General features: G+C 34.3%; 20 protein-coding genes across 20 annotated transcripts; 9 read left to right on the top strand and 11 right to left on the bottom strand.

The window, feature by feature from the left end:
• Positions 1-25117: 25117 nt before the first annotated feature.
• On the bottom strand, positions 25118-26390 carry HO133_006218 (uncharacterized protein; the record flags this gene model as incomplete). Its single annotated transcript, XM_037297117.1, has 6 exons — positions 25118-25142; positions 25211-25353; positions 25452-25793; positions 25851-25896; positions 25950-26025; positions 26093-26390. 6 exons carry the CDS (start codon positions 26388-26390, stop codon positions 25118-25120), a joined length of 930 nt encoding a protein of 309 aa, XP_037147691.1.
• A 5067-nt stretch (positions 26391-31457) lies between these two features.
• HO133_006219 (uncharacterized protein) lies at positions 31458-33543 on the bottom strand (the record flags this gene model as incomplete). The annotated part of the gene is made up of 8 exons (XM_037297118.1): positions 31458-31919; positions 31977-32293; positions 32347-32370; positions 32424-32801; positions 32864-32946; positions 33065-33178; positions 33237-33307; positions 33364-33543. 8 exons carry the CDS (start codon positions 33541-33543, stop codon positions 31458-31460), a joined length of 1629 nt encoding a protein of 542 aa, XP_037147692.1.
• Positions 33544-34047: 504 nt separating this feature from the next.
• On the top strand, positions 34048-36101 carry HO133_006220 (uncharacterized protein; the record flags this gene model as incomplete). The annotated part of the gene is made up of 3 exons (XM_037297119.1): positions 34048-34868; positions 34923-35083; positions 35134-36101. 3 exons carry the CDS (start codon positions 34048-34050, stop codon positions 36099-36101), a joined length of 1950 nt encoding a protein of 649 aa, XP_037147693.1.
• Positions 36102-36451: 350 nt separating this feature from the next.
• On the bottom strand, positions 36452-37374 carry HO133_006221 (uncharacterized protein; the record flags this gene model as incomplete). The annotated part of the gene is made up of 3 exons (XM_037297120.1): positions 36452-36804; positions 36879-37088; positions 37164-37374. 3 exons carry the CDS (start codon positions 37372-37374, stop codon positions 36452-36454), a joined length of 774 nt encoding a protein of 257 aa, XP_037147694.1.
• Positions 37375-57397: 20023 nt separating this feature from the next.
• Positions 57398-57940, bottom strand: HO133_006222 (uncharacterized protein; the record flags this gene model as incomplete). Its single annotated transcript, XM_037297121.1, has 1 exon — positions 57398-57940. One exon carries the CDS (start codon positions 57938-57940, stop codon positions 57398-57400), a length of 543 nt encoding a protein of 180 aa, XP_037147695.1.
• A 3880-nt stretch (positions 57941-61820) lies between these two features.
• HO133_006223 (uncharacterized protein) lies at positions 61821-64988 on the top strand (the record flags this gene model as incomplete). Its single annotated transcript, XM_037297122.1, has 14 exons — positions 61821-61917; positions 62064-62299; positions 62353-62497; positions 62547-62719; positions 62799-63066; positions 63124-63209; positions 63380-63463; positions 63517-63605; positions 63669-63942; positions 63995-64004; positions 64058-64220; positions 64284-64424; positions 64484-64749; positions 64963-64988. 14 exons carry the CDS (start codon positions 61821-61823, stop codon positions 64986-64988), a joined length of 2058 nt encoding a protein of 685 aa, XP_037147696.1.
• Positions 64989-66482: 1494 nt separating this feature from the next.
• On the bottom strand, positions 66483-67188 carry HO133_006224 (uncharacterized protein; the record flags this gene model as incomplete). Its single annotated transcript, XM_037297123.1, is given in 3 exon segments — positions 66483-66617; positions 66779-67163; positions 67175-67188. The coding sequence occupies 3 exon segments, from the start codon at positions 67186-67188 to the stop codon at positions 66483-66485; spliced, it is 534 nt and encodes a 177-aa protein (XP_037147697.1).
• A 1405-nt stretch (positions 67189-68593) lies between these two features.
• On the bottom strand, positions 68594-69875 carry HO133_006225 (uncharacterized protein; the record flags this gene model as incomplete). Its single annotated transcript, XM_037297124.1, has 2 exons — positions 68594-69384; positions 69434-69875. 2 exons carry the CDS (start codon positions 69873-69875, stop codon positions 68594-68596), a joined length of 1233 nt encoding a protein of 410 aa, XP_037147698.1.
• Positions 69876-70679: 804 nt separating this feature from the next.
• Positions 70680-72405, top strand: HO133_006226 (uncharacterized protein; the record flags this gene model as incomplete). Its single annotated transcript, XM_037297125.1, has 2 exons — positions 70680-71582; positions 71644-72405. 2 exons carry the CDS (start codon positions 70680-70682, stop codon positions 72403-72405), a joined length of 1665 nt encoding a protein of 554 aa, XP_037147699.1.
• A 1561-nt stretch (positions 72406-73966) lies between these two features.
• Positions 73967-76084, bottom strand: HO133_006227 (uncharacterized protein; the record flags this gene model as incomplete). The annotated part of the gene is made up of 6 exons (XM_037297126.1): positions 73967-74658; positions 74720-74890; positions 74954-75185; positions 75239-75391; positions 75452-75619; positions 75863-76084. The coding sequence occupies 6 exons, from the start codon at positions 76082-76084 to the stop codon at positions 73967-73969; spliced, it is 1638 nt and encodes a 545-aa protein (XP_037147700.1).
• A 1-nt stretch (position 76085) lies between these two features.
• On the top strand, positions 76086-76325 carry HO133_006228 (uncharacterized protein; the record flags this gene model as incomplete). Its single annotated transcript, XM_037297127.1, has 1 exon — positions 76086-76325. The coding sequence occupies one exon, from the start codon at positions 76086-76088 to the stop codon at positions 76323-76325; it is 240 nt and encodes a 79-aa protein (XP_037147701.1).
• A 5377-nt stretch (positions 76326-81702) lies between these two features.
• Positions 81703-82450, top strand: HO133_006229 (uncharacterized protein; the record flags this gene model as incomplete). The annotated part of the gene is made up of 2 exons (XM_037297128.1): positions 81703-82060; positions 82209-82450. The coding sequence occupies 2 exons, from the start codon at positions 81703-81705 to the stop codon at positions 82448-82450; spliced, it is 600 nt and encodes a 199-aa protein (XP_037147702.1).
• Positions 82451-86396: 3946 nt separating this feature from the next.
• HO133_006230 (uncharacterized protein) lies at positions 86397-87703 on the top strand (the record flags this gene model as incomplete). The annotated part of the gene is made up of 6 exons (XM_037297129.1): positions 86397-86447; positions 86509-86520; positions 86570-86869; positions 86939-87162; positions 87288-87367; positions 87468-87703. 6 exons carry the CDS (start codon positions 86397-86399, stop codon positions 87701-87703), a joined length of 903 nt encoding a protein of 300 aa, XP_037147703.1.
• A 2657-nt stretch (positions 87704-90360) lies between these two features.
• On the bottom strand, positions 90361-90615 carry HO133_006231 (uncharacterized protein; the record flags this gene model as incomplete). The annotated part of the gene is given in 2 exon segments (XM_037297130.1): positions 90361-90588; positions 90607-90615. 2 exon segments carry the CDS (start codon positions 90613-90615, stop codon positions 90361-90363), a joined length of 237 nt encoding a protein of 78 aa, XP_037147704.1.
• A 688-nt stretch (positions 90616-91303) lies between these two features.
• Positions 91304-92596, top strand: HO133_006232 (uncharacterized protein; the record flags this gene model as incomplete). The annotated part of the gene is made up of 1 exon (XM_037297131.1): positions 91304-92596. One exon carries the CDS (start codon positions 91304-91306, stop codon positions 92594-92596), a length of 1293 nt encoding a protein of 430 aa, XP_037147705.1.
• A 1433-nt stretch (positions 92597-94029) lies between these two features.
• Positions 94030-96612, top strand: HO133_006233 (uncharacterized protein; the record flags this gene model as incomplete). The annotated part of the gene is made up of 1 exon (XM_037297132.1): positions 94030-96612. The coding sequence occupies one exon, from the start codon at positions 94030-94032 to the stop codon at positions 96610-96612; it is 2583 nt and encodes an 860-aa protein (XP_037147706.1).
• A 1158-nt stretch (positions 96613-97770) lies between these two features.
• On the bottom strand, positions 97771-100527 carry HO133_006234 (uncharacterized protein; the record flags this gene model as incomplete). Its single annotated transcript, XM_037297133.1, has 4 exons — positions 97771-98311; positions 98856-98981; positions 99075-99417; positions 99837-100527. The coding sequence occupies 4 exons, from the start codon at positions 100525-100527 to the stop codon at positions 97771-97773; spliced, it is 1701 nt and encodes a 566-aa protein (XP_037147707.1).
• A 328-nt stretch (positions 100528-100855) lies between these two features.
• On the top strand, positions 100856-101903 carry HO133_006235 (uncharacterized protein; the record flags this gene model as incomplete). Its single annotated transcript, XM_037297134.1, has 2 exons — positions 100856-101497; positions 101553-101903. The coding sequence occupies 2 exons, from the start codon at positions 100856-100858 to the stop codon at positions 101901-101903; spliced, it is 993 nt and encodes a 330-aa protein (XP_037147708.1).
• A 1681-nt stretch (positions 101904-103584) lies between these two features.
• On the bottom strand, positions 103585-104567 carry HO133_006236 (uncharacterized protein; the record flags this gene model as incomplete). Its single annotated transcript, XM_037297135.1, has 3 exons — positions 103585-104134; positions 104167-104267; positions 104478-104567. 3 exons carry the CDS (start codon positions 104565-104567, stop codon positions 103585-103587), a joined length of 741 nt encoding a protein of 246 aa, XP_037147709.1.
• A 9701-nt stretch (positions 104568-114268) lies between these two features.
• HO133_006237 (uncharacterized protein) lies at positions 114269-115984 on the bottom strand (the record flags this gene model as incomplete). The annotated part of the gene is made up of 1 exon (XM_037297136.1): positions 114269-115984. The coding sequence occupies one exon, from the start codon at positions 115982-115984 to the stop codon at positions 114269-114271; it is 1716 nt and encodes a 571-aa protein (XP_037147710.1).
• Between the last annotated feature and the right edge of the window lie 11241 nt (positions 115985-127225).

A 127225-nucleotide genomic window follows, 5' to 3' on the forward strand; every position in this document is an offset into this window, starting at 1 on the left:
CTTCTTTTATCTCGCCTTCGCGATATTTCTACGCGTAGATAAATTTACTTATAATAAGCGACTCGTACTAATTGAAAAGATATAATATATTTTATAGAATATTTCATATTAAGTAATATTATATCGTATTCGAGTATAATATAAATAGAGTCGAATATCATTTTATTTTTCTAATATAGATTCGAAATCTTAGCGAGATATTTTACGATATAATTAGTATATATAATAGAATAAGATAGAGCTGAGCTTAGAAACCTTGAATTTGTATGTGCAGCCAATTATAAATTCGAGTCCTATACGCTTTTTAGTTAGACCGGCTGAGTTAGCCCGATAGCCCTTCCATACCTCCCTTATTAAAAATTTATATATAGAAGTTTTATACTTTAAAGTACTTAGTCTATAATATATATAGTTACTTCGTAATTTCTTAAATTATAAAGCTCGCTTTACGCTTTCTAACGCTATAAAAATAATGAAATTTAATCTATTATTAGTAGATTAAACTAATATTTAAATATTATAATTATATTAAACGCGTTCGAGATCGAATAATAATTCTTTCATCTGTTTATATAATTATTATTCTTTTATTACTCTATTAATTCTATTAATTTTATTAATATAAATATAATCGTCTTCGATACCCCTCGCCTAAAGATTACTTAACGTTTTAGATATATATATCTCTTTTATCCGCCTCTTAGAGCCCCTACTAACGCCCTTAGACTATCTTTTAATAAATTCGCTATTATTAGTAATCGAGGTCGTAAGCGAGCTTAATAGCTATCTACTACTACTTATAAACGTATTAAAAAACCTTTTAAAAGAGCTTGAATGAATATGTTCTTCTCTATATACTCCTTTTAAGCTAGCGATAGTGTCTTCTAATTCAGCGATACTACCTCTTAAGACGCGTCTTCCTCTCTAATTTATTCTTTATTATCTTATTTTAAAGTCTCTTAATAAAGCCCGAACGAATTTATAGCTATCGTTCTCCTCTATATACTTCTCTTAAGCTAGCGATACTCGAGTAATCGCTTAATTAATACTATTTATCTTATTAGCTTAATAATTCACTTAGTTAACTACTTAATTAGTTACTTAATTTAATACTCTATAAAAGAAGAAGTAAGAGGAGGAACTATAATAGATAAATACGGAGAATACTACGGAGAATACTACGGAGAATACTATAAAGAATATTACGGAGAATACTACGGAGAAACTAAGCGGTAATAAGGCTATTATTATTAAGAATACAGCTTAGCTCTCTAAGATCCTATATTATATACTCTTCACGATTTTATATTAAATTATTATTTAATAAGCGGAGAATACTACTATAACTTGGCCTATTATTCTTATTATATTAATATAATATATTATTATAATAACGTTATAAAAGGAGGATCTACTGCGATAATTATAGTTAATTAGGCCTCTATAGAAGGAATATCGGACGATATATATTTAGACGAATTGAAATTATTCGATATCTATAGCTATCTCATTATTCGAAAGATTTCACTGCGGTAAGAGATATTATGAAATTCATATCACTAATTAACACGTTATCTCTATTTCTTTCCGATATTTTAATACTTCTTACTATGAGAATATGGCCTTTCTCTATTTTTTATAAGTCTTAGGGTTAGTTATTACAGCAGGTCGGCCTATATCTATACCCCGAGGTCTTTATCTATAGCTAATTATATATAATTCTAAGTCGAGTTATTAGTAAGGCTAGCCTATTAATTATAACTTTAAGCAATTTATTAAGAAAGCAATTTACTCGATTAGCGAGATATATTAAGAATAAGATTATTAAGTAGATACTTCTTTTTTAGATAAGGATATAATTAATTAGCGATCTATAGTAATAGAAGTAAGTCAAATAAACTAAATATCGTATAGAAAGTAAGTAGAGTCCGATTTAACTTAAGGTTAGGGCTTTTACCTCCTTTATTAATTTCGTAGTAGTGAAATTAAGTCAAAAACGCATAGCAAGCGATTAGAGTTCGATTTTTAACTTAGAAAAATTCAACTCCATGAATTTAATTCATGGGCCTTTACTTATATATCTATAATATTATATTATAGTATAATATATATATAGAATATTTCGATTAGAATTTCTATATTTATAGAATAATTCAATTAAGATATATAGAATATATTTATTCTTCTTTATTAAGAGAGAGAAAATATAAAGAGTAATTTAATATAGTTATTTATCTTTTTATTAATAGTAATAATTAGAATAATAATTAGAATTATAAGCGTTTCTATTCTTCTTCTTAAAATTATAATATAAAAAAATATTCTAAATTTTAAATCTTTAAATATTATAAAAATAAAATTCTATAATTATTTTTATTTATATATTTATTTTAACGCGTTAGATAAGCTTAATAGACTTTATATTTATTCTTCTCTTAAATTTTATCTTACTCTTCTATTCTACTTTATCTTAATTCTTTTAAATATTTTAAATCTATCTCTATCTAATTAAACTTATTAATTATTTATAAATAGATTCGTTTTTTAAATTACTTTAAATCTCTTTATTGAGATTAAATCTATTATTATTAACTCTCTTTAATTATAAGTCTATCGATTATTTCTTTATATATTATAGAGTATTAATAATATATCTTAATAAACTTATAAATATTAGATTTATTAGAATACTTTTTATAAGCTTATTATCTTTATTAATATAATTATTATAATTATTAATTAAATTTTTATATAAAGTATTATTAACTTTTTTAATTTAATTTAATATATTAAAATCTTCTTTAAAATTAAATCTAATTTATTTAAATTTATTTTCTTAATATTTTATATAAAGAATTATTATTAAAATATAAAATATCGCTAATAAATAATACTTTTAAGTATTATAATATCTTTTAGCTATTAAAAAGTATCGCTTATATATAATAATCCTCGCGAAAAAATAAAGAATATTATAAGCTATTCGAGTAATTATAATATATTTAAACTTTAATTTCTTTTATTATTTTAAAATTAAAAAATTCGCTAAATTATTAAAAGAAGCTTTATAAAGATTAAAAGTAAGATTATAATTAAAATAATAATTAGAAGACTTATTATTTCTTCTATACCATTAAAGCTAATTATATTTATTTTTATTATTTAAATTCTTAATCTTAAATTTTATTATTTAATTAAATATATTTTTATTTAATTAATTTATTCGCTTAACTCTTTATAATTAACTACTTATATTAATATCTTAATAATTTTAAAATATTCTTATAAGTACTTTTTAATAAATCTTTATCTATAATTACTTTTTAGTATTAATCTTTTAATTTAATTTCTTTAATTTTATATTATTATAATTTAAATATAAAAGTGTAATTTATTTATATAAATAGTTTAAATTTAATTAAGTTCGATTATAATAGATAATTAATTTCTTATAAGCTATCTTAAAAGCTTTAAAAAGTTCTTTTTTTTAAGAAATTCTCTTTCTTCTTAATTTTCTAAGCTCTTTATCTATATAGTTAAATAGATAATTATAAATATTAAAGATATAATAAATTATAATCTTCTTTTCTCTATTTATTAATTTTATAAATTTATAAAAAGATTTAATAAGCTAAATTAAATATTAAATTTATTAGAAATTAATTAAAAATTATTTAGACGTCTAGACTATAATTTTTATTTATAATTATTTTTTATTATTTAATTTTAAGTAGATAATTAATCTATTCTTTAAAAAGTATATAATATTAATATAAAGAAATAGAGCGCGAATTAATATCTAATAAGTTAAATTTTAACGAGTTTTAATATTCTAAAAGAGTTTAAAAGAGCGTTTTTAATAATATTACTTTTTTTTAAAAGATTAATATTTATTTATTTTAAAGTTATTTAATTTATAATATAAAAAAGATTTCTTTATATTAGCCGCTAGTATTAATATATATAAAAAATTTTTAAATCTTAATATAATTAATAATATAATAATTAGAATAATAATAAGAAATATTATATTTTTATTAGAGTTATTAATAAATTAATTATATTTATTTAAATTTAAATTTTATTTTCTTTATTATTTTAGCTTCTCTAGAATTTCTTATTTATTAAAATAATTCTAATATTATTTAGAAGTTCTTTTAAAATTAATTAAATAATATACGCTATATAGAAAATATATTATAAATAATTCGAGAATTTAAATTCTTTAATATTAAATAAGTTATTTATTATAAAAATAGAAAGATAAATAATTAAATCTTTAAAGAGTATATTATTATTACTAGTATTATTAATTATAATTTTAAATATATAAATTATAATCTTATATTTCTTAAAAATTAAATTAATAATACTTATAAGTTTTTAGCTAGTATATTTATCTTCGATATATTTAAAACTTATAAAAATCTTATATTATTATTAATTAATATTAATAAAAAAGATTAGAATTATTATAAATAATTAATAATTTATAGTTAAAGAGATTTTAATATTATCGATTAATAAATTCTTTAATAATCTTATCTCTAGCTCTATAGCTTTTCTTATTAATTAATTCTTTATAATAAATATCGACTTTAATTATATATTAAAATTAAAATAATATAAAAATTATAATATTTTAGAATTATTAGTAATTATAAATAAAATATTAATATTTATAATTTAATAATAAAATTATTTTAAAAAATCTTCGCGTATAAGCTTTCGATCTTCTAATATTATAAGAGAATCTTAATATTATCTTTTCTAGAGTAAATAATAAATTAAATTTTTTATTTATTATTTTATTTATTAATAGTTTATATCGTCTAATTTAGAAATATATTTAATTTTTATAATTATCGATTAAATTTATTTATTATTAATTATTTAAATTAGATTTTTTAATATATCTTTTAAATTTAATATATACTATTATATCGCTTATTTCGTAATCTATAAATAAATAAATTAGAATTTTATTATAGTAATAATAAATAATATATAACTTTCTAAAATCGATAAGTATATATTCGTTAAATTATATTTACTTCTAAAATTTTCTAATTTCTAAATCTTAATAAATAAATTAATAATTATTATTAAGTTTAAACTAATTCTATATAGTCTATACTATCTTTATCTATTATTATATTTATTATTCTTTATTATTAATATTAAAAAGAAAGTAAAATTTATTACTATCTTTATATCGAAATATATTTATTAATATTTTATATTAAATATTATTAATTAAGAAAGTTAAATATACGCTAAATAAAGATCTAATTAATATCTTAAAATTAAAATATTTAAAGAGAAATTAAAAGAGATATATAAATAAATAAAATATTAGAAATAAAATAGAATTAATATTTAATATATAAATTCTATCTTCTTATTATAATAGAAATTTATATTATTTTAATAATATATTACTATATTATTTCTAATATTTTAAATTAGAGATTAATTTTTTCTAATTAACATTATAATTAATAATTATATATTTAAAAATATATAATAATATTAATATAGAATTAATATTTAATTTAATTAATTTAAAACTCTAATTAATCTAGCTATTAACGCTTCTCTACTTAATATAATATATATTTAATTCGCTTTAATATTATTTATTTATTATTATATTATTTTAAATATTAGAATTAGAAATTATATCTTTTTAATTAATATTCTAATTATTAATTATATTAATAAAGATATATATTAATATCTTAAAATTATTAAATAAATTTTATTAAATGTTAATATAGAATTAAAATTTAATTTAAACGCTTTAATAATTTAATTAATTAAATTAATTATTATTTAAATCTTTTATATATAGAAATTAAATCTTTTATTATATTAAGATTATTTTTAAGCTTTAAAATCTTTCTTATTAATATAACTCTCTTTTATTTAAATAATATTATAATATTTTTTATTTAGATATTAAAATATTAAAGTATTATATTCTTCGCTTTTAATTAGATAGTCTTATCTTTAAACTAATATCTTTAATCTTATAAAAATAATAATTAATTTATTATAAGCGAAGATAAAAAAGAAATAATATCTTCTTTTATCTTTATAGTAGAAGAAAAGAAGAAAGTAAGTAAATTAATTATAAATTATAAACGACTCGATATCTAAGAATAACGAATTAATAAAATTATAATATTAAAATAAAGAGCTTTTCTTATAACTAATAAATATGAAATTAAATAAAAATTAATTAAATAAATAAGATTATCTTTAATAAGTATATCGCGTATATAAAGAATATTAAAATATATAAAATATAGAAGAGAGCGTATATATATAGTTATAGGTATTTAAAGTATATTTAAAATATAAAAAGAAACGCTTATATATAGCTCTATAATACGTATTAATAAAAAAGAAGTTAACTTCTTTTTCTAATTAGCTTTTTAATTAATATTTAAATTTAATCTATTTTTATATAATAATATTTTATTTTAATAAGATTTTAATTATATAATATTAATTAATTTAATAATAAATATTTAATATTATTCTTTTCTAATTTACTCTCTTTTTTCTTAAAAATTCTTTCTATTATTATAATATTTATATTATAATACGCTTATTTATTATAATATTATCTATATCTAAAGAAAATAAAATTATTTTTTCTATATTCTATAATTAAATTAAATTAATAATATTATTTTTATAAAGTAAATATACGCTTAATAGCGCTATATCTTTTAATATAATAACTAATTATAATATTAATTATAATTTATTAATATATAGTATTATTATTTATTAAAGTTATTAACTCGATAATCGCGAAAACTTAGAAAATTCTTAATAATTTATTAATTATTAATTTAAATTTATCTAAAATATTAAAGTAAAATAAAGATAAAACTTTATAAAGATAAAAATTAGAAGATTATATATAAAGTTTAAAAAGTATAACTATAAATAAGAAAAGTGCGTAGTTAAATTAATTATATATATCTAAATTAAATAATAAATTAATTATATATATTAATTATATTATTATTAATTAGACTTTAAAGCTTATATATTAAAAGAAATTCGCGAATTATAAAAATTAATAAATTTAGTTATTTTTTAAATCGTATTTATTTAAATAGTAAAGAAGATTTTAATTTATATAACTTTAAATTTAATTAATTCGCTTCGAATTTAAATTTTTATATTAAGCGTACTTTAAGAAATTATAGAGATAAAATTAGCGAGTAATTTTAATAATATAACTTACTCTTTAATAATTATAAATAAAGAAAATTACTAACTAATATCTAACGACTTAATTATATATATTTTATATAAAAAGAATTACTTTATAATTAAAAGATATATAGCTTTTTAAATAATTATAATAAGATATAAGTTTATAAATAATAATATAATATTATTAAAGTCTAGACGTAATTTTTATAAAAAGAAAATATATAATAAATAAAAGAAAAATTATTTTAAGTTAAAAATAAGATATTCTAATTATTATTCTATTTATTACGCTTAATTAATAATATTTAACTATTATACTTAATTTAATAACTTTATATATTTTATATTTATAGAATAAAACTTTTTAAATCGATTTAAATATAGATATATATTTATAAAAATATTATTGCTCTAATAAAAGAGGCTTCTCGTTCTAGAATCTATACTAAATTAAAGATTATATTTCTATATTCGATAGTTTTAGTTCTTATAGTTATTATTAATATTATAATTAAATTCGTATAATAATAATACGTCTTTCTTATTAACGGGTATCTCTATATTTAATAGCTTTAGTTTCTATAATTACTATTAATATCGCGACTAAATTTATATAGTAATAATACGCCTTTCTTATTAATAAGTATTTTTATATTTAATAGCTTTAATTTTTATAGTTACTATTAATATCGCGACCAAATTTATATAGTAATAATACGCCTTTCTTATTAACGGATATTCTTATATTTAATAGCTTTAATTCTTATAGTTATTATTAATATCGCGATTAAATTCATATAGTAATAATACGCCTTTCTTATTAACGAGTATCTCTATTTATAATTAAATTCGTATAGTAATAGTACACCTTTAATTTTCGTTATTATTCGCGAAGAATAAAAACTAATTAGTATTATTTCAAGTAAATTTATTTGATATAATAATCTAAAAAGTAAATTAATAAACTATAAAAGACTTAATATAATCGCTAAAAGATTAGTTTCTTTAGAATTAATTAATATAATTATAATAATAATTAGAAGTATAATTATTATATTATATAATATAATTTAATAGATTAAATTCGATAGACTTCGCTAGTATAACGCTAGATAGATTTTAAAATATTAAAACTATAAATAGAAATTCTCTCTTTCTTTCTTTCTTAGCATCTTATTATAAATTAAATATTTTCTCTTATCGATATTTTATATTATAATTATTTTATTTTATTTATCTTAATCTAACTTAATAATAATATATCGCTAATAATTATTAATTTCGATAGTAATTCTATTATATTATCGTTATATAGAGATAGCGATATTAATTTATATACTAAGTTAATCTATTTAGAAGATAATATAAATCTTAATAATCTTCTTAACAATATAAATAATTAGCTAAATAATTATCTATTTAATTTTTATATTAAGACTTTAAGTTAAAAGAAAATTTTAAAGTCTTCTAATTATAAAAAGATAATTATAAAAAAAATCGAATAAGATAAATCTCTAACTATTTATACTCTCGATATAAAGATTATAAGAAAGAGTATATCGAGGTCTTTACTTATAAAGACTAAAAATCGATATTAGAAATAAGAAAGTAAGTATAGTAATATAATATATTAATAAGTAATATATATATATAATTAATAATATTTTAGCTATTACTTTACGAGAGATTAAAAAATATTAAAAATTAATTAATTTACTTCTTTTAAAAAAATCTTTCGCTTATATAATATAAGAGATTATTAATACGATATTATCACCTTATTATACTATATAAATTTAGACTTCTATATTAAATACGTTATAAGAAGCTATCGAAGTAACTCTAATATCGAAATTTTATTATATATTAGCTTTTTATTAAATTATTATTCTATTAATAAATTATATAATTAATAATCTCTACGCTATTTATAATAAAAGAGTTATATTAATAATAAAGAATATAAAGCTTATATAAATAATATATCGATATATAATAAGAGAGAGTATATAAAAAATAAGAATAAGATAATTAAAAGTGCTTTATTTAAATAGAAGAGAGTTAAAATACTTAATATAGAATAGAATTCTAATTATCTTTTTAATTATCAAAAAATATATAAATTTATTCTTCTAATAACGATCTCTTTATATCTCCTTTATTAGCGAGAACTTCTTATTTAAATAGATATATAGCTAATAATTTTAATATAAAAAATAAAATCTCGAATTCTTAAACTTTATAATATTATAAGTTAAATAATAATTATAAACGAACTTAGTATAAATTAAATTAGAAGTAAGAATTTAATATAATAATAAAAATTTAAGATATTATTTATAAGATTAAAGAAGAAAAAGTTAAAAAGTTAAAAAAGAAAGATAAGAATAAATTTAATAAAAATATTAAAGCTAATAAGAAGAAAGATTTAAAGAAAATAAAATATATATCTAATAAATATAAATATCTAAATAATTTAAATAATCTTCTAATTAGTAATATTTATAAAGATATAAATATAAATCTTAATTAAGAAGTATTATTTATTTCTAAGTATATCTATAAATAAAAAGCACTCGCCATATAAAAAAGATATTATAATTAAAAAGAATTATATCTTAAAATTAATTATAACTTTTAATAGAAATATTAAAGGGATTTATAAGATAGATAGCGTAAATAGCTAAAAACTTAATAATATAAAGTTATTACTTCGCTATTATTAAATATAAAAAATAGTTTTTATAAAGATTCAAGAGATCGATAATAAAGAGCTATTAAATAATATATTAATAAATCTATTATCTCTTAATTATCTTAAAAAAGATTTATTAACTCTAAAACTTCGAAGAGGAATATTATAGATCTTAATAAAATTTTAATAATAGTTTAATTTAATTAAAAGTAGATAATAGCCCTCTTACTATTAATTAGATATTTTTTCTTATTCTCTATTAATTTCATTTATAAAAAATATTAATTAATATCTTTTTAATAATATTAACTAATTCGCTATCTCTTAATAAGAAATACTATTAAAATATATAAATTTAAACTATTATATTATTTAATAGTTATAAAATTAATATCGATAGTAAAAAGTTTTATTCGCGATTCTTATTATATAGCTTTTTAATATCTATATTATAACTTATAAATATCTATTTTATTTAATAATAGATATCTTTTCTAGCTAATATAATTATTAAAAAAAAAATTATTTTCTCTTATAATTATTATAAATTCTTATCTTTTTAAATATTATAATTTATTTCTTTATCTAAACTCTAAATTTATTATAATATTAAAATAATCTAGATCTTAAATAAAGAATATAATATATAATATAAGAATTAGTATTTTATATAAGAGAAAAGAATTTATATTATAAAATTTTAAATATCTTTTTAATTAATAGATAGCGAAATCTATTATAATCTTTTCTTTTAAACTCTTATATCTAAATATTTATATTTTAATAATAAAAATAAAAAGCGATTTAAAATTTTATTATTATAATTATTAGCTATTATTTAAAAAATCTCTTTTATTTTATTATTATCTTTATCTAACTTTTATTTATTTAATATATAATTATAATTCTTTAACTATTATTTAATTAAGTCTAATAAATCTAGAAAATTATTATTATTTATATTAAATTATTATATTATTAAATTTCTCTATATTACGCGCTTAACTTTATTAAAATAAATATATAAAGATAATAAATTAAATTTTAATTAATTAGTCTAGATAATTTTTAATATACTTTTATTAAAAAGAGAGTAATAAATAAAAAGAGTATTTACTATAAAATTTATCTATATATAATTATATATTTTTTTAATCTAAAAATTATAAGTTAATAATTTTATATATATAAAAAATAATAATAATATATCTTATAATCGATTTTAGAAGAATAATTCTATATCGTAAAATTTCTATATTTATATATTTTAATTATATAATAAAATTTATAATTATAAAAGTTAATATATATTATTTTCACTTATAAAGATTAATAAACTCTTTATTAAAATTTTTAAATTATTATAAAGATAAAAAATAATCTCTATTTATAAGATTATTTAATTATATTAAATAATCTAATTAATAACTTTAAGTTATTATCTAATAATATACTTATCTCTTATTCTTTCTTTTTTTTTATTTATTTTAAAATTATAAAATAGATAAAATTATTTAATATTTTCTTCTTTATTAAATCTTTTTATTATAAAATTATACTTTTATTATTATTAATAGCGCTTTTTTATTTTTAATTATTTAGACTTAATTATATAGCTAATATAAATATATATTTTTCCTTTAAAATATTAAATAAAAAAATTATATATATTAATATTTAATAATATTATAATATAATTAATTTTATTATTTATAAAAGTATATATCTTTAATCTCTTATAATATCTTTTTCTACTTTTTTAAATTTATATTTTAAATCTATTTATATTTTTAATTTTATCTTTTATAATTAATATTATATTAAAATTAATATTATATACTTTTTATAAATAAGCTCTAAATAAATTATATATTTTAAGAGTTATTATATATTAATAAGATTTAATAATATAAAAATTCTAAGAGAGCTTTTTTATTATTTTATACTTATAATTTTTAATATTAATTAAATAATTATAAGATTTTAATAATAATTAAAATAAAAAGAATTTAATTAAAAGATTATTATCGCGAAGTATTCGCTAAAGATTATTTATATTATTTACTTCTATATATATAATTAAAATTATAAATTTAATTTTACTTTATAATAATAAAGAATTTTATCTTTTATTTTTAATAATAGATTATTTATAATTCTATTATTATTTATCTTCTCGCTATATAAAATTACTATTATGTTAATTTTATAATATATATATTTATTAAATCTATAAACGATAATATTTAAAAGATACTTTATAAGAAGAAAATAAAATATAACTTCTAAATATCTTTCTAATTATTATAATATTATAATAAATAAAAGAAAAAAAGAAAAAAAGAAAGAAGTAATATATAAAAAGCTTATTATTCTTATCTTAATTTATAATACTCGCGTAAAACTTAAAATAATAATTAATATTATAAAATTATAAAATTTTTAAATAAAGAAAAATAAAATAGATATAATAAAAAACTTAAAAAAGAATTTAAATTTAAATTTAAAGAAAAGTTCATAAGCTTAATTATACGCTAATAAGTTAATTAATAATTAATAATTAATTCTATTAATATATATAATAGAATAAAATAAAATTAAGCTTAAAAATCTTAAATTTATATATATAATTAATTATAAATTTAGAGTTACTACGCTCTTTAATTAAATCGATTAAATTATCGCGAGTAAATAAATTAATATTTATAATTATAAAAAAAATATATTTAAATAGCTTTAATTAAAAAATAGATATATATTATTTAATTTTAAAATAACTTTTTTATTTTTTATTAAAATTTTAAGATTTTTTTTTAAATTATAGAATAAAATAAGGATTTTTAGATAAAAAAAGAATTTCTAAATTTAGTCTAATAACTATTAAAGCGTAAGAAATTTAAATATCGCTTATTAAAGTTCGCTTAATAGTCGAATAACTCGCTTATTAAAATTCGCTTATTAAAGATTACTTATCTATTTACTTAATAGTCTTAATTAAAAAAATAATTATAAATTTAATTTATAGATCTTTACTTATAAAAAATATAATATCTTATAGATTTTAATAGAATCTTATATTTTTTAAGATAATAATAGAAATCTATTATTAAATATAATACTTATTAATTAAAGAAGAAAATAAGATATTTAAACTATATTTATAATACTTATAATTTTATAATAATAGATTTTTTTTATAATTTATTAGAATATAATTTTTAATATAATATAATTTTCTAAAAGTATAAATTAAATACTTTATATAGTATTAATTATAAAGATAATTAGAATTCTAAGTTGAATATAATCTTAAAATTAATATAATAAATAAATATCTTATAGATTTTAATTAAAATCTTTTATTTTCTAAGATAATAATAAGAATCTATTATATAAATATAGTATTTATTAATTAAATAAGTAAGTATAATAAATATTTATATTAAAACTATTATTATAATATAAATAATTTTATAATAATAACTTATTTTAATTTTTTAATATAATATAATTTTTTAGAATTATAAATTAATTATTTTATATAATATTAATTATAAAGATAATTAGAATTCTAAGTTAAGAATTAATATAATAATTAAATATATATAAATTTTAATAAAATCTTTTATTTTTTAAAATAATAATAAAAATTTATAAAAATATATAATTATTATTAATTAGATAAGAAAATATAATATATATTTATATTAAAACTATAATTATAATATAAATAATTTTATAATAATAAATAATATTAATTTTTTAATATAATATAAATCTTTTAAATTATAAATTAAATATATTATATAATATTAATTTTAAAGATAATTAGAATTTAAAGTAGAATATAATCTTATAAATAATATTATAATTAAGAATTATATTATAAATTAAAAAAATCGATAATTTAATTATAAAGTTTTTTATTTTATTATTTATAATAATTTAATAATTTATCTAAATTAAATTATAAGCTTTTAATTTATCTTTATATTTATATATAGCTTAATATTATATAATTTTAAAAGTTTATATAAAAATAATATATTCTTAATTTATAATATTACGCGTTTATTATAAATTACTAATAATTAAATATTTATATTCTATTATTAGCGAATTTTATATAAGAATAATAAAAAGTTTTATTTAAAAAATTATTAGATAAAAAAGATTCTATTATCTTCTATATCGTCTTAATAATAAAACTTTATTATTAATACTTAATATTATTCTTAAATTTATCTTTTATAATTATTAAAATTTTTTAAATAAATTTTTAAAATAAAGCTTTTAAAATTAATAATATAATTAACTTTTAAAAATATTTAATTTCGCGAAAAATAATAGCTAGTAAGCTATAATTAGAAAAATAATTAGAAATATATATAAAATTAAATTTACTATTTAAATAAAATTTATATAATTTTCTTATTTTAAATATATAATTAATAGCGCTTTTTCTCTTATTTATACTCTTTTTACTTATAATAGATTTTCTAAAAATCTTATTATTCGACTTTCTAGCTACTTTTATTATTAATAATATTTAAAATATTCTTTTATCTATCGCGACCGCCGCGGAAAGTATAATAGATTTTCTCTTTTTAAATTTTTTATTAAATTTTTTTTTTAATAATTTACTTATAGATAGATATTCTTTAATTATTATAATTTTAATATTTTTATTATATATATTATTAAAATTTCTATCTTTATAAATAATATCTCGAGATTAAAAGTTAATTTAATTTTAAAATAGAGTATTATTATTATTACTAAATATATTATAATTAAATATATATATTAACTCTTTATTTTTATTAATATATTTTTAAATTTATCTAATTTAGAAAATTAGATAATTAAAATAATAATTAGAAAAGAGAAGATTATATCTAAACTCTTTTTTATTATAATAATTAAAATTATAAAAATTATTTCTTCTTCTTCTAATTATATTAATTATTTATATATTAAAATTAATAAATTTATATAAATTTATTATAAAATTTATCGCTAAATTATAATATTACTATTTTTATTATATATTAGAAATTTTTAATCTTAAACTTCTTTTATAATAAAATCTATCTCTTCTTTTTTTAATATAATTAAATTTATTAATAAATTACTATCTAAATCTATTAATTAATTACTTTTAGAACTTTATAATTAATTACTTCTAGAATTTTCTAATTAAATATCTTTAAAACTTTCTAATTAATTACTTTAAAAATTTTCTAATTTATTACTTTTAAAATCTTTTAATTAATTTAATATTTTTTTAAAATTAAAAAATTAATTAGCTAGTTAAAAGTTTATTAATAAAAATTTTTAATTAAAAATATTTATATTTATTATTATATCTTTTTAAATATAAATATAAAATAAATAATATTTTAAAAATAAGCGATTTAATTAATATTCTAATTATCTTTTTAATAATTTTTTAAAAGAGAAAATACGTATAATAAATTAAAAGTATAAAATAAAATCTTAAAAAAGATAAACTTATTTTATAAAATTCTTAGATTTAAATTTTTAGAAATTTAAAATAAATATTTATTATTATATAAAAATTATAAAAAATTTATTATTAATAATAATTCTTAATTATTCTAATTAGATTATTAAATTTAAAAAAATTTAATTAAAATTTAACTTTATAATATTAAAAATTAATATTAAATATTTTTATAAATAAAATTTCAAAAAAATATAAAAACGCGTTAATAAATTAGCCTATTTTTTTATTAATATATTTTTAAATTTTTTTATATTTTAATCTTTTCTAATACTTTTTCTAATTATATTATCTTTTATAATAATATAATTTTATTTAAATTTTTTTATTATTTCTATTATAATACTAATATACTCTTTATAATATATTCTTTAATATCTTATAATAAGCTTCTTATATAAAAATTATTATTATAATTATTTTAAATAAAAATTTAATTAAATAAATAAATTTATATATTTTTTATTATTTTTTAATATTATAAAAGTTAATATTATTAATAAAGATAATAGCTCTAATTTACTTTATTATATTATCTCTAAAGAAATAAGAATATTCTAAAAATTTAAATAATAGTAAGATATAAAAAATAATAGATAAATATTTTAAAAATAAGAATATAATAAAATTACGTTAATATTTAATAAGTTTAAATATATATAAATTATTAAAAATAACTTTAAAAAAATAAAATAAAATAAATATAATAGCGAAATTTATAATTAAAAAAAAACTTTTAACTTTCTTTTAATATTAAATAATTATTTCTAAAAAAAAGACAAAAATAAAAAAAAGAATTATTAAATATATTATATATAATTAATATATTTATTATAAATTTTAATTATTATTATAATTATTCTAATATCTTTCTAATATTATAATTAATATTTATATATAATATTTTATATATTATTTTTAAAATAATAAATTTTATAAATAATTAAATTTATTAAATATAATTTTAATTTTAGATTTTATTAAGAATATTAATATAAAGTATAATAAGTAACTCGATATAAAGAAAGAAGATAAAGATATAATTATTAATATATAATTAAATATTATTAATTAAAAAATTAAGTAATTTAAAAACTTTTAATTTTTTTTAAAAAATATAAATTTTTTAATAATATTAATAAAAAAGATATAAATATAAAAGATTAAAATATTTATTAATATTTTCTTATTATAATAATAAGTATAATAAATTATAATTAAATCTATTAGAAAGAAGATTAAATATCTAGAAATTTTCGAAGATATAATAAATTCTTAAAAGAATATTTATTTTTATTATATAGAAGTCTTATATAATTTATAGAATTTTCTTTAAAAAAAAATTATTAAAATAATATTTACTAATATAAATTTTTCTTTATATTAATTTTAATTTTAATATTTTAATCTATATTTAAATAAACTTATTATTTATATATTAATCTTATTTATATTAAATTTATTTATTAATTATCTTTAATTATAAAGTCTAAAAAAATTTACTATCTTTTTCTTTTATATATATTTTTTATTAAAATAAAATATATAGTTTTTAGAAATTATATAATATAAGCGCTTAAAAATAAAAAAGAATAAATATTATTATTAGAATTAATTAGATAATAATTTAAGAATTATAATATAATAAGATATAAATTTATATTTAATAAAACGAGCGAAGAGATATAAGAGACTTTTAAACTTATTAATATTAAATTAATATATAAAAATATCGTTAATATATTTAAGTAATTTAAATATTTTTATAAGAATATAAATTATTTAAATTTAAAATCTTAATAAGCTAATTATATAATTCTAATTCTAAATTAAAAATAAGAATATAAATATTTTTTACTATTATAATTATTTTTAAATAATAATAATTAAAAAGATAATTAGAATTCTCTATCGCTATAAAAATATATATTATAATTTATAATTTTTTATATAATAGATTCTTTTCTTAATTAGATTATATTTAAAAAAATTAAATAATAAGATATTATTTAATATATAATTAGATATTTATATAAAAATAATATATAAACTCTAATTTAATTAATAAGCTTAGCGAGATAATAGAGTACTCTTATTATCTTAAAAGAAAAAATCTATTTTAATTTTATTTTATATATTAATAATTATAAATAGTTAAAATATAATAGAAAATAGTAGGTGATTCTTAGTAATATTCGATTTTAAATCTATAATTTCTTTATCTTATTTAAAAGTAAAGATATTTATATCTAGAATTTAAAGTAAATAAATTTTAATATATAATTAATAAATATCTAGATATAAATCTTCTAATACTTCTCGCTAAACGTTTAATACTTAAAAAAAAAATTAATTTTTAATTATACTTATATAAATCTTTTAAAAAAAGTTATATATTAATAAAAAGTTTTAATTTATATTAATTATAATTATAAAAATAATTATAATTATAATTTTAAATATAATTAGATATTTAAATTATAAGATTTATTATTAGCTAGTAAATAAAAGATTAAATTCTATTAATTATTCTATTTAATATCTTATTTATTATAAAAATATAAAATTATCTTTTAAAAGCGAATCTTTAAAAATAATAATTAAATAATATAATATATATATAATATAAAATACTACGTATTAAAAGAAAAGCTTTAAAATTATAAAATTAATTAAAATTTAATAATAATAAATCTTATATAAAGCTTAAGTTATAGCTTACATTAATTATATATAATAAAAATAATAATAGCTAAAAGAATATATTATCTAATTTCTATTAATATTTTAATATTATTAAAATAAAGATAATATTTATTAAAATAATAATAATATTTATTAAAATAATAATAATATCTAATAAATGCTTTATTATAACGCTTTTAAATAGATTATTATTTTATATAATTTAAAATAATATTAACTTTTTTAAAAAGTTATTAATAATAAATTAAATATATATAAATTAAGCTCTTTACGCGATTTATTTATATATTAACTTAAAGTTATTAATAAATAAAAAATAAATATATAATTTAATATTTATATTATATTTTAAATATTATTATAATAATATTAGATTATTTAAATAAAAGTCTAATATATAAAGAAGATAATCTTATAATAAAAAGAATTAATATAAAAAAGAAAGTTTTAGAGAGAAGAAAAAGCTTAGATATCTATCGCATATATTAAATATTTAAATTATTTTATATTATCTAGCTTAATTTAAATATTAATAAATAATATACTTTCTTTTTAATTTTAAAGATTTAAATTTAAGTAAATTATATTTATTAAATATTATTATTTAATATAATTTTATCTATTTTTATAATATTTATAATTATTATTATAGTTTATATAAATTAAAAAATAAGATATTTAAAAAAGCGAGTTAATAAATAATTATTTTTATCTAATTTAATTAAAATAAAATTATTATAACTTATTAAAATTTTTATATATTTTATTTTTATTTTCTTTTTTTTATATAAATAATTATTTTTTTAATTTAAACTCTATAATTAAAATAATATATAATATATATTCTCTTTATTTCTAACTTTAATACTTATTAGAATTAATATATTTTTTAATAAAATAAATATTAATTAAAATTAAATATAACTTAATATTTATAAATATTTATATAAACTCTTTAATTTCTTTATATATATTTATTAATTTATTTTTTTATAATAATTAAAATAGAAAATATTAAATCTAATAATTTATTATAATAAATATTAAATATTAATAATAATAATAATATTAAAAAGTTTTAATATAAATTAATTAAATAATAATTAAATTTTTAATTAAAATAAAAAATAAAGAATAAATTTAATAAAAATAAAAATATTAAAAAATCGCGATAATAAATAAATATATTTATATTTAAAAAGAAACTAATTAAAAAAATAAAGAAAATTAATATTTTAATTATTAATTATATTATAGTCTATAATAAATATAAAATTAAATATATTAATATATTATAATTAAAATAAAAATAAACTTTTAAGAAAATTAGATAAAATATAATAAATAAATAATAAATAGTTTCTAATTCTAATTATTATTCTAATAAATTTATATTTTAATAATATTATATAAAAAAAATATATAAATATAATTTAGAGAAAGTTTAGAGTTTTATTTTTCGCGTAAATTATTATATATATAAATAAAGATAAAAATTTAAATTATAAAAATATAGATAATATTAAAACTAAATAAAATATAAATATTAAAAATAATTTTATTATATATATTAATAATTAAATAAACTTTATTTTTTAAATTATTTAAAAATATAATATAAAATTTAATAATAAATTTTATTATAATTTAAATATAATAATATTAATATATTAATTAATAAATATTAAATTATTATAAAAATCTTAAAATATTAAATATAATTATATTTAAAAAATAGAATTATAAATTTTTATTAATATATAATTAATTTAATATATAATAATAAAAAGTTTATTATAAAAGCTATACTATTTAAATTAATATTTTAATTTTAATTATTATTTTTATTATTATATAAATAATATAAAGTTATCTTTTATTTAAATATATTTAATTTTTAATTTTAATTATTATTATAGATATTATTAATTTATTCTAAAATTATTAAATATACTTTTATATATTTTTTATATCTTATCTTTTTTTTAATTAAATAATAATTAAATTCTAAATTAAAATAAATATTTAAAAGAGAAAATTTTATAAATACTTAATTATATAATTTTATTTCTTTTATACTTTTTATAATTATTAAAATAATTAATAATATATAATTATATTTTATAATTATATATATAATAATTAATTAATTTAATAATTAAATTATATAAAGATAAATATATTCTTATTTTTAATTTAAATAACTTAATTAAAATAATTATAAGATTTAAATTCTTTTTTTATAATATAACTTACTTTTTATATATTATATAAAAATAAATATTTATTTAAATAGAGATTATTAGAACTAATTATAAAGTATAATAATAAAGATTTACTTTTAAATTAATAAATTAGAAAGACTTTTATTATCTTATATAATACTTTAAAAATAAATCTTTAAATATAATAGCGCTTTAATAGATTTTAATTAAATATAATTTAATAAATTAAGTACTAAAAGAGAAGCTTCGAGATTATAAAATTAATTAACTTTTAATAATAATAAATCTCATATAAAGTTTAAACTATAGCTTATATTAATTATATATAATAAATATAATAATAATTAAAAAAATATATTATTTAATTTCTATTAATACTTTAATATTATTAAAATAAAGATAATATTTATTAAAATAGAGATAATATTTATTAAAATAATAATAATAGCGATTAAAATAATAATAATATTTAATAAAATCTTTATTTTAATATTATATCTAATACTTTAAAATAATATTAGCTTTTTTAAAAAATTATTAATAATAAATTAAATATATATAAATTAAGCTCTTTACGCGATTTATCTATATATTAACTTAAAATTATTAAAAAATAAAAAATAAATATATAACTTAATAATTATATTATACTTTTAATATTATTATAATAATATTAAATTATTTAAATAGAAATTTAATATATAAAGAAGATAATTTAATAATAAGAAAAATTAATATAAAAAAGAAAATTTTAGAAGAGAAGAAGAAGAGAAGAAAAGCTTAGATATCTATCACGCGTATTAAATTTTTAAATTATTTTATATTATTTAACTTAAATTAAATATTAATAAAACGCTTTCTCTTTAATTTTAAAGATTTAATTTTAAAGATTTAAATTTAAGCGAATTACGTTTATTAAGCGCTATTATTTAATATAATCTTAACTACTTCTATAATAATTATAATTATTATTATAATTTATATAAATTAAAAAATAAAAGATTTAAAAAAATAAATTAATAAGCAATTATTTTTATCTAATTTAACTAATATTAAATTATTATAACTTATTAAAATTTTTATATATTTTATTCTTATTTTCTTATCTTTAAATCTTATTATCTTTATAAAAATAATTATCTTTTAAGCTAGACTTTATAATAATATATTTAAAATAATATATAATATATATTCTCTTTATTTCTAATATCGATACTTATTAAAATTAACGTACTTTTTAATAAAATAAACTTTAATTAAAATTAAGAATAGTTTAATATTTATAGATATTTATATAAATCTTTTAATTCTTTTATATATATTTATTAATTTATTTTTTTATAATAATTAAAGTAGAAGAGATTAAATCTAATAATTTATTATAATAAATATTAAATATTAATAATAATAGCAATATTAAAAAGTCTCGATATAGATTAATTAGATAATAATTAAATTTTTAACTAAAATAAAAAATAAAGAATAAATTTAATTAAAATAAAAATATTAAGAGATCGCGATAGCGAATAAATATATTTATATTTAAAAAGAAATTAATTAAGAAAATAAAGAAAGTTAATATTTTAACTATTAATTATACTATAATTATTAAAAAGTATAAAATTAAATATATTAATATATTGTTATTATAATAGAAGTAAATTTTTAAATAAATTAAATAAAATATAATAGATAAATAATAAATAATTTCTAATTCTAATTATTATTCTAATAAACTTATATTTTAATAATATTATATAAAGAAAATACGCGAGCGTAATTATAAAGAAGTCTAGAGTTTCACTTATTACGCGAATTATTATATATATAAATAAAGATAAAAACTTAAATTAAAAGAAAATAAATAATATCGAAATTAAATAAAATATAAATATTAAAAATAATTTTATTATATACACTAATAATTAAATAAATCTTATCTTTTAAATTACTTAAGAGTATAATATAGAATTTAATAATAAGCGCTATTATAATTTAGATATAATAATATTAATATATTAATTAATAAATATTAAATTATTATAGAAATCTTAAAATATTAAACGTAATTACGTTTAAAAAATAAAATTATAAATCTTTATTTATATATAATTAATTTAATATATAGTAATAAAAAGTTTACTATAAAAGCTATATTATTTAAATCAATATTTTAATCTTAATTATTATTATCGCTATTATATAAATAATATAAAATTATCTTTTATTTAAATATATTTAATTCTTAATTCTAATTATTATTATAAATATTATTAATTTATTCTAGAATTATTAAATATACTTTTATATACTTCTTATATCTAATCTTTTTTTTATATATCGCGAGAAGATAATTTAAAGAAATATAGCTTATTATATTAAACTACGATATTTTCGAGAGAATATTAAAAAATATATTAACTTTTCTAAATCGACGATTTAATAAAAAGGCTATAATTATAATATATATAATTTTATATTAAATAGCAATATCGAAAATACGTAATAAATATATAAAATTATCGTCGATAACTTTAATTATAAAGTATCGACGAATTTCGCGTAACTAATATTAGAGAAAAATAAGCTTTTCTTATTATTAATAGATATAGCTCGCTTTCTTTCATATATATAGAGTAATAAAATATAATTATATTTAATTCTATATCTTATTAATTTAACGTAATTATTAATTAAAATAATAATTAGAATAGTTATTTTTAAATATAGAAATCTTAATTAGAATATTTTATATATATATTATTTTATAATATAATATTATAGATATATTATATCGTGAAATATCTTATTAAGATCTTATATTATATTAGATATAGAATTATATAAATCTTAATAACTTATACTATATTAGAGTATAGTATAGTAGATTAATATCTTATATTATACTATATCTTTTCGACTAGTATAAGCGAGATCTTTAATAAAAGAACTTCGGCGAATAATTTCTTATATATCGCTTAATAAAGCTATTTAATAATTATCTAGAACTTATACTTTTAGCGTTTAAAATAAACTTATTTTATTATAAAATTATATTTACGATAGTCGTATTAGACGATAATATATATATAGTTAAAGTCTTATATTATTTCTTTAGATAGAAAGTCTTATCTAATATATCGCTATTTTAGCTAAAAGATTTCTTCTTTACTAGAAAAGTCGTTATTAATAATCTTCGCGAGATACTAATATTACTTAGTATTAAAAACTATAATTTAAATTATTTCTTTTATAGAGAGATTATAATATTAATATATAACGCCGATCTTAGTAATAATGAGATTTAATTATTAAATCGTTAAAAGTTAAATTTCTATTATCTTTATATCGTTATTTATCTAGTCTATATATTTAAAGTATTATTATAATATTAATATCTTTTAATCTATTCGCGCTAATATTATTAATTCCTATTATTTACTATAATAGATATCGTTAAAAGTTATTCTCGAGATCTTCGCTCTCTTTAAATAACGTTTTAGATTATTTTTAAGAGTTTTTCTAGCGCTAAAAAGCTTTTCTAGATTATTAGATATCTAGAAAAATCTTAGCTACTCTAGTTTAGATATATCTAATTATATATCTATATATCTATTTATATATATATGATTTCTATATAGCTTTATTATTTACGAGTATTAATTATAATAGTAAGATTATAGATTAAAAAAATTTTTTTAAAAAAAAAAATATTTAAAAAATTTTTTAAAAAATTTTTTTTTTTTAAAATAAAAAAAAATTTTTTAAAAAAAAAAAATATTTTTTAAAAAAAAAAAAAAAAAAAAAAAAAAAAAAAAAAAAAAAAAAATATTTATTATAAAAAAAATAAAAAAAAAAAAAATTTTTTAAAAATAATTTTTTTTTAAAAAATATTTTTTTTTTTTTTTTATTTATATATAAAAAAAAAAAAAAAAATAAAAAAAAAAAAAAATAAAAAATAAAATTTATTATTTTATAAAAGATATATTAAAAAATTTTTAAAATAAAAAAAAAATAAAAAAATATAAAAAAAAAAAAAAAAAAAAAAAAAAAATAATAAATTATAAATAAAAAAATAATTTAAATATAAAAAATTAATAAAAAAAAAAAAAAAAAAAAAAAAAAAAAAAGAAAAAAAATTTTTTTAAAGTGTGGTTGGTCGGTTGTCCGGGGTATGTCGGAAAGGAGACGTGAGCCTTGAATCCTTCCTAGCCTTCCTTAACGGATTGCGGAGCAGGAGCGTAGGTGAACTATCGGTATCTTTGTCTACGACGCTCGATGGAAAAGAGGTTGCGCTGCTATGGTGACTCTGCTTTGTTTGGGGTGAGAGGATGCGGGACGGTTGTTTGAAGTGTCGCGAAAGGGGAGAGATGGAATTAGATTAGCCAATCCGATATAGGGTAGAATACTTTTTTATCGGCTCAATTCGGCATGTGCTTCACTGGAGTGATGCTGGGAGAAGTCTGAGGTGTAGATCGATGATTGCGATGGTAAGAGGAGTTGAGGTATACAAGATTGTTCGTTTCATTTGTTCACAGCCGTTAATGTTGTTTGCCCAATTGCTAACGCTAGGATGTCAGGGTCTACGCCGTGAACAATGCATGACGCCTGAAAATGAATGTTTACTGGTTGACCTCTACACATGCGCCTTGATGCAATGATGATATTTCACGTTATGTTTAAAGAAAGTACGACGTGTCATTATTGCGCGAAGCCATTGCATCTTTAACAGGAGCCCTCGCCGATATATCTAGAGTGATGGAATCAGCAAACGTACCTTACTTTCATGCCAGCGACCTCGGATGAAGAAAGACTTACGCGGAGCCCACGGTCGTCAAGCTGTCCCCACTGGTCAGGGTGAACTTGTCGTAGTTGTAGGAGTAGGCGGAGATTTTGTTTCCGCTCTCGGCGTACTGAGGGTCGGTCAAGAATGTGTCCTGGAACCAGGCTACGAACTCGCACTAAAACCATCCCGGTCATCAGCACCCATGTCGCACGCAGACAGTGACAACAATTGACCGGTCATGGCAGGGAAGGTAGGATGAAGGAGAAAACGAACCTCCTGGTCCCCGTTCACGCGCTGCATCTCCGCGATGACAATCTCCTCAATACCGTATTCGCTGGCCAGCGCAGCCATCTCTCCCATTTGACTTGCGATCATGCTCTGATCAGCCGCCAAATCATTGTCTTGGCCACCATACCAGTGCCCGCAGATGCAGTCGAAGGTGTATTGACCCTTGGCCGCAGCGAGGAACTCGGACATCCAGGCGGTGCCTTGGTCGATGCCCGATTGGTACTGCAAGGTGACCGTGCCGGTGCCGCTTGTGCCGTTATTGTTGCCGTTGCTGGGGCAGGGGGTGCAGATTTTGTGGCCTTGGGCCTTCAGGTCATTGATGCCGCCCTAGGATGAGCGTGTTAATTCTGTGGGATTGTGGGAAACGAGTTGGGAGATATATACCCAGTTGTCGACGGCGGCTTGAGGTGTCATCCAAGATTGTGTGACCCTACTGCGATGTCAGGGGATATGTGCGTGCTCGAAGGAGAATCTCTGTCTTACTGTTCTGGCTCGTTGAATCCGAGGACAGTCGCGCCTTCAGGGAATGTAGAGCTTGCGTTCAGAAAAGCTGTGAGAACTGCCCAGGACGAGGTTCGTCAACACCGGCACCACTTATTCAATCGCAGAATGGCATGGAACCTTACACTGCTTCTGTGGGTCTCCATCGGCGTTGTTGAGACCCCAGGCCTGAGGCGCAAAATTGCCCAAATCGGCATTGGTCGGGTTGTCTTCCCAGGGAGTCCAGTCGGTGGACCAAGAGACCTTGCCACCCAACGCAGCCATGCCAGAATTTCCGTCCGCGTAGACAACTCCACGACCGCTCACGACGCCAGTTGCGCGTTTGGAGGTGCCATGGTGGTGGATATGGCCATGTGGTTGCGCCTGGAGGGTGGAAAACAGCGCGGAAATAGCAAAAAAGATTGACTGTGATGTAAACAACATATTTAATGAATGACTGTGGATATATTGATATCGGGTAGAGAATGTTTTGATTTTTACCGAAGGCGTACGGAGGCGTTTGGATCAACCAAATGCGAACTGGATCAACAGTTTGCTAGGGAAAAGAAGACAGCATGATGCGGACCGGGGAGTGGGAAGGCTTTGTACTATACGACGCGACATGCTGACAGTCAGTGACAGGTTGATGCAGGCACAGCCGTTGTGTGACCGGGGGTTAGAGTCTGGGCGCCAAAATTGATTGGACCTGGAGTTCCCGAACATGTTTTCCGGCATCCAATAACCCCTGGAGACAGGAAACATTTTTGTTTTAGGGCGCTGTTTTAGGCCGCCGGGTACATCATCGCAATCTCGCTTAGCGATCTACCGACTCACCGCCCACCAATGAGTCCACTGTCCACCGCCTTCTTGAGACTTTCGGCCATGCGATTCTCCCGAAATGTATTAAGCCGCTGCAGATATAGTACTTCAAGGCTACCGCTCAGACTCTCGGCCACACAGATCCTTGTAGAGTACGCGTCACTTCTCTACCCCGCCGAAGATATGAGAATCACCAAGATTGTCAACAGCCTCATTCATCTGGAAAGCATACAGGCTGGAGATGGACCGATTTTGAAACAAATGCGCCTCAAAAAGAAGCTCCATGAGGCGGGCGCATGTATGATCCTTTACCAAGTGTTGGAACTATACTAAGGTGGTACATATTGAGGCGGTACAGCACAACTTTCCAAGCGGTACCTGTTGGGCCCCAAAAATTGTACACACCAAAGGTCTTTTTGACTGTTGAGATCCGAAAGCTTGGAGGTCCTACGAGTAGAGGAGCTTACCACAGGAACTTCATCTCACTTGCGTGCCCAATAAAAACCAGTCTGCCGCCAACGCGTCGCGCTTGTCTTTCTCCTTCTTGCGCCTAAGGTCTCCGCACCGTCACGCCAACTGCACCTCTTTGATAGCAGACTGATTTTCAGGACTGTTTGTTTGCGAGAAACATGGACGCATCAATCCCTTCCTCCCAAATGGCCAACAGTGAATATCTACAGAGTGTCATACCAAACGAACTCGCTACCTCCAAAAATGCCACGAGTGGCAAGCTTCAAAGAATGACCGATAGAATGAAACTGAACAAAGATCATCGTGTTACGCATTCAGTTCGTTCCTTGCGGAATGGCGAGGTAAGTGCGTGGCAACATCGGTGCTCCCATGTCCCAACAGTATTCCCGAAGCAACTTGCGCAATTCAATTTCCATTTCTTCGCGACTGCAGGAGCTAGGTCAAAGAATGTGCCCCAGTCCTATGGGTGTGACGGTCTAGTATGCTACAAGTTATGTAGGAGTTCAGCCGAATTGGGTCCAATCTATTCGTCTGTGGCTTGCTTAACCGTGTGACTTCCGCGAAGCTACTCGAGGAACATTTGAAGGGTAAAGGCCCTTATCATCCACTACTTGAAAATTGACCCGATTGTCTTCTACATTTACAGGTGACCAGTACGCCAGATTCACACGATCAGATCCTGCAAAATCGCGCCGTTTGTGAAGTGCGCAGAGCCCTCAAAGTCGGTAAACACCCGCAAAATATTGCGACACAGACCTCTATGTCCGACAATACACATGTGTTTGTATCAGTCCCTACATGGGTATCAGTACGGGAAATGGGATCCTTCGACTCAGGAGAGACGTACATCCTGGATCAGAAAGCGCAGGATCCCACACTTTTGGGACGCGATATATGCTGACGATACAGACGATTCATACAGAGCAATCTCTTAGCTATGGTATGGCAAGTGCGAGAAAGAATAGCGACTTTCTTCGAGAATGATGACGTGCTTTGCAACCCTAGCAGCGACGTCTAGATTTGGAAAGTCTCGTCAGTAGTCCGCGCGGTGTTCCCTGCCGATACCAGATGAGCTTACAGTGCAGACCGCCGGCCGTTTCCAAGATCGCCGACAAATAGAAGTATAAATCAGTCGACACTCTCCGTGCTTGAAAATAAATAACCGCATTCAGTTCGAAAAAAACGGTTTACCAACACGAGAGTGATCATATAGTCATCGGCTTTGATCGAAGCCTTGCAAATGCGTCTTGATACGAATCGCAATATGACTGCTATGAAAACTACTGGCAGAACAACCTTCGTGCGAGATCACGATAGCGCTTGATCCATTATCATGGATATGATTAAGCTATCACTGAATATCACTGGGTGTAGCCATTCGGAGAATTTTCGTCTCTGATCTCGTTGGTGTAGTCTGTGGACCAGGTTCAAAAAGCGTCAGGCTTCGAGAAAGCGCAACGGCACCAAGGAGACCCTGCCTGGAGGCCGCCTGCGCCATCTGGCGAGCTCATCAATCCTCGTCCGCGTGGGATGAAACGTTCTTGCAATATTTCACGCCTCCTAAAGCCCTCCCAGGAGATACCGCAGCCATGCGAAAGGGCGCTAGACTTACTCTGGGAATTGATTTTGAGTGCTGACTACGGACTATCGCAGAGATTCCAGCCCTGTTATTGACGGCACCCCTGCTGCGGTCTCATATGCCGCAACGACGATAATTCACAATGCATAGGATGAGAAGACACAGCCCTCGGTCGACAACCCTCGATCCGTTCCATTGGTTGCCGAGACTCCAAGTGAAAGAAAAAGGGGGCGCAGTCGCGATGCCTCATCCTTCCCCGGCTTACAGGCTGCAGTGCAGGAAGCTAGCGTGTCGGTCTCATACCGTTCCATCAAGAGCGGAGATAATGCTTGCACCGCAAGATGTGTGTCCAATCGGATCCCACTCGAACGCAAATCCAAGTGCGCTTGATATGCGCCTCGCCGTCTCCGATGCAAGGCGTCCCACCCCACCGTATGGCCCACCTTCAGTCAGGCACAAAGGGAACAGACCTGGAGCGAGCTGCCTGGGATCATGGCAGCTCCTCGATTGGCCGCCTCTAGTAAAGGATAGTCCGCAGCCTAGTGTGTGTGCCTCGTCTCGTGGGATCTGCCGTAGGTCAAGGATGCAAAAAAGCACAGGTCATGCTGCAATCACTGAAGCCCTCCGATATACATATTTTTCAGTGATGTACATATCTTTGACTTGGTCTCCCAGGTTTCAGGGTTCAAGCTCGCTTCGCGCATGCTGCTAACATGAGGCCGCGTTGCTCTTGATGGATTTGCGAAGAACCAAGGCTGGACGACGTGCATGTCGTGCCGCAACCCACGAATCGGTTTTCATGAAAAGTTCGATGTTTTCGGAACAGATATTTGTGCGTTCCATCCATGGTCACCTTTGAGACGTGTCCTCACCGGCCCCTCGTCCTCGTGTACCATACTTCTTTGCGCTTACCTTGACTCCCAATGGCGCTCGTTTCGTTTCGTTCTCCCTCGTCTTGAAATTGATCAGCCTCCTGGCGAAGCCCTCCACGCAATCGATGACACCTTCAGCGCGGGCTTTCAACAACGCAAGGTCCTTCGGGCTTAGCCAGCGAGCAAGTTGTTGCCAACCCACCCAGCGTCCCCGAGGGGTCTTGTTTTTGTTTCCGGCTGGGGACTGGCGTTGGACCCTAGCCGCAGGGGAGTTTCACTCAGGATTGTTACCTGCCAGTGGGACAGGTTTACTCCAGAGACGAAGTTGTGAACGGCTAGGGCTAAAGGTGGGAACCGAATGGACACTTATGAGTATAGGGCTTTTCCGACAACGATTTTCGGTTTCATTATTGTTTGGCTGATAAGTACTACGGAGTGTATATACTATCAAAAGAGAGATCGATCTATTCCACTAACTATCAGGCCTCTTCCTCACCACGACCTACATCGTCGTCGGCGCAGATGCTGTGCCAAAACGTAATCGCAACGACTTGACCCACGGCATCCTCTCCGGGCGACGGGACAGAATCGACATACACTCCGACGAGAGGACGATAGTTGTGACTCGAGATCCCCGAGGCTGTTTCGACATTAGCAGCATGTTGACCAGCGATTCGTTGTGATCAGCTACGCGGGCGGGCATGAATATCTCGTTCGATGTGGGCGGGGTTTTCTGAGCTGCGCGTTGGACGAAGTGGCGGCAACGCAGGGAATGTTCTGAGAAGGGTTATACGCTATGTTTGGGGGCGGGGCGGGGCGGGGGAAGGGTTGCTTTCTTCTTCTTCGGCGGCCCAGCCCGATACAACGTCACTGGGTCTTCGTCATTCGGCGATTTTGATTCATGGTCTACTGGAGCCCGCTCTCCGTTGTCTTTGCTCCCCTTTCAGCTATCTGCCACTCGCTCGCCACGTATCTTACCTGCCACTGACGTACGACTCCGGTCCTGATATCCACCCCCCGCAAATGCATAGGTCTCTCGAAAAGGTCCATAGCAGAAATTGGTATGGCTCTTCTAACTCTCCGCCTTACCGCCAAGATGATCGTCGTCACCTAAGTTCTCAAGTAAGACCGCCGTGGAAGCTCAGAGCTGAAGACCTGCAGCATTTGTGTGACTATCGCAGGTTTGGGTGGCTGGTAGGGTAGCGCTTTCGCTCCGGGGCTTCCGCAAGCGAAGACATTGGCAGGACTCTAGGATGGAGAAATGAGAGGCTTGGACGACGGCGGAGTTGGGTGCGGAGGACGGATTGTTTGTGGGGGGGACAGATGGGACTGCTTCTGCACGCACCGGGGCCTTGGGGGTCGAAGAGGGGATGATCGTAGGGGCAGGGGGGGAAGGTGACTGGGTTTTTTGTGAGGTCCGAGGGGATGTTGGTTGCTATGGGGTAGATGGTGGGTTGGGTTGCTGGGATGAGAGGTTTATCCGGTGCGGTACAAGAGAGGGTAGACCGGTAAGGCGCAAACAGGCTTGGAGTCTGAGATCTTCCGTAAATTTGAGTCCTTTCGGGTCAGCGGACTCCCAACCGCGCTCATTGTATGGGGTATGGTTCTTCGTAGAAAGATCAGATATAGGAAACGAGATCAAACGATCACTCTACGGCACGCGAATTTCGGGAAGGGGTTGTCTTTATGCAATAGCATATAGTTTACCAGCGTTCTGCCGTGATGCGATATGTTGTTCCTTGTCAATCCAGACTCCAGTATCAATGACGTTCAAATTGTTTGCAAACCAACCCCAGCCTGCTTTCTCCCTTCCACAAAAGCAACAGGAGGCGTATACAGCTTCTTGCCATGAACTAAGTAGACCACTGCCGCAACCCCAATCACCCCAACCCACACCAATGGCGCCCAATTAGCCGTACTCGTCGTCACAGGCACCGCATTCGGGAAGCAGCTAAATATGATCACGAATCCAGAATAAGCGAATGCAAAAGCGTTGATGGGCAGGCCCCATTTGCCAAGGCTCCACCTTGCTGGAGGCAGTTCTTGTTTCCGGATACGCTTGAGCAGGACGCAGCCGATGGAGATCATGTAGGTTGAGAGCAAGGCGAGCAGAGTGAGGGATACGACGATATTGAAGGCGGTAGTGGATCCGAGGTTTATGAGGCAGATGACGCCAGAGCCAACGGAGGTGAGGTAGACGGCGTTATCGGGGACATTACGCTTGTAGTTCATCTATAGACAATTTTCAGTCCAACACGCCATCCGCTGGACTGCCCGCAGCGAACTCACGCGGGAGATCCATTTGGAAAAAGGGAACCCCTGATCGCGCGAGAAAGCCCAAGCCTCCCTTGAGGTGGTAGCTAGCGCAGTGACATTACCGGAGAACACGAGCAAGAATAATATGACTGTAAGGGTCATGGCTACTCCAACGGAACCTGTGTTGTTGAAGAGGCTTAGGTATGGCGCAGGGGAGTTGATGGCGTCATTGAGATCACCAATGCAGAAAAGCATTGTGATGAGGATAACGATGCCCATGAGTACGTTGAGGATGTAGCTCCACCACATACATCGCGGTACAACCAGAGACGCATCTTCGACTTCCTCGGCTGGAGATTACATCGGCAACTCTAATATGGCGAAACGTAGGGGCATCACTTACAGATATGCACGGCACAGTCGGAACCTGAGCGTAGAATTAGAACTCTGGACCTGTTCCTCACACGAGCTAGAGCCCACCTAGATTGCAGTAGAGCACTGTCACCTGCGCGACCAAGCAAGAAGTCCCGGTATTGCTCCAGCCTCCATTGTTGACCACTTCCGCGAACACTGCATGCGCCGAATTCTTCGGCGCAAGCACCCAAAGTGGTATCAAAGTTATGATGAAGCCTCCGATATGACCGAACAGGGATATAGTCTCAAGCATCGGCAGCACTCTTGCACCCCAAGTATTAAGGAAGATTGTTAGGACTAGGATGGCTAGCATGATGAGAGTGTACTGCCAGTTAGGGAAGGCGAAGCTGGGATTAGTCACATCAATCAGGACTTCGATAAGAGTAGCGACGACGAAGACGCTACTGGCAACACTTGCGAGCCAGCCCAATGTCGACATCCAGCCTACCCAGTGCTTAGCTCCCGTGTAGTTGTGACGCGCAAGCAATGAATCGAGGGAAACGGACCTGCTGCGTAACTGGCAACTTTCTGGTACTCGGGAGGCGCGAATTCACTGACCCAGTGGTATTGACCGCCACTCGTAGGAGCCCTTATTGTCCCGTCAGCATGACCATATCACGGCTGAAGCATCAGAAAAGCATGGCAGGATTCCACGCTACGTCACAAAGTATGTGGCTAGTGATATGACTGTCTTGATGAGTACTTACATGGACTCCATTTCGGCCAGAGATGCAACAACAGATGAATAACAGACGACAGTGCCAATGAAGACCCAGAAGAGGCCACCGAAACCACCATTAAGAAGTCCTACGCTCAATGATCTGTTCAACGTGAGCCACGCACATACTGAATCGAAAGGCGCAGTCTTTGATCACATACACCAAGACAAACTCCCAAGTAGCCATATATATAGATATGAAGCCCAAGGTTGCAAGAAAGCTGAAGTTTCTCTGGTTCATCGCAGCCCAGTCAGACGTAAGTAGGGATGGGATGAGTGTTGCCGTACTCTGAATTCCTGCTTCTTGCCCAAGCGTCTCATGTCTGACACATCGTTGGTAGTATCGCCGACACCATACTCGAAGGCCTCGACCAGGCGCGACGATGGTCCAGTCTCCGGGCTCATTTCTTGCGTTGGCGCTTCAAAGTTATTCTTCCCGTAGGAGGGCGCATTCTTTTCAAAGGCCATGACGCTATCGAACGCAGGAAATCTAGAGATAAAAAAACAGGAAATCTGTCAAGACTCGACCACCCAACGCAGGATCTGCAAGAGGCAAGGTGAAAAAGAAAAGATACGAGACTCGTGCATTGATCTATTCCCTAGACTCACTAGGTGCATGCTGGTGCATGGCGGGGTGACCCTCCAGCTATTGGTGGGGTGGCCGCCCCATGCATACTATCGCTGAGAACTGCCAGAGAAATACGAATTGTGTTCAACAAGTGTCTGAGCAAAGCATTGTCACTGTATTTGCGATGGCGGTGGAGTGAACGAAGGATGAAAGAAAAAGCAGCATTTTTGGCGACGCCTCCATGCACGCAGGAACTACAGCCCTAACCCTACTTTAAGGTGCTCAGTAAGATTTCCTAAATCTAAGATGCGCTAGGGTGTCGTGTCCGAAAGCTAACGCCACATACAAGGAAATCTACCACCTTTGACTCGGTACAATTGGCATGGATTATTCGTGACAAGACCATGGGAACCCAACAGCTTTCTCCCAGACAAGCACATGCTTTGTTCGATATTCTCACTCATCACGAGACTTACGCAGAGATTCAAGCCTTGAAGGATCCCAAGACCGTGTCAGATTTCGAGGTTCCAGGAGAGCCCAAGAAGCCAGATAGCAGCGCGTCACCACTACTTCAGATCCTTCTCCATAAATTCGTCTACGTGCTTCCCGGCCTCCGAGATGTTGCGCCCGATTTTTGGACCAATGTCAAGGACCTCGTTGTTGCCTTGGCCCAAGGGAATCTCAGCGAAAGCTACGACAAGGGCTCCATCGGCATCCGAAAGACTTTGTCGACGGCAACCGCGTCGATTGTAGAATACGTCTCTAGAGGCTGCTTGGGTGGATATCCAAGACATGCTGGGAACAAGGAGCGCAAATATGACACCTCAGATCCGGATGACGTAGTCGCCGCCTGGGATGAGTTTCTGCAGCAGATTATCTATGGGGACATGTTGGACAGATTGTTTGCAAAGGCTGCCGAGACAGATAAACTGTCAAACCATGAGCCTCTGGTGCAGGCTGCTCATGAGTACGCTTTCACCATTCTGGGCTCCTTCCTCCACTACATCATCGTCATCTCACCACGAGGCCAATCCATACTTCCGCTGCTGACCAAGGCTCACAACCTTGCACCATACTTCATGATTCGACAAACCTTGAAGCTTGGTAACGCGGCATCTATGCTGAACGGCATGGTAAAGTTGATCCTTGCAAAAATGAACTTGAGCACTGTCACTTCATGGTTTGGGGGCCAGCCTTCTGATTCTGGCATGAACTTGATGCAACAGTACGTTGAAGCTTCTCAACCATGGCACACCTCTTTTGTTTAAAAAGCTTCTAGGATTATCTCGACAGTCTTGAGCTCGGACAGTAGCGAATTGAAGAAGCGAGCAAGTGCCATTGAGAAGGACAAAGATGCGCCCAAAAAGGAGCATCTAGCACTGCTCAAAGCCTATGGCTCAAAGTCGAACGAGGAACAGCGCAAGGACAGATCGGAAAGCGGTACACAGTCCCTAGTCCTTTCTAGACTTTGATGCTTACACTACGTCCAGAGAGTCAGCCGGAGTCAATTGTAAATGCCATATTTACTAGCTCGTCGAATGCTGCAAGTCCATCTGAGTATCAGCACAAACTCGCCTTAGAGTACCTTGCCATTCAATTAGCCATCCGAGATAGGGAGGAACTCGTTGATGGCCTCTGTCATCATTCACCAGATCTATTGACATCTTCAATTCGGACTGTAATCCCGGCATACGATCCCATCATACGCGGCCTTCATCAAGCCTACGATCTAAGCGGCGGTATCTCTGACCTCGAAAACTTCTTGAATGATCTTATCAGCGTGTCCACCGTGAAAAGCAAGGGCGGAGTGGCTCAGCCTCCGTCAGTGGAGGATTTCTGCCGCTTGCTGCAAAAGCACCAGGGCAGCTCTCATAGATTCATTCACCAGGTCCTCAAGAACAACAAGGACCTGGCTCAACGGTACTACGACTACGCGGTGCACGCCGCAAGACAGTACAGGCAGGATACGGAGCGTGCCATCGATGATGAGGGAACACGCACCGCAGCAGCTGGTGACTTCACACCACATCTCGAGTCACTTTTTTCCAATCTCTCCGAAGCAGAGAGAGCCAAAGTTCTCGAAGAGATCAACAGCCATGCAGAGTACCTCTTCACCCTCACCCACAGCTCTACTCAGAGTATGAAAACAGTCATTCACCACCTCGCGGAAGGAGAGTCCGATATCCAACGCGGCCCTGGCATGTATCTTTCAAGGTGGCAGACGCTAATGGACGAAACGCCAATCACGCCCGCAAATCCCAGTGGGCCCGTAAGGTCCGGGAAAAGCGAGAGTGTGAGAGATGCTACGACGGTCGATATCGACGGAAAGAGCAAGGGCGACGCAGCTAATCTTGAGAAAATAAGTGATTCAGACGCTGCGCCGCCGGATGCAAGCAACACGGTGCGACTACTTGTTCCAGGGTTTCAGGATGTGTTGAGGGGTGTCATCGAGAAGTAGGCGGCTAAAAGGCGAGGCCTTGGCAAGTATGGAACATTGACATCAAGCGGACGGTAAGGAAGTCGAAGCGTTCGAAAGTCTACAAGATCTAGCGACAAATGCCGTGCGAATTGTGCAGGAGGCTTTTGATGTCTGTCATAGATGAAACCTCAGGACTTGTTAGAGTCTTAAGAGGTTACCTCGCCACATCGATTACTTTCGCAAAGTCTTAAAATAGGTAGTGAGGCTTCACCAGTGACAGACATGATTTCATTTTCGTACAAGAAGCTTCCCTAATTTTACAATCCTTTGCGCTTGGCTACTTCGCTTCAAGTCTCGCTTCCTTCGATTTATACTCCTGTATTTGCAAACTATAAGCATGCCTTGGGTGGCAGTGTAATCCCTTCGGCCCCGTTTCCACATGCGAACGTCGAGTTCACAATCGAAATCGTCAAACCAACCCCAGTGGGGTTACCACTACTTCGGGGAACATCTTGCCACCAGTCTCTGGTGCCGTCCATCCTCCGCACCGTCTCATACCAGTGGTCGAGATTCCGTTGCAGATTCTCCCTCGCCGGACTCCCGGCCGCCGCCATGTAAACCGCCGCTTCGAGCGCGTCCACAAGGCGTTGTCCTGTATACGGGTCCCGATCCCCGGGACTGTATCGATCGTCGTCGGAACCGGAGTCACGTATCATCATCGTGAGGAAGGCCGTACTTGGAGCTATTTCGCTGACCATGAGCGATTCGATCCACATCCACAAAAAGATGGCGGAGGAGCTTCTAACCCCTACTTACGAAACGCGTCCTCATACTTGGTCTCGGGCGAGGTGACATAGTTGAGCTGCTTCGCGAAGCCCCTTGTCACATACCCTCCCGTGATGTGCGCTATGATGCATTTCTCCATGGCCAGGCGTGCCATCTGTCGCATGAAGTTCCCCGAAAGCCAATTCTGCCGGCTGCCGTCGGCGCCCTGGCCGGCGACCTGCATCTGTAGTTCGCACGTTCCTGTGATTTTATCCCAAGATTAGGGCGATGGTCGCGTTACGTGTTGGTTCCACTACTCGGACAGGCTTCACTGACCGTGCGTTGCGGTGTACGATAGCATTTCGGGGTCCCCTCTTTGAGGATCGAGATACCAGGGAATCTGCGCGTTTCCGGACGGCAGCAGGCCGACGGCGACCTCGCAGTCATCGTAGTCAGGTACATCCTTCTGAGCATAGAATTGGGAACAATGATAGAAGTCTGGCGGCGTCGGCGCCAGCAGAGGCGAGGGTGCTGCAGAAATATTCATCGCGTGGCTGCTTCGCTGGCTTGGAAGAAGTTTGCGTGGCAGTTGTGTCTCGAAATGTGATGATTATTGAGTCCGCCTTCCTTTGTCTGCATGTTTGCCGGGAAATCGAACATTGGACTTAGGCGAGATGCGGCACGGCTGTACAACTTGGGGTAGATGAGGTGCTAATTAAGAATGAATGCTCGTTGTCATTGGGCGCTTCTAGAGGGTGAATCTTCGCGACGAAAAGGGTTCCGATGGTCGTGTGCCTTGCCGCCACGTGACGACAATCGATTCGCGCGCCATAAGCAAGATCTGGAAGAATGTTGTGCTCATTGACGACGGCAGCTCGAAGCCTCTTCTTTTGTGGTCGAGTACCACCCTCTGTGTGCAGGAAGTCTTGCATAAAAGGGTTGGAATCTTCTTCTGTCAGTCGTGTTGAGAGGTTCAATGTGCTGATACAGTGAATAACCCAGATGGGACGACAATCGTCTCCTTGAGTGTCCGCACAGGTTTTGGTTCCACTCGTGATACTGTACAAGACAACGCAATAGCCCTAGAAACGAGCTGACGTTCCTTAACCGTGACGAATGCATGATATCGCACAATGTCACTCATCTTTATCGTACAATGCAGTCCACGATGGGTTCAATTCCACAAAAGCCAAGGTTGGAAGAACTTACTCATTCATTCTCAGATTGTCCGATTATGTTTATCTATAAACGCCATGGAACCGAAGTCCTCAAAGCATTGCGGACGTGCTGCTTTTCTTATCCAAGAATTAGAAGACTTGTATGAAACAACGCTTCCGTAAAATCTGCCCCTCTAATTAAGTTCGAATTATATCTAAAGAACAAGGATGATTAGGTTCGTGTGGATAGAAGAAGGATGTAGATTCTATAGAGAAAGGATCCGAAGGATTCCCTAAGGATCCAGCTAAGGGAGCTATATTATATATGGCTAGCAAGAAAGAACGACCCCATAGGAAGCGCCTTCCGACTACTACGGAATAAATAAGATAGAGCCCTAGCGACTATAAAGCTATACATAAATGTAGATAAAAGCTGCTTTTATAGAAAATAAAGTCGTAGTATAGCATAGCATCTAAAGCAAAAATAAAACCACTATCTCTTCTATTATTCATATAATACTAAAGAAAGTCTTAAACTTAGAAGAAAGAGAAAGTAAGGATACTAAAGCCTTCCGTAAGATATATATATCTTACTTCGGGAAAGTATAAACTTTCGAGAAAGCATAGATTCTAAAGCTTTCTATAAAAAGTATAAATCTCTAGAAAAGCTTCTAGCGGGGATATTGGATAGTTTACTATTATAGTAATAAGGGGATAGCGAGATTTAGAAGGTAGCCTATACGAGTAACGAATTTCTTGAGATAATTATCGTGAAATGTATATCTAATTTTTCGACTATTAAGTTATACGAGTATAAAGAATCTTTCATAGAATCTATTATATTTACTTATTCGAAATGAACCTCTTTAGCGAGCTTCTAGCTTTTCTATATTCTTCTAATATAATATAACTAAATCGTTAATATAATAAGTAATTTACTTAATTTCTTTATTATATCGAGAAGCTATATCTTTCTTTTATTAATTTAAATATTATTTAATTATATTATAAAGATTTACTCGATAAATAAAGTATTATTATACGATTTAAATATAGCTAATAAGATTTTTCAGCTTAACTATCTAAGTAGAAATATTATATTTAAAAAGTATATATAAGATAGATATGCTAGTAGAAGCTTTCTATAGCGGTTTGAAAAGAATACTAATAGAAGAGATTTCTAAATACTTAATAACTCGTATATTAACTAAATCTCTAGTCTTTAATAATCGCTAATCTCATTTTAATTCGATATAAAGAGAATTCTTGCGAAGTACCGCTTTCAGTAGTTTATTATAAATCTCGACTATTTCTATACTCTTAGAAGTATTAGAAGGGCTATATATAACGACAATATCTTCAGATCTTAAGAATTCTTTTAATTTATTATTAAAGAAATACTAATTACGATTAAGATAGTAGATATAAAGCTTTTAATATATAGTAAAGAATAACTTAAGATATCAGATAACGTTCTTTATATTAGTAGATATAGTAGTAAAGAGAATTGTAAATCTATTTATATAGTAGACTTTTATAAGTATAAAAGTAGATTCTACTTTAATAGTTTTAAGTGGGCTAATAAAGTTTATTTCTATAAGTTGAAAAGGGTATATAACTTTAATAGAATATAAAGACTAAGATCTGATAGCGGGTTTATACTTAGAATACTTAAGATACTCTATAATATATTTCTTAATATCTTATACTTTTCTAGGTTAGTAATAACTATATAGTCTTATTAGAATACTAGTCTTAGTCTAATATTCGCTTTCATTATAAACTTTTCATAGTACTATAAATATCTTTTCTTCCGGTATATAAGGTAAATATACGTCTCCTCGAAAGATTTATAGGATATATTATATTACTCGATATTTAAAAGCTTTTTAAAGTAGCGTAGCAATAAAAGTCGAAGATTCTATAATAAGAAATTCGTAGATTTTATCGAATTAGATACTACTACGATAGACTTTAATTTAAATCTTAATATTCTTATCGATTTTACTAAAGACTTTTATAGATAATTTTATAGTTTCTATAGTAGAAATAGTCTTTAGTAAAAAAGAAGAAATACTATATAGCGTATCTCTATTAACGATTTTAATTTACTTCGATTTAGTAAGTATTACTAGAAACGAATCGAATCTATTCTTATTATTCTTTTAGATTTATTTCGAGCTATAATTTTTTAATTTCTATTATATTAATATAACTATAATATTCTCTAAATATTTAGTATTAAATAAGATTCTAAATAAGCTATCGATAGCTTTATTTCGAGGCCTAGATATATATTAAATAATAAGATTTAAGCGACGAAGTTTATTAGTCTAATATTTATAGATTTTCTTATAAAGATCTAAGTTAAGAAAATATATAAAAGGCTTATAATTAATATATATTATAGTAAGCTAATATAAATACTTATATAAGTAGTTATACTTTTTATAGAATATAATAATAGTATAGAGTTCTCGCTTATAAGTAGAGTATTTCTTTTAAGTAGAATTAAAGATAAACGAATTGTATAAGATAGATACTTTTATATTCTTTTCTATTACGATAAGCTTCTAAGATTATAAAGCTTCTAGTAGAGTAGCTTCTTATAGTATAAGAGTATAATATTATATAATAGTATATCTAGCTATAAAATCGAAAGTATTAATATATATATAAACGATTTAACTTAAATTAATATTATATATACTTATTTTTATAGTATATTTAATATATAAAATCTCGAAGAATAGCTATTCTACTTAAGTTTACCGCTATTCTACTTTTCTTATAAGTCTAAAAAAAGATCTCGCGATTTCTATAAAATTCTTTATCTATCGACGCGTAATATTAATAGTTTTTAAAAAACCTCGAACTTCTAATTAATCTAAAGAAATAAGCTACTTAACTATCTTAATAACTTATTCTTTAAGAATATAAATATATTCTCTAATAATATAAGTCACTTTAAGGGCCTTAATTAATAATATAAATAGTTATAGCTTTTTAAAGAATAAGAGTAACTTAACTTACTTAACTCTAGAAAAGAAGTAATACTATAAAAAAGAAAATAAATTCTCGAAGTTATAAAAGCTATTAAAGAAATTATTTATATAGAATATAAGAGGTAATAAAATCTTAAAATTCGATAAATATAGTAAAGAAAGTTCTAAAGAAATAAAACTAAATACTCTATAAGCTAGCTTTATTATAATAAAGTTTATAGATTATAATCCTTACTATATTCTCGTAAATTATATCTAATTAATATCTAAAATAATAAAAGTAAAGTAATATCTATTATTAAAATATAAAGATATTATAAGATACGCGTACTTTAAGTTAGCTAAGAATAAGTATTTATAATATAAATTAAATAGATAATTATAAACTTTTAAGCTTAGCTTGAGATAAGCTTCTAGAAGAAGCTTTATAACTTATAAATAATCGAAAGTTATTTAAGACTCGTTAGTATATTTCGAATCCTCGACTTTATTTATTATAATAGCTCGTATATTTTATAAAGATAGACGTTTATTTATAAGCTTAATAAGTTTATAGATATTATCTTCGAGATTATTCTAAATAAGCTTTCTTAGTTACTATTCTATATAAAAAAACTAGCGCTTCTAAGATTTCGAGAAAGTAGACTTCGTATTAGATATAATATTTACTCGATATATAATAAGATTTATATAAGATAAATCTCTTAAGTCTTCTCTATTAAGATGTTTATACTAGTATAAAAATTATAATACTTATAATTTTTACTCTACTATAATAATAAGCGATCTAAGAACTAATCTTAATTCTAGCTTATTAGTCTATTCTTTAAGTTCTAGTAATAAGAAATATTACGAAAGACTTCGATAAATTATTCTTCTAATAGAAAATACTTATTTAAGAGATATTTATAAAAATAATAATATTAGCGTTCTCGAAATATTAAAGACTTTAACTAATTAGTCTAGAAAGTTTATAATAATTATTTACTTTAATAAAGAAAAAGAATTAAAATCTTTAAAGATAATAATAGAGATATTTAAGGGGCTTAAATTCTTAAGATAGACTATTACGAGCTCTAATAATTTAATATTCTATTTAAGATAGATTTAATTTACTAAAAATTCTAACGCTTAATCTCTTTAATATCTAATAAGTTATCTCTAGAATTAGAAGAATTATCGAATTCTAAAGAATTAATTTTCTTAAAAAAAGCCTTTAATATATCTTATCTAATAGCCTTCGAGATAATTATAGTAAACTTAAGATATATTAATAAATTATAAACTTTATAAAAAATTATTTCCGAATCTACGATTCTTTAAACTTTCTTATCTATCGATCTATCTCCTAGAAAAATAGTAGAAAAACGAATTAAAATAAAAGTATCTACGAAATAGAGTTACGAAATTCTAAAAATTAGATTAAGATACTTAGATCTCTCTAATTCCATAATAAATATAACTTTCGAAGCTATAAAGTATCGAATATTTCTTCAGATTTCTTTTATATTAATTATAAGTTATATTTAATATTATAGTACGATATTACGATAATCTATTATATATATAGAAAGGCCTTTAAATCTAATCTTCGAAAGTAAGTAAAGATATAAACCTAAAAGGCGTATTAATCTAAAAGATATTATATTTATATCGAAACCTTAATTCGCCTAAATATAAGATTTCTTAAGATTAATATTAGATTTATCGGCTTTCTTTATAATAATAAAAATATAAAATATCTTATTTACACTTATAAGAGAGCTTAAAAAGTATATATACTTCTTAGCTTTTATAGTAGAAGTATTAATTTAGAATATAAATATTAATATAGTAAAATTTCTTAAAGTCTACTAAAAAGACTAAGATATAAATACTTAAGATATTAATATAGAAGAAAATATCGATATAAGTTAATAGGCTTATAAATACTCTAAAGGTAATATAGATATCTATAGAATTTATTAAATAAAAGTAAGTTAAAAGCTAACTAAAGATGCTTATATAGCATTTATAATAGATTTCGAAATTTATTTCTTAAAAATTCGAGTATAAAGATATTTTAACTCTTTATATATAGTAGATAATTATATTATAAGATTTATTATACTTATATCGACTTTAATACTCTAAAGTATATATCGAATCGAAATAGAAGAATTATATTTAGATTTATTAAATAGGTTTATTAAAGATTAAGATTCTACTTTTTTATTAACTCGCTTCTTATTCTTACGTTTAGAACGCTCTTCTTTTAAAATAATTTAAAATAGATATAGCTAATTCTAGAAAGAAAATTCTTAATCTATAATTATTAAAAACTATTACGAATCTATTTAAATAAGAACTTATAATAAATAAAAAGAAGTATTAGAATTTAGATTAGTACTAGACTACTTTTACTAATACTAAGATATCTAAAATTACTATAATATAAATTACTATAATTAAATAGATACTAATTAAAATCTCTTAAATTACTTTTCTTATTATTACTAAGATATTGATATCGATACTAATACTAATTCTAATACTTCTTTTATATAAGCTTACTTATTAAATTCTAATTCTTTATCGAGAAAAGCTTTAGCGATTTTTATTTTAGCGAAATAAGATTAATTTAGCTCTATTACTTCGAATTATATTAAATTAGAATAAAAAGAAATATAAAAATTTATAGAGCTTAAAGGCGTTACTTAACTCGATTTAGTAGAAGAAGAAAAAGAAGAAGAAGCTATAAAAGACTTCGGCAAAGAAATAATTTCATAAAGTCTAGAAGATTTATTAAACTTCTTAAACTTAACGAAAGTAAAGTTTAATTATAGATTATCTTCGAAAATAAGTATTTTTAAATATAACTATTCTTAGATAAATAGTAAAGTATTCTTATAATTAGAAGAGATGTAACTCTTAATATTACACTTAATATATAATTAATTATCTTTCTTATAAGACTAGTAGATTATATTATTAATATAAGAGTTTTTCGAAGTATTATAATCGAGTATATCTTTTAGAATAGATTAATAATTACGAAAGCGACTATTAGCTATAGAATTCGAGAATTTACTTCTATTAGCGTTTCCTTTATTAGAATTCTAAGCTAAGATTAAAGCTAAAGTAAAAATTAAAACTTTATATAAAGAATAACGATACTATAGAAGTTAAGATTACGTAAAATATTAAAATTCCGTAAAAGCCTCTAATAACTACTTCGATAGATTTATATAAAAGAATTAAGACTAATAATATAAAGGCCTTAAAGCTTTAATAGTTTAATAAAAAATAAGTAAAAAAGCTATCTATTATTTCGATAAGTTTTATTCTATAAGAGATTTATAGAATTATAACTAATCGAATCTCGATTTTTTATTTAAAAGCTTCTAAATTTCGACGTTAATACGCCGTATTTTTTTCGCGAGATTATAAATTATATATAAAGATCTATTAGAAGATACTATACCTCTTATTACTTTCTTTTAAATCTCTTAATTATTTAATTCTCTAATAAAAATATAAAAAATAATATCGAGTATAATAGATTTAAGAAGGTTAAAGATAGTATTAGACGTAGTAACGAACTTATTCTTAATCTTAACTCTCTATATTAAGTTAATAATACGCTTAAAATAGAAAGTAAGAGATTCTTCGAGACGTTAATATAGGTTTATAATCTTAATATCAAACGAGATCGCGCTTACTTTTATAGCTTTTAAGGCAAATTTCTTATAGAATATAGTTTAAAATTACTAGATAGTTTTATTACGAGCGTACCCTATATCTCCCTTAATATACTATTTAGCCCTATGGCCTATTAGGGCCTAGCGTATCTTAGTAGAGATATCTACTACTATCTAATGCCTTCTATCTATATAGTTATTCGATATCTAGTTATCTTATTTAATATACCTAAATTAATACTATATCTATATCGATTCTAATATTATAACTAGATTACCTTACTTATTACATTTAAATCAATAGACGAATTTAAGAAACCTATTAATAGGGGCTTTAATAAGATATTAAGTTAAGTTATTATATTTCTAGATAAATCTATTATATAGATAATATATTATAAAGAGTACTTATTAAAATAGCGTAACGGTCTTATAATTAGTTAGAGGGATAAAATAATTATTAAATTAGTTTATTTATACGACTAGCAAATTTAAAGAAATTATTACTCTACTTAATAACTATATAACTAACTCTCTAAGCAAAGTAAAGATATTTAAAAGAACGATATTTAGACTATCTATAATTTTTATAATAATCTAAATAATCTATAAATTAAAGAAAAAAGTCCCTATAAAGTATAATACCATTTTTCGAATTTATAGTAAAGTCTCATAAAAGGTATTATAAGAAATTTTTCTATTTTCTTCTTTACTTAATATTTATAATATTAAAGACTTAAGAGAAATAAAGCAACTCTCTTCTTTTTATTTCAAAACTATTATAAATTTCGAATATATAATTAAGCAAGATAAATCGAGTTAGCAATCTTCTTACTTAGATATTTAATTATTAATAATTCTTACTACCTAATAATACAGCAGAGAATATTAAGGCTATTACGAATCTTTAATAGATTATTAACATCGATTAACTACGCTATTAAGCTAATAAGAAGCCTAATTAATTTCTTATTATACTCCGCGATCTGCGCTATTAATAAGATTAATTTCGGAATATAATTAAGTAATATATCGATTTTAAGACGGAGAAGAATAAGATAATAAATTAATAAAATAAGATCTAATAACGCTTAAAGTAAGTTAGTATTAAGATTAAGAAGCTATAAGAATATAATAGAAAGCTTTAGTAATAGCTAATAACAATACGATTAAGTATATTTAAGAATTTATAAATTACTTCTAAGATATAAGCGTTAACTTTACTAGAGCTCGTTTAAGTTCTATTTTTTATTTATAGAAAAGAGAAGTCTATTAAGCTATTAAATCCTCTCTTCTTTATCAATAGTAAAAACTCCGTATAAGAGGATTAATTAGTTAAAATAAAGGAAAAGTTATCGAATAATAAGAATTACTACCCTATCGAAACGTCTTAGATTATCTACTTTTTATTACATATAGATAAAGAAGCGATCTCTTATACTTTGAATAGAAGATGTAGAGATATTATAAATCTTTATATATTAGTTAGCGAGGTTATAAACTAGCTAACTAAGATCTATAAAGAGATAAATTATTATAAGAAGATAAGATATGATTATGATTCTCTCTAATAGATAACTTAGCCCTTTAATAGATTCTATATAGAACTCGTTAGACTTAATTTTATATTTAATTATAACGAAATTCATCTAAGAGATAATTTAGATACTAAGCTATAAACATATATTCGACTTTACTTTATTTTTATAGCCCTTTTTAATTATAAATTTATACTCTTAAAGGATATTAAGAAATATCTTATAGATAATAATAACTTATAGTGCGTAGACTATAAATAACGTCTAACTCTATCTCTTAATAAAATAACTTTTAAAATTATTATAACTCGAATAAGAAAAATGATTATCGCTATAATTAAGAATTATACACCTTTCGCTATTATATTAAATGCTTATATCTTAAATATCTTTTAGAGTATATCGAAGGCGATGATTAATATAAATTTAAGGGATTTAATATATTTTAATTATGAGAAGATAGGTTATATAAGATATAATTATCTAGTATAGAGATAGACTAATATTAGTAAAAAGGCCTTACGAAAAATAAGAATCTACGAATTTATTATCGATAACGAATATAAGGTAAATCTATTGGCTAACGCTTACGAAGTCTCTAAGAATTCGAGAAACGAATAGCCTCTATTAAAGTTACGATAAGAGGGACTTATAACGTATATCTACTAAATACTTTTAATAATTCTTTAATACGCCGTTCTTTTAGAATATAAATTACGCTATTATTATAAAAATGAAAATACTTACTATAGAACGCTCTTATTAATAGTAGGTATATTAGAATATATATAGTTATTAATAAGTCTCTAATTTATAGAATTTACGAAGAATTACTATTAGAATCGATCTTACTATCGAAATCTAAATCGTTAAAGAATTACGATAATCGGATCGCGAAGAAGTCTATTATCTACTATTTACTTTCGATAATAATAGTAAATAGTTATCGAGAGAAAATGTATTTTATACTTATCGCCCCCCTTATATATAATATAATTTTAGAAAAATTATAAATAAATAAGTATGGGGTACTTCTCGATATAATAAAAGATAAGATTCTTTTTATATTAGATCGCTATAATTATAATAATAATAAGATCTTAATAGCGGAGGATCTCGCTATCTTATTAAATTCGAAATTAAAAACCTCTATTCTACGTGCTATCTTGAAGAAAGAATCGCCTTTTTAACTTATATATAACGATGACTCGAACTCTACTATCGACTCGAACTTTACTATTAATTCGGATATCTCTAGCGAATTAATTAATAAAAAGAGGTTTATATCTACTTCTCGAGACGTAAAATAAAAATGAGATATAAACTCATAATTTATTAATATCGTCGAAATTAATATTATATTATACTATTAATTAGCGCGTAATAAGGAAAATCGATTATTTACTCTTATTATAAATGAGATCTATAACTCGCTATTAAAGAAGTTACCTCCTTCGAAGAAATTATATAATTTTTATATACTAGTTAGTGCTCGCAAACAGTGAGGCCATACACAAAACAACGCATGCACAAGTAGATATGTAGATAGATGATTGGGCATATCCAACACTGGGGCAGCTAAGACCTTTTTGGACATGCAAATAGTCCAAAAAAGGCCCCCCAGCGCTAGAAAACTCCCATGTCTGAGCGACATGCCCTGGAGTGAAATGAGGCTATATACAGGTGTGGGTGGGTGGGAGAAAAATGATATGGCTCTGAAAGAGACGAAATCGAATGAAGAGCCGTTGACAGGTGCAAAACAGGTGGCTATATAGCTCGTACTGGACACCTGTCCCCAACCCCTTGCCGGGGTACCAACAGGGGTACCAACAAGGGTACCAACAGAACGGCTGATCAAACAGCCACCAACGCTATGGCCTCATAATGGACCCACTAACCCACAGTCCCACTGTTGCGATTAGTGCTCGCAAACAGTGAGGCCATACACAAAACAACGCATGCACAAGTAGATATGTAGATAGATGATTGGGCATATCCAACACTGGGGCAGCTAAGACCTTTTTGGACATGCAAATAGTCTAAAAAAGGCCCCTTAGCGCTAGAAAACTCCCAAACAGCCCAAGACGTCGTCCAAAGAGGGTGAAGGTCTCGAGGAGGACTCCTGACGGTACCTACCGCAGCAAGCAGTAGGGACCGACAGCACTAGCGCGGACGGGCTGGAAGGTGCTGGTGCCGTAGTGATGCTCTGAGTATGTGGGCTGGGTGAGTGACTATATACAGGCGGTAGGAATCTGACTTTCAACGGCCTAGCAATTGGATCTCGTCATTGCTAAGGCCGGCGTCACGTGCTGATATTGCAGCCCCTCTGCGGAAGGAATGGCCTGAATAATGGCCCTCAATATCAAGTGACGTCAGCACCTCGCGGAGGTTGCTGGTGACGGCCTCCCTAGTGAAGGAGGAGCCCCTCAGCTGGAATAGCGGTGCATCAGGTGGGGCTTCCCACCTGAAGAGGTGACGTAAGGCTTTGACTGCGCATGCGTCATCGCCTGATGCGGCCACCGTGAGTGTAATCCCACGGCGAAATGGGTCCGTTTTGGACGCTGGAAGCGTAAGTTCCAGGTGATCATCGAACAGCCTCACCGAGCGACGTGTGAGGAATCATTCGCCGAAGTCCTTCTGTTGAAGGTCTCGCTTGCTGTAAGTAAACTCACCTACGCGTAGGAATGCCGCGAAGGCGAGGCAAAAGGAGGCATATAGAGTCGCCCCAGCATGGGTTGACTTATCGAAATAAGGAAGGATTTGAAGCAATAGATCCTTGGTGATTGGACGCCTTTCTTTCGTGTCAGCTTCGCCACGAAGATGTCGACTACCTGCAATGATGCGTTGTAACTGAGGGTGATGAAATACTGAGAGATCATCGAACCCCATGTCCACATGGGCTGACCTGAGGCCGGTGAGGTACGCCTTTATAGACTTCGACTTGACGCGGCGAGTGCTTAGGTCAGCAATCCAGCCCGTGAGGGCATTTATAGTTGCTGGAAAGGGAGGTTGGATCTCTGTCAGTGCGCAATAGGTCGTGTAGGATCTTGCTGGAGTCGCATATGTCTTCCTGGTTTTGGTAGCAAGCCCCCACCAGAGAAGTCGTGCGGCCTCTCGGGGCAGTGCGGTCTGATTGTACCAATATTCTGGTGGGTCTCGCCCTATTTCAGCGGAGACATGAGACCTTTCAGCTGTGGATATGCGTTAGCGATTTTTCGGTACCGAAAACGTGACAGATTATCGGCCAGCTGGTTAGCCTTCGTAGATATCCAAGTGGGCACCACTATGATGTCGTGAGTAGCTGCCAGCATAGCTATATCGCGCAATGGGGCCATGGCTGGCCCGTGCATGGAGGATTTACGTAATCCATTGACGTATACGTCGTTATCGCAGTAGAGAATCAAGCGAGATCCTCGCAACTGATGTAGCCACAGCTCCATCGCGTGATGGACGGCCTTCATTTCTTTGAATTGTATATCTTTGGAACGGTGACGTGTGGCTGTTTTGATGCTGAAAACGTCTTTAAGCTGAATCGATTGAATGTGGTCGGGATGGTCGAGAATGTAGCCTCCCATACCGAATTTTCCAGACGCATCGGTCCATATGTGCCACGTGACTCGACTATCGACGTGGCGTATCAAGGCGACGCCATTTCAGTGCTCTAGGAAGGTGTCCCACCATAGTAAGTCTGCCCTCATGTCGCCTGTGATCCGTACGATTACCGCAGGCCTTCGAAGGGCATCGAAAAGTCGCCTTAAGAATGCTCTTCCTGGAATTACGACTTTGATAGCGAAAGAGAGGAAGCCGACCGCTGACTCGAGCTCCTGATGTGAGATGGTTGCCCTTTTTAGGAGGTTTTTGGCCGTGGTTCTCGCCTTAACTAGCTTGTCCGGGGGGAGTCTCGCCTGCATGCGAATGCTATCGAATTCGATTCTCAGGAACTCGGCTATGAAACCCACAACATTCTTCGTGTGATTAATCCGAAGGCCTAATTCGCCACACAGCTGGTCGAACTGCTGGGCGTATGCAGTTGCGTCATCACCTGGTGAAAGGATTGCGAAGAAATCGTCCAGGTAGTGGAGCACTATTTCCCATAGAAGGATCGCGATCAAGATCCAAGTAAGGGCCTTTGCGAAGAGATCGAATAGGAACGGTGACATGCGTAGTCCGAACGGTAGATATCGTTCTTTCCAATAGCGTCCATCGCAATTGAAACCAAGTAGCCATTGGTCCGATATAGCGACGGGTATATATCTAAAGACGTCTTTAAGGTCTCTTTTAACGAATTAGGCCCTTAGGCCTTTCTATAGTAGTGCTACTACTACGTTATCGTATATAGTATATTCTAATACGCTCTACTCCGCCTGGATATCGTTATTAACTGAGTGGCTGTATAGAAATGAGAGGTTATGAATTCGTCTCCAACCTCCATCGTGTTTCGGTATTAAACCGAGTGGCGAACAGACGTAGTGGGGCTCGTTCTGAGGGTCAACCTCGGTTAGGCGATGCTGCTGGAGCTGTTTTTGGAGGTCCGCCGATAGTATTTAGGGTGCTTGACGTGCTAATAGGTGATTTTGACTGCGATGGGCTGGGATATAGCCTCGAAAACCTATCTTAGCGCCCTTCCGAAGAATAGCCGAAATGGTCTTGGCAAATATCAGATCCGGGTGATCGTTCAACCATTTGGACCAACCATCAACTATTAACGGTCCCTGATAGGGCAAGTCCGGGTCCAGTGGGTCGTACAGCGCGTACGGGAACCCCTCAGATATGTATTACAGCGACCAGGGCACCTGCGGGTGCCTTGGGAGTTATTCTGCCTTGGTAACACGGTTACTCAGTGGCAAATGATTGGAGCTACTCACAGCTGGGTTTGGGGCCTTGGGGCACTTATCTGCCGAATGATTTTGCTGACAGATTATACAGATATGTGAGTAGATGCAGCGCTCGCGAAAACAGCTACCTCTGTTGAAATTCTTGCAAATTTTAGTTCCTCCGATAACAACCTTGCTGAGGCCAGGCGTATCGGGATTTGGCTTGCTATTGCCCGTATAAGTCCCTTTGGGCACGAGAAGGTCCCTATAGCTCTAATCGTCCGCTTCCCAGGCCTTAAAATCGTCTTAATCACCCTGAATACGTGCAGTAACAAAGGCGAGGTGGTAAGCGAGGATGGAGTTAAATCTGTAGGTGATGGGTAGTCGTAGTAGGCGAATAGTATACGTATATAGGGCCTTATTTAAGCTTTCCTTCACGCTGACGTGTGTAAAGCGGCTAGCGGTTACCGAGTATATATGGAAGTAGTGCATTATGTGGTTATGGCCATTAACGTTCTTATCTTCCTTGGCCGGAGTAGTATGCATATGGGCTAGTTTGGCGAAATTTTTGGTCTTGAAGGTCCCGAAGAAGATTTGTTTGAAGTACTTGACGTCCACACTTCGGAACCTTTCAGCAATATTAAGAAAGGGCTTCTTACCTTCCGTATAACGAAAGGGGACCCCTCTTCTTTTCTCTTAGTCCGATTCAGAGTCGAATGAGTCCGAATTCGATGTGTTCGAGTGACGATGACGATAATTACGGCTGTGACGGCGGTGGTGACGATGTAACTTATAAACTTTACCCTCGTAAGGATAGCAATTATTTTACTTCTCTTAGACCTTAAATAGCTAGACTATTAATTCTTGAAGATCTACTTTAGTAGTAGGTGAGAGCGTTTTATCTACCTAATCCGAGCTTATAATACCCGATGACGTATCGTGTATAAGAATGTCCTCGCGGAGGGGAGGTATTTTGGCCTTAATGGCCTTAAGAGCCTTTTTGGCCTTAGGGGCCTTATTAACCTTGTTGACTGCGTTGAAGGTCTTTTTAATAACTTTAAAGGCGGGGGTAACACGTTTAACCGCTTTTTTGGACCTGGTAACAGCGGCGGAGGCCATTACGAAATATATAAGAGTATGGAGTGTGTTTGTAGTAGTTGGATAGTGCTTATGATAGTTAAATAAAGGCTAATTTGTATAGACTCAACTACGAAAGAAGAAGAAAAATGATATGGCTCTGAAAGAGACGAAAGAGCCGTTAACAGATGCAAAACAGGTGGCTATATAGCTCGTACTAGATATCTATCCTCAACCCCTTATCGGGATATTAATAGGGGTATCAACAAGGGTATTAATAGAACGGCTGATTAAATAGCCATTAACGCTATAGCCTCATAATGGACTCACTAACCCACAGTCCTACTGTTGCGATTAATAAGCTATATTCTTATAACTTAGAAAAGAAGTATAAGAGATATTATAGATCGAATTACTCTATTTAAATTAGCGCTATCAAAGTCGTTAGCCCTAAAGATATTAAAAGAAAACTCTCTATCGAGTATTATAATTATTTAAATATTTTCGATAAAACGAAGATAGACGAACTACTATGATATTACCTTTATAATTATAAACTAAAATGCATCGAGATTAATATCGCTAGCCTATCGAAGAGTTAAGTTTATTCTATATTTAAATATAAGTTAAAATAAATTAAGAAGTATTTAGATAAGTATTTAAAGAAGGACTTTATAACACCTAGTTATACTACGTTTATATCCTCTATCTTATTTATTAAGAAATTAAATAGAGGCCTACGCTTTTATATAGACTATCGAAGGCTAAATATTATTATTAAAAGAAATCGATATTTAATTTCATTAATAGACGAGATTCTCGCGAGAATTTAAGGCTATAAATACCTTACTCGATTAGATATTATAGCCGCATTTAATAAATTACATATATACCCCGATAGTAAGAATTTCATTATATTTATTACCTCCCTCGGCGTATATAAGTATCGAGTGCTCCTCTTCGATCTAATTAATAGCTTAATTATCTATTAATAATATATAAATAATATTCTATTCGAGTATCTAAACGACTTCTATTAAGTCTATCTTAATAATATTCTTATTTATAATTAATCGAGAAAGAAATATATGGCGTATATTCGAAAGATTTTTTAGAAGCTACGGGAGATCGGATTATAGATAGATATTCTTAAATATAAATTTTATATTTAGGAAACGAAGTTTTTAGACTTTCTTATTTCGATTAATAATCTTTAAATAGACTCTATTAAAATTTAAGCTATTATTAAATAATCTATCTCTATTAATTTAAAGGAGATATAGACCTTTATTAGCTTTTATAACTTCTATTATCAATTTATAAAAGATTTCTCGAAAATCGTGAAATTAATAGTAAAACTTATAGTTAAGAAAGCGATATTCGATTGATTATCGGCCTATTAAAAAGTCTTTTATTTACTAAAAATAGTTATTATAAGAGCTTCGATTCTACGCTATTTCGATAGATTAAAAAATATTATACTCGAAATAAACTCCTCTAATTACGTTAACGATAATATTCTATTTTAATATAATAATAACGAAGTCTTATATTTAATAGTTTTCTATAGTAAGAATCTTATCTTAGCTAAATATAATTATTAAATCTATAATAAGAAGTTACTAGCTATTATTCGCTATCTAGAATACTAATATTCTAAGCTAAAATATATTAATATCTCTATTAAGATTTTTACGAATTATAAAGATTTAATATACTTTATTAAAGAAAGAGACTTAAGTTATCGCTAGGCTCGCTATTTAAATATACTATTCGAATTTAATATTAAAATTATCTATTACCTAAGACTTTAGAACGTTAAGATTAATGTATTTATATATATAGCTAATTCTAAGTCGAATAGCTCTAAGAACGAGCGCTTAAAGTAGTAATATTAGATAATATTTACGCTTAATTATTTAAAACTTAATAATAGCGATATTGGGATATATATTATTAACGACTCTATCTTTTATAGAATAGTCTAAGAAAATAAGACTAATAAATTATATAATGAGATTTATAAAGTAATTATGAAAGATAAGAATAAACTTTATAAAGTTACGCTTAATAAGTGCTTTATAGAGAATAGAGTACTCTATTATAAGGATCGCTTATAGATATTAAAAGATCTATATATCGATATTATTCGCGAAATATATAATTAGCTTTTATATAAATATCTCGATATAGCTTATATCTATAAGCTACTTAAATAGAAATATTATTAGTAAGATATAAAAGCTATAGTTTCTATTTATATTCGAAACTGCTACGCTTACTATAGATCTAAGGCCTCTCGCGATTAAGAATATAATCTATTATAATTACTATTAATTTCTTAAAAGTAATAATAAGATATCTCGATAGACTTTATAATAAGTTTACTTATATCTAATAGATATAATACTATCTAAATAGCGATAGATCGACTTATTAAGAAATAATACTACGTTATATACTCTAATATAAATAAAAAAATTACAGTTAAAAAAACGATTAATATGTTACTTAAGAAGATCTTTCGCTTATATAAATTATCGACGTCGATAATTTTGAATAGAGGCTCTTAATTCATATCGATAATATAGAAATTCTTCTATAAATAACTTGGGATTAAAACTAAATTATTAATAGTCTTTTATCTCGAAATCGATAAATAGATTAAACGGGCTAATTAGAATATAAAACGCTATCTTTAGATATATTATAACTATATATAAGATAATTAATCTAGATAATTATTTATTATCGAGTTCGCTAATAATAATACTATATCCGCAGTTATAAGTATTTTACTATTCTTCGCGAATAAGAGCTTCTATTTCTAAATAAATTTTAGCTTAAATATTATCGACTATAATATTACTTATAAGCGCCTTAATACTACTCGAGCGAGGGATATTATTAAGTATATATAGTAGGTTCTTAATTATATCTAAAGTAATATAGATTACACTTAAAAGGCTATGATAATTTAGATTAATAAGCGATATTAAAAGATTACTTTTAAAGTAAATAATATAGTCTTTCTTAGTAGTAAGAATATTATCTCGAATTAATTATCTCGAAAGCTAAATAATAAGAGATATAGTCTATTTAGAGTAATAGATCTTATAAAAACTTTATATCGCTTAAAGCTCTTAGTGAGTATAAAGATTTACAATATCTTTTACCTTAATCTCTTAACTTTTATATCGATAAACTCTTTATCTAAATAGATTAATTCTTTATCGAAGTATATTACTATCGATAATCGAATCGAATAGATAATAAAGAAGATTCTCGCTTTTAAATTTATTAATAACTATCTTAAATATAGAGTAAAATAGAAGAATCTCGATAAGAACCTTAAATAGTATAACTCGAACGATAGCGAATTTAAAAATTATTAAGATATAATCGATGATTTCTATAAATAATATTCGTAAGTAATTTACTAGTATTAAATACCTCGAATATCGCGTTTTTAAACGAATTAAAATTATTCGATATTTTATAACAACTTTATTTTTATATTTATAAAACGATTTCTTAGGCTTATATTACTTTATAACGATCTTATATTAAGTTTATTAAGCCGGCTTCCCTTATTAATATAACTCGTAATATATTCCGAGGCCATATTAGGTTATACGCGAATCTTACTATTATTATTACTAAATATAATCGATATTAACTAGATAACTTACTATAAAGAGACTTACTTTAATATAATTTAATATTAAATTAAAGTTTAGCGCCTATAACTCGATTTAATTCGAAACCCCTTAATTAATTAAATTAAATTATTTTATTATTATTCTTCGCGCTAGAATATCGACTTAAGAATTATTATTACTTACTAAAACACTTATAATCACCACTCATTTATTGTCTTATTAATTTCTTTTAATCTAGAATCTTTATATCTATTATATCTCTGGCTAGCGATAACGCTAACTTAGAGATTAAGATATAGACTTTTACTATTTATACTATCGCCGGAGAATATCGAGGTATTAGAGATCTCGAATATTAAAAGTTCTTTATTATTTTATTAATTTTCAAGCGAGCGTATATGTATACTATTTCTATTACTCTTTCACTTACTAATTATAAGAATATAATTCTATAAGAGGGAGGGGGTAGTGTTATAAGCGTACTCTATATCTCCCTTAATATACTATTTAGCTCTATGGCCTATTAGGGCCTAGCGTATCTTAGTAGAGATATCTACTATTATCTAATACCTTCTATCTATATAGTTATTCGATATCTAGTTATCTTATTTAATATACCTATATTAATATTACATCTATATCGATTCTAATAAGTTTATTAAGAATCGATATACTCTACTTTAATAAGAAATTAAATAGCTTCTAAATAACTTTCTAATTACTTAAAAGTATTATTAATAAGAAGTATATTAAGATATTCTAGATATTTAACTAGAGAGAAACAATCTTCTTTATTTTAATAATTCTTTATATTAAAGTTAAACTTTCGAAATTACTTTATCGCTAATATATTAGTAACCTTTAAGAAGTTATTATATATAATAAATATAAAGCGAGGTATAATTACTTTTATAATATTACTAGAATATATAAAAGCTTTAGACTAATCTAAAGAAGATATACTCTAATAAAATTCTAACGATAAGACTATAGAATTCGTAAGACTTTTATTAAAAGAAATTCTCGATAAATCTAAGACGTTAAGACGATAATAATATACTAATTTCTCGAGAAGATTTCTAATACTCGCCAGAATAATAGTATTATAACTTACTTACTTTTATAGTAATAAGAGAGTTCTAATAAGTAATAACGACGGCTTAAGAATCGAGTTAAATAATAGCAACTTCTTAAGATACTTATTAAAGGCTTTTTAAGTCTCGAGAAGTAGTTTAATAGATAAAAGAGGCTTTCTAAACTAAATAACTCAAAAAAGTACTTTTATAATAAGGTTTTTAATAAGGAATTTAGTGAAAAAATGAATAATAATAGATTATAGTCGGATAGGCTAAATAAAGATTCTAAAGATACACAAGAATAATAGTAAAGAAGATCCTACTTTAAGGCCATAAAAAGATTTAAGTAAAGACCTCCAAAGAATAAGGATGATTAGGTTTGTGTGGGTAGAAGAAGAATATAGATTCTATAAAGGAAGGATCCGAAGGATTCCCTAAGGATCCAGCTAAGGGAGTTATACTATATATGGCTAGCAAGAAAGAACGACCCCGCAGGAAGCGCCTTCCGACTTATCTACGCAATTACCTCCACCACCCCGAGCTCTTCTCGACAGCAGCCGACTAGGACGAATCCGAATCTGAAATCGTGGAGTTAGAAGCACCAGCAATCCTTGCCGCAGCCGCCTCTGACCCCGGTCCAGTGAATGGAGGACACCCCAACCCCTTATGCTCATCTAGCACCGCGGACATGAACCCAGCGACAAACGGCGCCACGGCAATCTGGTCTGCCTCAAACCTGATGACCAGCGCCGTCATCCGCTCGTTTTGTCCATTGTTCACATCGCACGGCTCTTTGTTGGGCGTGAATTCACGTTTGCCAAGCGAGACGGCGCCTGGGCATCCGATCTCTTGTCGTTCGTCGTCGATGGCTGTGTAATAGCCGGCTAGGTAAGGGGGAACGCTGATGTTGCTTGCCATGAGCTTGGACATCTCGGCGATTTGGCGGCTGATGCTTTTGCTGGAGCGGTCGCAAGCAACCTTGGCGCTTTTGGGACCGGTGGTACTGTGGGCTCCGGCTGCTGCTTGTCGTGCTTGGAGAGTGGCTGGAAGTGCTGATACTGAGACGGCGGCAGAAAGGAAGAGAGCGATGGAGGTGAGCTGCATCTTGAGGGGTTATGCTGGGATAGAGCTACCTGTGGTGGTTAGGGACCGGCACCACGTACTGCTGCAGGTTACCTACTGAGAAAATGTGCTATGGCTGAACCTCTGAAAGCGAATGAACTGCCGGACTGCTGGATTCAAGAGCCGAGACCTTTGACAAGTGTTTGGCGGGATCAGAGACCTTTTAGGAAGGAAGGACTGGAACAGTGTCATGACATCTGCGTATATTGAGTTTGATGGAGACCTTGAGCCTTCGGGATAAACAACCTCCGGAGTCTACTATAGAGAACAGGAAGCCCTGTCAAAACCACGATTCTGGCAGCCCATCACCATTGCTGGCGACGGACAACAGTTACACCTTGAAGCCTTGGCTTCTGAGAACTTAAACAAGTGGTAGATGTTCTTCGTCTTGACTTCGATTGTGAGAACCTAAAGGTGCCAGCGGCGCTCGAGGACCTGAATGAGTGACTTGGCGTTCGAGGTGTTTTTGCTGCATGCTGAAACCATGGTTCGGATCAGCCGCTAAGAGACGCCTCTTGGGCCAAAGAAGCCCCTTAAGGTCAAATTTCACAGCATGAATATGCCAAGCGAAGATGATGGCGGAATACGCAGGACCGTCAGTAGCGACAGGTAAAGTGTAGGTTTGTTCCGGAGTCTCCGGGTAAGAGTAGGCCATGATTCTCGGTGCGAGCTCAACGCCTTGAACCTTAGATCCCTTAAAGTCTACCATTGGCAAGGATGAGAGGCGCTTTCGTCGATACTCTCCACATATGTCAAATGTGAATAGATCTGCCATGGAACTGATTGACGCAACTGCTTTCACAGAGCCAGTGGTCAGATGGCTTGATGATTGGTTAAATAGACGTAAGGCTTTGTGTGGACATACTCGTATATATCCGGTAATGCCCGCTACATAATAATGCACAGTCTTAGATCTAATAAAACCGAGGGTAAGTTATGGGAGATACCCTCCGGAAACTCACCTTAAATTTATCCTCACATTATTACGCGGCGTAGGGCTTATAGAATTTAGATGGATTTTATTACACTATAATATAACGTTAATAATATAGCTTCGATTTAAAAGATTCTTAAAGCTTTAGAAATCTTATTCTATATTCTATAAATTTATTTTTAGTATTTTAATTTTACTATTATAAAAGAATAAATTACTGAAATCTTAAATATATAAGATTTTAAATCGTATATTATCGAATAGCGAGTATTATCGAATATAGTATAAAGTAATTTTTAAAGTCTCTTTATTAAAAGATAATATATTAATAAGAATTATAAGAAAGATAGATCTTATATAATAATCTAAATAAATAAGAGAGTTAGTTAAAAAAAAATCTTTATAATATATATTATAATACTCGATTTATAGTTTAAAATAGCGATATTAACGTTATTAATAAATTAATATTAAATATTAGAGATTAGAAGATAAGAAAATTATAATAATTTAATTAAACTAGAGAGTTAGTTAACGATTATTTTTTTATATCTCTATAATATATAATTTATATTATAATTAATAGTAGATAAAGTAATTATAGCTATTAATAACTATAATAAATATAATAAATAATATACGCTAAGAGCTTAGGCTACTTAAGATAGTAGTATAAGTATTTAATATAGCTCTAGCTCTAGTCTCACTCTCGCGAAATAACCTTATATTGAAATAGCGTTAAGTTTTAAGTGGCCTTTAGGCTAGATATAGTCTCGAACGTTATGATAGATACCTTAAATTGTGGTGAGGCTCTGGATTATGGTTTTGCGAAAATTAACACATCTGTCGAAATTTGGTCCCCACGCTTCCCAGCCACCGTGTTTCTCAGCCACCCAATTTTGTACTCTATGTAAGACCTGGCCCCGGAGAGGTCTGGAGAAACCAATCCAACTGTTCTACACACCGCACACCTGATATTCTAACAAAATCACCAGACCCCCTGGTCCAAATAGGTTGCCGTAGAAATACTTCGCCGCGAGAAAAGCGTACGCGGGTGACAGAGATACCTGCACACCTTGAAATTAAGTAGAAATTTGATCATGATTTCACAACGCAGAACCCTAGCAGAAAGGTTTTGCGTTGTGATTCAAAGATTTCGATAACACTCATATACCGTTTCGCAAAATCCAATTCATAAAGAGGGTATTCGTTGAGTTATTCCAGCCGACAAGGTAAAGGGATTTATTGCTGTGTGCAGGTATTTCTGTCACCCGCGTGAAGCGGTCGAGGGGTGCAGTAAATATTTTTTTTAAACGCGATCAAAACACCATCTTTATCGGTGTCATAAGAACATCACCTCTACTGAGACTTTGTAATCAAGTCTATAGGATGGATATGGCACCGTCAGAAGTCCTGGCCCTTGTAGCTTTCCGGCGATGTGCCGGAGGGCGTGACGGCATACGCGCTGGTTGACCATGACCGTGCTTTCAGTCTCCTCACCTCGCTCACCCTCGGGTTTCTCCCTCATTGTTGGCGTCCTTGCTGCGCCGTGCACTGATCTGCAAACCAAAAGCGACATGCCAGTTGGATGACTGGTTATGGTGGAGCTGTGACACAACTAGCTCCTTATTGATAAGAGGGACGAAGATAACGACTCGAAGGGTGCCGGTGATGTTGAATTGGACAATTATTCCGATCAAATCTCAAGGATCTGGCTGAGGTAAGATTATGCTAATCGTACCCAGGTAGCGCCGTTTCCCGTGTGCGGCGAAGACCAACATTTCATCTATTCCGAGGAGGCTTCGTCGTATCTTCGAATTCTGCCACTGGGTCTGCCTCATCCCTCTCGTTACCGTCCTTTTCAAATGCGACAGAATGACGCAATCTCGTGCCACGATGTCACAGGGCTTAAATTGTTGGTTATCGCCGCCATGCTTGAGTTTTGTACTAACCAGGCCCAGGACCAAGGCTCATCTAGTGCTATGGCTGAAACGAATATTTCACCGACCTTCCATACATCGACTCTTTGACCGCCGGGGGCACTGGACATGGCATCAGTTACGGATGACTTTTTGCCGGTAGCTCCCGTGGTTGAGTGGCAGTTAGCTGTTAGCACCACCCTAGTTCCAGGGCCAGCACCGCCCAGTCCTTCACGACAAGCCGTGAAGACTGCCGACTGCCGCTCCCAGAACAGATCCTGAAATGAAATCGATCGAGACCATAGTCACCACTGGACGAGTTGAAGTATCCCTCGACTGTTCTGCTCGGACATTGCCTCGTCAATCATGAAAAGTGGCAGCTATCCAAGCTCTTGATAGGAATAAAAGCATCATTGATTATGATCTTCCTTTCACGGGCCGAACGCGACTCAATCCAACCCATAGACGCCGGTTCTGGCGTCATTCATGTTCCATAGCTTGCAAGCGTGGGGTAATCTTGTTGTGTTTTGGTGTACCAACTTCCCGGGCACGTTCTCAGTGTTCAAGCTCACCCTGACACTGCGCGGGATGTCGGATTTGAGGGTAATCGGCTTGCCAGCAGGGCAGTGCTTCGGTACGATTATGCTTAATTGCTATCGCAGGTCCGGCTCGTATTCTGCTTGTGCTCTATATTTGCTCCACTCTAACAGTTAGCTTGTTTGGTGTTCATGGCCTCGAATGCAGTCAAATGTGATTGGAGGTCTTGCGTCGCTGGAAAGAAACAACGATAGGACCCTCAGATCCTGCAGTGTCTTTCCCAAGAAGTATTGCAGATTTCGAGTTGATTATTATATGCGCCCAACGCCCAGTTCTCTCTGTTTCTAGTAGCATCCTTCTCTCTCTCCTCGTCGTTTCCCTGACTGCCAATTCACCGAAGCAAGCATGATAGCTTCGATCGCCGGTATTCTCTTCACCCTCTTTGTGAACTTTAGTGCAGCAGTACCTCAAAATGTCCTTTGCGAAGATCCGCAAGGCCGCGAAAGACCAGATGGCCATATTTATTGGAGCACTTCAGATTGTGCTGGAAGCCCTGAGCAGACTTCACAGTCTTTTACCAGCTCTGTCTCAACAATGACACTCTCGGTCTCCACTTTGATCTGCACAGCAGAGTAAGTATCCGTGCTCCCGGGTTGAATAGATCGTTCTTTATGCTGACTTTCCAGTGCAAACACCGCTTCGCTTGTTCCCTCAGCACATGCCAAACCAGACCCTACCGTATGCAGCTGCGACAACGGCCAATATTACTCGACACTTTCAAAAACTGGATCTCTCTGTGCCTACACTACAAGTAACCCATTCGTGCTATTGCCACCAGATGCTGGTCCTTGGACTTTCGCCCCCGCGGACCTGGAACCTTCTACATGCACTGCTACTGTATTTCCAGTGTCCACGACGAACCTTATGCCTACAGGCGAGTTTGTAGTCGAGGTAAGTTGTACTATAACCTCAAGTAGAAAGGAGATCGCTGACCATTTATCAAGTCAGACTGGGAGGGTAGCAACACCTGGCTATTTTCTGCAGACGTAGGCATGAATCTATCGTCTCTTGGATACGGTGAATTTTCGCAGTCGCCGTTCACGCGCAATGCAAATGGAAGCTATACCTTGAGCATCCCGTCGGACGGAGGTATATTTTCCCACGGCTCATTCGTTACTCCTGTAACTAATGTTTTCAGGTGGTCAGTCTGTCACAGGGCTTGCCAGTGGTACGCCTGCAAACGCGGCGGAGGCCTACGCCCACGAATTTGCGCTTACTCTTTCGACAACATTAACTTGTGACATACCATTGCCACTACCTTGTCAGTCGAATGATAACAGATTGGACAGCTCCCAGTGGGACGCATTCAAAGTAAGTCTGATATTGTTCTTTCGCACATTCGCTGTTCCTCAACGCTGCCTTGTTTCCAAGCTCATCTGTTCGTTGTTAGACAGACAAATGGTGGGAATCTTACGTCTCAAATTACGCTTCGGCAAATTACACTTCGGTGGGCGGAAGGACGCTGTTCGAAGAACTAGTCTACGACTACATTGGCCCCATTGATCAATATTACTGCACGATTGGAAATGCGCAACTGAATGCAGACGGTTCTTTGGACGTGGGCTCCTGCATTTATCCATCATGTGTCGACGTCCATACAGATCTCTCCTCAAAAGACGGTTTCAGGCAAGGATACATGGTACTGGCCGACTGGGAAGGTAGCTATCTCTAGGTCTGTGGAGCAGAATGCCTTCAGGCTTACATCGTATCCACAGGGTTAAGTCACTTCTTGAATTACTGCTGGGATGTTTTGGATCAAGCACAGAACGGGTTTGACGACGTCATTACGGCGATCTTCCTTGTGAGTTCTCTCATGCGTGCCGCTTCCGGTCGAAGCAACGGTGGAGATTTTGACCGTTTTCCAGATTTTTTAGAGACCCTGCTAAGGCGAGCTGGCAGACCTTACTGCCTGTGACTGTAAGTGTTCTACCATGAGCTCCCGTACTCTTCAACTGGTTCTCATACTGCCAGGGGACGGTCTTTACTCTAATGTGTGTTGTTTTGCTCTTCATACAACCGTTCTGGGGAGGTGCCCTTATAGCCACAGCTGCAAATGTATGCGGAATATGTGGCCTTTTGGGTGCGCAGCTTAACTAAACGAACGGCAGGCTGTCTATGCCATTGGCGCCTCGCTAAATGGGATTGCCAATATTAAGAATCTTGGCACCCCGAATACAGCTGTGTTAGAGTGGGAAGGGTAGGCAGAGTCCTCCATCTGGATGAGTTTATCGTAAAGCTAAGCACTACTCGCGAAATCTAGAGCCACCGACACCCAGAACAACTGGCGAAATTATACGGGTAATATGAAGACCGGGCTTTCCCGTCTTCATGACTCCTACTTTCTCAATGCGAACCATACAGCGCCTGTCAATATCTCGACAGTCTTGCAAGGAGGGTTCTACCTGCCGGTAACGCCTACCGTGGACCAAACATCGGTTATACCTAGCGACAACGTAACCGCGTGGTTAGAGTCGTATGCTTGTGCTCGTTTGATCAATCAGCTATTTGACCAGAACGATTACTACATTGTCTACGTAAGTGCAATATCCTACACAGAAGTGAATACTCAGGAACTGACCCTTGTAGATTCCGTACGGTGAGCTAGAACATGGCCTTGAAACGGAGACACCCGATGACTGATAAGGCTAGGCTCCATGGTCAATGACGTCCCTGGCGGTGGATCCAGAGGCAATTTCTCCTTCGAGAAGTCGGATTGCGAACAATGGGTTGGGAATTCAAAGTTCAACAACAGTGTCTATGCTACTTGCAATACCGTAGACGGCATCGGTCCTGGAATGACAGTCATGGAGGGGTCAGTGCCTAACTCATTGTATCTTCCCCTGACTCGGATTCTGACGCTTAGCGACGACTATAGGATGCAGGACGCTGTCTTAGATTTCACGACTTACAACTACAAAACCGCCTTCACGCAGACGTTCACCGATGGCATCTTCACGTACAACCCTGAAGATGTCATCCAGTCTAGCGTTGCTGGCTGGTTGGACTATGGGTACAAGTAAGATCGTGCCCAGGCAGACCCACATTTGACAAGCTTACTTACACCCTACCTGCCAGCTACACCCTGGTCAATCAAAATTATGGCTTCTCCCCTGACGCTCTTGACTCCGTCGAAAACTTCAGAGAGCAACTCCTCGCTGTTGCTAACATTAGATCAAACTCGGAAGGCGTTTACAACCTACCCGTCTGCGTGCTCAATGAGCTCGATTCCATGCCAGAGTGTTTCAAGGCCGTGCCGGAAAATGATAACGATGGCGCCAAGACTCCGCTTACGTTGGATGAGTTAAACTATTGCTATATCCATCCGATCAATTGTTTAGGTGGTAAGTGCATTCTTTGAAACGTTGATCCCTCTCGAGAGTGGGGATTCCTCAGAATCGAATTGACCACACGCAATAGACCAATCCGGTATTCTGCCATCCAAAAACGCAACGTACGGCTTTCAACATTTCCGAGACTATATTTCCGATAGGCTGAGAGACAACCTGAACCAAAACGATATGTCAGATATAGGTGATTTGTTTACTCCACCATAGTAACGGCAAGGCTACTAGAGATCTGAGATCCCTAAAAGGCATTGATGAGATGGATACCCGATTGAATTATGATTTAGACTATGTTTTGGTAATTTCAAACACGCTCGTGTTGCTGAGATCATTTTTCACCTTTCATCAAGATTCTCGTTTAAAGAGCAGTTTCCTTTATAAGCTTCTCAAAACAGGAATAAGTAGCTAGTCAGCATGGACGCGAAAGCTTGCCATTACCAGCAATTCAATGGTACCCGTTGGGCCATTTCTGCAATCCAGACTCATTGTGATCTTGAGCATTCAACTTTTCAAGGTCAAACAGATTGATGCTGCGCTACAGAACTGTGTCGTTAACTTGGACAAGCTTGTTTCGCTGTTGCATCGTATCCAGATGTTTGCGCTATATCTTGCGAGCCCTGCAATGGGCGTGCTGTATAATTTGAGACACAGCGCAGGGGAATCGATCTTTTGCGCAGGGGTGCGAATGGCGAGTCTTCATATCCTCAAACCCTCGTTCTTTCTCGAACATGAACCATTTCTGGTAAATAGCCATGTCCCATGCAATACCATTGTTGGACGGCGGCCCAGTCTCACGACATTCGGCGGCAATGTTGCCGGCCATATCCTAGATCTCTTCCAGGCTTATGTGAGCAGTGGTGGCGGGTGTGACGAGGGGTTTTTGGATGCTGTGATGCCTGCTTTCCATGGTAAGGGTTAGATAGTAGGCATACAGGGAACTCGGGAGATAGGGTTTCCTCCGACAGGTAAGCCATTTGAAAGAAATTGCTAAATTTTGTGGCGCGAGCCTGGAAACATGTCGCATCATTCACCGCTTTCCCATATCGTCCTGGGCTCGGGCTATCCATACCGACACCAGGTGAAAGCCGAGAACGTTGGGGCTACCGTTGTGCTGGCCGTGGCATCGATAGCGCAGCGCGTTGACGCCAGGGATGTCGAGAGATGCAGTGGTACTACCTATTACACATAGTGATTCGATCGCCGGTTGTTGCGTTATCATAACGGCCGATGGTAATGCCTAACCTGATAGGCGTACGAGAGTAATTAATGGCTTTACAAAAGACCTTTTTCTATGCATCATCGTCCCGCAATCCCCGGGCATTTTCCGTCCGATCTATCCATTGGGGTCTTTTGGCGGTTCCTCAAAGTGACAACCGCCAACTTCTCGACCTTGCAAGAACGGTAGGAGGATCGACAACGCCACAGCCCTCACTAACAAGTGGAGTTTCGTCTTTCCGCTTAATCGTGTGCAGGTTGCTAACTCAGATGCGAGGATCTAGATGCAGAGAAAAAGCAGATGACGATGTCGGGATGGTTGAGAAGCGAGACCATTTGTAGTCAAGCGGAGTGTTGGTCTGAAAGACAAAGTGTAGGCATCTGTTATCAATATTAGAGATTCATGTTCACTATCCTGCTAGCTGGCCAACCATTCTTTCGCATGAATGAGTTGTCCAAAGTTGAAATACAATGCATGCTCGTCATCCCTCCGACCTTTAGATCAGGAGATCTACCTATCCTAGCACCGCTCTATACGCGAAATCCACGACGACCTTCCCTATCCACAGCACGACCCCCAGTATGGCAGCGGCGATAGAATTCCCACGCTTCAATTGCTTCGAGTCCAAGTAGTTCGTTCGCTCTTCTGTCTACAGCATGGATTCTGCTTCCAAATTGTGGACCGTGCCCGTCACGTTCATGTTCATCGGGTCTGACTCGTACGAACTCAAAGGCGTGCTATTACTTGTCAGACCACACACTCATTATAACAGATAGACATATTTCCGAAATATAGAATTATGGTACGTACACACATCTCATGTAGCATTGTAGAGAATATAGCCCTGAAGAGACTGACAGCAGCATTTGGATTTGAGAAGATACCTCTGGCATTGAGAAAGATATCTACGCGCCCAGGCTGCGTGTGGATTGTGATGCCGTAGTTGTCGCGAAGGGCTTCCTCTAACATTGCCAACTCGTGGGCACTTCCCCAACCAACGCGAACGTTCCCTTGGAGTACGCCCCCGAAGAAGACGATGTCGAGATCACAGAAGCATTTGATGATCAGATCCGGACCCCAAGGGCCCGACTCAGCCTCGTCCAAAGCACGTGCGAGGCATCTGATGGCGTCTTGCTCGCAGGATGAAGGCGATCTTCTTTGATCGTTGTGCTCGATGATCTCTCGGCTTGCCCGGCTAGCACTCACGAATGGACGTTCATTGTGATGAGAAAATTGCTCGGTGGCATTGATATCTCTCTGGCTGCATGGATATGGTGTCCCTCGTTGTGCATAAATGCTTAATAAAGACGCGTGATATAGCCGCTCTCGAGCACTGGAAGACATCTTAAGTTACCTCTTTGGCGTGACTGAGAGGTAGAAATATTTTGAGCTTGAAGAAGATGCATGGAATTTGAAAGCGGTGAACTTTGGGGATAAACCCCGAGTAAGGATGGGGATTTCTTTATAAAAGAAAGGAGCAATCAGTATTTGACGCTCTCTACAACTCTTCCCCACAATTCAGGCATCACATCGTTTCGGTGGCGCTAAAGGCCTGGGTCGCGAGGGTGGCAAGTCATTCCGTCGATTGGACTGATCGCTTGTGAACACTGATGGTAACACAATCTCTGGAAGATTAATTTACACATCACATTGCTTCGGTCTCGTCGTTAGCGGACAGCACAATTTGGAATCACAAGTCACTCCGCTGATAAGACTCCAGTGAACCTTCCTAGCATGAAGACGCACAGATCGAAAAGACAAGTGCAAAAGTGTTATGAGGAGGAATTGGCGAGTGACAAAGAAGTGTTATTGCTGCAATGCCTGACGGGAAACGATCAGTAACAAACCCCTCATGGCATCATGAATCTTGAACAATGTCTTATATAGACCCGAAATAGTCAAAGTATCAGCAACGGCAACGTGGCCTATCTCTAAAAGATGATGATTTGCCATGTCCAAACGTCGAGACCTCTCATTCATGATGTTAGCGACCCCAGAGTTATTGCCTTCGAAAAGCTTCGAAATAGGCCAACACGAGTTGCTGACTCGCATGGGACCGGATTTTGTTTGGCAAATCTCCTCGGTACCGCGATACGAAGGTATAGCCTAGCCTGGAATACATCGAGCCTTAGTAGCTCCTCTCAAAGTAAGGAGCAGCAATCAAATCTCAACTAAGTTGTCGACAAGCCTACTGTTGAACCGAAGCAAAGGTGTTGGAGAGGGGCGCATTCTTAACAACAATTTCATAATGCTTGAGCTCACGTTGGTGATGGCATGATAAGGACAATTCAGATTTCACCCTGTGGCATGGCTACAATGCTTGATCTTTGGGCCAGAAGCCCAACATTCTCTCGCAATTATCTAGTGACATGGCTTCTTCAGGGCAACGCAATACAAGGTTGCAGTCGTACCGAGCACAAGATCAAGAGAACAGGCAGTGCCCTTCGCCTATGTCCATACTCCTCCGCAGTGCAAGGCTGCCAACTGACAACTAGGCGGATTTCAGAAGGTAATGTCTCACTGGGATGTGGAGGTCTTGCATTGCGCCAGCCGGGAAGGCTGCGCCGGTCGCTGTGGTCTCCCAAGATCCGGAGAGTGCAGCTTCTTAACCCGATTATCTCTATCTCAATCTCCAGAAATGGTGGTTGCACGACCACTGGAATCCAGTGCCAGAAAACTCAGGACACCCTGGGCGCGGGTTCGCATTCTGCCAGATAAGGTAGCTTTCCCAGCCGCTTCTTTCATGCTTGCAGGTCGCTTCTTGATACCACATGCTTGTGCCCGTGAGGCACGTTTGGTCTTGTTCACTCCCGGGGCCGAGGTATTTCTGCCGCGGCCACGTCTCGATCGTTGGGTGGTAGTTTCAGCTGCTAAATGGCTTCGGCTTTCAGAAAGGTCGGTGGTCGGTCCTATTGGGAGACTAGCATGGAAATTGTCGACTTTTGTAGTAATTCTTGGTGGTTCCTGCTTTGGGTTGCGCCCCGCAGCGCTTTCCTCCCGGTTTTTGTGTCGGTTCGGCTCGCCATGACGCTCGAAATCCCGCGAAGCTTCAGCATTCTCCTCCGCACTAAAGTCTGGAGTCAACGATACGGTCCTGAGGGGGGGTGGATGGTTCTTATTTTGGTCGTAGTCGCCGTGATATATTGTCTCATCCACCTCTTCTATATCGATCATGCGTTGAACGGTTTCGTCTCTTTTGACCCATTGCGGCAAGCGCAGAATCCTATCCTGAGATGGAATACCCCAAACATGTTCCAGCCACCTATCAGGGATACGATTTGAAGTGTCACTCTCTTGGATGCGGACGTTCAGTTCAGGAGGATGTAGGGATTGAAGGAAGTGGAAGTCAGAGGGATCATCGCCCTGGGATTTGTAGTTGAGAAGCTTCTGTGGGCAAAAGCAGGGGTGGAGGTGCTCTATGCAGTTGTCAGCCAGTGAAGGAGTGGTGAGTAAAATGTCACCAACCCTCGCAGTCACAGGGTACGGGCTTGGGCTTCACGCTCCTCTGGTACTGCAGCTCCGCCGCAATCCTTTGATCCTCTGTTATGACGGGGGGCGGAGGGGAATGCCCATGTTCCTTGACATATTCTTTCAACCATTTACGTCTCTCCTCCACATCATGGCTCTCCTTCTCCTTCCAAGAGGAAAAACCTAGAGCTTCCACCTTTCTCTGGCTCTCGGCGCGCACTTGGGCCATGCTTTCTCGAAGACTGCGATAGAAGTCATCATCGGGGTATTGCTCAAGCTTCTCTTCGAAGCTCCGTTGCGGCAATGGTGTTGAAGGTGTGGGGGGATGGAAGCCTTCTGGCCAGTCAGCAAATAGGTCTTCGGGAAACATTGGCTCGTCCGTCTGTGACGGCTTTGCATCTTCGCTCCTTGAGGCATCGTGGTCGTTCGGAGGTGGCATTTCGCAAGAAAGGCTGTTCAGTCGATTAATGTGAGTCTATGCATTGCGAGAAGAAAGGAGAAGGAGTGCAGGGTTCCAAGAGTTGAAAGAGCGAAGAGTGTAAGATTGATGCCAAGGGCGGGTAGCGGAGATCTTCACGTGACTTGGTGTGATTACTTAAGAATACTTTTACCCCGCGGGAGGCTTCGCATCAGAGTCTTCTCTCTATCTACAATATTCCTTCTACTATTCTTTTTCTCTTCAACTCTAAGAACTCATACTTGTAGCCAAAGACAGTATGCCTTCCACTATCGTGGGACCCGCATCATCATTTCAAACCTCATACTACTACTATGCTTCACTTCTCAACAACAATAGGCTTCTTCCCAGCCTTCTGCTTGTCGCCTAATTCTTATCAATCTACCGTCTACGCCTCCTCTCATCACCCATATCACATATGATTTGCAGCAGTAGTGCTCCGAAGTTCAGACTACATGATGCTCTGCCTTCTGTACATATATATTTGGCTACACGGGCACTTGAGCTTCATTTGCTGGGCTTAACACATGCGGCCGCATGATATCACGCCTAGCGTGGCTTGGCATCCCTACATAAATTACCTGTCTGTAACACCATCATCCCTCCATAGCTTGTGTTCTGTTCCTGCTGAACACACCTCATTCAATCCCATTTTGATCCCATTTCACTCCCATTTCACTCCAGATATTCATCTAGTCCACTCTACGATAAAATCCTCTTCGCGCCTCGAGTGATACATTATCGTTTGTATGACTTTGGTGATACTAGTCACCGAGTAGCTGTACCATGGCCGACCCGGCCAGTCTATCTGAAGTGGACACCGTGCCCGTTATACCGGCCTCATGGACGCAAAATTCTAACACGGACAATGTCTTTGGTTGGCTGAGGCCTATGAATGAATTTGCGCGTAATGCGTTTCACCTTGTTGTGGACGACATGATTCACAATCCAGACACCCACCTACATGAGCGCCAGTTCATCCATTTGGACGGCAAAGAGACTGTCAGATCTGTAAGCGTTTCTGGTTCAGACGATCAAGCCGATCAAGAAGAGCCAGATCAAGTACAATTTGTTGGAGCTTTCAAGTTCAGCACTTCGGTACATCCGAAAAACCTAGCCAAGGGATGGTTCATCGGCACCGGGCGTGGAAAACCAGAGGTAGATGTTGTGATTGGGCCACCCGATTCGAAATGGTACAGCAATAAGATCCTGGGAAATCATGCACGACTCTACATTCACAAGGAGTCATGTCAGACCACGGTGGAAGCTCTTCACAGTATGGAGGTCAGTGGGTCAACAGGATTCAAGCACATTGATCAAAGGATGAGTGCTTCTTCCAAGGTTCTCGAAGACGGGCATCTGGTTGAATTCGGGCGATGCATGTACCTCTTTCATCGTGGAGACGCCATTGCAAATGGCAAATTTGAGAAAAGCCTCTCTGGATTCATGAAATATCATCACGGTGATCAGTGGAAGGCTCACCCAATACTCTCAGCACCGTCGACGGGTTCTCATCTGACCTTTGACGGGTATACCTTCTTACCTGGAGCCTTTGCCGGAGGAACATTTGGTGAAGTGACCGCGGGTTGGGCACAAGATGGCTCGGCTGTTGCAATAAAAAGATTCAAACGGCCGAATGGAAAGCAGCTCAGTCAACATCTAAAGATTATGGACCTTATTGGTAAACATGTAAGTCTTTCCAGGAAGGGAGAGAAGCGGCTGAAGCGACAATGCTCTAACATTGAGAAAGACAAATATCTTGGAACTCATCCATTCAACCAGCAACCTCGAGCCAGCATTCCCAGCTATATATTGCGTGTACAGCCCTTTGGCTCTGGCTAGCCTTGAAGACGTGGTCATTTCCAATAAAATCAACCTCCCTGCTCAATTTGCATTACTCTGCGACTACTTGCGGGGTCTGGTATATCTACACGAAACCAAGGGGATAATGCATCGGGACATCAAACCCAGCAACCTCGGTGTTCTTTCCTTCAGCCCTCCTAGGGGAATCATCTTGGACTTGGACGCAGCCACGACAGAGGAAAAATCAGATGACCACGGTCAAGGAACATACTCCTATCTCGCGCCCGAGATCATAAATCTGAAGATGGGGTCTACGGTCGAGCAGAAAAGATATGGAAGCTCAGTAGACGTATGGGCCTTGGGTATGAGCGCCTTCCGCGCCTTGAGAGGGCAACATGTCAATTGGAATGATTATGATGATATGTGGACAAGAGGTCGAAAGTTGCCGGGGACAGAGATTACCGACTTTGTCCTGGAGGGCAGGCTAAAAAGGTTCCATGACGGTTTTGAGCAAAGGGTCATCACGCTCGGGGGGTATTTGAAATATTTCACGCTTCTCCAAGGGATGACTATGTGGGATCCTAATGACCGGCTTTCCGCGTCTTTGGCACTGAGGGACGCCGGAAATCTTGCAGCAACACTGGGAAGAGCGACCATACTTCCAAGGCCTAGTACTCAGGGTACCAAGCGTAAGATCGGCGAGGATTGACGGCGATCTGGGAGCCTGGGCTGAGAGGAGCACAAAGGGGCCAATTATCTGGTCAAATACGGCTTCACATACGAGACAGAACTAGCCTTTTTACCCTCTGTCTTGCTTTTGAAATGTTGCTTGACTCCCTCAATCGCCTCTCTTTCACGAACATTGCCTCAGTTCTCAGTGTTGGCGGACATTCTTACCGGAGGCGTAGAGGCACTATCAGACTAGAATACATGTAAAAAATGCATGCTGGTTGGCATGCACCGAGACCATAGGCGTAGATGTGATGAAGAATATACCCAACGGACCCTTCCACATTGGCTCGTCGTCAGTATCAGTTCGAGTGGCCCTGGGATCTCGCTAAGCTTTCTCTGTCAGCTCCGAGAGTTGAACCGAAGTGAGCATGTGTAAAGATCATTGAAGACACGCTTCCTCTCGTGCTTTGGACCTCTGGGTCCGAAATAACTATGAGCGCCTATATCCGCTTTCATGATTACTGTACTCTCCGGGCATCCAACCTATTGCGGGCGGAGCTGTCTTGATTTATCAGCTGAGGATACCGCCTTTCGCTACTACCTCACGCTTCCCTGTTCACGACGTTTCTGCAAAGAGCCATGATTGATATCTTAATCACAGATTACGACTAAACCCAGAACTATGGACCGCCCCCCTCGCTCCGTCTGCTGCATAAGCCCCGCAGCCAACCTTTAGTCTCGAGTCCACCGAGAGTCCACAATCTCCCCCCTCTTCCCTTCCCACCACTGGCCGCGACCACACCCCATCTTTCCCAATTCGAAAGCTCCAAGACGTCAATCCAGTCTTCGAAGTTCCTAACCGATAAGTTCCCTCGCGAACACGACGACCTCCGCATCTCTATCCCCGAACACTATAATACTCCACAACAGCAGCGGGCGGACGAGTCTTATAATTCGTCACTCGACATCATTAGAAGCTCAAATACATCGACCAATATACTCTCTGCGACGGACTGCCAGACTGCCACCTGCGTTCCAGGGTCTCGTAGCCGGCTGTTAGTAATTACGACAGCGATAACGCGATGGTTGTGGGGCCCTAGAGACACGAGGCGTGCTTGCTCGTCGAAGCTTGTGCTATCCGCTTTTCTAAGCATCCAATCTATGCTCTTACAAATGGTATTAAGCTATCCCAGAGTCCATCTTCCTAAGTTGCAGGCAACGTCCCGCGCTAAATCTAAGTACTGTGTATGTTGCCGGAGGCAGGCAAAAGTCCGGATGCGCGGTTTGATTCTCAAGTCTTCTTCTTAAATTACATAGATGGAAGTGGCTGACTTCCGGTCTCTGTGGATATTTGATCGAGCTCTGATGAACCTGGCCGATAAATTGTCCTCTCGTAGCAAGCTTATTCTAAAGGCCGTTCATCCCTCAAGCCTCATTCCCTACTTCTGTGACTACTACCCACTGATTGGGGAATTGTGCTAGTTCGCCGCAGAGGCAGACGCCAGTATAGATTATCAAATGAACCTTTTCCTCAAGGTTCCCGTCTTTCTCTCCTGTAGAAATGCTTCACTATAGAATTACTACGTCAATACGGAATCTCAAACTTCGCCCTCACTGATAGCAGCCCTATTCCTGCCCTTGACACTGCGATCCAGAGCTCCTGTAGCGTCAACGTGGCCGACACCAACGGCCTTTTCACCCTTGTTCTCCAGCATGTTCATCGATTCCTCAGTGGCGTTCAGATGCTTGAAACACACCCAGAAGAGCCCAGCGGCGATGAGAGTAGCGATGCAAAGGCCAGTATACATCCACACCAACCTCGGATCCTTCGCGATCGGTGCCAGTGCCATTCCAAGTGCAGATCCGAACGCGGACTGCAGGAGGAAGATGGACATGACGAACGACTTCATGGATGGCGGCGCTTTCGTGAAAGCGTACTCTAGTCCAGTGACGCTCGCCAAGATTTCCGATACGGCCATGAAGAAGTACGCTGGCGTTTGCACCGCTATATGGACCTCATTGGGCAAGTGGGAAGTGTCGCACGCAAGAGGGGCGTTGTAGCATGGTGGGGATGAGTAGATCAAATGCTGCACAATGGCTGCATATGCCATGGCGAGTGCACCGAAGACGAAGCCCCATGTAATACGAGTGATCGGTCGGAACGGTATACCAATCTTGCGAAGGCCGGGATAGAGAAGGCGATCGAAGATGGGAATAAGAAAGATGATAGTAAGAGGGTCGATATTCTGCATGAAGTCATTGGGAATGCCATGGAGTTGCATGGTACCAGCTGTTATCAATGTCAACGAGGTCCTTTGCTTCATCGATGGACTGATGATGGCAGTACTCACCTTGTGAGATAAAATTGTTCAACATTTGCGAGTAGGCGACCCAGTATATTGGGTAAAAAAGGAAGACGCGACATGCGGCGAGCCCACGTTGGAGCTCAACTATGTAAACATCGTCCCATGACGTTTTGTACTTGCGTCCGCGCTCATCTTGGTAGGAGGGCTTCGCGGCGTCTGCAACGTTATCAGCATCGAACAAGAAAAGGGATGCTGACGCGGCAGCAGCGGTCGACTTACCCATGTTGCCCCCGTTTCTCAAGCCAATCCACATCGCCCTGAACGCATCTATAATTATCGAACCCTTGGGAGGATGGACTACGTAGTATCTCTCCCCTGCGATCAAAATGGCAATTCCAAGAACAAAGAAGCATAGACAGAGAAGATACGCCGTCCAAAATCCTGTCGATTGTTCCATTTCTGTGGTGGCAATTGGGGACAGACAGCCCAGGTTGACGCACAGATAGAAGATCTTGAATTTGGTTTTAGCATATGGTAAGGTTGGAAATCGCGTAGGGGACCCACCATGTAAATACGCTGAATGGTGATTGCAGGATCGACGATTACCCTCTCACCACTCTTCAAGACCCGAATAGTCATCTTGGTTTGGCGGTACTGTTCTGCGACCAAAGGACTAACGTTCGACTTAATGCCGCCGGTACCTAACCCAATAACTGCCTACCAGTGGCATCTAACATCAGCGTTCGTTGCGGAGAGCCACCGTGCGAGGACTTTTACCATAGCTGCAATTAAGCCACCCAAAGCTGCGCCATGCTCGATTGCCGAGGGTAGGGAGGTGCAGAACAGTATGAAGATGCCAGCCAGATAGATGAAGGCAGAGTACAGGATTGTCTTGTATTTGCCGAGGTACTGATCGGAAACGATGGCACCAAGAATTGGTGTCCCCTGAAAGACGGTCAGTATCAACCGACTTTGCAGTCTGAGAGAATTTTATTGAGACCGTACATAGCACCAGAACTGGAAGACTGAGAAACGTTCCGTTAGCCACGTCCCATACAGCATCGGCCATGTAGCACTTACAATTCGTCAGCCCTGTCGCCCCAGTTTGGCCCAAGCCTGTCAGTATTTAGCTGCTGAATCCCCTAGTACGGTGATCGCCTAGAAAGCTGTACCGATAGCTCCACGAACAGGTGTATCGTGAGGGTCATACTGAATGTAGTTTTGGAATGGGCCGGAGAGACCGTAGTAGGTGAATCGTTCACATAACTCGACTAGCGCCACGATGAAAGCGGACCACGGCAAACGATCTGCGACTTTTCTCATGGTCGCTAGCTCTTCCTCAGTAGGTTCGTCGCCGTCGACAGATACGATGTCGCTCGCAGATAGTTGACCAGGCTCGTCTGCCTTCATGATGGTAGCCGACTTTGCGTTCGTAGTCTCAATCTCGGCGCCTGGAGCTCTACTACTACCAGCCATGTCGTACGTGGACCTTTCATTTATTTGGAACGTATTGGAATGGACCCCTGCTGGTCCTAAGCTGCGGTCGTCCATCTCGATGGGCGTGTACTCGAACGACGATGGGAAGAGACCGTCGAATGGTCTTTCCCTCCAAGAGACTAGTCGTCTCGAGATGGACTTCGCCGCCGTGTAGAATATGTTTGCTTGCCAAGGCCTGTCACGAGGGATTGGAGGAGCTGTTGGGGTTCCGGCATCGTCGCTGCAACTGGCGCAGTCTGAGGCTGGATGAGCGTGAGTCGAATATTGATCCGAAGGAGATCAGACCTGCATCCAAAAGGCCCTCCACGATACTTGTAGCTTCTTCTTCCAACATGCTGTCTTCAACAGGGTCTCGGTCAGGTTGAGCCATACCCTAGGTAAGAATGAGAAGCGCGTCAGAATAAGATGCCCGTCAGGATGCAGTGGGGATACACCCGCACAGATTTTCGTACCAGCTCGTAGGCAATGCGCTGTGATCCACGATCGCCCACTGGCGGCAATGATCTATCCAGCCTTCTCTCCATCATATTCTAGCTGACATGCTTTCGAGGTCACTGTTCAACAAGGAACGGGTGAGATTGGCGGCCATTGTCGCATCGTCACACATGGTCGCTTGAGGCGACGCGTTGTCGATCTCAAAAGCAGGTTTGCGTTATCAGGATCTCATAACATTGGAGACGCCTTCGTATCGATTGATGTAGCTCATTTGGCCTTTCCCCACTGAGGATGGTGACACGTCAAATGCTCACTGCTGTGCTGCAAGCAACGGGCCTTGGCAGCGAAGATGCAGTGAGCTAGCTAGAGGGAACGTAGGGCTAGGGTTAGGGCTGCTGTTAAGCTGAGTCGATGTCAGACCCTAACCCTAATTGCGCTAAGATGTCGGATAACGCCTCGCCTAAAAGGTGTAGATAATGCGCTCAGGAATGTACCGGAACTCGATCTGGTATCATGGACCTTCTACCTTTGCTTCCTCACGCGTCTGGTCAACAACGTCTGCATAGCATTGCGTATCACAAGTTGTCGGTAGATTTCTCTAGGTTCATATGTTGGGCTTCGCCCTTAAAGGGAATGTGAGGAAACTACCTTGAGTATGCGTGTGAGACTCAAGCCACCTTCTAGATTAGACCAAAAGCGGTCTCTGTGTCTTCGACTGTTTCAAGCAATCAGGGCGAGCCACGATTGACATATGGATTTGAGCTTTTGGGCTCTGAAAACTTACGGTGTGCATCCGCGGTGGCACTTGGTCCGTCTGATATTCGGGTCAGCTCATGATTTCGATGAGTATTTATTGTGCAGAATAGATTTACCTTCTGTAAGATGGATGTACGTGGCCATTCGGACTGCGCTAGCTGCTAGGCCACTGGTAGAAGTAAGTCTTTGACCTCTTTGACCTGCTATGCGACATAAGCTAAAGGCATATTGGGCATGCTACTGACATTATTGCTAATCCAAAAACTCCAGTCACGCCTATCTTCCTGGCTTTTTTTGCGTGCAACGACCAAATCTACATCGTGTAAGCGAGATCGATCTCCACCCAAATTGAGTCGACTGGAACCTTGGGTATTGGCAACATGAGGATCAACAGATCCAGCAAAAAGTTTGAAATTGCAAAGCCGTTCAGAAAAGGAAAGACGTAGATGCAGTACTCCAAGTAATCTTCTACATTAGTGGTCCAAAGTGCAGAAATGTGGGACCCGCATTGGACCGCGTTCATCACAATCATCGCGATCGTCCACAAGATTGTGATCGCGGTGCATAGGTAAAGCGTAATGTTAAAGGTAGCTGAGGCAACCCCAGTGGAGAAAATGCGGCGATAGAAGAACAGTGCCCCGAGCTTAATGCATCCTAGGGTAAGAATCTGTATGAATTGGAACGCTTCCAATAGCTGAAGTTGAGCGCATTAGACTTGGTGTTAACCAAAATAGAGTGTTATGCTGTAATCTACCTGACCCTCATATATCTGGCAGATGTTGTAGGCCTCAACACCATTCTTTGGATCTAGGTTTGGATAACCCCAGGCCCGTTTGTGGACACCAACACGCGCCAAGGTGAGCGTATGCTGGAGGATCTTGATTGGCCACTCATACCTAGAATGGAGCATATGCACATGCCAATGAACAAAACCTGCAGCAAGCGAGAAGGTCAGCTTCCTGCTAATGGTCACTACCTTGATCTTGGTACTGGAATCTAGATGAATGTGGGCTCACCAGGGCTGGCAGCATCAACCAGTCGTCGAATTTCGTCTGTGAGCCCTGTCTGCCACGCAACCAAAAGCGCAAGCCGACTGCAGCGATTGAAAGAGCGGGCAGGATACAACTCATTGTGACGAGCCCAGACGGAGAGGTTGACGGGTTTCTCGACATAGTGAGGGGAGTCTTGGTTCCAAGTGTGTTAAGTGTGTTCTAATAATCGAAGCAGCACGATCTGAATAACATGTGAAATGCGAATAGAAAGAATATTGACACCCGGGGGTAAGATAAGTCTTTGGACCTTAGACGGAGATGATAGCGAAGGGTGCATTGGTTGGCATCGGTAGTGGGGGTGCAGATCATTGGCGAAATCTTGCAAAATCTGTAGCGCCAGTCAACAATGATTGCATTGCAGACTTGGAGGTTGCATCGCTTTAGGTGGGGGTCACGGAATTGGTTCCGAACCTCTTCAGAAATGGTGGGTGGAGATGGGCTGAATGCAGGATGATGCAGTCCGGGGGTGGGTGATTGGTGATAGATCCAAGAGGGCCGTAAGCCTGGAAGCCCCGGCACACATTTTCGAAGAGCGCAATTGTCACGTAGATCTTGCCTCGAGAATATAGTCCCATGTCTTGCAGTGGTTCGACAAGAAACTCGTACGTGTGGACCCTTTTTCGATAGATGATCCACCGCCCCAAATCGATACCGAATTTAACCTGCGTCGAAGAGAGTCTCTCACAAGCTTAACAATAGAAGCAGTCGGATCCGTTGCTGCAGAAATGCCTTGAAGCACAATAAGAAATGACCCTTGCATATCATTAACTATCGAAGTAGTCGGATCCGCTTTGTGCAGCATTAGTTCAAAACACAGCAGCTTCAACATGCACCACGAAAGTGCCTCAAAAGATAAGCAGGTGTGATATGACGAATGGATGTAACGCAAAGTGCACTTTACTCATTCATGTCCAGCTACAACATACCTTAGTACTGTATGTTGTAACATTTACTAATAACGTACCGTGCCGTATCTGCGCATGGTAATTAGATCCCGCAACTTCAGCCGTTTTGTCGGGACCGGGTGTCCATCCCCGTAGCTATTTCCTGCATGGGATGTTCCCGGACATCATCACAACGCATCATTTGATGGCCACAGGAGTGCCTCGTACCGACGGTCCTTTGTCTTACGACGGATTTGAAGGGCGAACAAGGGTTCATTTGCATCAAGCAGGCTGACGTATCAATGCGTTTGAGTCGAGGATCCTCGTCTCAAAGGACGGTTAAAGATATTCGTTTTCCTAATCTTTTCCTGAGAACTTTTTCTGAGAAAAGTCCTGTCAGCCTAGTGTCAAGTCGATCTCGCTTCAACCAACGGCGAATATTGTTCAACATAGTTCAAAAAATTTCCCACCACAACGGCCGTCCAATCCCACTCAATATGAAGTGGGCAGCCTTTTTCGTGTCATTCATGCTTTCCGGATGGGCTTTGGCACTACCGATGCCAGGTAGGTGCCTCCTTTTGCACGAAACCCTTGTTACCAATTTCTCATGCGAGTCAGAAACAGATCTCGGTCACATTCGCCCCCTGAACGGGGACAGTGCCTATCCAGAGGACATCGATGTGCTTCGTTAAGTATGTAATCTGACCTATAACGCAAACGATCTTCTCATGTGGAAAAGAATGGACAAGCTCGGCGGACCGGTATAGACGTTGTTGTTGGGGGAGGCACGGAAGGTGTGGGTGGAGGGTTGTGGATAATCAATGATTGGGTATGCCGGTGGACGAAGAATGAATTTGCTCAAATCTATCATGACAAATCTATCGTGTTTCGCGCGGTATTTCTCAGAGGCCTCTCGCAAATGCATTTTTGCATTTATTGACAGCAAGAGTGCATTGCGACGATATAGAACATGCCCTGAACATATGTAGATACATGTAGAAGACCTCGCTTTTCGCCCATTCAATCCTTGTCCGATGAGTCTATCCATGGCTTGCTCCCATCGGGGCAGTGCTTAAATCTGTCAAGTGGGATCCCTCCTTCAATGGTCTCCACCCCATGCTTGTATTTGTAGCAAGCAGAATGACTGTTTGCCCACTCCTCCAATTTCTTCCAGTCTTTGCCATTCGGTTTGTCCGTCGCCAGTGCCCATCTTCTGGTCTAAGCCCGAGTATCTTGGCGTGTCTCTGCATTACATATGATCTCTTGCCGGAGACCATCGAGACAGTGATTTATATGCGTGAAGTGTAGGCTTTGCGGCTTTTCATCATGCATCTCCGTGAGCGACGTCCGCAGTATGGTCTGCACTGAGCTTAACGATGGCTGTTGTTACCACGTAGCAGGGTGAGGTAGCTTACGAGGCAGTGTAGATTGTGATAGCCTTGCAGGAGATACAGCCCCTTCGATGAGTCCCAGGGCCAACGCTGCGACTCATGGGTCCAGTACGCAGGGCGAAATCATCACTGATGGCCACGAAGCCTGTGTCAGGATTCAAAGTCCCCCAAGCTTGGTCCCATATGGTTCTGTTATGGCTGGCAAAGCCGCTATCATCAGTCCATGCAATTTGCTTATTGCGCTCAAGGCTGGCTGCTTGACAGTTAATGACCTGGACAATGCTTAGCTCAAGAGTAACTCTACCGAAAGCAGTCCTGTTCGAAGAGATCTCATGAGGCCTATGTAAGAAGTGCGAGATGATGAAAAAGCGTTCGCAGCTAGTGACATGGCGAGAGTAATAGACACGATGCCGCTGACAAGTTGACGTCTCTTGCTAAAGCCGAGATCTTTATCATGATGATGCGTAAAGACCTCGTCAATGGCTTTTTTCTTGTATGAGTCTGTATCCTTTCGACGACATGCCGTGACAGTGAGGATGCTCCCACTCGAGAAAAGGAATAGAAGAGTGCAACTAAGCCATAAAATAATATCACGGTGTCATAGAAAAACGAGTGCCTGCAACATAATATCATGATGAATTTGCATCGGGAGAGGCAGCTTTTACCTCTGGAAGCTGAGTGCCACCACCTTTTTGAGTTCAACGTATGCAGGCCTATGACCACAGATTGCGTGGGTGAAGCTGTGATCCCTGACTTTGCATATAAGGCAGGATAGTGGAGAGTCTGACGTCCGAGCTGCAGGCAAATTGAACAGACGGGATTCGAATGGGTCACTTGCGCAATTACGTAAAGTCTCTTTTGAGCCAATCAGAGTCTTTATCCAGCCCAGGTAAGTAGAGATACTTATGAACATTAGCTTATCTCGTCCCTCACTAATTGTCGAACTTCGACCCATCACGAGTTCCTTTGTTCTCATTAATTCCTCAAACACCTAGTGCAAAAGACGTCCGAACATGCCGTTCATTGTCAGCGAAGATATTGCAGATGAGGACTTTGATTCGCTTTTCGCAATTCAGTACAAGGCTTTTTCCAACCAACCAGCTCTAAAAGCCTGTTCCCCAGAGGGCCTCGATAATCCTGGTCGCTCTGAGAATGTCGCACGATTCATAAACGTTCTTGGATGGAAAGAGTCTAATGTTGTGGCAGCCAAAGTGGTTGACGACGAAACGGGAGAAATTTGTGCGTTCGCCACAATGCGGGTTTGCGACGGGAATCCGTTTGCTGGCGCGAAGGATAGCGATATCCATTGTCCACAAGTCGACGAAGGGATGAGATCAGCGGTGGAGTGGACTTTGAATACGAAGAATGATCGTCGGAGATGTTTTGAAGCTTTGCAATTGCCGGGCTCTTACTGCTGTGAGTGACAGACCAACTCAATAGTGACATCTAAAAGAAGAGAACGGTTCTCACTATGAACAGATCTGCAGGCTTTAGGAACCGATCCTGCTCGCCAGAGCAGGGTGCGCAACGCTCTTAGTGAAGTGGGCCGCGCGAATCATTGATGAAAAGGGATCCAGGGCCATGGTCGAAGCTAGCAAAGATGCTACACAGTATGGGCTGTATTCGAAGCAAGGTTTTCGGATAGTGGACACGTATGACTACATCGATGAACAGAAGTTCCCAGGGTTTGAGGGGATGTATGTTGTCCCATGGTCAGAGATGCCCAAGACCGATAGAAATCTAGTAAGACTATGGCAGTGAAGCCTAGCCCGTGATCGGTATTTGCTGGAATAGCCATTGCAAACCCTATCGCCGGCCCTCAGTGAAACATTTGACTATTTTTCGCAGTCTTCTGTATTCGTTCCTTTGAGGGTGGAAACACCGGGTCTTCCAACTTCCAGCTTATCTTAAAGCTGCCTCTGAGACCAATGAAGCAGGCCAGTGTACTTGGACTTCGTCTTAAGGTCCAAATACACCTGGCATTCTCTGTAATAGGTTGACGATCCTCCACAGGTTCTCAGCCCGTCCAGCTTCTAAGACGAATAGCCACATTTGAGTCCACTGCACCATGTATTGTCTTTCCTTCTTCCCACGCTTTCCTCGCCTCTCCCAAGCAGCCTGCCGTTGTAGTATTGTATCCACCGGGCACTATGTGTCCTTAGCATCCTCCATAGCGTCTCGTGAAGTCGACGAACGTGGGTGGGGAAGACTAGAGGCGATTGTAGGCAGAGCGGGATGCAAGCAACCCACGCTTCGCGTTTGAGAGAGGGTGAAGGTAGAGCAAGAGGACTCAGCGGCGCCGTCGACGCTCCGGTGATCGTACTCGAAATGCCTATATTTGGGTCGGGATTAGTCGTAAAGGTGCGATTCGTGGTACGAATTTATGGTCGGGAATACAGCTAATATGTCCTGGCGTTCGAGGATCTGTAGCAAGAGGCTGAAATCCAAGAGGCCACCTTGGTATTCGAAGGACCGGATGGTCACTCATATTGCATCATGGCAGCCTTCAATACTAGAGTCGTTGCAACTCTTAAAGACCCGAACAGTGCACTCGCGAGGATTTGTTTAGGATTGAGGAATCGCCAAACCACCAGCCCATCTGGTACCCAAGAGGGTGGTCCAACACATTGTACACGGAGGGGGGCATCAGCATTCCTGGACGCCTAGACCTTTGCGCCAAGACGTCGGATAGATTAACGCCCGGCCGGTGGGTGGCCTGGACAATGCTCTTAGAGTGACTCCCAGCTCCCAGCCCATTTCCCCGCATCACGGCCAGATCCTCAAACTTCGATTCATGTGCTGCCAGGAGATGATTCCAAGGCCCCCCTCGTCTCGCACCCTAGGGCTGCCCTCCGAAGATACAGCAGGGTTGGTCCTAGCGCTGTTCAGGACTTTTGATGTTGACCTGTGTAAGAGCCGTGTTATTGTAGGCACTTCGACCCTCGCACCCTTTACCGTGCAGTATTTCTTTATCCTGCGGTATGATCTATCCTATGGTACTCTTCTACTCTGCTGACGCAGTACGGTCTTAACTGTAGTGGTGGTAATGAATATGAACTGGTGTCAAACAAGTCGAAGGTGATTGAAAATATCAACGAGGAATAGCGAGGAAAGTAGTAAGGCGGGATTCTTCTCTACCTCAGCCAATGCTAAATAAATACCGTTGCTTTTGGGTGGCTGCGCCTTTTTTGGGCGCCACCCATAGGCGCCGTCGCCCTCGTTGTCGTCGTGCGACCTCGCTGTTACTTGCTGGGCGGGCGGGGCTTTGGCTGCCTCGCGTGCCTTTTGCTCCTGTGGGCTGATTTGTATGGGGTTGCGGGTTGGCTTGGCGTCCTATGGGGTTTGGGATCCTCGCTGTCGCCATGGGGGTTCCATTGGTTGGGGTTTTGGGGGCTATCTCCGCATCCTCCATGCTCCTTTTTTTACCTTTTTAGTGGTCGCGTTGTTGGGCTTTTTGCATCCCCAAAATTTTTTTTTAAAAAAAATAACCCCCCAAAATTTTTTTTTTTTTAAAAAAAAAAGGTTTTTAAAAAAAAAAAAGGGGTCCTTCCTGGGTGGGGTGTTGCCTACATCGTTGAAAGGGGGTTTCCATCTGGCACTGGGAAGGCCCTCATGACAGCGGAGCACCTCGACACAATGATCGAGATGAATCTACGCATAATTTACGCAGAGCAATATCATCCCGAGGTCCTGACATTTCTCAAGGATTTCATCTGCACTGTGCGAGATGCTCTTTTCAGATCCTCGCCAACATCAAAGGACTGGATGTTATCATATCTAATGGGTGACGAGTTGATAACATCTCTTCAGCGAGCCAACTGTGGAGAGGGTGGGAAAATGCAAACCCATATGCAAGGATGACGTTGATTCCTTTGTTCCCTGACTGATGCACCCGATACAGCAGCCTTTTCAGGGTCAGATCAGCTCTAAGTGGTAATTCCCAGCTTTTCGCAAGATTGTCTCAGCACACCCTACTCTTCTCCAGAACCGGAAAGTCACCAAAGTCGTCGGGTTTCTCCAATCCACCGGTGATGCTGATAGGCCCCAATACTGGAGCAACAAACAATGTGAAAGGAGGTAAACACACTTGCCCCCGGAACATGTGCATACTTTCTAGCATTCCCTCCGAGTCTCCACAAAAGCCATCCAACATCCCCCGCTCAAGATGCCCAGCGTACAGGAATCGACCGCATCATCGATTCGACATAACCTGCTACGATCCCTGTTCTAGGACTGACCGAACTGCCAGACACCATTCGCTTTGTTGACGCTCGCTATAAGACTCACCTCCCCACGCCACCGTACGTGAAAAAGCATCGAACGCTGCAGCTGATGCTGTCTTTGATGCTCTTCGCCGGCGTCGTCTGTTCCTTCCCCTGATGATTAAAGGCTGTAGAACATAGATTTCTGTCGATGCAGCTACGTGCGTGGTACTCGACGAGGCCTTTCTTTGTGACTCCTTCAACGAATGGTTATAGAACGGATGGCGACAAGGCCTGTAGGAAAAGGAGATTTGCTAGTGTAACTGCTAAACCGCTCCATCGTGCCGTCAAGTTTCACTACTTACTAGAGATCTTGATGAAGATCATGGGCAAAAGACTACCGCCAACCCGAGTTCGTGTGTGGTGATTGATAGGGTTTGGCCACTAGTGACAAAATATTGATCGAGGCACTCGCATCACTCGACATCTGTATTGGTCCCGCAAACATTATGGGGGAGTGAATCGTCCCGAGTGACTATTTGAGGCGGCCTGGTAGCCTGTTGGTCATATATCGGGCTTTCCTTGTATGGCAATGAGATGGAACACATACTTAATGTCTTCAGATCAACGGACAGTTCCATTCCATGTGCCCAGTGCAATCTTTCGGCTTCCTCATACTTGAGATCTTGTGACCGAATATCAGGACTGCTGAGACCTTTAAATGAAAACCATCCTGCGCTAGAAGAGCAGCTGGGTTAAAATAGATTGAACTCCGAGTGTTCTGTGCGCACACCGTTACACCATTACACTAATACAAGATGATTAAGAGAGGAGTCAGCCTCGATTACGTGGTGCAGCTGATATATGTTGTAAGACCTCTACATGTGGGTCGATCGTGTCTGGCAAGAATAGACGAGAACATCAGTAGGGTATGGAAGTGTTCTACGCTCGACAGTAGTAACCTAAACTCCTCACCAATAGCAATTTGACGTGTGAAGCTTTCAATCTATGTCGCGTTCCTTACATTTCGACTAGCTAAAATAGAAGTTGTCGAACATAAGTTTAAGCGGCCTCGGAGTGCCTTCGGGGCGCCTTCGGACAGCACAGTAAGCGAACTTCTTGCGTTGCATCGTCAGTAAGCGGACTTCTTCTGTCTTATGTATGGTGAGCAGACTTCATGTGTTGCATCCATTCGTTGCATGGCTCGGCCCCAAGTGTCTCCTACTGGACTTTCACAACTAATCCGCCGCTTTCTGCCTTTCGAATAGATACTTATCCCGAGTCCCACCCTACTGTCTTCGATTAGGCTCAAGAGATATAAACAATTCCTAGGATACCTCACTCCAGCCATTCTAAATACATCCATCCAGTTTTTCCGGTGTGCTTGATTAAAGCGGACTATGAGTCACACTCACGCTACTATGCAAACCGCTATACTCGGCTTTAATATAGCGACGTGGGTACTGATGGTCATCTCGGTTTGCCTTCGTTTCGTCGCCCGCCGTATGTCAAAGCTGGGCCTCTGGTATGATGACTGGCTTATCATAGCAGCTTCTGTATCTATTACCTGCATCCTATACTGTTAGGGAAGAAGAACTGGACTAATGTGCCTACCAGTGCCCCGCCACGGTATGCCTTGCGTCTGCCATCTGGAGTAAGTAATCCAAGGCTGTTACAGAAGAGTCCGCTCCGGGTCCCGTCTGACGGCTATAGACGGATTGGCATTAACATCTATGAAACAGTTGTGACGGTGTTAAGGCTAAAGCCAGACCCGGGCGACTACGCCAGGTCATTACGTGCAGTGTCTGACGTGCTGAAAGGCACTTTCATCTCTGAAATCTGCTGGACGATCGCCATTTGCATCGTCAAATGTTCCATCCTGACGTTCTACTGGCGCCTTTTCGGGCTGCAGGGTGGAGCGATTCGAATCGCTATCTGGGCATTTTTCGTGGTTGTGGTATGCTGGGGAATCGCCGTGGTACGTCTCCCTTCCCTTGGTCATCCTTGCCTGTTGAAGTACACTCACCCATCTGTCGACCTCTTCTAGGGGGTCGCAACTATCTTCCAATGTTCTCCAATCCAATATATGTGGGACCCTACGATTCCTGGTCGGTGTATCACGGATACGTATTGGTTCTTTGTGGGTTCTTCGATACCGCACATCATCACCGATCTAGCTCTGATTGGTCTACCAATGCCACGGATCTGGAAACTCCAAATGCCTCGATCACAGAAGATTATGGTGAGTGCGATACTTGGTTTGGGTGGCTTGTACGTTCTCTTCTCCTTCCGTTCTCGTGTAGCAGCGCATCTACTCTTGGATAGAAATTCGCTGAACCAAGTCCAAATTATAGAGTCACAGTCGTTTCTTTCTTTCGCGTGATCAATCTAACTAGATCAAACGGAGAAAAAGCTACAAACGAGGTCAGCCTCCTCATTTGGACGGGTGTCGAGGTCAATATGTCCATCGTTTGTGGTGAGTACCTATCATCCGTCTAACGTCATTCATTTTTGTAGTAGCATTTATCAGAGAAGGAGGAGCTAGCTAACGCCTGAGACCTTTCAATGTTGAACAGCCTGCCTTCCATGCCTCCGCCCCATAATAACGTTGATCTTCGGAAAGCTCAAATCACTACGTGAACACAAGAGCACGCACGAACGAGGTTCAGACTTGCCTATGGATATGCTGAAGTTAGACAGTCCAGCAGCAATGTTAGCAGTATCGCGGCAACAGATTTGGGGTGAGGGAGAGCGTCCCATGCTGGACTCTTTAGCACCGTCAAAGATGGAGGCCGCAACACCACCAGTCTGAGATGCGGAAGATGGCGCGCCAGGGCACATTGATCTTGGAGATTGATGCCATCAAGCCGGCTTTGTTGGAAATGGATTTTGTGAGGCTCGGCTGGTCTTTTGTTGTTGGTCCCATGGTTGAGGCTGCTGACCTCGTGACTGGGTTTGATATGGAAATGCCTGTTGTAATTATTTCCATTGTTCTTGGTGCTAATAATGGGGTGCGCATTGCCAAGTAGATAAAGATGAGACGTAAAGGTGTCCAATAAGGGCGCGTTGTAGGCCCGCTGGCAGGGTAGGAGGCGCCATAGCAACATCATCGTGCGAGTGCAGGTTAGCCGTATCAGGCTACAGAATTCATCAGAAAGGATTCGAGCCAGCCTAGACAATCGCTAGCTATGGAATGCGGACAGTGACTATGCTGGTAACGATACCGAACCAATAAAAATTACTCTCTAAGTAGACGATGGTATGCTGCGAATTCTTTTACTCGACGTTCCTTGACCAGTCTTGTTTGCCTTGGTCATCAAGTAATCAATGCGGCTTTGCGGGCACCAAACACTCTCGAGGGATCAAACGCTCTCGAAGACTGTGTTAATGTTGTCTTGGATGCCATGACGCTCAATGGTCTCTTTAGCATGCGACAGAGGGTCACAGTCGCCTCACACAAGCTGTCATTTTTTCGAGAACTACGCGCTTTTGGTAGAACCCAACAACCGAGTTGCGGGCTGTGAGACTGAAAGATATATGCCAACACAAGACGCAGTAGGTCGAGCAATGGTTCATACAATCTGTACTGTATGAAGTGAATGAATACATGGTAACGCTTACAGTACCTTCAGGCAACAAGAGCTCAGCCTCCTGGAACCAACCCCACTCACTAGCGTAGCGGCTCTATATGTACAGTCTGGTGTAGTGACGACAACCATTTCCAGGGCTTTATGTGGCTAAACCATGGCTAATAGCCGTAGACTACAAAAGACAACATTCAATCAATTGTTGATGGCCGCGGTTATCAGCCTTCCGACCGCACACATCACCATGGGCAGACAGAACCCTCGAAGAACTCCTCCCAAAAACGTCTATGATTGGGTTAAGAACGAAGAAATCTTTGCTATGCCTGTAAAACGATGTGGAAAGCATTGATTGGCAGTAGTCTGCCGAGAGCGCTCCGATAAGAGCATCGTCGTGACCATTTACCGTAGAGTAAGCCGCATAGCCAATCCATTTCTGTGTTGTCTTTAGCGCTCATGCATGGACGGCATGTACACCAGGCATCTAGGAATGGCTCACAGATTGGAATGCAATCAGTGTGAGCCTGGCAGCGCCCTGTCAAATCGACTCTTGGCAAGACAGTCCAAGCTACCTACCATCGAGTGCTTCAGGCACACTGTGTTTCGGGATATTTGCCGACCATTTCTTACAACCACTTCGAGGCTCTCAACTCCTACGGACAGCATCATAATCAAGGTTCTCAAAGCATTTGACGAGACATTACTTGAAGGAAACATGTCCAGGAAAGCGTCCGCGAACCTTTCTTAGCACCATCGGATATGCGATACTCCTTCCTACCGCTTGCCATCTCAACAACAGCGACTGCTGCTTACTGAAAGAACGCGCACACCTTTTCGCAGTCACAGCTGAACGAGAAGCCAAGGGAAAAGGTTATGCCATTACTGCCTCTTCAACAACAGATCACGGGCCAATGTCAGAATACATCCGTTCTCCTATGACTCATTACATTGTATAACAATTCTACGATAAGGTCAGCCATCGCTTGGTTATGCAGTCCAAGTCTATTGTCACTTCCACCTTGATGAAATCTATAACTCGCCGATTTCTGGCTTGAAGTCGACACGTGAGTACTTCTGGCAATAGAGTAATGTATCACATTGTGTTCTGAGTGGATATCAATTAGCTGTTCCTTTTTGCGTGACTAGAGAAGACCTGTTCAAGATTAATCAGCTACGAGATAGTATCTGTCGCGAGACATCAGCCGAACAGCGCTGGCGAAGAAGTCGCGAATCACCAAGTATGGCATAAAAAAAGGCAAGGGTTCGTCGACCGTCAGTATTTCATGCTGTACTTGACAGACGTGTTGGGTGCACCGTCGACTAGTTGAGGGTAGCATCCTTAACGATGTAGTATGACTCACCGTCCCGTCTCTTTACTAACAGCCTCTTAAGACTCCGGTCTTCAAGTCTTCATCCTCTTTTTCATGGAGTGTCTCACTTACATCGGCTTCAGCCCCTTCTTTCCTCTTTCGCTCCCTTTTAAGAGCAAACGGGCCAATGAGGCATAAACGACGGACAGTCTTTGCGTTTGCGGTCTCTACGCATCGCATGCAGACGGAACATGCCTAGAGTCGTTCCAGCCACTGGTATAATTGGGATCCGCATTGGACTCCACATTCTTTACGCCTAGCACACAGACAAGGCCGGTTGATGAGGTAGATGCCAGGCCATGCCACGTAGATGGAAGTAGAGTAATATTCCTGCTCCTTCTACTTTTTCCGCCAAGTCCCAGAGTCTGCCTCCGTACAACCTCTGCGAGCTTTCCATCATGCCAAGGCGAGGAGGGCTCATGCCACCCATTGGAGTTGGAGCTCGGGGTGTCGCACTATGGAGTACGACGCAGCACGACCGTTTTAATCCCTTGGGAGTTCGGCAAGTCTCCATTTCAATCGGATGCCCTTGATACTGCTGGGTGCTCACTGCCTCTGTAGAAGAACCAGTGGGCCTCAGCAGCGTCGGATTCCAGTGCTCCTGCTGGACTCTCTCCGTAGATACTTGGCTGCTTTTGCCAGCATTGTATTGTATGCCCCCCTCTTGTCCTCATATGGGGTCCCCAAGGCGTTGACAGCGGAGGTGCGAAGACCATATCCGGATCGGGGTAGTGTGAGGTTTGCTGGAAAATGTTAGCTACCAATTCCATAGTGGAGGTGGGTGAGTGTAGGGGTACGAGAGCAGAACAGCTGGGCTCACAGCTTACTGGGCTGGATTTAGGTATGGATGCTTCAGATTCCGCTATTCAAGACTCGAGCTGCTCCGCGCCGGCAAACTGGGCATGCTTGGACTTGCACCCGTGACCGTGACGCGGAGACGGTGTGCTGGTACGAGAAAAGTCGAGAATCGGCTCAAGAGATGTCGATGATGTGATGGACGGAAGTTGATGCTCTCAATTTGGCGTGCCTGAAGTAGTCATGTTAGCTTTTAAAAGTAGGGTTAGGGTAAAACTATGGCCCGCGTCGGCATCTTGCTCGTCCTTTTTTCACTTGAAGTAACGAATATCACCTTTCTCTCTCGTCTTATGCACTTATGATGTTTCCTTGAAGGTCAGACAGCATGCAATCCCAGTTCGAACCACTCTTTCAATGAGCTGCTCCTCAGCACGTTATGTTTTGACCACCGGCTCCTCCTTGCAGCTGGTGCAGGACTCAAGTACTCTGTCACCAGGGGCGTTCTTCGCCCATGCTACACCGCTAAAAGACCTCTCGAACGACGGAACGTAGCGAGAATCCTTGACCGTGCCGGCTTGAGGTCAGAGTCTCTATACCCTGATCAATGTGATCTCTGTCCGTTGAGTTTGGGCTGATGTTGGAACAGCCGCTCTGAAGGACCACATGGGGGACCTTGATGGCGCCGAGTACATCGAACCTACTGTCACTCGCACAGGTACATACAGCACCGACGAGCGAAAGACCAGGGCTGTGAAGAGAATCGAAGATAGGGGGTTTGACGTGTCGACTTTATTTACGCCCTGGGATACGACCGCTAGTTTGGGAGAGCTTGGCAGTAGTTCGCTCTCTGCCGTGGAGGAAATCTTGAAGATTCTTTTGTATAGAAACTGTTCCCGAGAAGAGATCTTTATACAGTTGGACGGGGCTGTCAATGGTGCTGTGGATAGTCGCACTTCGGAGCCTTGCAAGCCTACCTTTGCACCCCTGAGGAACCTACGCCGGCAATTAAGGGACGGCTCTTCAGTTCAACCGATCCCATCGCGTTCAACCAGGGGCATAACCAGGCAAGCTTCCTCTTCCGAGAAGCCTAAAAGAAAGCCGCGTAAGAGCCTTTCTCAATCCCCAGCAAAGAGAGTTTGCCAAGGTCTTGCTCACAGTCTCCGTAACGATACCGAGGAGGTATATGTTCACCGCTCTCAACACTCGTCAGAGTCAACTTCGTCGCATGATGGGGATCATCCCGAAACTTCAGACTATTATGCATTCATCGATCAAGCATCCTCTAAACTCTTAACACACACCCGAACTTCTCAGCGCTCACGCGAGCGCTCCTCGCAGCGGCCGCGGATCGAGAGCTCAGATGGCGACATCGCTGCCAATGACACGGCGGATTCTCAGCTCTTCCCTACGAGCGCGGTATCGAACGCAAAAACAGCGATAGACAGGGGCAAGCAGAGGAACACACAAGGAGACCCCATCGCAGGCCGCACAGCCGAAAGTTCATCCATCAAATCACGGAATAGATTGAGTTTGAAGAATTGGCGAACTCGCCTTGAACCCTGCACCGCTGACGCCCAAGGCGAATACGATGGAGTTGCTGCAGTCTACGAGACTGCTAAGAACGCTTACGCTACTACATTGAAGAGCGAGGATGATGCCCTTAAGTCTCTCTCTTCCTTCCGGACTGCCGGCACGCCCTTATCTCGACTCTCAGTCGAAGCCATAGAATCTGGCACTGTTGGACCTCTCCTTCAAAGGTTGGAAAAGATAGATGCCATAGAGAAAGAAGATGACCAGCTCAGGTCCGCGTACCAGCAGAAGAAGGAGAGCAGGATCGCACAGGCCAAAATCTTGGTCAAATCGAAGTCGGACATGGAGAAGAAAGTGAATTTACTAAAGCAGCTTCAGAACATCATGGATGATCTGATCACGGATAGTGAGCCTGAAGCCGGGTGAGCTTTACCAGCACAGTAAGACCAGGGGTAATATGTACTTGTCTGGGGGTAAAGATTACGCTTCAGACGTAGTCGTCAAGCTTTGACATGTACTACACCCCCACAAGGATACTCTCGTACTATCTGTCGCAATTTGTCTCCTTCGCCACGGAATCCATGGCGCCTAAGTCATTTCTTCACCCATTCTCTGTGCAGCCCAGCTGTGTGCAAATTTCCGCCCACGACTTTGCCCCTCACAACTTGCTCGCGCATGACTCTCACGCCCGCGACTCTCCCTACGCTGGTCTCTCCGCCCAGATGGATCCATAATACAAGCTCTTGACTCTCGTTCGGCATTTACTGCATAAGACCTTCCATGCCGTGGGAAGGTTGGCAGGCAAAGTCCTGAACAGCGCTAGTAGCAGCCCTAACCCTGCTTTCGAAAAGGCGGCCCTATAACGGCAGACCCTAGAACTGTCTCCGGAGCGCGCCTAGATTTAACTCTTGGGACTTCTATTTTTCAGAGCCTGATGGAGGCATTAAGCTGAAAATGAGCTTAGGTCAGACGCAATTCCGAAGCACTTTTGAGTGTATTGTCCAGGTAAAACTTCCACGCCAGGCGTTATCCGAGATCTTGGCGCGGAAGTCTTGGCGCCCAGGACTCTCGCTGCAGAACTCCGTACCTCTGTACAGATGGAGGAAATACGGAAGACCAGCCCCTTAGACTACCTCAAGCGCTTATGAAACACGGAACCAGAATCCCAACTCACAAGCGACACAAGAACCCGCGAATCGAAAGCGCGTTCTGCCCAATCTTAAGCGACCCGCTGCTATTCGAAAATCGCGAAACAGGCCACGAGTATCAGATTGACGACTCCAAAAACCCTTCCTCAAATCCCAGCTCCTTCACAGGAAAATGAGACGTATCAGCGAGCTGTACCATCAGAGATTTCCAAGGCTTGTTGGGCGCTGTGACTCGCCCCTGGCCCCTAATGCCTCGTCCAGTATTCCGAAAGCTCGGAAGACCAGGGTTGTATCTGCCCATCGCTCTCATTTCAAACGCTCGTTGTGGCTGTGAACTCATGGAAGGACATGTTGCCTCCAATCTACTGCTTGTTTCACGTCCAATGGTGTCGTGTTAGCTTGCTCGACCAACAAGAAGAACAATGTTTGTGGACATGAACGGAATCATGTGTCTCGAACAATGGACTGTCTGGTCTGAAATGATACCCCCATTACTCCCTCAAGTACGCTGCGACTTCCCTTTAGTCCGGACTGTTTGTGTGATTTTATCCTCAGTCACTTCGCAAACGTTCTCATTGTCTATCAGCTTTGAGCGAAAGCAGTATCAAGCTTCCACTTACAATTGTCAAATCTTATTCTGTGCCACGCGAATCTAACGCATCGTAACCTTTCATCTGTCCTTGAAATTCAACCACCATCATAACGTCCATCATGAAGTTCCACTACAGCAGATTCTTCATCATTTCAGCCTTGGCCTCTACAGCTCTTTCGCGAAGTCTAGACATCCAGCCTCGACAAGACGCACCGGCTGCGCCAGCCTCGCCTCAATCACGCTATGTATACGTTGTCACGGACGTGGACTTCAATCAGAAAGCTGTTTCGTCCCAAAGCGGGAAGCCTATCTTTGGTGGGCATACAAGCATTCGTGTGGGCGGTACTGATGCGGATGGTCCTCTCCTAGTTGACGTTGCTGTTAATCCGGGTTCAAGTGGTCTTCAGATCAGAGTCTTAGATACTGGTGTCGCTAATACTGGAAAGCCCATTGGGTTCTGGAGTGCTCCGAATTCTAGACGTTATGTTGTGCAGACTGGGGAGATCACTTTCACGAATGCGGAGATCTTCGACCACCAGACCGGCAAGGGTCTTGTGGCTGATGCCTGGAACGACAATCCTACATACTCGAAAGGAGCTGGCACCACCCCTAACACATGCTACGACTTCGCCGATCGAGTCCTGGCACACATGAACCTAGACTTGGATCCATCAATTATTAAAATATTTGCTAGCGCAGACGAATACTACACCAAATATACAGATAAATGGGTTGAAAAAGTACCACTGATCTGGTCCCAGAAGACCGAATTCCCTGCTGGATATACACCACAACAGGGAGAGCAATACTGGACGCGAGTGTTCGACGTTGTCTCAGACCCAGGTGCCCCGAGTTTTATCGTTGATAGTACTGCTCAAGGGACATGCAGCAAGGCGAAGATGTCTAAAAGGACGTGCTTCCCCGCAACAGCATTCAGTGACGACTGGTACTCCGACTCAGTTACCCAGGCGGAGCTTGATAACATTGGAGCGCAGCCATTGCCCGATGACAAAAAGCTTCCAACACTCGAAGAAGAATCCAGAGCTGCTGTTGCGCCCTTCCAAGACAGCGTAGGCAAGCCTGGGACACCTACAACGGGCCTGGCGACTGTTGGTATGGGTCGAGCTGCTGGTGTAATTTCTGCTGTCACGCTTGTCGCAAGAGAAGTTGCTCAGGCCGTTGGACTGGCTATTGGTCCAGCTTTCGTTCTTTTGGACATCGTTCAAGGCAATTGGATAGGTGCTGGACTGGCCGCTGTGGGTCTCGCGCTTGGTGTTGTCGCCTCGCTCGCCGTAGCTGGTCCTGTGGGTTGGATTGTTGGTGGTCTTATATCTACCTTGTTTGCAATTCTACCTGGCCTGTTCAAAAGCAAGCCTCACCTACCAGCCATCGCTGACAATGTTGGCACCCTTCAATATGCCTTCTTTGGGGACGCTACTCATACTGGCAACGAACAATGCCAAAGTCAAGGAAATCCCAACTGTACAGCCGTCTTCGGACCCGGTGTTCTCTCTCTAGTCTTCGAGTGGGATAATTTCGATTCAATAACCTTCCTCATTCAATACAATGAAGGCTACGCCATGACTCTACCGGAGATAGCGAACGCATTCTACAACATCAATGATCCCAAGAATAGCGGCGACGGATCGAATCAAATAGCAACCATCAATTGCAACAACAAGAAGGGAATCCAAGACAGATGGGGTGTCAGCATGAGGGATGACATGTCAAAATGCAATCATCCTAGCTTTCAACTCAACCGATCATTGGTAACACTTCCAGTGATCGGACAGACAGCAGACCAAGTATACAACAGAATCATCCCCGCCCCTAATGGCGATTGCAAATTGGTTTCGGATGCCGCGAACTCACTGAACATCCCTGACTACAACATGACGATCACCGGACAACCAGTAGCCATTGCCTGTGGTCTCTCCGCCGCCCTCGAGATTGGCGGAACCGTCATACCCCTAGATCCAACCAACAACCCCATCGTCGCCAATGTCTCTTCCGGCACCAACTCCACCGACGGTCAAAATGGCCACCAGCTAGCAGCACCAGCACCAGCCCCATTCCAGTCCCTCCTAAACGCCACAACGGCCCTCTGTCTCAGCGGTTCAGGCGGCGGCCTCTGCGTGCCAGCCGGCCAGTACGATATCCAACGCGGTAGTCTCGGGTTCGACAGCAGCAAGGTAGACACCCTGAACATGCCCGCTGGCGCCTCAATAGGCTGGTACGATGTCCGAGCCGCAACGCCCCGCGGTGGCCCAACTCAATCGCTGGTATCATATACCACCAATCAGACCGCCGCCGACAAGCGTTTTGCGGCCGCAATGGCTTCTGCGCCTACGAGCGGTGCTAACGGCGCCGGTGCTGGCTGGAACGCCACCCTCCCTGCTGGTATGCCCGACCAGCCGGTCGTATGCCTCTTTACTAAAACGGATCATAATGGGGACGTTGCGTGCTTTGGGGCTGGAGGCGGAAACGTTACTGGGGGGATCTCTGGAAAAGCGTCGTCGATTGCCGTGCACGGAAACGCTACGGCGGAGATCTATGCGCAGTCGTATGGCGATGCGGGGAGCGCAACTATTACGAGTGATGTGCTGGATCTGACGCAGGAGCCTTATGGCACGGATGATAATTTTAATCAGAAGATTGTCGCTATGTGGGTTTGTGACGGGTCTTGTAGTATACCTGTCTAATCATTTGATGTTTACTCCTACTTCGGGGTTGACTTGAAAGGATCAGGCTCGAGACTATCTTATTATTCTGAGCGTGTTATATGACGTATTATGCTCAGTAGCATCTATAGCCATCATGTCGAGTGTGAGGACTTACTCTACCGCAAAGATACACCTCGTGGACCTATGCCTGTTTGACTGAAACGTTGAGGTGTACGAACAGTTCCAGCAAATCGCAGCACCAAGCCGGCTGGACCTGCCTACAATTGGAGCTGTGACCCCGACATGGTATCTACGTCCGTGACTGAGTGCCTCGATAAGAGTGACAACGAAGTCCTTCATGTCCAGCGCGCCTATTCCCATGCAGATACATGCCTCCACCATAAGAGTTGTAGTAGTGTAGTTGCTAGTTGCAGGACGTCAACGCCTACTTATCTCCAATTCACCCCTCTCCCAATCTGCAGTCTCACGAGTTCTCTTCCTTTCATCAGGTGTACAAGGATCACCAGCAGCAGGTCAGATGTAGATGACCCCTGGTGCCCCGTCCTCATCAACCCGTTTGCGCTCACAAAGTCGTTCTCGGCACTACTTTTAGGCGGTGGGCAGTTGCCAGTTTCCTGTCAAGGCTACGAGTACCTCCAACCCACCCGCAGTTTCCCGGCTCCATTGCTACTACGGAATTATTCTCCTGCATTAACGTTTTCAGGCCGCTCACGCTTCGCTCGTACAAGTGCCTGTCGTGGGGGTTCTAAGGAGACGCGAGCTGCACCCACATCTATCGAAATTCACCATCCGGTATTTTCGGCCATAGCCCGACTGCAGCCAGAGCTCGACGCATGAATTTTCCAGGATGCACGAGGTAGAAGTGGGTGACAGCTTCAGTTTAAACTCAGTCTGTCTTGGATATAAGAAAAAATGAGTAATGATAAGTTTAGCGGAGTAAGGATTTTGACAGCGCGATGTTACACCTGGCGCGAACCCCTTTTTCTCCCGGGGGTCTGAGTTTGCAATCGAAGTTATCGCAGAAGACAATCGAGAGAGTACGATGGAGGTGGTGGCCGCGTTTCTACTCGAAGCGAGGTTGTTTCTTCAGAAGCATTATAGAATGGAGAAACTCGCTTGGATCGAGACCACGCCTATCTATTATTGATCTACGAGGACGCCCGAAAACAAGAGTCTCTACACCAGTCCTACAATGAGTCCTACACCCCCAGCCGCGTCTCCATCTGGTGCGCCAATCTTCTCACGCAACTGCCGCGCTGCGTTGAGCGGTGTTGCGCCTCCACGGCAACCCTGGTGCTCTGCCTCAGCTTCGGAGCCAGTGTCAGATTTGCCTTTAATGATGGAGAAAGGGGGTTGCAGGAACGTGGCCACTTCCAGGGACAAGTTGGTATAAGCCGAAACTGCCACGCCGTCTGGGATTGGGTACACTTGATTAGCGACAGTATTCGGAGCCGGGTCGATGACAGCGAAGGCCACGGGCTCTCCCTGAGCACTCGCACTGTTCCACCGGCCTGTCGTGTCGTACAGCCCAGTGCTCCCATTGTACTGTTTCTGCAATGCAGGGATCGTGGATGCAGCACGAGAGGCGTTGCCAGAATGGCTGTCAACCACTTCTTGCTCAGGTGGAGATGCGCCCCCCTGTGCCGTAAACAAGGGAAGCCAAAATGCAAAGCACTTTTGATCGAGGATAGTGGATTCTACGTAAGCGAGAGCGGATCTTTAGCTGGGGTATGCTAGTATTTCATGAGAGTTACGTCAACATGGTGAATAGCTGTGATTACCCGAGGGCTAGTAAGGGACGAGATTCTGTCATTCAAAGTTTCAGGTGTGATGTGTAGGTTGCTTGGTTATTCTATCTTAGAACTCTCCTGGGATAGCCGGCACGTGCAGAAGTCATAGCTGAAACGTGGCTGAGAACAGCCAAGGCCTTGGTAGGCTCTGATCAACCGCCCTGAATCTTCTCATTGGACTCTTTGTTAAATCAATAGAAGAAGGCATGGAAGAGCTTGCCTGTATAATGTCTGAATACTTTCACGGCGCTCCCCGAAAGCCCCGATAGGTAAGTCTCCGCGCAGCAGGTCACTCGAAAGAACGAACAGTATCAACAGCATGAATCATGCGAGAGACCAGACCTGAACTCCGTGGTAACATTCGCAGCTCTTAAATGATACTATTGCCCGGATACATGCAGCGTGTATGCGTGCAAGAATCTTGCAACATGCCTCACATCATCCTTTGATTGCAGAAAAAAAGGGCCATACTCGCGCATCCGCAGGAAATCTGTGTCTTTCAAATCGGCCATGTTCTTATCATCCTTGCCGTACGCCTCTGTGAAGTGTGGAAAAGTCAAATAGATTTCGTCTTTGTCTTGAGATAGGAGAAATATACTGCATCATGTCAGTCTAGGGCCGAGACGGACTGGCAATGGAAGAACGCACCTGCAGTCTTTTTCCGGGTTATGCGACTTAACATCATATTACGAGATCCATGCCGCCATTTGAGCGCTCTCTTGAACTCGAATGGACACGTCGTTGGGTCTTCTTCGAGGCCTAGGCTTCACCTCGATCAGACAGGAGCTCTGACCGTTCTTCTTCCGAAGGTGCCCATCTGTCCTAGCGACATATTGGACATTCTTCTGGAACACCATAGCATTTCTTTCTGCAAGCCAGCGAGTGTGGAAAGGTACTGTTGCAGCAGTAATGGCGGATAGCAGGGCAAGCAAGAAAACATTGACTGTTTGTTCATCTCTGATCAGCTGACCTCGAGAGCCTCGCATAGGAGTGTAGAAGCCATCCTTCGGATCCTCGTCTATGTTTTCCTCCTCTGTAAGAGAAAGTGGAGTCAGCATTTCCGTAATCCACAGAAGTGCAGTGAGTAGCGAAGCATATGCAAGCAGCGCGCTCGGAGAATCGGTCCTGTTACATGGGGAACTAGAATATGGAGCTAAATATCGGGGAACCCGCCAGCATTCCTATTATTGAAAGGTGTGGGGTGATAGACGGCACATGCCTGGGGAATGTATCTAGAGGACAGGGCCACGGCAAAGGCTCTATCCCTCAAATGAAGCAGCAATGAAGAAAACAACGAATCCGAAAGCGTACCTATATGAGGGTTTGGAGTCAGCATCGCCAGTGTCTAGAGAATCATGATGCACGTTTGGGTAAGGCACATGGAGCGAACGCCTATCAGAAATCCCCTGCAAACCAAGACCTTGATACTGGAAAGTGGAGAGATTGTCGGACCTGACGAGGCCTCCGACTCATCGTTAGAAAGGATCTCAAGGCGTTTTGCTGTGACCTCCTCTTGAATCTCCTCTTTTTGGTCCATAATGACTTCCTCGGCTTCCTTCGCAAAAACGTCTTGATTTTTGATAGAAAGTTTCGCTGCCAGGTCTGAGAGAGAAGACTTCTTGACCTTCGAAGCTGGGGTAGGGGTCGCAAGGTACAAACTCTGCTCAGTCTTGGCTCTTGTTCGACTTGCAATTGGCGAAACCTCGGAAATTTTGCTCACATCGGCGGCCTTGTTGTCCCCAAGCAGGACATGTCTCTGGAACTGCCATACGTTAAGGAACGCGCCCAAATTCATCGGAACGCATGTTCGCGAGACAGTTTCGGTGGTCTCGTTCCGATTGGCGAATTCCTCGATCATGTTGAGGTAGGCGTTCCAACCATCTAGGGATTCAAGGCCTGCGTTCGTAGCCGGAGGAAATTGGTTGTTGATATAGACGGGCAGGGTCGACTTGGGGTTTTGGTCTTCGTAGATGACTCTCAGACCAAGGAAATGTCTGAATTCAAAACGAGACGCCGATTTGACTTTCTCCTGAGAGCCCAAGTCTTTAATTGCACCAAAAGCACCCCATGCTCTAGCTGAATTTTTCCACTCTATCACACTTGCTGGCATCGGCTCTTCAAGATCTTTTGGATTCGGAGGCATGTTGTAGATGAGCGCTTCGATTCTCTGAGCAAGATCGAGAGTCTAAATTAGGAGACCGTTGATTATATATATATACAATTGAAAATAAGGAAAGGGATGTAAGGATCGAGAGAGGATAAAGGATAAAGAGTATCTTATTCTTCGCCTATTGCGCTAGTGGCCCTGTGTTGACAATAAAATAGCAGCCGCCAAGCCGTTGTCCCGGAGATCCGCCGCCAAGTGGGGAATGTTTGTTTATCCGTCATCGCTGTTTTCAGCATGCTTTAGTTCACCTTGACCACATTGTACGACTCTCCACTCATAGCGTCGACTCAATAAGGTAACAGCCATGAAGCAAGAGCCAGTCTGGAAAGTTGGCCCTGTCATGGAAAGCATCTATAGCACGCTCCAACAAATCCTCCGCCTTGTTGAGAAATCCCCTAAGATCTATCTGGACGACGCTTTCTTGAGCGAGATCAGTGTTCGGAAACATGAATGGGATCTAGCCGACACAGATGACTTCTTCGCTTGCATGACAGAAGAAGAACTTGCCCATCTTAGGCCATCTGACCCTATACCGGACGAAGCTATACCGTACGAAGATGTCGAGTATCCAGAATCTGCTCAACCTCAAAACGTGTTCGACCTCGAAAGTTCCGGTATCGCAATCGAGCTATGGTTTCATGAACTTCAAGAGCGGAAGGTATCCATCGACGGGTGTGGTTGTATTTGGCCAGAAGGCTCGTCCTCTTGGGCCCCTCGTGAGCTTTTCAAATACGAAGATCTTTGCCACGGAAGAAGAAACCCACCTCACGTACCTTGGACTCTTTCCGGGGCCTATTACAACGACGACCAACCCCATCAGATTTACCACGCGTGGCACGGAGACGAGGGAAGAGAAGGGATCATTCTGCGGAGCGAGCTTCAGATCTTGATCAGATGTATGAAGGGGAGAATGGCGGATCCGGCGCTCTGCATGCATAACGTTCCAGTGAGATCATCACTTGTCTCCATGTTACCTGCTACAACAGCTGACACTCTCCTAGGTGCTCCTACTCTCCATCCACGGCACCAAAGCCCGAATCATGATTGCCCACTTCAACATGAAGAGAAAGACACTCGATATCAAATGCAGCGGATTCGAGCAATTCGATGGCTTCGAAGCAAAAGAAAACACAGGAACTACAGACGGCTGTGCGAGACCTCACGACTTCGAGGCGAAGAGGGACCTTTTCTTTAGATGGCTCAATCCGATTTGTCAAGGGGATACATATTTGAAGGACTCGGAGGACGCGCCGGAAATGGTCTTACGAGGGCCAAAGGGGAGAAAGCGGCTGGTGCCGCGTCACTTGCCACCACCGTCTTCGAGCTCGGAGTCAACTGAGATCCTCGAATAGATGTACGGCCTCCACAGACTTGGGACGCGCTGTATCTTACGCAAGTAGTACAGCATGAGGGCATCTCATGTTTGACTGAGAAAGTGCCTGCATGACCCGTCGTGGTGCATTGAGGTATCTAAGTCTCTACGAGCGATTCCATAGATACGATCATTCCAGAAGCTTAAGCCATATTTCGAAGGTCTTCAGTCTTTCGCTTTGACACACTAGCTGTCATTGCCTGTGCACACAGCTAGGCACGCTGAGTGTAGAGCCCATCCATCTCCTAGCCAATGATAACTTCGCACAGGAGGGTGTGCGGTCTGATGATCAAATCATACAAAGCATCTTGAAAACACATTCATCAGATGCTACGGGACGTACATCTAAGTCTATGGATATGGGCTCTGTGCTTCACTGAGTATTGGTGTTAAAGAATAGAGGGTTTTGATCCTTTTCAGTCTAGCATTACTCGAAAGAATATCTATCCTCCCCATGCGCTGCCGTGACTAACATGCAGCTGTGCTACTGCCATCTTCCATGGAGAATCCCAACCGGAGGGTCTCAGTCCGCTTTCGGATGGTCTCTGTCACGAAAGCTGCAGCCAAATCGAACACTTCAATGCCAACACGTACTCAAAGACCAACCAGTACCAAAGCCAAGCCGAGACCACAATAACAACGGTCGCCCAGAACACGGCTCAAGCTCCAAGTACTGCTGCAATCTTTACATCAGCACTTTCTCAAACTCGCATTCACCAGCATAGACCAGTCTACAGCTGTCCCTAAGAGCACTGGGGGATGACATTCGCCCAGAGAAGGTTCCCATCCTGGTAGGGTACTTATACATTGATGCCTCTTTGATTTTTTACTCAGATCCAGGCGGAGGCCACTCAGTCTGGCGAAATGCCCGTCATCTGTTATATACCGCCATTCCCCATCCAGTCCGTTTATTCACCACCACCACCACCACCGTTTAACCATCGTTCCCCTTATCCATCCTCCCCTCGCCTATTCAATTGCTCGTAAAAGTCGCGCTCACTGTTGACACTGGAACCGGAATGGACAGCTTATTCCACACGATCCCCGTCGCACCCGCTTCTTCCCCAGCCTTCTCAGGATTCCCAGAAAGTTTCTATCCCAGAGGATGTGCGAGGATGTGCCGAGGCTGAAAAATTGAGGGACACGAAACAGATTCATATAGAGGAGGTCGGTTTGGCCATTGACTGAGTTTCGGCCGAGTAAGCGTCGCTTTCTTCGTGCAAAATAAATTCCCAGACACGATAACGCGGCTGCGCTAGTCTTCGGTCGAATAAGACGTTATCTAACGAAATACCAAGGAGATTCTTTAAACCTCATGCCATACCTCGCTACTCCTTTTTTTCAACTATATACGTTCTCGAAGGATGTACTACTGTTGTATTCGATTGTATTATTCACACATTCCGAGAGTAATTCATGATTCTGACTGCAGCACGTGGAGAAAAAATGTTGACTGCGCTCTGTTGGGCATGCTCACTTGTTCCAAAGTCGCTGCAAGCCGGCATAACCAGAGATGCGTAACGGAACATGTCAAGTCATTTCTAAACCCATGGCCATTCTTAAGAACTTCTAACTGTCTTCGTGACTGGGCTAGAAACGTTGATTTCAAAACGTTGTAAGATGATCTGACACAGGCTCTTTAAAGTTGGCTGCCACGAAGTCTACAGTAACGTCAATACTGCTGTCACCGCCGCTATCTCCCAATAAGCACTGTAAGCCTCTCCGTTAAACAGGATTGCGAAGTCAGTGCTGACATTATCCAACATATCAGCTGCGAAATTGATGATCCAGGTCCAACTGATGGGTGCCGGAGAGGACAAGCGCAGGCTGAGCCCATTGATATTGAATGCAAGATTTTGCGTCGCATTGACGGTGGTGCTTATTTGCTTGGCGGCAGAGTCGACCACCTTGGTGTAAAAAACTTCCAGATTCGCAGCTCCGAGTTGAGTAGGGATGATGGACGTCGTTGAATTGTATGCCATGTACCAGCCATCGCCGAGGTTGCGAGTCCTGGTCTGTATCCCCATACTACTCATCAAACCAATCTCACCAGTCCGAGGTCGTTTCTGCGGGGGCTCTGGATTGGAAGGCCCGGGCTCATACTCGACATCTGTGTCTTCCTGTATTGCGACAGGCTTGTTGTTCTTGTAGTCTGCTATGGTGTCGTTTTCGAACTTGGATAGTGGCGCGTAAAGGATGATACGGAGTTTTCTGTTATCGCCTTGTAAAAAGGGTAAGCGGACCTTCTATCTCTGGGGGCTACGATCTCACCTGCTGAGTCAATCCCGCCTGTGCCCTGAAGGCCGAGTATGCCCAGAGCTTCCACACATGAATTTATTCTTCGCTTTATTAAGTTATAGAAATTATAAAATACTATTATAGCTAATAGTAATAACTCGATTAAGATCTATATTATTAATATATATATAAAATTTAAAGATCTTAAGCGTATAGAAGCTTTAATTAATAGATGAATTCTTATTATTTTATTATTAAATAATTTAAATAAGAAGTATAAGAACTTTATATATCGTCTTATTATATTAGTATATACGAGGTCTGCATCGAAAGTCCTGCATGCGCTAAAACTCTTGGCATTCTTGGCATTCTCCGGCAATTTGACAAATTTCTTGAATAGCTTCATTTTTTATTGATGATTCTTTATATAACTACGTATATACTTATTGGCTCGCTCATTTGAATTATATAGCCGTATATCCCTTAAAACGGCCTTCCCTGTACTCGTTACCGCCTTTTAAACGAATAACTTCGGCAATATATCTAGGCATACGTTCTATCCACTCCTGAATCCTCTCTTAGAAAAGATATTTCCGGAATGAGGTCGCGGGCTTGTTGTTTCGGGCGACTGACGGTTTAACGAGAGACTTCTGTAATGGCCGTAACGATCTTCGCTGCAATACCATATTCGGCAAGTAAGTGCCTGAAGTCTGGTTCGTCGTTATGATTGATGCTCTGGCACTGGGTATATTAGAATTGGAGAGTAGTGAGAAGATGCCCACTTACTGTATTGGCATGTACTGAACATATACTGAAATTCTTATGTTCTCCCTATTCCCTGTCCTCTGTCGCGTAAGTTGGCATTGATATCGCTGCTATCGCTACAATGCACACAGTAATATCGCAATTATATACCCCGTATGCATGCAGTAATATCGCTACTATGTATTATATACGCATGCATTATATATAGTAAGCATTGATATCGCTACTATGAAAGCATTGATATTCAAGATATTGAGAATATTTGCTAAGAATGCCAAGAGTTTTAGGCATGTGTAGGACTTTCGGTGCAGACCTCTGTATAAAAGAATAAGATAGGACTGAACTAGAAAACCTTGAATTTTATGTGCAGCCAATCATATTCGTTAGATCTACGCTCTTTGATTAGACCGGCTGAGTCATCGCGGGTAAATAAATTAGCGTCCGCAACCATCAAAAATCTCCCCCTACTTTTAACCCTTTAATAACTTTCCTATTTTCTATTAAAATTTTGAGATTTTTTTTTAAATTATAGCCCGAAACTTGCGCTTTTCAATAATGAAATTTTTCTAAAATTTGGTCTTATAATTATTAAAGCGCAAGGAATTCAAATATCGCTTATCAAAGTTCGCTTATCAAAGTTCGCTCCACAGCCCTGATCAAAAACAGGTACACATTATTTAATTTTAGAATAACTTTTTTTTTTCTATTAAAATCCTAAGATTTTTTGTTTCAATTATAGAACGTAATGTGGGCTTTTAGATAAAAAAAGAATTACTAAATTTAGTCTTATAGATATTTATAGATAAGGAATTCAGATATCGCTCATTAAAGATCGCTTATCAAAATTTACTCGACAGCCCTAATCAAAAAAATGTTTATAAATTTAATTTATAGGCCTATACTCGTATATTAGACTTTAATAAAATTATTATACTTCTTTATAAAGAAGATTATTTTCTTAAATAAAATAATAAGAAATAAGCTATAGTTGTTATTATAAAGAAATATTATAAGAAATAAAAGAATAAGAAGGCCTTTAGAGATAATAATAATTTAGAATATAGGAGTAATACTTTAGAATAAGGACGAGGTGGAAATAACGATGAAAATAATAACTATAACTTTAATTCTCTATTAAATAACTCGAATAATATCTACTATAAGAAATTAGATAATATATCTAAGTATTTAAAGTATCTATTACTATTAAATAAAAGTAAGAAGAGATATTAGTTATATAGTTACTAAATTCTTTATAACGAAAAGATATCTAATCGATTTCGAAATAACAATAATAATAATAATAATAATTTGAACTTTAAGCTTAAAGCGAATGTAACTAATACTATAAATAGGTTAAACGATTTCGTAGATTAAAATTATACTTATATTTTAATAATAATCTATATTATAATTAATAATAAAGATACTATAAGAGATAAAGAGTATTAAGACTATCTAGTTAATAGCTTAATATCTAAATTAGATGAAGGAGTGATAAATAAAGAGCTCGAAATTAAGTCTCTCGATTATCTCTTAATCGAAATAACTAAATTGTAAGAATTATAAAAGAATATAGGGAATTAGTTAATATCTTAGCTTAATGTCAGCCTAAAATTAAGTAGTAAGATAAGTCGAGAAACTAAAAATATCTTTAACTCTCTATTCAATTCTCTAGAGAACGAAATAATTAACGAATTATTATACGAATTCTTAACTTACTTTCTCTTCTATATACTATATATAAATAGTTAATCTACTATTATATATAAATAAATAATAGACTTAGACTATACTAATTATATATTCTTTAATAAAAATAAATTTATTAATTATTAATTATATTATATAAATATTATAATAGCTAATAAAACTATTATTTAAACGTAAGATCGCGATATAGTCGAAATGAAATAGCTATTATCGAATAAATTTAGTAATATTATAAAAGTTAGTAAAGTCTTATATATTCTAAATCTTATATATAAACTATTTTCGATTAGTTAGACTATATAAAAAGAATTTAAAATTATCTTTCTTAGTAATAACTATTATATTCTTTAAAATAGTAAGCTTATTAATAGCGCTTCGAAGGTAAATAATATCTATATTCTCAGTATCTTATAATCTATAATTAAGGTTTTAATACTTATTTAGAAGAATATAAGAGTTTTAATAATAAGTTTAATATTTAATAAGAAAGCTATCGAGCTATAGTATCGTTAAATAAGATATTTAAATAAGATAAATCTTAAGAGATTAATTAATATAAGTAAGAGTATTATACTAATTTAGAAATCTCGAATTAAATTAATATATAAGATCTATTTTAAGACTAAATTTATATAAAAGATTTTAAAAAAAGTATAATATAAAGTACTCGAAAAATTTAATAAGATCTATATAGATTTAAGAGAATTTTTTAATATATTATTTATTAATAAGACTAAGTATTATATATTTCTAATTAATTAAATAACTTTTTAAATCTAATACTTTATATATAAGTATAAAAATAAGACCTTCAAATTATTTCGTAATTAGAAAACTTAGATAAAAAATAAATTCGATTATAAGATTAAGATAGTTTATTTAGATAATAATATCGAATTTATTAATAATAAATTTAAAGAATATTTTAAAAACTTCGAAATTATATAAGAGTCTATCGTATTCTATACGCCTAAGTAAAATAAATTTAGCGAGATATAAAATCGAATTATTATAAATAAAGTAAAGGCTATACTTTTTAACTCGAAGTTATCTTACTATTTATAATTAGAACTACTTTATATTAAAGTATATTAAAAGAATAGAAGTTCTACTACCCGCCTTTAGAGTATAATATTATATGAGATATAAATAGGCGAATAACCATACCTCGACTATATAAAGATTATCGACTATATTATCTAGATATATATATCTAAGAAAAAGTGTAAAAAGCTCGATAAACGTAATAAGAAGTGCTATCTAATTAATTACGAAGATATAAATATCTTTTAAATATAGAATCTAGCTACTCGATAAGTAAAACGATTCTTTTATATCGATTTTAATAAATTATAAATAATAATTACTGCGGTCTCGAATATTGACTATTAATTAGTCGAGATTATTAATAACGATATAATAGATATATTTAATATAGAAGATAACTCTATAATATATTAATATATATCTAAGACCGTTATTAATATCGATACGGACTCTATTAATATAAATAAAATTAGAATTTTTTTTTTAATGAAAATATTGAAGAAATCGAAGAAGTTGAAGATATAGAAGATAGTAATATAAGTCTAAAAGATCTAATAACGATAACGTTAAAGAGATATCTCGAGATAGCTTTATCGCTTACTTAGATCTATATCTTAATATAATATATAATTCTCGACTAAAACGAACTTCTATATCTTTTTAGAAAGTTCTTCTAAATAATAAATAGAGTAATACTAAGATATAGATCTAGAGAGTTATTATCTATATTAAGTATAATAAAATTCTTAAATTAAAATATCTATACTATAGATAAGCTATACTAAATTATAAAAATTTAGACTATTATAACTTCGATCTCATCTTCGATCTCGCTACTACTATTTAGTAAATAACTAATATAAGATATTAATAGACTATTACGAAGATTAACGATTTTAAGTTATTAATCTATAATTAGATAATAGCTAGCTTCTATATTAAATAATAAAAAAAGATTATAAATAAATAAATAAATTTCTTTACTATAATAAATATTTAAAAGCTTATTTCGAGAATAAAGGATATATTAATTTTTATTAATAGATAGATCTATAAGATAAAAAAGAAACTTAATAATTTTATTCTCTATAAAGCACGCTAAATAATTCGAGATTTTAAATAGATTTACGGCGTTAATTACGACTAAATCTTCGTCTTAATTATTAAATTTATATTATTTAAGATACTATTTATAATTATAATATACTATGATCTAAATTATAAGTAAATAGATATTATTATTATATTTCTTAATATACTATTAAAGAAAACTATCTATATAAAATAATTTAAAGAATATAAGAAGAAAGATAATAAGGTATATCTATTATTTAGAGTACTATATAGCTTAAAGCAGTCACTACGAGAATAGTACTTTACTTTATAATATTAATTATTATAATTTAATCTATTGTTATAGTATAAAATGTTAATTAATCTTATTCTTGCTATGTGTTATAAGTATTCTATCTTTATTATAAGACTTCCTTATATTTAAAGAATTTAAATCTATTAAATTCGATTACTTACTCTTTATTAATAAGAAAATACGACTTATCGTTAACGTATATATAGATAATATTTAGATTTATAATTTAAAAGAATTAAAACTAATATCGAAACTCAAACGAGATCTTTATAAACGATTCGCTATAATTAATCTCGAGCTATATTTATATTATTTAGATATAAAAATCTAAAGAAATCGAAGGGAGAGAATTATTCGAATTACGTAAACGACGTATTTAAGAAAGATACTATTACGATTTAATATAATTAATTATATATTTATCTCTATATTAATAATAGTAGATACTTAATTATAAGAGAAACTAATTAATAAGGTTAAATTAAAAGTTATTTAGAAGTATTAATTAATGATGGAATTAATAATATACCCTATAATTTAGACTTATTCGAATATCTATTTTATCGTTATAATTCTTTTACGATATAATTATAACTTAAATTTAAAATATATTATAGTCGTTAAATGAGTTATTCGTTATTTAAAGAGAATACTAACTTATGATATTATATATAAGATAATTAATATATTAAAAGGCTATACGAATACTAATTAAATCTTAAATTAAGAGACCCATCGATTTCTTAAAGTCTATATATTCTTACTCTACGGTGGGATAATTAATTAAACGTCTAAACGATAACAATCTATTATACTATTATCTTATAAGATTAAGTATATAGCTTAAACTTAGATAGTAAAGAAAGCTATTTAATTAATTAGACTTCTAAGCGAATTAGATATTAACTTCGAATTATTTAATAAACTAATATTAATTAAAGTAGATAACTAAAAAACTATTATATTAATTAAGAACTCTCGCTTTCACTTACGCATTAAGCATATTAATATTTAATAACATTTCATATAGAATTAAGTAAAAATAGAAGTAGTTATATTTAAATAAGTATTTACTAACGATATAATTGCGGATAAGCTTACTAAAGCCTTTATTAATAATAAATTTACTATATTTATATATTAAATTAGACTTAAGAAGAGTGGATAGAAGGAATAGCCCAAATTCGGATTATATGAGAGTGTTAAAACTAATAGTATTTTCAGCCATTATTTAGACTATATGGGAGTGTTAGAATCAGCTAATAGGAGGCCAGTATTTCTATATACTACTAAGTTTCAAATAGGTGTTGTAACTACGTCTTATAGTGGCAAATAGCCTTAGCGTGGCTTCACACCATAGATAGGTAGTCACCTCCATCCTTACTACATACTTCTTCATAGAACATGACAATGAACAACTATGCTTCATGATATGAGACCATTGAGTGCATACCAATGGCTTATCCCGAAGCCGACACTCTGAATACTCAGATAGCGGCTGACGTCGTATGACAGCGACCCGTCAGTCGAATTTTCAACCGGAAACAAAGCTACTCTGCAATCAGGGCTGTCATCTATGGAAGATTTTAGCACGGCCAGAAGGGAGTTGAACGACACCTACCTCGAGTCCAAAACTTGGGGATGTCTACCCTATTCAACCACTGAAGGTTTGTAACATCATCTGGATGTTCAAAACCAGCTGGAGCGAAGCAGTGGGAGGCTCCTCGCTCTTGCCGGGAACCAGTGAAGGCGTTCAGTATCCTGCGGCAGTTGTAACCGTTCGGATGGCCACATATCATGCTGCAATATAGATTAGCGATAGCGAGAGCTATAAGAGATATCAGGATCCTGATACTAGCGTTTAGAGTGAGACACATAATGAGGGCAGCAGTACAAATCTGGTTACCTTGACATGATGTCTGAGCACGCAGATAACCAAATGACAAGAGGTGAGTGGATCGTGGGGGAATTCTGTCACATATCTTAGTGCTCGCAAACAGTGAGGCCATACAGAAATGACGTATGTATAAGTAGATATGTAGATATATAATTAAGTATATCTAATGTTAAAGTAGCTAAAATCTTTCTAAATTTAAAAATAATTTAAAAAAAACTCTTTAACGCTAGAAAAACTTTTATATTAAAATAATATACTTTAAAGTAAGAATAAAGCTATATATAGATATAAATAAGAGAGAGAATAATAATATAACTTTAAAAGAGAATAATTTAAATAAAGAGCTTATTATTAATATAATAATTATATAAATAATACTCGCTATAATTACTTATTTCTCTATTATTATATATCGTATAATAATAAAATAATTAATTAAATAATTATTAACGCTATAGTCTTATAATAAACTTATTAATTTATAATTCTACTATTACGAGTCTTATAATTCTCCGCTATTATCTTCGTATTAAGATATTATATATTATCGTATATATTAAAAAGTAGTAAAATTAGCTCGACTTTATTTATTTTACTTTCTTATTCTTTCTCTCTTATTATTTATATCGTTCTTTTCTAAATTTTATATTCTTATTTATCTTAATATATCTTTATAGCGCTTTATTAACTATAAGTACGATATATAAATAAAAAAAGTAGAAAATAGTTAATAGAGAATTTTTAAATTAGTAAATTGTTAGTATGAGAATAATTAATAGAGAATAATTAAAACGATAGATTATAGATTATATTAGAATTTAATATATTAATTAATATTATATTATATTATATCGAGAATTTCTATCTATTATAAATAAGATTATTATATTCTAAGATTATATATTATATTAAAAGTTTAAAGATAATAGTAATTAATATCTTATCGCTAGAAGTTTTTTGAATTTTATCTATAATTTGAGAAACTAGCTCGAGATTTTAAATTTATCGAATATACTACTTATACTTAAGACTATCTAAGACTATCTTAAGTCGATTTTATAACTTTTTAATTTTAAGTATTATTCTATACTATTTAAATATTATATTCGATATTAAAGTATATTTTATTATTTAAAATTTTTAAAGTTTAGAATCTTAGACTATAAGTAAAAGAACTTTAAAAATATATTTTTTAATATTATCTCGAATTCGATCTCGAAATTAAGCGATTTAGATAATTTTCTTATAAGAATATTATCGATAGCGATCTCGAGAACTATTATATATACTATTATTAATAATTAAGAGTATTATATTACTACGAGTAAAGGTACTATAAAATTTAAATTTATAATTATTTCTTTTAATTAGAGCTAATCGAGTAAATTTAATAGAGCTCGATCTTTAATTAAGCGAACTTTAATAAGCGATATTTGAATTCCTTACGCTTTAATAATTATAAGACTAAATATAGAAATCTCTTTTTTACTTTAAAAGCTCACATTTTATTCTATAATTCAAAAAAAAATCTTAAAAATTCTAATTAGAAAATAAAAATGTTATTTCTAAAATTAAATAATATACCCTCGTTTTTTAATTAGAGCTATCGAGCGAACTTTAATAAGCGATATTTAAATTGCTGATTACTCTATTAAAAATAGATGTATAAGGCTTAATTTTAGCAATTTTTTTTTCTCTAAAAGCTTATATTTCGTTCTATAATTTAGAAAAAGATCTTAAAAATTTGATAGAAAATAAAAAAGTTATTCTATATATTAATTATATATATATATATTTTTTAAATTAGAGCTATTCGACTATCGAGCGAACTTTAATAAGCGATATTTGAATTCTGATGCTGCGCTTAAAATAATTATAAGACTAAATTTAAAATTTTACTCGTTTTTTATCTAATAATCTTATAATTCGTTCTATAATTACTAACAAAAATCTATATTAAACTTTTAATAGAAAATAAAAAAGTTATTCTATAGTATTATTAATATTATATCTATTTTTTTAATAAGAGAGATATATAAAGAAAGAGATTTTAATAATTACGAATATTAATTTATTTAATCGCGATAACTTAGTCGATCTAATTATATAGAGCGTTTAGCGAACTTAAATTTATAATTAACTATATATATAAATTTAAGATTTTTAAGCTATAGCTCTATCTTATTCTATTATATATACTAATATTAATGAGAATTCTTAATATTTCGAAGTCTTAAGAAGTATTATTTCGTATCTCGATAACTTTAACGAGTTATCGATTAAATCTCGAGAGCTTAATATAGTAATTAAAGTTACTCGATATATCGCTAAAATAGTCTAAGTACTATAACTAATTATTATATCGCCTCTATATACGCTCTAGACTATTCTATACTATTAGAATTAGATTTTATAAATTACTAATATTTTTAGCGAACGTAAGAGAATTTCTTAGTAAATTATATACGTTATTACTCTTATTTATCTTATTATAAAATAGCTTATAATTCGATATCTATAGAGAGTATATAATAAATAATTAGACTATCTTATCGCTAATAATAAACTATATAGTAGCTCGAAGAGATATCTTTAGAATTCTAGTATTAAAAGAGTTTTAATATTTATATAATATAGATCTAAAGTAGAAATATAGCTATATATATTTATAGAGGAAGAGATAGACGAGTAAAGAAAAGATTGCGGTGACTCTAAGAGAGATGAGTTGATTGACGAGTAATTGCAGGTTGGGAATTTGTATGTGGATTTTGCTTTGTATACTGTCTGTCGCTATGGCTATGGGCTATGGCTATGCTTGGAAGTATGGTGTTTCGAACCATGTTTCGAACCCATGCATGAAGGCACGGAAACAAGAAGTACGTTGATATGCGATATGTGGAATCACTTACCCCCAGTCCTATTGTGGCGAAGGGGGGTGGTGTTGAAGCAGAGGGGTTAGGCGTGATTCTGATGGTTTCTGTCTTTTTGAAAGACTTTTTGCATCACCATAGGGTAGCCAGCCGTTTAATTATCTCCAGTACTGAACTCATTTGAAATTGAGAAGAGCTACAGGCCCTCAGTGCAGGAATCCATAGGGTGACGAGGAGAGCTCGTACACAGCCTGCTTTGTCTATAATTCAAGGCGACTTCGTACCCAGGCACACGGCTCTTTCGGGTGAGATCGTTGACAATTGGATCTTAGAACCGCACGCGGTCTGATCTCTCTCTCTTCAGGGGTGAAATAGGTATCGAGTGTGTTGTATTAGCTCAGACACAGGAATTCGATTAACGTTGCTTCTGAAGTAGGTGATCATGTTCACCGGATAGCAAACTCTCGTTTATTCTCCTTCCTCGTCAATTGCGATAGAGGATGACCTTCCTCCACGAACCCATTCACATAGCTTTCCCCAACAAACTCAAAGTAGCTTCCCCTGGGTCTCAGAACAAAGGGCGTAGAGCTATTCCCTAAAAAGCACACCGCGTCCCCCGCCCTCGCCTCGCTAGGTGCCAAACCAAGGTTGTGCTGAGCGGTAGCGAACAGTCTTCTGCCAGTGCAAGTCTCCGTCATGGTACGGTCAAACTCACTGCCTTTTTCGTTTTCGTCTGGGAGGTTCGTGAGTGGCTTGTATCCTCCAAGGCGTCGAGTGAGCAGGTTCTGCCACGCCTCGTATGCAGAATGAAGCTCTTCATCCGAAGTGATCCCTGGAAGGCGCTCGCCTGCGAGAAGAGTCCGCCTGTAAAGCTCTGTGGAACACCTGCCGTCTGGAGGAATCGTTTCCTCTACAAATTCGTCCCATCCGACGAGGAGGCCAGATTCGTGGCGCGCGAAGACATTAGCCACGGTTGCGATAGAAGCTACGCACCAACCTTCTACCGTTAGAGTTCGATAATCGTCCGAATACCTCACCTGTTGACGAGGTGCGTCGGGTGCTCTCACTGTGGACTTGCCAAGTTTACTCTTTACGGCCACTTGGGCTTGCCAGTCAGGTACCCAAGAGGGCAACGTAGCTATGTTTTTGGGATGAGAAACGCAGCATAGAATATCAAGGTTTCCAAACTCAAGGATCAAGAATTGGGTCGTGTGCAGGTAGACATCTTCAACCTTCGCGGAGTAAGCAGGCTGCAAGACCAGTGCCTTGGCTAATCCAAGCATGGCGAAGACTTTATCTCTAGGGTCAGTGCAGTTGAAACGATAAGACATGAACAGCGCATCCACGATATTATTACCCTGGCCGTGATCATTGCGATGGAATTCCATAATTGCAGCAACAGCATCATGAGCGTTTTCGGCGTCCGAGGGCAACTGACCCATTTGATAACTACTAGCGGCAGCAAGAAGATCCCAATCTATCACATGTGGGCCGCAATGGACCACTGCATGACGAGCAAGTGCAACTTCCTGTACGATCCAGGACCGGCGGAAGTATGGGCGACTGAAAATCCTAGAAAGAGCAATCCAAGCGGGAGACCCAAGAATCGGAAGTGCCTGCCTGGCGACAAGACCTTGCCGCGCGACTCCTCCATAGCTCGCAGACAAAGGTGGTAGATGTGACAACAAGACTGGTACGAAGCGGAATGCCATTTCATCATCAGGTCCCTCTTCTCCAAGCCAAATGACGACATTTTCCGCTTTTGAGTAGATCTTGCGCATCAAAGCCACTTGCTTGTTGCGCTCGTCGACATCGTCCTGGTTGATGCAAATCTGGTCAATCCACAATGCGCGAGTTTTAGCAGGATTTCGTAGCTGAAGTAAGGCTGCAGCCAAATTTGCGGTGATGGCAATGCTTTCCGAGCCGCAGGAGATGCTGCATTCCTTTTTGGAGTCTCCCCAGGTGTATGACAGCGCTTCGTACGGGGACACCGTCTCCAATTTCACGTTTTCTTGGACTTGGATGGACAGAGCATCGTTCCTTGTCCCTACATCGAGATGTACGAGCCGAATATGTGCATCTTGGAGTAGACTGTAGTGGAAAGGCTGGGTTGTGAGGGGGTTCCCAACAACAGCAGGTAGCGAATCCTTAAGGTCTATCATTTCCGTTCTAGAAACGTATGCATAAGCCGATCAGGTATGGGTATTTGGTCTGCAACTTATCTTCGGACAGTCCCCCTCCGACAGTCCCCCGTCTATACTAATGTAGCCTCCTACGCACGATCTACATATTAAACTTTTAACCCTTAAATTATCTAATTAAGATAAAAAACTACGTTAATTCTATATATTATACGAGTAAAGGCCTATGAATTAAATTTATAACCATTCTTTTTGATTAATGTTATAGGACTGTCGAGTAAATTTGATAAGCGAAGCTGCGAACTTTTGATAGGCGATATTTAAATTCGTTGCCTTTAAATATCTATAAGACTAAATTTAATAATTGATTTTTTATCTGAAAGCCCATATTTTATTCTATAATTTAAAAAAAAAATCTTAAAATTTTAATAGAAAATAAAAAAGTTATTCTATATATTAATAATATATATCTATTTTTTAATTAAGACTGTTCGGCTATTAGCGATCTTTGATAAGCGAACTTTAGTGAGCGATATTTGAATTCCTTACGCTTTAATAATTATAAGACTAAATTTAGAAATTCTTTTTTTATCTAAAAGCTTATATTTTATTCTATAATTTAAAAAAAAATATTAAAATTTTAATAGAAAATAAAAAAGTTATTCTATATATTAATAATATATATCTATTTTTTTAATAAGGGAGAGCGTAGAAGAGTAAGATTTTAATAGTTATAGATATTAATTTATTTATTCGTAATAATTTAGTCGATCTAATTAAAGAGCGTAGCGAGCTCGAATTTATAATTAGCTATATATATAAATTTAAGATTTTTAAGCTTAACTCTATCTTATTCTATTATATATACTAATTATAGAAAATTAAATTAAATAAAATTATTATTAATAGCGATAATATAATAATAATAAAAAGTTTATATTAGAAAAATTTATTATTAAATATTAAAATTTATTAATTTAAAAGTATAAAATAAAAGCTAAATATAAATTAATTAATAATATTTACTTATTTAAAACGTTTTCTATTAAATTAATTATTTAATAAATTAAATATCTAATAAATTAATTATTAATAAATATTAAAAAATAGATAATTATTTTATAAGTTTAAAATCTAAATAAGAATATTAATTATATTATAAATTTACTAATAAAGATTTATAAATTAAATTTATAATCTTTTTTTAATTAGAATTATCGAGTAAATAGATAAGCGAAGTTTAATAAGCGAACTTTAATAAGCGATATTTAAATTCCTTACGCTTTAATAATTAGAAGATTAAATTTAAGAATTTTTCTCTCTTTAAAAGTCTATATCTTATTCTATAATTTAAAAAAAAAATTTAAAATTCTATATCTATAAATCTAATTATAATTTAAAATTTCTTTATAAAAATTTTAAAATAAAATTTAATTTCTATTATTTAAATTATTTTAAATTATTTAATCTATATTTATAAATCTAGTTATAATTTAAAATTTCTCTATAAAATTTTTAAAATCTAATTTAATTTCTATTATTTCTATTATTTTAAATTATCTAAATATCTTATATAGTATAATTATTAATATAGTTATTTAATAGTAAATAAAATTTAAATTTAAAGATCTTCGAAATTAAATTTAAGATTTATTTTTATTAAAAAAAATAAAATTACTTTAATATAATATTCTTATAATATATATTAGAATTTAATATTATATATTTATTTATATATATTAGAATTTAATATTATATATTTATTTATATATATTAGAATTTAATACTATATATTTATTTATATATATTTAAATTTAATATTATATATTTATTTATATACGCTTAAATTTAACGTTATATATTTATTTATATACGCTTAAATTTAATATTATATATTTATTTATATATATTTAAATTTAATATTATATATTTATTTATATACGCTAAAATTTAATATTATATATTTATTTATATACGCTAAAATTTAATCTTATATATTTATTTATATATATAATATTATATATTTATTTATATACGCTAAAATTTAAAATTATATATTTATTTATATATATTAAAACTTTATATTATTAATATTAAAATCTATTCTTCTTTATATAAATTATAATATACTTTCTTTTATATTTATTAATTATATATATTAAATCTTAATATTATATTAATTTAATATATAATATTATTAAATATTATAATTTTTTATATATAATTTTAATTTAACTTTATTAATTTTAAAATAAATTTAAATAAAAAACTTTATTAAAATTTAATTTTTTAATATATTATTTAATATATAATATTTATACTTTATATATATATAATTATATAATATAGTCTTTTTTAAATTTTTTAAAAAAAGTTAAATAAATAATTAAATAAATCTTTATTAAATTAAAAGTTATAATATAATAATTAAAAAATAAATTTTTATTTTTATTTTATTAAAATTTTTAGTTAATTTAGCTATAATAGCGATATTAATATTTAAAAATATTATATATCTTAATAAATATATAATATTATATAAAAAAAATTTATAATATATAATTCTTAAGATAATTATTATAATATTTATTAAATTAATAATATAATATTTAAAAAAAAAATCGTAATCTTACTAATTAATTTATTTCTTTAATTAAATATTATAATTTTTCTCTATTTTTTTAAATAATTAAATTTATAAAAGTTATTATAATAATATATATAAATAAATAAATAAATAAAATATTATCGCGATAATATATATAAATAATTAAATAATTAAATTTATAAAGATTAGAGCGAAGAGTAAAGTAGAGATAATTTATTTTTTTAAATTTATAGTTTCTCTCTTTTAATATACGCTATATAATAAAATAAATAAGAGATATTAATTTTTATATTTAAATATTTTTTAATATAAAAAAAATATTAAGATTTTTTATAAATAAAATAATAAATTATTATATATAAATTTTTATTATTAATTATCTTTTTAATATAAAAGTAATATTTATTATTTTTTATTTTATTTATTATTTATTAATAATATATATTTCTTATATAAATTAATTATCTTATCGCTAGCGAGTAAATTATTTATTTTTACTTTTAAAAGAGTAAATAAAATTAAAAAAAAAATATTTAAAGAGTTAAGTATAGAGAGCTATTTATTATAAGATATCTTAGAAATACTTATAAGGCTACTAGCGTAGACTTAATATCGTATATATTTATTCTATAGACTATATAGATAATTATTATCTTTTATATTATATTATATATATAATTTAAACTATAATAATTTCTTAATAATTAATAGTAATATCTAACTCTATTTCATAGAATATTTAGACGTTTTTTTTAGACGTTTATATAAAGCTTATATTAATATCTAATAGTATAACGCTTTAAGTCGAACCTTTAATATACTCGCGTTATCGAGTATCTTTTAATATTATTTAAATCGATTCTTTTAATAGATCTATCGATATTATAATAAACTTATACGCTATAAGACTTATCTTATTTACGTTATAGTTATATATATATTTAAGTACCTCTACTATAGTCTGTACTAACTTTCGTCGAGAATATAACCCTACTTTTTTATCCTCTAATCTTACTATATACTTACTATACGATCTTAATCCTTATAACTAATATAATAACGATAGTTTATTCAATTTTCACACTACTCGATTATCGAAGTATCTATTTATATATATAACATAGTAGAAGAAGAAGTATCGAAATTAGAAGACTCGCTAGTAATATAAGAGAAGGTCTCTATAAGTATTATCTATCTCGTTAGCTTATTAATTTACTTAGTTAGCTACTTAGCTAGTTACTTAATCTAATATTCTATAAAAGAAGAAAATACTATAGTAGATAATTGCGGAGAATACTGCGGAGAAACTAAGCGATAATAAGATTACTATTAATAAGAATACGGCTTAGCTCTTAATAATCTCACGTTATATGCTCTTTACGATTTCATATTAAATTATTACTTAGTAAATAAAGAATATCATTATAATTTAATCTACTATCTCTGCGTACCTCGGTTATATTATATTAATATAGTATATTACTAAAATAACGTTATAAGAGAAGAATCTACTACGTTAATTATAGCTAATTAGATAATTATTAAAGAAAGATTAGAAGAAAGATCGAATAATGTACATTTAAACGAATTGAAATCGTTCGATATCTTATTTCGACAGTTATTTCATTATTCGAAAGCTTTTACTGCGATAGAAGAACTCGTAAAATTTATATCACTAATTAGTCTAGTATCTTTATTTTTTTTTAATATTTCGAAAACTCATTCATATATATATACTTCTTATTATAAGAATATAACATTTCTCTATTTTTTATAGATAGTTATTATAAGATATCTTAGAGATACTTATAGGGCTATTAGCGTAGACTTAATATCGTATATATCTATCTATAAATTATATAGATTAATTAATATCTTTTTATACTATACTATATATATGATTTAAATTATAATAATTTCTTAATACTATTATTCAATTTTAATATTTAATAATTAAGATAAAGAAAGCTTTACTCTTAAGAGAGTAAAATAAAAGAAAAAAAGATATTAATAAAGAAAGAAGAAGAAGAGTCGTCGAAAAGAGAGAAAATTAATTTATTATTACTAACGAGTAAAGGCCTATAAATTAAATTTATAATCATTTTTTTAAATTAGAGTTATCGAGTAAATTTTAATAAACGATCTTTAATAAGCGATATCTAAATTTCTTATCTTTAAATATCTATAAGATTAAATTTAGTAAACCTTTTTTTTATTTAAAAGCCTATATTATATTCTATAATTTAAATAAAAAAATTTAAAACTTTAATAGAAAATAAAAAAGTTATTCTAAAATTAAATAATATATATCTATTTTTTAATTAAAGCTATCGAGCGAACTTTAATAAGCGATATTTAAATTTCTTACTTATTAATAATTATAAGATTAAATTTTAAAATTCTTAAAAATTAGAAAAGCGTAGATAGTACTCTATAATTTAAAAAAAAATCTTAAAATTCTAATAGAAAATAAAAAAGTTATTTCTATTATAAATAACGTATATCTATTTTTTTTAATAAGAGAGATATAGAAGAATAAGATTTTAATAATTATAAACGCTAATTTATTTATTTATAATAACTTAGTCGATCTAGTTAAAAAGTATAGAGAATTTAAATTTATAATATATTATATATTTAAATTTAAGATTTTTAAGCTTAACTCTATCTTATTCTTTTATATATATTAATAGAATTTTAATAAAAAAACTTTAAATATATATTAAAGCTTTTATTATTTATTAAGTAATTTTTTTCTTTATTTTAATAATCTAAGTATATAATTTTACTTTATTTTTTAATTTCATTAAAATCTTAAATCTCTTATCTCTTCTTTAATTTATTTTTTAATTTATTTTTTAACATTTAAAGCTTTTAGCGATAATATTATTATTTATTTAAAAATATTAATTTTTTTAATTTCTTTTAAATCTATAATTTCTCTATTTTAATATATATTAAATAATAAAATAAATAAGAGATATTAACTCTTATACTTAAGTATCTTTTAATATAAAAAAAATACTTAAATTTCTTATATATAAAATAGTAAATTATTATATATAATTTTTTATTATTAATTATCTTTTTAATATAGAAGTAATATTCGCTATCTTTTATTTTATCTATTATTTATTAATAATATATATCTCTTATATAAATTAATTATCTTATTATTAGCAAATAAATTATTTATCTTTACTTTTAAAAAAATAAATAAAATTAAAAAAAAGATATTTAAAAGATTAAGCGTAAGAAGTTATAATTTAATTTTAATATTTAATAATTAAGATAAAGAAAGCTTCGCTTTTAAAAGAGTAAGATAAAAAAGAAGAAGAGAAATAAATAAAGAAAGAGAGAGAGAAATCGTTAAAGAGAGAGAAGATTAATCTATTATTACTAATAAAATTTTAATAAAAAGACTTTAAATATATATTAAAGCTTTTATTATTCGCTAAACGATTTTTTTATTTATCTTAATAATTTAAATATATATAAAAAAATTAATTTTATTAATCTAAATTTATTAGTATAAGAAATATATTTAATTATATTTTATAATATATTATAATAAAAAGCGCTTTATAATGTTATCGATATTAAATAATATATAATATAATAAAAATTAAGCGAATTTTAATATTAACTTTATAAATAGAGATAAATAATAAATATATTATAATAGATATATTATAATAGATATATTATAATAAATATATTATAATAAATCTATTAAGAAGAAAAGAATAAGTATTAAAATATAAGACTTTTTGTATTAAAGCTATATATAATATAATTATAATTATTATTCTTCTTTAATCTCTCTTTTATTATAATCTTATAATCTTCTATCTCTTTTAATTATAATAATTTCTTCTCTTTTAATTATAATAAAATTAGATTTTAATTTATTTTAATTTATTTTTTAATCTTAATTATTAGAAAAGCTAGCGTTTTTATATTTATAAACTTAATTATAATTTAAAATTTCTCTATAAAATTTCTAAGATTTAATTTAATTTCTAAAATTTCTATTATTTTATATTATCTAAATATCTTATATAATATAGTTATTAATCTATTAAATAAATAAAGAAGTTAGAGTTATAGCGACGAATATATAAAATTTAAAAAAAAAAAAAAAAGACTTTTAGTTTTTTATTTTTTTATTTTATACTTTTTTATAATAATATTAAGATTTAAGATTATAAAAATAAATATATTAAATTTAATAGCATTTTTAATTTTTAATTATTATTACGAGCGTATTCTTAATATATTACTTAGCTCTTAGCTCTATAACTAGCGAGTCTTAGCGAAGATATCTTCTATTATATTATATCTTCTTTCCATCTATATAATTTAATAGTCTTATTACTCTAGTTCTATCTTATCTATATTAATATTATATCTATACTAGTTCTAATATTATAATAAGACTTCTTCGTATACTCGACGAAGAGAAATATAATCGAATATACTTTATTCGAATTAGCGAACGAATTTAAAGAAATACGCTAATAGAGACTTTAATAATATCGTATTTCTAAATAAGTCTATTAGACGAGTAACTCGATTTTATAGCGAATCGAACTCGATAAATAATAATCGAGAGATAAATAAGATATTAAATTATTTATATAACTAGCGAATCGAAAGAAATAGTTAATATTATCTTATAAATACCTCTTATATATTATAGTAAGTCTGCTATAATAGCGACGAAAATAGCTTTAAAAATAACTCGATTCGATCTCTTTATTAAATATATCGATAATATATATAGTAAGTTTACTATAAGAATAGTAAACGTATAATCTCTTTATTAAGTATATCGATAATATATATAATAAGTCTACTATTAAATAATATTTTACATTAATAGATTCGATTCTTATTTACTAGTCGAAAAGATATAATATATTTTATAGAATATTTCATATTAAGTAATATTATACCGTACCCGGATATAGTATAAATAGAGTCGAATATTATATTATTTTTCTAATATAGATTCGAGATCTTAACGAGATATTCTACGATATAATATATCTATAATATTATATTATAATATAATATATATATAAAATATCTCGATTAAGATTTCTATATTTATAGAATAATTCGACTAAGATATATAGAATATATTTATTCTTCTTTATTAAGAGAGAGAGAATATAAAGAGTAATTTAATATAGCTATTTATCTTTTTATTAATAGTAATAATTAAAATAATAATTAGAACTATAAGCGTCTTTATTATTCTTTCTAAAATTATAATATAAAAAAATATTCTAAATTTTAAATCTTTAAATATTATAAGAATAAAATTCTATAATTATCTTTATTTATATATTTATCTTAACGCGTTAGATAAGCTTAATAAACTTTATATTTATTCTTCTCTCGAATTTTATCTTACTCTTCTATTCTACTCTATCTTAATTCTTTTAAATATCTTAAATCTATCTCTATCTAATTAAACTTATTAATTATTTATAAATAAATTCGCTTTTCGAGTTACTCTAGATCTCTTCGTTAAGATTAAATCTATTATTATTAACTCTCTCTAATTATAAATTTATCGATTATTTCTCTATGTATTAGCGATATATTTTAATAAATTTATAAATATTAGATTTATTAAAATACTTTTTATAAGCTTATTATCTTCGCTAATATAATTATTATAATTATTAATTAAGTTTTTATATAAAGTACTATTAGCTCTTTTAATCTAATTTAATATATTAAGATCTTCTTTAAAATTAAATCTAATCTATTTAAATTTATTTTCTTAATATTTTATATAAAGAATTATTATTAGAATATAGAATATCGCTAATAAATAATACTTTTAAATATTATAATATCTTTTAATTATTAAAAAGTATTACTTATATATAATAATCCTCGCGAGAGAATAAAGAATATTATAAGCTATTTAAGCGATTATAGCGTATTTAAACTTTAATTTCTTCTATTATTTTAAAATTAAAAAATTCGCTAAATTAATAAAAGAAGCTTTATAAAGATTAGAAATAAGATTATAACTAGAATAATAATTAGAAAATTTATTATTTCTTCTATATTATTAAAGCTAATTATATCTATTCTTATTATCTAAATTCTTAATCTTAGATTTTATTACTTAATTAAGCGTATTTTTATTTAATTAATTTATTCGCTTAACTCTTTATAATTAGTTACTTATATTAATATCTTAATAATTTTAAAATATTCTTATAAGCGCTTTTTAATAAATCTTCGTCTATAGCTTTTTTCTAATATTAATCTTTTAATTTAATTTCTTTAACTTTATATTATTATAATTTAAATATAAAAATATAATTTATTTATATAAATAATTTAAATTTAATTAAGTTCGATTATAATAGATAATTAATTTCTCGCGAGCCGTCTTAAAAGCTTTAAAAAGTTCTTTTTTCTAAGAAACTCTCTTTCTTCTTAATTTTTCGAGTTTTTTATCTATATAATTAAATAGATAATTATAAATATTAAAGACGTAGTAAATTATAGCCTTCTTTTCTCTATTTATTAATTTTATAAATTTATAAAAAAATCTAATAAGCTAAATTAAATATTAAATCTATTAGAAATTAATTAAAAATTATTTAGATATCTAGATTATAATTTCTATCTATAATTATTTTTTATTACTTAATCTTAAATAAATAGTTAATCTATTTTTTAAAAAGTATATAATATCGATATAAAGAAGTAAAGCGCGAATTAATATCTAATAAGTTAAATTTTAACGAGTCTTAATATTCTAAAAGAGCTTAAAAGAGCGTTTTTAATAATATTACTTCTTTTTAAAAGATTAATATTTATCTAATATTAAAATATCTTTATCTTAAAGCTATTTAATTTATAATATAAAAAAATCTCTTTACGCTAGCCGCTAGTATTAATATATATAATAATTTTTTAAATCTTAATATAATTAATAATATAATAATTAGAATAATAATAAGAAATATTATATCTTTATTAGAATTATCGATAGATCGATTATACTTATTTAAACTTAATTCTTATTTTCTTTATTATTTTAACTTCTCTAAAATTTCTTATTTATTAAAATAATCTTAATATTATTTAAAAGTTTTTTTAAAATTAATTAAATAATATACGCTATATAAAAAATATATTATAAATAATTTAAAAATTTAAATTCTTTAATATTAAGTAGATTATTTACTATAAAAATAAAAAGATAAATAATTAAATTATTAAAGAGTATATTATTATTATTAGCGTTATTAATTATAAGTCTAAATATATAAGATTAAATCTTATATTTTATAAGAATTAAATTAATAATACTTATAAGTTTCTAATTAATATATTTATCTTCGATATACTCGAAGTTTATAAGAATCTTATATTATTATTAATTAATATTAATAAAAAAGATTAAAATTATTATAAATAATTAATAATTATAAAATAATTAATAATTTAGAGCTAGAGAGATTTTAATATTATCGACTAATAAATTCTTTAATAATCTTATCTCTAGCTTTATAACTTTTCTTATTAATTAATTCTTTATAATAAATATTAATTTTAATTATATATTAAAATTAAGATAGTATAAAAATTATAATATTTTAGAATTATTAATAATTATAAATAAAATATTAGTATTTATAATTTAGCGATAAAATTATTTCGAGAAGTTTTCGCGTATAAGTTTTTAATCTTCTAATATTATAAGAGAATTTTAATATTATCTTTTCTAGAGTAAATAGTAAGCTAGATATTCTATTTATTATTTTATTTATTAATAATTTATATTATCTAATTTAGAAATATATATAATTTTTATAATTATTAACTAGATTTATTTATTATAAATTACTTAAATTAGATTTCTTAATATATCTCTTAGACTTAATATATACTATTATATCGCTTATTTTATAATCTATAGATAGATAAATTAGAATCTTATTATAATAACGATAAATAATATATAGCTTCTCGAAATCGACAAGCATATATTCGTTAAATTATATTTATTTCTAGGATTTTTTAATTTTTAAGCCTTAATAGATAGATTAACGATTACTATTAGATTTAGATTAATTCTATATAATCTATATTATCTTTATTTATTATTATATTTATTATTTTTTATTATTAATATTAAAAAGAAAGTAAGATTTATTACTATCTTTATATCGAAATATATTTATTAATATCTTATATTAAATATCGTTAGTTAAGAAAGCTAGGTTTACGCTAAATAGAGATTTAATTAATATCTTAAAATTAAGATATTTAAAGAGAAATTAAAAGAGATACGTAAATAAATAAAATATTAGAAATAAAATAAGATTAATATTTAATATATAAATTCTATCTTCTCGCTATAATAGAAACTTATACTATTTTAATAATATATCGCTATATTATTCTCGATATTTTAAATTAAAGATTAACTTTTTCTAATTAATATTATAATTAATAATTATATATTTAAAAGTATATAATAACGCTAATATAAAATTAATATTTAATTTTATTAATTTAAAACTCTAATTAGCTTAGCTATTAACGCTTTTCTATTTAATATAATATATACTCTATTCGCTTTAATATTAATACTTATTTATTATTATACT

Source organism: Letharia lupina (genome assembly GCF_014066315.1).
Source record: "Letharia lupina isolate WasteWater1 chromosome Unknown contig_23, whole genome shotgun sequence".
Taxonomy (NCBI): Eukaryota; Fungi; Ascomycota; class Lecanoromycetes; order Lecanorales; family Parmeliaceae; genus Letharia; species Letharia lupina.